Below are 121,896 nucleotides of genomic sequence, written 5' to 3'. Positions count from 1 at the left end.
AAGTTGTAGCATGTCAGTACCTTACCCCATCCATTATATCCACACTTTCAGAAAAGGATATGGTCAATATCTTTACAAATACTATCTAAACTTAAACTGGATATTCCCTCTGCTTCTTCTGCTTCTCGTATACACCCTCAGGGTTTGTGATCAGCCAGCGGCTGATATGATCATTAATCCTGTAAAATAATATTCTTTCGGTTTATGAATCTGTTTGCATGGATTTCTTAATCTGTTTCCACTGTTAGCAGAAGTTGTGGTGTGCTGCTCTCCAAGACTACAAGCTGCGTTAAAGTTGGAAGTAACTGGCCGATGTTCCACTGTTGAAGATAGCTGTGCCCATTTGTTGCACATTGTGGGTATGGAGAAGTTGAGGCCCTTGCAGGCTACCCACAATTTCCCCAAACTGAGCGATTATACATCTTCCTTCCATATTTGTATCTTGTGTCACTAAAAATAATTTTATTTAATTTTATACATTGATTAATGACCTGCAGAATCTCCTTATCATATTAAGTGATTCATAATTGTCACTTTATGCTTTCTCCATCTTGAAAGTGATGACATCCTTGCATTACATCCTTTAGGTTCATTTTCTGCAGGCAGGTTTCTGACAGAGAACAGGCAGATTTACACTATAACATGCAGCGTTCTATAGATGGACACATAAAGAAATGAAAAATTACATGTATGTGCTAACTTTCTAAACACTGTTACATTAATGATTAAGTAGATAAAACATTTATGTCAGCCTTGGCTCATAATTCATTTAAAGACAAGAACTTTGTGTGTGTTTCAGGTCCTGCACTCTCAAAGACTGAATGAACCAGCATTGCAGCCATGGGTCACTGTGAGCATCACAGGGAAGGTTGAAGCCGCCCACTGCAGCTGTAAGGCCGGAGTCACGGAGACCTGCACCCACGTCACTGCTCTTCTGTTTAATGTAGGGGGGCGATCGTGGCTCAAGAGTTAGGAGTTCGCCTTGTAATTGGAAGGTTGCCGGTTCGAGCCCCGGCTTAGACAGTCTCGGTCGTTGTGTCCTTGGGCAAGACACTTCACCTGTTGCCTACTGGTGGTGGTCAGAGGGCCCGGTGGCGCCAGTGTCCGGCAGCCTCGCCTCTGTCAGTGCGCCCCAGGGTGGCTGTGGTTACAATGTAGCTTGCCATCACCAGTGTGCGAATGTGTGTGTGAATGGGTGGATGACTGGATATGTAAAGCGCTTTGGGGTCCTTAGGGACTAGTAAAGCGCTATATAAATACAGGCCATTTACCATTTAGAAGCAACAGTGATCTGTGGCACAAGGACTGTTACAGATGAACCTGCATACTGGGTTTTGCTGGGTAATATGACCAAGATACAGCCAGAGGTTGGCCATAAGATAGACTTCTCCTCTTCAGCTGCCCAAAAAAAGGCTCTTGATCAGAACAAACAGACCATCTGTAGTGACAGGTAAAAGGAGCCGTCCTCAAAAAAGAAAAATCCCACCTGCTACTGTGGAGGAGTTGTCACTGCTATAATGCCATCATGTTTTATCTAGGGGTCTAGATTTATGCCTATAGTGCACTGCCGTGTAAATAATTTGCATTTACTGAATGAGTATCACTGTTCAAAAATTGAATAAAGAAACAAACTAATTTTTGCCTTTTTTTTTAATTAAAACCACTTTATAGAACATCACATCAGTTACAATGTAGAATCCATGTCACTGGAGAATTTTGATTCAATAAACAGTAAAAAGGTGAGCTGTGAAGACCAAGGACAAGTGCAGCTCACAGGTTTTCTATCCAAGGAATCCCAGAAGATTGCATGGTGTCATTGCCCAGCAGTTGTTCGCAGGACATATGGACTCAACCTCAACAATCCCTCACACTGAGCAGCATGAAGTGACAGTGCAGAGGAAAAACTCCCCTTTAACAAGAAGAAACCTCCAGCAGAACCTGGTTCAGTACCAGCAGCCATCTGGGTTTGGAGGAGAGAGAGAGACACAGAACTACCAAAAGTATTTATTTTTTTTTTTATGTGATTGACTGTTGTTGTAATTCAAGCCCTGAGTGTAGAGCAGGTAAGATATAAAGTTGCATCCTAAATTCATGCAGAGTGTTTAGTTTATGACTTTTTCACCTGGTCATTTCTTGATGAACAGATGGTCTTTTAGGGTTGACCAAGCTGGTACCTTGACTCTGTTCTCTGCAAGATGTTGCAAAAAACAAAATCATATGGAGACAATATTGGACACAAAATATATAACAATTTAGTTAAATGTAGCATTAACTCATAGGTCTTGCTAAAGTAAACCTTGTATTCTGATTCATCACAGCAGCAGTTCAGTTGGATGATGTCAGTAACTGCAGCAAGTGTCTTGCTGACTGAATAATTACATCTTGCATAATCTGAAACAAACACATAAAGACAGAAACAATTTATAAATTAACGTTTGATAAAATCTAAGAATTAATCATTTATTAGATACCAATATGAATATGTCTACCATAAAACTTGTGTGGAGCGAAGTTACATTCAATCAAGATGGTCTGGCATGCTACAACTTTGTAGTTAAGTTCTGGCTACAAGTATACATACCCATCTTGTACATGTTCTTTAGCATTATTATTATTATCATCATCATCCTACCCAATTATGTTTCTTTTAATCAGAGTATGCTGTTTTAATGACTTTACAATATCATTTACATTGTGTTCCTTACATTTTCCCCAATTGTATGTTATATTAATCCTATATTTCCGTTTTAATATTTCTAATGTTTGCCTTGTTTTCTTCACTGTCTGGTCTGCCTCTGTCTTGTCTGATTGCTCTGGCTTGGGTCATTAAAGTTCATCACTTTTGCAGTTGAATTTTTGCAGGTGAATTTTTGCAGGTGAATTTTTTGCAGGTGAATTTTTTGCAGGTGAATTTTTGGCAGGTGAATTTTTTGCAGGTGAATTTTTGCAGGTGAATATTTTTGCAGGGAAATTTGGAGGATAAAAATTCAGTGTCATAAATTCAATGTCTAAAAATACTTGAATTCTGATGATACTATATTTCTTCCATACTAGAGGGGCTACGACACCAACAGAGTAAATTCACAGACTCCGCCCCCAGCACGGCTCCAATCGAAGCTGAAGTGAAGCCGTTTCAGAACATTTTGCTCTACATATTTGAGTTGTTTGCCATGCTTGGTAAGTCATTTTTTCAAAGATTGTTTCAATTATTATTATTATCTTTTACTTCTGTGGCTCTTTGGAGTTGAGACAAAGCTGTGTGAAAGGCATTAGCCATGTTGCTCGGTGATAGCATAATATTCTGTTTTAGCTAGCTGAAAGGTATTGTCTGCGGGCAAATACCACAGCCTTGAAAAAAAGCTTGCATGTGAATTTTCAGTCAAACTTTTGGTCAAATACACCTAAAACAATGTCTAGAATGTGATATGGTATAATGGTGCTACTTGAAGCCTGAAAACGATCTCCCATAAAAAAAAAAGCGCGCAAACAGCAGTAGCAGACGTCCTGACTGGATTCTACGTTAGCATTTAGATCCCTCCAGAGTTTTGTGCACACGGTTTAGGTAAAAATGAAAAAGGTTGAGGTCTTACATTTAGTTCAGTATTACCTGTTGCCTGTGTCCTTGTCTTTTGGGAAAATACTTTACACAAGTAATGGCTCAAAAAGGATTCCTTTTTTTTTTTACTGTGCTGCAATTGATTACTGGATTATTTGTGCCATTAATTAGTGTCAACTAATTTTTATTCAATCTCCACATAGGATATGCTTGTGAAGATGGAATATGGGGGAGAGCAGAAGTGCGGTGAAGTTCCACAAAGTGATGAATGAAGGACATGCATATTGTATTGAAGAAATAAGTGATGAGAATGCTGTTATTTGCATTTACCAGCTCATCTATGTCAGACCTTTTGATAAACAAAATTCTAATGAAAGTGAGAACATGTACACTGTTACATCTTTCAGAAAATGCTTTGAAATTGTGGTGCACAGTTCAGAATAAATGTTTTTCAAAAACCATTGCGTCTTTTTAGTAAATGTTTATTTCCAAAAGAAATGTCTAGAAGTTCAGAACAGTAAAATTCCCGCTTTTTAGAATGAATTAGAAGATAACTCTTACGTAGTTAAACTAAAATACTCTTTTGAGAGTTAATATATAAACTCTTAACACCAAGTGTTAAATTATTAACTCCAGAAAGATTTGGTGTTTAACACTAAATCAGAGTTAACGTACCAACTCTCCAAAAAAAGTTAAATTAACACTGGTGTGGACCAATATAGACACTTTAATAGTGTTGAAATCAAATCCAACAGTGTTAATTTGGACATGCTGGATTTGCTGTGTAGGATTGACACACTCAATTAGTCCTCGCCAGATTATCTGCTAACCAATGTTAGTCTGTGGCCTCACATTCTTTCGATTAAACTGTAGTGTACTTACCTTCTTCACCTGTTTCATAGCCTGTTCCCAGAGCTCACTTTTCACCCGTTGCCATATTTGCTTACCTGGATCCAGGTCTCCAGCTGCTGGTAAATCTCTCAGTCTAATTGCCATTCTCACCTGCCTGCCTCCCTGCGTTTCAGCGTCATGCTCCGTGCTCGCCCCTGCCCCCTCCTGCCTTTCTCCACCTGCAAGCAAGTAAGGTGTCTTACTTTGACTCTTGGAATTCATTCAAAATTCCTCTGAACCACTCTGACTGTATTCTCCTTTTATTCTAGTGCCCATAGTCAGCCATAGTCTCCCCTGGCTCAGTTCACGCACCCCGCTGTCACAGCGACTTCATAGTGCTCATGATTGTCTTGCCCTGCAGTTCTGCACCTGTGTCCATCTCTCTTCCTGGGCCGTTGAACCATGACACACGCTCAGTTGAAAGGAAATTGGTTAGGGATGTTTTGAAGAACCCAGGAATCATGAAGGCTCAACCCTGCGATGAACTGGAAACTGCTTGAACACGAGCATTACTGTCCACAGTGAAGTGAGTTTTACATCTCCGTGAACTGAGAGAATGCTAACCAAAACTGACACCTTTAACCTTGTCTGAAACTTGTAGTTGCCCACATGGACAACTCAAATATACCATTTGGAAAAAATGTTTTATGGTGACATGAGAGAAAGATTAAGCTGTCTGACAAAAAGAGGTATGTTTGTCAAACATAGTGGTGGTAGCATTATGCTCTGTTGCTGATTTGATGCCAGTGGTGTTGGTATACTGTATTGCAAAAAGTGAATGGAATAATGAAAGTGTTCATCACTGACTCAGAGTTCAGCCAGTGAGCCTTGGTGGGCTTTTTCTAATCTGACTCCAGACTCTGAATTAATCCCTGCAATTTGTCCAACAATACAAACATATCTGACTTCAAACTCACTGTATCCCACTAGTGAAACAGCATAAAGGTCAATCTGTGGGATTAAGAGTGAAAGGTGTTATCTTCACACATCTTTGTTTTAGCCAGCAAAATATGTCTCATCATGAAAAAAATGCAAATAGAACTGATGGCAAACATGAATGAAATTAAAGCAGCTCTGGAGGAAGAGGCTCGCACTTCATTTGCAAAGTGAAGCAAACACTTCAGTCTGATTAGTAGGCAGCAGGAAAAAAAAACAGAAGCAAAAAAAGAATAGCTTTACAGTTTTTTCTGATTGCTTAAGCACATTTTTTGTAACTATTGGCTAATTTTGCAAAACTCTTCACACAAATAAGAAAACCTGTCACCCAATCATCAAAACATTGTAGTTCTCTTGCAAAAGCAAACACAGCTAGATTAACTCTTCACACCTTCATAAAAATGGTGTTTCCGTATCAAACAGTACACACAAGCCATCATCTACTAAGCACACAATGCGCCAACTGCACACTGATGGTATGAATACAAAACACATCTGGCTTTTGCTTTCTCTGTGCACAAGGTAGGCTATGTCAGTTTGAGCTCATACTTCTGTCATAGATCCATAAGCATAGAGGGATCCAAACTTCAAGTACTGGTGTTTAGTCAAACACATCAAAACAAACACAAGTGTTTATTTCCAAGTATAGGATTATTTGCAATCGCCATAATGACTATATGGGTTACGTGGTCTGCAGTGAACATGCTTCCTCTGCCCCCTCCTCGTCTTCCTCTTGCTCCTCCTTGTCCTTGTCGTCCTCTTCATCCTACTTCTTCACCTCCACGTCCTCTTCCTTGGCCTCCTCTACTTCTCACTCTTTCTGCTCCCTCCATTGTACTCCGCACACACAGCTTACCTGTATTATAGTGCTTAGGCTGATTGCAAAGTGAACGAATTATCTAAGAAAGTTTTCACATGTGAAAGTGTGCCAGACAGTTGGCAGATTAGTGTTAATGATAGCCATACATGTGTATACTTTTGCTAGGAGTGTGTTGGAAATTTGGAAATTGAGTGTTGTGCAGTGAATTGTGCCTACAGTCTTGCAAAGTGTGTGTTACAAAATTGCAAACTGAGTGCAAAGCAGTTTTTGTGCTTTTAGTTTTGCACACTCAGTGAGTGGTTTTGCTATAAGTCTGACTAGTTTTAGAAATTGTGCTACAGGATTCACAGTTAGTGTTTAGGCATTCGGTAAAAACTGTAATACGACAAAAATGAGGAGGATCCAAAATCCCACATTTTCCCGTCCCGATTGGGAAATCTTCTTGATCATCCATAAATGTTTCCAAAAAGGGCTCCGAAAACAACACGGATAGATCATCACCAGGCAGAATCCCAGAAGAACAGTGAGATTCCTGTTAAATCTCAAGTACAACACACAGCGCCCGACATTTGAGGTGTCACTCTGAAAAAACCTTTCTCGTAAACACACTGAGCAAGGAGATCTGTGATTGCCTGTGTCTGTTCTTGTTGTTGGTGATATGTATGGCTGAGCTGGAAAGCTGCAGCCATGTGACTGTGAACAGCAACCGAGTGTGAGTTAATAAAGATTATGCTAAAATGCATGGAAATATTTTCGAACCTGCCGTGATTCTGTTGAATCATCATTTCAGACAACAGCCAACGCAGAGATTTAATTCTAAGGGAAAGATCGCTAAGCTGTATTATGACACGTAATCACCGGGTTTCGCAAAGGAGCTGAGCTGAGAACCAACTGGCGGTGAGTTGGACCGAGGGGCAGGAAAAGATTCTTTACAGAGCTTGTACGGTGGGATTATCTGAAAGAGGCCTCTGTCCCTGATATCCACAAATCCCATATCGTCATCCCACCTGCAGTCTATGGACTTGGCTAAAGATGACAATGAGGTCACAGAACTATCAAGAACAACTGAGCTTGTTAGGTAAAGCCATGGAAGGACAAGGATCCAAAGGAGACACCTGGACAGGGACTTGAACCCTGGACCCTCAGATTAAAAGTCTGATGCTCTTCCATCTGAGCTTCCCAGGTAACAAGAGTCGCGTGTTTGTCCTCTGGGACACATATTGTCTTTCTTTTCTGTAAAAACGTGATCTCTTATCCTCTCATTTTACTGTAGGTACTGGTGAGGATTTGCAGTTAGATATTATTAAATGGTCATTTCAGGCAAGAGTCAAGGGAAGGATTTGATTCTAGGGGAAACATCGCTAGGCTGTATTATGACGTGTGATCACCCAACCTACCAAGCCCTAGGTAAGTCAATGGTATAATGGGTGAGGCCTGGGAGCTTCTGAAGGAGGACCTTCTTCAAATTCCACCTCCACTTGATGGATGTTTGCAAGCTGCACCATCTGTGTTTGTTTTCTAATTTGATGGCAATGATCCACGTAGTTGTAGGCCGTATAATGAAGTCCTACCAACAAACCTACCAAGCCCTAGATGGTGACCAAAATAGCTTTGCCGAAACCCAGGATCGAACTAGGGTCCTTTAGATCTTCAGTCTAACGCTCTCCCAGCTGAGCTATTTCGGCACGTTTTGCAATGGAAAGTGCTCAAAAATTGCATTCTAATCACCAGTCAGGTCTACAGCTGGCCAAACTGCACTACAGCTGCCATTCAATGTTGTTCAAGATGGCGCTGGAGTGACGGCAGCCTTTCCAAGTAGCTCTGCAACACCGCACCTTTTTGTTAACTTTAACTTTTTAGACTAGGCTTTTCAAACTTTTTTTTCACCTTCCTCTACTTATACCTCTTAGATATAGCGATACAAGATGGATAATGCACTTTTTAAAACTTCTGGAACCAGTTCCTTCATCTATTCGAGAGCGGAGCTGCTGGCACTAAAAACAAAGGGACAGACCGGCATGCGACACAACATCCCGGCCAAGCTAAAGAGGAGCTAGAGAGGCTGCAAAGCTGGAGCGAGGAGAGCGGATCACCGGAGGCGATTCAAACCATCAATCCCGACAGTGATCATGGGCAACGTGAACTCGTTACAGAATAAGATTGATGAACTGTGCGCTCTGAACAACCACAGACTATACCGTGAGTGCAGCTTGTTTATCTTCACGGAGACGTGGCTAACCGAGCTAACGCCGCAGGCTAACGTAGACCTATGCGATTTCACATCCGTGAGAGCCGATAGGGACACGCAGGCCAGCGGAAAAAGCAGAGGTGGGGGACTCATTGTCTACGTTAACAACAGATACTGTAACCCTGGACACGTCTCCGTTAAAGTTTCGGTATGCCGTCCAGACCTGGAGCTGCTAGCTGTTAGCTTGCGGCCATATTATCTACCTCGGGAGTTCAGTCATGTGATCTGTGTGTGTGTTTACATCCCTCCGAGGGCTGACGCAACAGCTGCCTGTGAGAAAATACACAAAGTCACAGCAAGACTTCAGACACAAAACCCCGAGGCTTTCATTATTATATCTGGAGACTTTAACCATGCCACACTGGACTCTACTCTGGCTGCTTTTCACCAGTTTGTGAATTGTCCCACAAGGAGCAACAGGACAATTGACCTACTGTATGCTAATGTGAGAGATGCATACAGAGCCACCCCCCTCCCCCCACTAGGGAAGTCAGACCACAACCTGGTTTACCTACAGCCACAATACACACCCCTCGTCCAAAGGCAGCCGGTCACAACGCGCTCCATCCGGAGATGGACCCCAGAAAAGGAGGATGCTCTGAGGGACTGTTATGACACCACAGACTGGGATGTGCTCCTGAGCCCACATGGTGAGGACATAGAGGGGGCGACACACTGTCTTACAGACTACCTCAACTTTTGTGTGGACACGGTCGCCCCTGCTAAGACGGTACGGTGTTATCCTAATAACAAACCGTGGGTAACACAGGAAGTCAAAGCTGTCCTCAACATGAAGAAGAAGGCTTTCAGGAGCAAAGTCAAGGAGGAGATGAAGGCAGCACAGCGGGAGGTGAAACGCTGCCTGAGGGAAGCAAAGGACACCTACAGGAGGAAGGTGGAGCAGAAGTTGGAGAGGAACAATATGAGGGAGGTCTGGAATGGTGTGAAAACCATCACAGGCCACAACACCAAGAAAAGCACAGTGGGGGGGGACTGTGGAGAAGGCAAACGAACTTAACAACTTCTTCAACAGGTTTGACCAGCCCACAACCCCCCCACCCTCACCTTCACTACAGAGTCCAATCCCCACTCTCCTACCTCCCTCGCTTCCCCCCCTTCCTGACACCATGACACCCCCCTCCTCCAATCCCTCTCTCAGCAGCAAGACATCTCCCCCCCTCCCCTCTTCCCAAACATCTCCCAGTGTCACAGTGGATCAGGTCAGGAGACAACTGAGGAAGCTTCGCCCCAGAAAGGCAGCAGGCCAAGACAAGGTGTGTCCTAGGATGCTAAAGGCGTGTGCTGCTGAACTTGGGGAGCCACTACAACGAGTCTTCAACCTCAGTCTGCGACTGGGGAGAGTGCCCGCCCTATGGAAGACATCCTGCATCGTCCCGGTCCCCAAAAAGAACCGGCCCAATGAGCTGAATGACTTCCGACCGGTGGCACTGACGTCACATCTTATGAAGACTCTAGAGCGGCTCTTCCTCAACCTCCTCCGACCACAGGTACAACATGCCCAGGACCCACTACAGTTTGCATACAAGGCGGGTGTCGGAGTGGAGGATGCCATCCTGTACCTCCTACACAGAGCCCACTCACACCTGGATGGGGGAAAAGGCACGGTCAGGATCCTGTTTCTTGACTTTTCCAGTGCCTTTAATACCATCCGGCCCTGTATGCTTCAAGAAAAACTGAACAGGATGGAGGTGGACCCCTGCCTGGTGGCTTGGATCTCCGACTACCTCACCGACAGACCACAGTACGTCAGGCTGAAGGACATCACGTCTGACACAGTGGTCAGCAGCACAGGAGCACCACAGGGAACTGTGCTGTCCCCTCTTCTCTTCACCCTGTACACCTCTGACTTCTGCTACAACTCTGAATTATGCCACATTCAGAAGTTTGCAGACGACACAGCCATCATGGGGTGTATCTGGGATGATCAGGAAGAGGAGTACAGAAGTCTGGTGAGGAACTTTGTCGCATGGAGTCACACAAACCACCTGCAACTCAACACCTCAAAGACTAAGGAACTGGTTGTGGACTTCGGGAGGTCTAGAGCAGGTCCACTGCCGGTTCAGATAGAGGGGGAGGAGGTGGAGGTGGTCAACAAGTACAAGTACCTCGGGCTGTGGGTGGACAATAAACTGGACTGGTCATGCAACACAGAGCACCTGTATAAAAAAGCCCAAAGCCGACTGTACTTCCTCAGGAGGCTGAGGTCTTTTAACATCTGCAGGAAGCTCCTGAGGATGTTTTACCAGTCGGTGGTTGCTGGAGTACTTTTCTATGCTGTGGTGTGCTGGGGGAGCAGCACAGCAAAGAAGGACTCATCCAGGCTGGAGAAACTGATCAGGAGGGCTAGCTCTGTGGTCGGCATGAAGCTGGACACTCTGGTGACAGTGGCAGAGAAAAGGACATTAAAGAAACTGATGGACATTATGGACAATGCCAGGCATCCTCTGCACACGGCCATTAACAACCAGAAGAGTCTGTTCAGTGACAGGTTGCTTCTCCCAAAGACAAGAACTAACAGACTTAAAAACTCCTTTGTCCCACACGCCATCAGACTGTTTAACTCCTCTCTGGAGGGGAGAGGGAGGGGAAACAGGAGGACAAAGGAGGTGGGAACAACTAAGCTGTAGTGCCTCTTCACCTCACTGTGCAATACCTTTTGTGCAATACTTTTGTAAATAGTCAACGGTGCAATAGACTCAATACTTGAAATGTGCAATTCACTTGTATTTTTATTTTTATTCCTATTTATTCTATTTATCCCCTTCGTATATTTTATTTATATTGTCTCTGTATTTATATATATGTGTGTGTGTGTATAACTCTGTAACTTCTGTCGGTGCTGTGCTTTTGTGGAAATCGAATTTCCCAGAGGAACCCACCCGAGGGATTAATAAAGTTCTATCTAATTCTGAGACACTGGATCAATGTGAAGTGAACTTTTAAGCTTTGGATTTAACAGTGAACTGTGATGAACTTTGCTCTCTTAAAGAGCAAAGTTGCTCTCTTAAAGTAAGACAGAAAAAAAGTGAAAGTGTAACGTGTCGAGAAACCCAGGGCGGATTTGGTGAGATTGGCATGTCTTAGACACCGGGTTTCGCAAAGGAGCTGAGCTGAGAACCAACTGGCGGTGAGTTGGACCGAGGGGCAGGAAAAGATTCTTTACAGAGCTTGTACGGTGGGATTATCTGAAAGAGGCCTCTGTCCCTGATATCCACAAATCCCATATCGTCATCCCACCTGCAGTCTATGGACTTTGCTAAAGATGACAATGAGGTCACAGAACTATCAAGAACAACTGAGCTTGTTAGGTAAAGCCATGGAAGGGCAAGGATCCAAAGGAGACACCTGGACAGGGACTTGAACCCTGGACCCTCAGATTAAAAGTCTGATGCTCTTCCATCTGAGCTACCCAGGTAACAACAGTCAGGTGTTTGTCCTCTGGGACACATATTGTCTTTCTTTTCTGTAAAAACGTGATCTCTTATCCTCTCATTTTACTGTAGGTACTGGTGAGGATTTGCAGTTAGATATTATTAAATGGTCATTTCAGACAAGAGCCAAGGGAAGGATTTGATTCTAGGGGAAACATCGCTAGGCTGTATTATGACGTGTGATCACCCAACCTACAAAGCCCTAGGTAAGTCAATGGTATAATGGGTGAGGCCTGGGAGCTTCTGAAGGAGGACCTTCTTCAAATTCCACCTCCACTTGATGGACGTTTGCAAGCTGCACCATCTGTGTTTGTTTTCTCATTTGATGGCAATGATCCACGTAGTTGTAGGCCGTATAATGAAGTCCTACCAACAAACCTACCAAGCCCTAGATGGTGACCAAAATAGCTTTGCCGAAACCCAGGATCGAACTAGGGTCCTTTAGATCTTCAGTCTAACGCTCTGCCAGCTGAGCTATTTCGGCACGTTTTGCAATGGAAAGTGCTCAAAAATTGCATTCTAATGACCAGTCAGGTCTACAGCTGGCCAAACTGCACTACAGCTGCCATTCTGAGACACTGGATCAATGTGAAGTGAACTTTTAAGCTTTGGATTTAACAGTGAACTGTGATGAACTTTGCTCTCTTAAATGTTGTCCCACCCAAAGTAAGACAGAAAAAAAGTGAAAGTGTAACGTGTCGAGAAACCCAGGGCGGATTTGGTGAGATTGGCATGTCTTAGACACCGGGTTTCGCAAAGGAGCTGAGCTGAGAACCAACTGGCGGTGAGTTGGACCGAGGGGCAGGAAACGATTCTTTACAGAGCTTGTACGGTGGGATTATCTGAAAGAGGCCTCTGTCCCTGATATCCACAAATCCCATATCGTCATCCCACCTGCAGTCTATGGACTTTGCTAAAGATGACAATGAGGTCACAGAACTATCAAGAACAACTGAGCTTGTTAGGTAAAGCCATGGAAGGGCAAGGATCCAAAGGAGACACCTGGACAGGGACTTGAACCCTGGACCCTCAGATTAAAAGTCTGATGCTCTTCCATCTGAGCTACCCAGGTAACAACAGTCAGGTGTTTGTCCTCTGGGACACATATTGTCTTTCTTTTCTGTAAAAACGTGATCTCTTATCCTCTCATTTTACTGTAGGTACTGGTGAGGATTTGCAGTTAGATATTATTAAATGGTCATTTCAGACAAGAGCCAAGGGAAGGATTTGATTCTAGGGGAAACATCGCTAGGCTGTATTATGACGTGTGATCACCCAACCTACAAAGCCCTAGGTAAGTCAATGGTATAATGGGTGAGGCCTGGGAGCTTCTGAAGGAGGACCTTCTTCAAATTCCACCTCCACTTGATGGACGTTTGCAAGCTGCACCATCTGTGTTTGTTTTCTCATTTGATGGCAATGATCCACGTAGTTGTAGGCCGTATAATGAAGTCCTACCAACAAACCTACCAAGCCCTAGATGGTGACCAAAATAGCTTTGCCGAAACCCAGGATCGAACTAGGGTCCTTTAGATCTTCAGTCTAACGCTCTCCCAGCTGAGCTATTTCGGCACGTTTTGCAATGGAAAGTGCTCAAAAATTGCATTCTAATCACCAGTCAGGTCTACAGCTGGCCAAACTGCACTACAGCTGCCATTCTGAGACACTGGATCAATGTGAAGTTAACTTTTAAGCTTTGGATTTAACAGTGAACTGTGATGAACTTTGCTCTCTTAAATGTTGTCCCACCCAAAGTAAGACAGAAAAAAAGTGAAAGTGTAACGTGTCGAGAAACCCAGGGCGGATTTGGTGAGATTGGCATGTCTTAGACACCGGGTTTCGCAAAGGAGCTGAGCTGAGAACCAACTGGCGGTGAGTTGGACCGAGGGGCAGGAAAAGATTCTTTACAGAGCTTGTACGGTGGGATTATCTGAAAGAGGCCTGTGTGCCTGATATCCACAAATCCCATATCGTCATCCCACCTGCAGTCTATGGACTTTGCTAAAGATGACAATGAGGTCACAGAACTATCAAGAACAACTGAGCTTGTTAGGTAAAGCCATGGAAGGGTAAGGATCCAAAGGAGACACCTGAACCCTGGACCCTCAGATTAAAAGTCTGATGCTCTTCCATCTGAGCTACCCAGGTAACAACAGTCAGGTGTTTGTCCTCTGGGACACATATTGTCTTTCTTTTCTGTAAAAACGTGATCTCTTATCCTCTCATTTTACTGTAGGTACTGGTGAGGATTTGCAGTTAGATATTATTAAATGGTCATTTCAGACAAGAGCCAAGGGAAGGATTTGATTCTAGGGGAAACATCGCTAGGCTGTATTATGACGTGTGATCACCCAACCTACAAAGCCCTAGGTAAGTCAATGGTATAATGGGTGAGGCCTGGGAGCTTCTGAAGGAGGACCTTCTTCAAATTCCACCTCCACTTGATGGACGTTTGCAAGCTGCATCATCTGTGTTTGTTTTCTCATTTGATGGCAATGATCCACGTAGTTGTAGGCCGTATAATGAAGTCCTACCAACAAACCTACCAAGCCCTAGATGGTGACCAAAATAGCTTTGCCGAAACCCAGGATCGAACTAGGGTCCTTTAGATCTTCAGTCTAACGCTCTCCCAGCTGAGCTATTTCGGCACGTTTTGCAATGGAAAGTGCTCAAAAATTGCATTCTAATCACCAGTCAGGTCTACAGCTGGCCAAACTGCACTACAGCTGCCATTCTGAGACACTGGATCAATGTGAAGTGAACTTTTAAGCTTTGGATTTAACAGTGAACTGTGATGAACTTTGCTCTCTTAAATGTTGTCCCACCCAAAGTAAGACAGAAAAAAAGTGAAAGTGTAACGTGTCGAGAAACCCAGGGCGGATTTGGTGAGATTGGCATGTCTTAGACACCGGGTTTCGCAAAGGAGCTGAGCTGAGAACCAACTGGCGGTGAGTTGGACCGAGGGGCAGGAAAAGATTCTTTACAGAGTTTGTACGGTGGGATTATCTGAAATAGGCCTGTGTCCCTGATATCCACAAATCCCATATCGTCATCCCACCTGCAGTCTATGGACTTTGCTAAAGATGACAATGAGGTCACAGAACTATCAAGAACAACTGAGCTTGTTAGGTAAAGCCATGGAAGGGCAAGGATCCAAAGGAGACACCTGGACAGGGACTTGAACCCTGGACCCTCAGATTAAAAGTCTGATGCTCTTCCATCTGAGCTACCCAGGTAACAACAGTCAGGTGTTTGTCCTCTGGGACACATATTGTCTTTCTTTTCCGTAAAAACGTGATCTCTTATCCTCTCATTTTACTGTAGGTACTGGTGAGGATTTGCAGTTAGATATTATTAAATGGTCATTTCAGACAAGAGCCAAGGGAAGGATTTGATTCTAGGGGAAACATCGCTAGGCTGTATTATGACGTGTGATCACCCAACCTACAAAGCCCTAGGTAAGTCAATGGTATAATGGGTGAGGCCTGGGAGCTTCTGAAGGAGGACCTTCTTCAAATTCCACCTCCACTTGATGGACGTTTGCAAGCTGCACCATCTGTGTTTGTTTTCTCATTTGATGGCAATGATCCACGTAGTTGTAGGCCGTATAATGAAGTCCTACCAACAAACCTACCAAGCCCTAGATGGTGACCAAAATAGCTTTGCCGAAACCCAGGATCGAACTAGGGTCCTTTAGATCTTCAGTCTAACGCTCTGCCAGCTGAGCTATTTCGGCACGTTTTGCAATGGAAAGTGCTCAAAAATTGCATTCTAATGACCAGTCAGGTCTACAGCTGGCCAAACTGCACTACAGCTGCCATTCTGAGACACTGGATCAATGTGAAGTGAACTTTTAAGCTTTGGATTTAACAGTGAACTGTGATGAACTTTGCTCTCTTAAATGTTGTCCCACCCAAAGTAAGACAGAAAAAAAGTGAAAGTGTAACGTGTCGAGAAACCCAGGGCGGATTTGGTGAGATTGGCATGTCTTAGACACCGGGTTTCGCAAAGGAGCTGAGCTGAGAACCAACTGGCGGTGAGTTGGACCGAGGGGCAGGAAACGATTCTTTACAGAGCTTGTACGGTGGGATTATCTGAAAGAGGCCTCTGTCCCTGATATCCACAAATCCCATATCGTCATCCCACCTGCAGTCTATGGACTTTGCTAAAGATGACAATGAGGTCACAGAACTATCAAGAACAACTGAGCTTGTTAGGTAAAGCCATGGAAGGGCAAGGATCCAAAGGAGACACCTGGACAGGGACTTGAACCCTGGACCCTCAGATTAAAAGTCTGATGCTCTTCCATCTGAGCTACCCAGGTAACAACAGTCAGGTGTTTGTCCTCTGGGACACATATTGTCTTTCTTTTCTGTAAAAACGTGATCTCTTATCCTCTCATTTTACTGTAGGTACTGGTGAGGATTTGCAGTTAGATATTATTAAATGGTCATTTCAGACAAGAGCCAAGGGAAGGATTTGATTCTAGGGGAAACATCGCTAGGCTGTATTATGACGTGTGATCACCCAACCTACAAAGCCCTAGGTAAGTCAATGGTATAATGGGTGAGGCCTGGGAGCTTCTGAAGGAGGACCTTCTTCAAATTCCACCTCCACTTGATGGACGTTTGCAAGCTGCACCATCTGTGTTTGTTTTCTCATTTGATGGCAATGATCCACGTAGTTGTAGGCCGTATAATGAAGTCCTACCAACAAACCTACCAAGCCCTAGATGGTGACCAAAATAGCTTTGCCGAAACCCAGGATCGAACTAGGGTCCTTTAGATCTTCAGTCTAACGCTCTGCCAGCTGAGCTATTTCGGCACGTTTTGCAATGGAAAGTGCTCAAAAATTACATTCTAATGACCAGTCAGGTCTACAGCTGGCCAAACTGCACTACAGCTGCCATTCTGAGACACTGGATCAATGTGAAGTGAACTTTTAAGCTTTGGATTTAACAGTGAACTGTGATGAACTTTGCTCTCTTAAATGTTGTCCCACCCAAAGTAAGACAGAAAAAAAGTGAAAGTGTAACGTGTCGAGAAACCCAGGGCGGATTTGGTGAGATTGGCATGTCTTAGACACCGGGTTTCGCAAAGGAGCTGAGCTGAGAACCAACTGGCGGTGAGTTGGACCGAGGGGCAGGAAACGATTCTTTACAGAGCTTGTACGGTGGGATTATCTGAAAGAGGCCTCTGTCCCTGATATCCACAAATCCCATATCGTCATCCCACCTGCAGTCTATGGACTTTGCTAAAGATGACAATGAGGTCACAGAACTATCAAGAACAACTGAGCTTGTTAGGTAAAGCCATGGAAGGGCAAGAATCCAAAGGAGACACCTGGACAGGGACTTGAACCCTGGACCCTCAGATTAAAAGTCTGATGCTCTTCCATCTGAGCTACCCAGGCAACAAGAGTCACGCGTTTGTCCTCTGGGACACATATTGTCTTTCTTTTCTGTAAAAACGTGATCTCTTATCCTCTCATTTTACTGTAGGTACTGGTGAGGATTTGCAGTTAGATATTATTAAATGGTCATTTCAGACAAGAGCCAAGGGAAGGATTTGATTCTAGGGGAAACATCGCTAGGCTGTATTATGACGTGTGATCACCCAACCTACAAAGCCCTAGGTAAGTCAATGGTATAATGGGTGAGGCCTGGGAGCTTCTGAAGGAGGACCTTCTTCAAATTCCACCTCCACTTGATGGACGTTTGCAAGCTGCACCATCTGTTTGTTTTCTCATTTGATGGCAATGATCCACGTAGTTGTAGGCCGTATAATGAAGTCCTACCAACAAACCTACCAAGCCCTAGATGGTGACCAAAATAGCTTTGCCGAAACCCAGGATCGAACTAGGGTCCTTTAGATCTTCAGTCTAACGCTCTCCCAGCTGAGCTATTTCGGCACGTTTTGCAATGGAAAGTGCTCAAAAATTGCATTCTAATGACCAGTCAGGTCTACAGCTGGCCAAACTGCACTACAGCTGCCATTCTGAGACACTGGATCAATGTGAAGTGAACTTTTAAGCTTTGGATTTAACAGTGAACTGTGATGAACTTTGCTCTCTTAAATGTTGTCCCACCCAAAGTAAGACAGAAAAAAAGTGAAAGTGTAACGTGTCGAGAAACCCAGGGCGGATTTGGTGAGATTGGCATGTCTTAGACACCGGGTTTCGCAAAGGAGCTGAGCTGAGAACCAACTGGCGGTGAGTTGGACCGAGGGGCAGGAAAAGATTCTTTACAGAGCTTGTACGGTGGGATTATCTGAAAGAGGCCTCTGTCCCTGATATCCACAAATCCCATATCGTCATCCCACCTGCAGTCTATGGACTTTGCTAAAGATGACAATGAGGTCACAGAACTATCAAGAACAACTGAGCTTGTTAGGTAAAGCCATGGAAGGGCAAGGATCCAAAGGAGACACCTGGACAGGGACTTGAACCCTGGACCCTCAGATTAAAAGTCTGATGCTCTTCCATCTGAGCTACCCAGGTAACAACAGTCAGGTGTTTGTCCTCTGGGACACATATTGTCTTTCTTTTCTGTAAAAACGTGATCTCTTATCCTCTCATTTTACTGTAGGTACTGGTGAGGATTTGCAGTTAGATATTATTAAATGGTCATTTCAGACAAGAGCCAAGGGAAGGATTTGATTCTAGGGGAAACATCGCTAGGCTGTATTATGACGTGTGATCACCCAACCTACAAAGCCCTAGGTAAGTCAATGGTATAATGGGTGAGGCCTGGGAGCTTCTGAAGGAGGACCTTCTTCAAATTCCACCTCCACTTGATGGACGTTTGCAAGCTGCACCATCTGTGTTTGTTTTCTCATTTGATGGCAATGATCCACGTAGTTGTAGGCCGTATAATGAAGTCCTACCAACAAACCTACCAAGCCCTAGATGGTGACCAAAATAGCTTTGCCGAAACCCAGGATCGAACTAGGGTCCTTTAGATCTTCAGTCTAACGCTCTCCCAGCTGAGCTATTTCGGCACGTTTTGCAATGGAAAGTGCTCAAAAATTGCATTCTAATGACCAGTCAGGTCTACAGCTGGCCAAACTGCACTACAGCTGCCATTCTGAGACACTGGATCAATGTGAAGTGAACTTTTAAGCTTTGGATTTAACAGTGAACTGTGATGAACTTTGCTCTCTTAAATGTTGTCCCACCCAAAGTAAGACAGAAAAAAAGTGAAAGTGTAACGTGTCGAGAAACCCAGGGCGGATTTGGTGAGATTGGCATGTCTTAGACACCGGGTTTCGCAAAGGAGCTGAGCTGAGAACCAACTGGCGGTGAGTTGGACCGAGGGGCAGGAAAAGATTCTTTACAGAGCTTGTACGGTGGGATTATCTGAAATAGGCCTGTGTCCCTGATATCCACAAATCCCATATCGTCATCCCACCTGCAGTCTATGGACTTTGCTAAAGATGACAATGAGGTCACAGAACTATCAAGAACAACTGAGCTTGTTAGGTAAAGCCATGGAAGGGCAAGGATCCAAAGGAGACACCTGGACAGGGACTTGAACCCTGGACCCTCAGATTAAAAGTCTGATGCTCTTCCATCTGAGCTACCCAGGTAACAACAGTCAGGTGTTTGTCCTCTGGGACACATATTGTCTTTCTTTTCTGTAAAAACGTGATCTCTTATCCTCTCATTTTACTGTAGGTACTGGTGAGGATTTGCAGTTAGATATTATTAAATGGTCATTTCAGACAAGAGCCAAGGGAAGGATTTGATTCTAGGGGAAACATCGCTAGGCTGTATTATGACGTGTGATCACCCAACCTACAAAGCCCTAGGTAAGTCAATGGTATAATGGGTGAGGCCTGGGAGCTTCTGAAGGAGGACCTTCTTCAAATTCCACCTCCACTTGATGGACGTTTGCAAGCTGCACCATCTGTGTTTGTTTTCTCATTTGATGGCAATGATCCACGTAGTTGTAGGCCGTATAATGAAGTCCTACCAACAAACCTACCAAGCCCTAGATGGTGACCAAAATAGCTTTGCCGAAACCCAGGATCGAACTAGGGTCCTTTAGATCTTCAGTCTAACGCTCTCCCAGCTGAGCTATTTCGGCACGTTTTGCAATGGAAAGTGCTCAAAAATTGCATTCTAATCACCAGTCAGGTCTACAGCTGGCCAAACTGCACTACAGCTGCCATTCTGAGACACTGGATCAATGTGAAGTTAACTTTTAAGCTTTGGATTTAACAGTGAACTGTGATGAACTTTGCTCTCTTAAATGTTGTCCCACCCAAAGTAAGACAGAAAAAAAGTGAAAGTGTAACGTGTCGAGAAACCCAGGGCGGATTTGGTGAGATTGGCATGTCTTAGACACCGGGTTTCGCAAAGGAGCTGAGCTGAGAACCAACTGGCGGTGAGTTGGACCGAGGGGCAGGAAAAGATTCTTTACAGAGCTTGTACGGTGGGATTATCTGAAAGAGGCCTGTGTGCCTGATATCCACAAATCCCATATCGTCATCCCACCTGCAGTCTATGGACTTTGCTAAAGATGACAATGAGGTCACAGAACTATCAAGAACAACTGAGCTTGTTAGGTAAAGCCATGGAAGGGTAAGGATCCAAAGGAGACACCTGAACCCTGGACCCTCAGATTAAAAGTCTGATGCTCTTCCATCTGAGCTACCCAGGTAACAACAGTCAGGTGTTTGTCCTCTGGGACACATATTGTCTTTCTTTTCTGTAAAAACGTGATCTCTTATCCTCTCATTTTACTGTAGGTACTGGTGAGGATTTGCAGTTAGATATTATTAAATGGTCATTTCAGACAAGAGCCAAGGGAAGGATTTGATTCTAGGGGAAACATCGCTAGGCTGTATTATGACGTGTGATCACCCAACCTACAAAGCCCTAGGTAAGTCAATGGTATAATGGGTGAGGCCTGGGAGCTTCTGAAGGAGGACCTTCTTCAAATTCCACCTCCACTTGATGGACGTTTGCAAGCTGCATCATCTGTGTTTGTTTTCTCATTTGATGGCAATGATCCACGTAGTTGTAGGCCGTATAATGAAGTCCTACCAACAAACCTACCAAGCCCTAGATGGTGACCAAAATAGCTTTGCCGAAACCCAGGATCGAACTAGGGTCCTTTAGATCTTCAGTCTAACGCTCTCCCAGCTGAGCTATTTCGGCACGTTTTGCAATGGAAAGTGCTCAAAAATTGCATTCTAATCACCAGTCAGGTCTACAGCTGGCCAAACTGCACTACAGCTGCCATTCTGAGACACTGGATCAATGTGAAGTGAACTTTTAAGCTTTGGATTTAACAGTGAACTGTGATGAACTTTGCTCTCTTAAATGTTGTCCCACCCAAAGTAAGACAGAAAAAAAGTGAAAGTGTAACGTGTCGAGAAACCCAGGGCGGATTTGGTGAGATTGGCATGTCTTAGACACCGGGTTTCGCAAAGGAGCTGAGCTGAGAACCAACTGGCGGTGAGTTGGACCGAGGGGCAGGAAAAGATTCTTTACAGAGTTTGTACGGTGGGATTATCTGAAATAGGCCTGTGTCCCTGATATCCACAAATCCCATATCGTCATCCCACCTGCAGTCTATGGACTTTGCTAAAGATGACAATGAGGTCACAGAACTATCAAGAACAACTGAGCTTGTTAGGTAAAGCCATGGAAGGGCAAGGATCCAAAGGAGACACCTGGACAGGGACTTGAACCCTGGACCCTCAGATTAAAAGTCTGATGCTCTTCCATCTGAGCTACCCAGGTAACAAGAGTCAGGTGTTTGTCCTCTGGGACACATATTGTCTTTCTTTTCTGTAAAAACGTGATCTCTTATCCTCTCATTTTACTGTAGGTACTGGTGAGGATTTGCAGTTAGATATTATTAAATGGTCATTTCAGACAAGAGCCAAGGGAAGGATTTGATTCTAGGGGAAACATCGCTAGGCTGTATTATGACGTGTGATCACCCAACCTACAAAGCCCTAGGTAAGTCAATGGTATAATGGGTGAGGCCTGGGAGCTTCTGAAGGAGGACCTTCTTCAAATTCCACCTCCACTTGATGGACGTTTGCAAGCTGCACCATCTGTGTTTGTTTTCTCATTTGATGGCAATGATCCACGTAGTTGTAGGCCGTATAATGAAGTCCTACCAACAAACCTACCAAGCCCTAGATGGTGACCAAAATAGCTTTGCCGAAACCCAGGATCGAACTAGGGTCCTTTAGATCTTCAGTCTAACGCTCTCCCAGCTGAGCTATTTCGGCACATTTTGCAATGGAAAGTGCTCAAAAATTGCATTCTAATGACCAGTCAGGTCTACAGCTGGCCAAACTGCACTACAGCTGCCATTCTGAGACACTGGATCAATGTGAAGTGAACTTTTAAGCTTTGGATTTAACAGTGAACTGTGATAAACTTTGCTCTCTTAAAGATCAAAGTTGCTCTCTTAAAGTAAGACAGAAAAAAAGTGAAAGTGTAACGTGTCGAGAAACCCAGGGCGGATTTGGTGAGATTGGCATGTCTTAGACACCGGGTTTCGCAAAGGAGCTGAGCTGAGAACCAACTGGCGGTGAGTTGGACCGAGGGGCAGGAAAAGATTCTTTACAGAGCTTGTACGGTGGGATTATCTGAAAGAGGCCTCTGTCCCTGATATCCACAAATCCCATATCGTCATCCCACCTGCAGTCTATGGACTTTGCTAAAGATGACAATGAGGTCACAGAACTATCAAGAACAACTGAGCTTGTTAGGTAAAGCCATGGAAGGGCAAGGATCCAAAGGAGACACCTGAACCCTGGACCCTCAGATTAAAAGTCTGATGCTCTTCCATCTGAGCTACCCAGGTAACAACAGTCAGGTGTTTGTCCTCTGGGACACATATTGTCTTTCTTTTCTGTAAAAACGTGATCTCTTATCCTCTCATTTTACTGTAGGTACTGGTGAGGATTTGCAGTTAGATATTATTAAATGGTCATTTCAGACAAGAGCCAAGGGAAGGATTTGATTCTAGGGGAAACATCGCTAGGCTGTATTATGACGTGTGATCACCCAACCTACAAAGCCCTAGGTAAGTCAATGGTATAATGGGTGAGGCCTGGGAGCTTCTGAAGGAGGACCTTCTTCAAATTCCACCTCCACTTGATGGACGTTTGCAAGCTGCACCATCTGTGTTTGTTTTCTCATTTGATGGCAATGATCCACGTAGTTGTAGGCCGTATAATGAAGTCCTACCAACAAACCTACCAAGCCCTAGATGGTGACCAAAATAGCTTTGCCGAAACCCAGGATCGAACTAGGGTCCTTTAGATCTTCAGTCTAACGCTCTCCCAGCTGAGCTATTTCGGCACGTTTTGCAATGGAAAGTGCTCAAAAATTGCATTCTAATGACCAGTCAGGTCTACAGCTGGCCAAACTGCACTACAGCTGCCATTCTGAGACACTGGATCAATGTGAAGTGAACTTTTAAGCTTTGGATTTAACAGTGAACTGTGATGAACTTTGCTCTCTTAAATGTTGTCCCACCCAAAGTAAGACAGAAAAAAAGTGAAAGTGTAACGTGTCGAGAAACCCAGGGCGGATTTGGTGAGATTGGCATGTCTTAGACACCGGGTTTCGCAAAGGAGCTGAGCTGAGAACCAACTGGCGGTGAGTTGGACCGAGGGGCAGGAAAAGATTCTTTACAGAGCTTGTACGGTGGGATTATCTGAAAGAGGCCTGTGTGCCTGATATCCACAAATCCCATATCGTCATCCCACCTGCAGTCTATGGACTTTGCTAAAGATGACAATGAGGTCACAGAACTATCAAGAACAACTGAGCTTGTTAGGTAAAGCCATGGAAGGGTAAGGATCCAAAGGAGACACCTGGACAGGGACTTGAACCCTGGACCCTCAGATTAAAAGTCTGATGCTCTTCCATCTGAGCTACCCAGGTAACAACAGTCAGGTGTTTGTCCTCTGGGACACATATTGTCTTTCTTTTCTGTAAAAACGTGATCTCTTATCCTCTCATTTTACTGTAGGTACTGGTGAGGATTTGCAGTTAGATATTATTAAATGGTCATTTCAGACAAGAGCCAAGGGAAGGATTTGATTCTAGGGGAAACATCGCTAGGCTGTATTATGACGTGTGATCACCCAACCTACAAAGCCCTAGGTAAGTCAATGGTATAATGGGTGAGGCCTGGGAGCTTCTGAAGGAGGACCTTCTTCAAATTCCACCTCCACTTGATGGACGTTTGCAAGCTGCACCATCTGTGTTTGTTTTCTCATTTGATGGCAATGATCCACGTAGTTGTAGGCCGTATAATGAAGTCCTACCAACAAACCTACCAAGCCCTAGATGGTGACCAAAATAGCTTTGCCGAAACCCAGGATCGAACTAGGGTCCTTTAGATCTTCAGTCTAACGCTCTCCCAGCTGAGCTATTTCGGCACGTTTTGCAATGGAAAGTGCTCAAAAATTGCATTCTAATCACCAGTCAGGTCTACAGCTGGCCAAACTGCACTACAGCTGCCATTCTGAGACACTGGATCAATGTGAAGTTAACTTTTAAGCTTTGGATTTAACAGTGAACTGTGATGAACTTTGCTCTCTTAAATGTTGTCCCACCCAAAGTAAGACAGAAAAAAAGTGAAAGTGTAACGTGTCGAGAAACCCAGGGCGGATTTGGTGAGATTGGCATGTCTTAGACACCGGGTTTCGCAAAGGAGCTGAGCTGAGAACCAACTGGCGGTGAGTTGGACCGAGGGGCAGGAAAAGATTCTTTACAGAGCTTGTACGGTGGGATTATCTGAAAGAGGCCTGTGTGCCTGATATCCACAAATCCCATATCGTCATCCCACCTGCAGTCTATGGACTTTGCTAAAGATGACAATGAGGTCACAGAACTATCAAGAACAACTGAGCTTGTTAGGTAAAGCCATGGAAGGGTAAGGATCCAAAGGAGACACCTGAACCCTGGACCCTCAGATTAAAAGTCTGATGCTCTTCCATCTGAGCTACCCAGGTAACAACAGTCAGGTGTTTGTCCTCTGGGACACATATTGTCTTTCTTTTCTGTAAAAACGTGATCTCTTATCCTCTCATTTTACTGTAGGTACTGGTGAGGATTTGCAGTTAGATATTATTAAATGGTCATTTCAGACAAGAGCCAAGGGAAGGATTTGATTCTAGGGGAAACATCGCTAGGCTGTATTATGACGTGTGATCACCCAACCTACAAAGCCCTAGGTAAGTCAATGGTATAATGGGTGAGGCCTGGGAGCTTCTGAAGGAGGACCTTCTTCAAATTCCACCTCCACTTGATGGACGTTTGCAAGCTGCATCATCTGTGTTTGTTTTCTCATTTGATGGCAATGATCCACGTAGTTGTAGGCCGTATAATGAAGTCCTACCAACAAACCTACCAAGCCCTAGATGGTGACCAAAATAGCTTTGCCGAAACCCAGGATCGAACTAGGGTCCTTTAGATCTTCAGTCTAACGCTCTCCCAGCTGAGCTATTTCGGCACGTTTTGCAATGGAAAGTGCTCAAAAATTGCATTCTAATCACCAGTCAGGTCTACAGCTGGCCAAACTGCACTACAGCTGCCATTCTGAGACACTGGATCAATGTGAAGTGAACTTTTAAGCTTTGGATTTAACAGTGAACTGTGATGAACTTTGCTCTCTTAAATGTTGTCCCACCCAAAGTAAGACAGAAAAAAAGTGAAAGTGTAACGTGTCGAGAAACCCAGGGCGGATTTGGTGAGATTGGCATGTCTTAGACACCGGGTTTCGCAAAGGAGCTGAGCTGAGAACCAACTGGCGGTGAGTTGGACCGAGGGGCAGGAAAAGATTCTTTACAGAGTTTGTACGGTGGGATTATCTGAAATAGGCCTGTGTCCCTGATATCCACAAATCCCATATCGTCATCCCACCTGCAGTCTATGGACTTTGCTAAAGATGACAATGAGGTCACAGAACTATCAAGAACAACTGAGCTTGTTAGGTAAAGCCATGGAAGGGCAAGGATCCAAAGGAGACACCTGGACAGGGACTTGAACCCTGGACCCTCAGATTAAAAGTCTGATGCTCTTCCATCTGAGCTACCCAGGTAACAAGAGTCACGTGTTTGTCCTCTGGGACACATATTGTCTTTCTTTTCTGTAAAAACGTGATCTCTTATCCTCTCATTTTACTGTAGGTACTGGTGAGGATTTGCAGTTAGATATTATTAAATGGTCATTTCAGACAAGAGCCAAGGGAAGGATTTGATTCTAGGGGAAACATCGCTAGGCTGTATTATGACGTGTGATCACCCAACCTACAAAGCCCTAGGTAAGTCAATGGTATAATGGGTGAGGCCTGGGAGCTTCTGAAGGAGGACCTTCTTCAAATTCCACCTCCACTTGATGGACGTTTGCAAGCTGCACCATCTGTGTTTGTTTTCTCATTTGATGGCAATGATCCACGTAGTTGTAGGCCGTATAATGAAGTCCTACCAACAAACCTACCAAGCCCTAGATGGTGACCAAAATAGCTTTGCCGAAACCCAGGATCGAACTAGGGTCCTTTAGATCTTCAGTCTAACGCTCTCCCAGCTGAGCTATTTCGGCACATTTTGCAATGGAAAGTGCTCAAAAATTGCATTCTAATGACCAGTCAGGTCTACAGCTGGCCAAACTGCACTACAGCTGCCATTCTGAGACACTGGATCAATGTGAAGTGAACTTTTAAGCTTTGGATTTAACAGTGAACTGTGATAAACTTTGCTCTCTTAAAGATCAAAGTTGCTCTCTTAAAGTAAGACAGAAAAAAAGTGAAAGTGTAACGTGTCGAGAAACCCAGGGCGGATTTGGTGAGATTGGCATGTCTTAGACACCGGGTTTCGCAAAGGAGCTGAGCTGAGAACCAACTGGCGGTGAGTTGGACCGAGGGGCAGGAAAAGATTCTTTACAGAGCTTGTACGGTGGGATTATCTGAAAGAGGCCTGTGTGCCTGATATCCACAAATCCCATATCGTCATCCCACCTGCAGTCTATGGACTTTGCTAAAGATGACAATGAGGTCACAGAACTATCAAGAACAACTGAGCTTGTTAGGTAAAGCCATGGAAGGGCAAGGATCCAAAGGAGACACCTGGACAGGGACTTGAACCCTGGACCCTCAGATTAAAAGTCTGATGCTCTTCCATCTGAGCTACCCAGGTAACAAGAGTCACACGTTTGTCCTCTGGGACACATATTGTCTTTCTTTTCTGTAAAAACGTGATCTCTTATCCTCTCATTTTACTGTAGGTACTGGTGAGGATTTGCAGTTAGATATTATTAAATGGTCATTTCAGACAAGAGCCAAGGGAAGGATTTGATTCTAGGGGAAACATCGCTAGGCTGTATTATGACGTGTGATCACCCAACCTACAAAGCCCTAGGTAAGTCAATGGTATAATGGGTGAGGCCTGGGAGCTTCTGAAGGAGGACCTTCTTCAAATTCCACCTCCACTTGATGGACGTTTGCAAGCTGCACCATCTGTGTTTGTTTTCTCATTTGATGGCAATGATCCACGTAGTTGTAGGCCGTATAATGAAGTCCTACCAACAAACCTACCAAGCCCTAGATGGTGACCAAAATAGCTTTGCCGAAACCCAGGATCGAACTAGGGTCCTTTAGATCTTCAGTCTAACGCTCTCCCAGCTGAGCTATTTCGGCACATTTTGCAATGGAAAGTGCTCAAAAATTGCATTCTAATGACCAGTCAGGTCTACAGCTGGCCAAACTGCACTACAGCTGCCATTCTGAGACACTGGATCAATGTGAAGTGAACTTTTAAGCTTTGGATTTAACAGTGAACTGTGATGAACTTTGCTCTCTTAAAGAGCAAAGTTGCTCTCTTAAAGTAAGACAGAAAAAAAGTGAAAGTGTAACGTGTCGAGAAACCCAGGGCGGATTTGGTGAGATTGGCATGTCTTAGACACCGGGTTTCGCAAAGGAGCTGAGCTGAGAACCAACTGGCGGTGAGTTGGACCGAGGGGCAGGAAAAGATTCTTTACAGAGCTTGTACGGTGGGATTATCTGAAAGAGGCCTCTGTCCCTGATATCCACAAATCCCATATCGTCATCCCACCTGCAGTCTATGGACTTTGCTAAAGATGACAATGAGGTCACAGAACTATCAAGAACAACTGAGCTTGTTAGGTAAAGCCATGGAAGGGCAAGGATCCAAAGGAGACACCTGGACAGGGACTTGAACCCTGGACCCTCAGATTAAAAGTCTGATGCTCTTCCATCTGAGCTACCCAGGCAACAAGAGTCACGTGTTTGTCCTCTGGGACACATATTGTCTTTCTTTTCTGTAAAAACGTGATCTCTTATCCTCTCATTTTACTGTAGGTACTGGTGAGGATTTGCAGTTAGATATTATTAAATGGTCATTTCAGACAAGAGCCAAGGGAAGGATTTGATTCTAGGGGAAACATCGCTAGGCTGTATTATGACGTGTGATCACCCAACCTACAAAGCCCTAGGTAAGTCAATGGTATAATGGGTGAGGCCTGGGAGCTTCTGAAGGAGGACCTTCTTCAAATTCCACCTCCACTTGATGGACGTTTGCAAGCTGCACCATCTGTGTTTGTTTTCTCATTTGATGGCAATGATCCACGTAGTTGTAGGCCGTATAATGAAGTCCTACCAACAAACCTACCAAGCCCTAGATGGTGACCAAAATAGCTTTGCCGAAACCCAGAATCAAACTAGGGTCCTTTAGATCTTCAGTCTAACGCTCTCCCAGCTGAGCTATTTCGGCACATTTTGCAATGGAAAGTGCTCAAAAATTGCATTCTAATGACCAGTCAGGTCTACAGCTGGCCAAACTGCACTACAGCTGCCATTCTGAGACACTGGATCAATGTGAAGTGAACTTTTAAGCTTTGGATTTAACAGTGAACTGTGATGAACTTTGCTCTCTTAAATGTTGTCCCACCCAAAGTAAGACAGAAAAAAAGTGAAAGTGTAACGTGTCGAGAAACCCAGGGCGGATTTGGTGAGATTGGCATGTCTTAGACACCGGGTTTCGCAAAGGAGCTGAGCTGAGAACCAACTGGCGGTGAGTTGGACCGAGGGGCAGGAAAAGATTCTTTACAGAGCTTGTACGGTGGGATTATCTGAAAGAGGCCTCTGTCCCTGATATCCACAAATCCCATATCGTCATCCCACCTGCAGTCTATGGACTTTGCTAAAGATGACAATGAGGTCACAGAACTATCAAGAACAACTGAGCTTGTTAGGTAAAGCCATGGAAGGGCAAGGATCCAAAGGAGACACCTGGACAGGGACTTGAACCCTGGACCCTCAGATTAAAAGTCTGATGCTCTTCCATCTGAGCTACCCAGGTAACAAGAGTCAGGTGTTTGTCCTCTGGGACACATATTGTCTTTCTTTTCTGTAAAAACGTGATCTCTTATCCTCTCATTTTACTGTAGGTACTGGTGAGGATTTGCAGTTAGATATTATTAAATGGTCATTTCAGACAAGAGCCAAGGGAAGGATTTGATTCTAGGGGAAACATCGCTAGGCTGTATTATGACGTGTGATCACCCAACCTACAAAGCCCTAGGTAAGTCAATGGTATAATGGGTGAGGCCTGGGAGCTTCTGAAGGAGGACCTTCTTCAAATTCCACCTCCACTTGATGGACGTTTGCAAGCTGCACCATCTGTGTTTGTTTTCTCATTTGATGGCAATGATCCACGTAGTTGTAGGCCGTATAATGAAGTCCTACCAACAAACCTACCAAGCCCTAGATGGTGACCAAAATAGCTTTGCCAAAACCTAGGATCGAACTAGGGTCCTTTAGATCTTCAGTCTAACGCTCTCCCAGCTGAGCTATTTCAACACGTTTTGCAATGGAAAGTGCTCAAAAATTGCATTCTAATGAACAGTCAGGTCTACAGCTGGCCAAACTGCACTACAGCTGCCATTCTGAGACACTGGATCAATGTGAAGTTAACTTTTAAGCTTTGGATTTAACAGTGAACTGTGATGAACTTTGCTCTCTTAAAGAGCAAAGTTGCTCTCTTAAAGTAAGACAGAAAAAAAGTGAAAGTGTAACGTGTCGAGAAACCCAGGGCGGATTTGGTGAGATTGGCATGTCTTAGACACCGGGTTTCGCAAAGGAGCTGAGCTGAGAACCAACTGGCGGTGAGTTGGACCGAGGGGCAGGAAAAGATTCTTTACAGAGTTTGTACGGTGGGATTATCTGAAAGAGGCCTCTGTCCCTGATATCCACAAATCCCATATCGTCATCCCACCTGCAGTCTATGGACTTTGCTAAAGATGACAATGAGGTCACAGAACTATCAAGAACAACTGAGCTTGTTAGGTAAAGCCATGGAAGGGCAAGGATCCAAAGGAGACACCTGGACAGGGACTTGAACCCTGGACCCTCAGATTAAAAGTCTGATGCTCTTCCATCTGAGCTACCCAGGTAACAAGAGTCACGTGTTTGTCCTCTGGGACACATATTGTCTTTCTTTTCTGTAAAAACGTGATCTCTTATCCTCTCATTTTACTGTAGGTACTGGTGAGGATTTGCAGTTAGATATTATTAAATGGTCATTTCAGACAAGAGCCAAGGGAAGGATTTGATTCTAGGGGAAACATCGCTAGGCTGTATTATGACGTGTGATCACCCAACCTACAAAGCCCTAGGTAAGTCAATGGTATAATGGGTGAGGCCTGGGAGCTTCTGAAGGAGGACCTTCTTCAAATTCCACCTCCACTTGATGGACGTTTGCAGGCTGCACCATCTGTGTTTGTTTTCTCATTTGATGGCTGTTAGGTATTTTAGTACCATAGTAGCATTTACAGGATATTGTTTTATACAGGAAAACTGTTACTCAATAAGGCCCAACTACTAGTTGTTTTTCTCTTTCTCTGTGACCCAAGAATTAATGTGTAGGACTCACAAGCTGGTACCCCAAGGTCGAAAACACCACAGAGATGAGACCACTTCCTTACTCCCATCCTCCCTTTTTTCTTTATCTCCTGGAAAAGGCTCGTTAAAGGCCAGGTGGTTTGTTTCAGAATTCACTAATGAAAGAACTCTGTATTCTATGTCTAGGAGTGTATTTTGCTGGGATGATCATAAATTGTAGCTGAGCTGATAAACTACACACAGGATACTTCTTTGCTCACAAGGCAGGAAGACGTTTCCTTATTTGGTCTGTACCGGTTTGAACTGGGAAAGCTGACACACGAACCTTTTTTTCCTCTATATAAGCTGTTATGTACTAAATAAACCTTTGAGTCGATTGGGAAGGCAACCTAAAGCAGTCTCTGTTTTCTTGTTCTCCCAAGCTGCTCCCGAGCTCGTACTAACACGCTGAATGGCATACCTGAGTGTTACTTTAAATAATTAGGAATCTTAGAAGGAAAGGACAGAACTCTGCTTATCGCTCACGCCACGGAGGAAACCCGGGAAGGCAATTTCCTTCAATTTTGGTGTCAGAAGTGGGATCCTGACAGAAGGTAAATATGTGTCTTTCATATTTATATAGAGACCTATTATACCTCTCTCAGTGATCGATCCATAAAGAAACGGGATATGCTGACGAAGTTTCACTTAGTGATCCAGAGAGATACACTGACTGACTTCCTCAGTCCCCGAATCCATAAAAAAACGGGATATGCTGACGAAGTTTCACTTAGTGATCCAGAGAGATACACTGACTGACTTCCTCAGTCCCCGAATAAAGTAAATTAACCCTTGTGTGGTGTTGGTGGACACAGGAAGTTGCCTGTTGTCTTGAATATTTTAATTTTGTTTAAGTTGCTCACTCAGAAAGAGTGACACAGGAAGTTGCCTGTTGTCTTAAATACTTCTCGTTAAGTGAGAAGTTGCTCACCAAAGAGTGACACAGGGAGTTGCCTGTTGTCTTAAATACTTCTCGTTAAGTGAGAAGTTGCTCACCAAAGAGTGACACAGGGAGAAGTTGAAAGGGTCTCACAGACCCGATTACCATACAAGGGTTAAAAGCAGTAAATTAAAAGCAGAAAGACACAGGAAGTTGCCTGTTGTTTTACGAGAAGTTGCTCGTTAAGCGAGAAGTTGCTCGCTAAGTGAGAGTTGCTCACACAAACAAAAAATTGCTAGCAATAAATTTAAAGTGACCTCAGCTGTGCCGCAGCGAAAATACTAACCTAAATCCTCCTAGCGTATAAACCCCTCTGGAAATCACTGAACATGGGTCAGAATTATTCAAAGACCACAGACAGGTCCGATAAAAAATCTAAAGTACCTGTAAAACCAAAAATTAATAAAATACAAAATAAAGTCTCAAATAACGGCTCAGTATAACTCCCATTTCCGGTTACGTGTAACCTACGTCCGCGAATCGGTGAAGACGTCCATGATCACGTATCCAGAACATGCGGGAGTGCTTATGTGACTGACTTTGTTTACAACTTAAGAAGTTCAATGCATTCTAATTTATTTCCGGAGCCTTATCCCGAACGATTATCGCCAGAAAACAGGTCAGTAGAAATGTTGAATATCATTTGTGATAAGAAAAGTAGTCTGCTTAAAAAGTCCTGTAGAAAATATATGATAGAATGCCGCGACGTGATGCATCAAATGTTACCGCTATGGACAAAAGGGGGGTAAATAATGACAAAGTCGCCGATTTCTTTAAGAATCTAAAGAAATTCCTGCTAACAATGTCCAGAGACAAAATTGACTTAAATGCAGTAACTATGTGTAAACAGAAGCCTGATGAATCTATCCTAGTATTCATAAAACGCTTTATGCACTGTTGGACAAGCTAGAGGTGCAAATTTAGCTCAGTTTTCCAGCAGCCGCAGACACCCAAAGCAAAAATGAATTTGTGTATTTAATTTAACACAAAGGGTGAAATGTTTGCTGACACTGATAACAGCTTATGTTTTCTCTGCCCTATGTACCGACATGATGGAGAAGGAACATCCTCTGTGTCAGCTGGACCCTCAGCAGAGAATGAACTCAACATCCTTTTTGTCCGGTACTCTATGTCACACACTGTGCCAAAAAAAAAACGTGTACAGACGCCACTAACAGGTAATCCCATGACCGGGAGCCACACTTTTGTTTCTCTCACACTGTTCAACAACATGATAACTGCTCACACAAGTGAAGGTCAAACAGTGATTTTGTCACATAACTCAGACATAGTTTATGACATAACTACACCATGTCGTCACATAGATCTAACCTACCCTATCGACTGTACTATTTCTGCAGTTATGTTGCCAGCTGAATACCAGAATATGACATTATGGTCAAAAAGTGAGAATGATATAGGATTTATTGACTGCATACCTTATCACGCACAGCTAAAAAACAAAAAGCGAGTATATGTCAGGCAATGTCCCCTTTCCACGGAAAAAGCCGCAGCTCTAGATGTCATCATAGGAGATTTATTGACTACAGGAGCAATAAAGCCCACACTCCTGTCAATCCTGTGCCAAAGCCTAACAAACCTGGCGTATGGCGTTTCATACAAGACTTAAGGCAAATTAATGCAGTCATTATGCCTCTGCCACCTCTCGTTTCAGATGTTCACAGCATATTGACATGCATTGCATACACATTTTCCCGTGGTGGATTTATGCTCCGCTCCTTTTTAAGACACACAGCCGTTATTTGCATTTACACATAGAAATAAGCAGTACACTTGCACTCGTCTGCCTCAAGGCATGATAGACAGCCCTGCTGCTTTCTCAATGGTGATCCGTGCTACCCTGGACAGCTTTACTCCTCCTGAGGGCTGTACTCTGATCCACATGTGGATGACCTCCTCCTCTGTGCTGAAAGTGAAAAAACTGTGTCAAATTGCTACACACATGCTTCTCCAGCACCTCCAAAAGACTGGCCACAAAGCATATGCAAAGAAAATGCAGTACTGTCAGACTTCTGTTCAATATTTGGGATTCACACTGTCTCACGGAAAACGTTCCATGACTGCAGACAGGGTCAAAGCTGTGACCTCCGTCCCTCGTCCCACTACACAGAAGGAAATGTTGTCCTTCCTAGGCATGGTGAACTATTGCAGACAGTGGATACCAGACTGTTCTTTTCATGACCACATTCTGCGTGACTGTTGTAAAAAAGACAAGCCTCTTCGAATACTGTGGTCCACAGAAATGACTGCCTCTTTCAATGCATTACAGGGAGTGCTGACCTCCGCCACTCAAAGGTGCTGCCTGAATTGTTCAGGAATGCCGGCCTGCCTGAGGGCAGTAGCAGCTTGCTCTATCATGATAAGGGACTGCGAGAAGCTCACACTCTCACATGACACTATTCTATACACCAATCACCAGGTCACGACCATTCTAGCAAACATAACTACACAACATATGCAAATCTCACTATAAAAGCGAGCAGCACACCTGATTCGCCAGCACATTTATTGATCCTATGCTGTGTTCTTCTGACCGACAGGATGGCTCAGACAGGCTTGACGATCATGACTGCATGACACGTATACAGGAATCCACAGCACCACGTCCAGATTTAGAGCAAACACCTATCTCAGACTCAGCCACGGTTTATGTGGACGGGTCCTGTTCAAGGCCGAATGACAACTCATTTCTTTGTGGCTATTCAGTGGTGACATTGCCTGACATCATACTAGAGGCTCACTCATTACCATTTCACTCAGCACAAAAAGCAGAGCTCATGGCTTTAATACGCACCTGTGAGCTACATTTGGATAAGCATGTGACGATTTACACAGACAGCCGCTATGCATTTGGCGTTGTGCATGACTTTGGCACATTGTGGAGACAAAGAGGATTTAGATCTGCTGATGTAAAATAAATTGCTAAATTGTGATTTTGTTCAAAGACTTTTTCAGGCTATACAGCTGCCATCGGCCGTTGCAGTTGTAAAAACGAAAGGACACAGTACAGCTGACACAGACGAAGCAACAGGTAATGCCTTAGCAGACGTGACAGCCAAGGCTGCAGCTGCATCACAGCTCCCACCTCCGCAGGAAGTATTATCTGTGCCCCTACAGCTGCCACTTGTTACACTCCCAGACTATTTAGAAACAAATGTTGATTTAAAATTCATACAAGAGCAAGCCTCTGCATGTGATTACACCTATTGGGAGAATAATGACTGTACCTTAGATGACAGAGATGGCTTATACAAAAATCTTAAGGGTTTGATTGCCCTCCCATATTCCCTGGTGCCAGTCCTTGCCCGACATTTTCACTGTGTGAGTCATGTCGGACAAAGAGGGGTAATAGGGGCAATAAAATCAAGATTTGTAATTGAGAAAACATCACACGCAGTAAAACGCATATTAGCAACCTGTCTAACATGTGCGCGAACTAATGTAGGTAGCTCAAAAGCGAAACATCAGCATTTACCACAACCAGATTTTCCATTTCATACATTACAAATTGATTTTACACATATGCCAGCACAAGGAAGCATCAAGTACTTACTGGTAATAGTGGATCAATTTAGTAAATGAGTAGAAGCTTATCCAACCTCAAAAGAAACTGCAGAAGTAGTCTGTCAAAAGTTGAGCAATGAAATAATACCCAGATTCGGAATACCTCACCAGATTAACAGTGATAGAGGATCTTCATTCACATTAGAAGTAATTCAAAAGTGTGCTAAAACTTTAATGACCTGGGTCAAATTACTTACTCAAGTCCTGTGTGAGATTAGAATGACTCAATCTGCAGTAACCAAATTATTTCCATTTGAAATAAGACTATTTCCAAGACCATGGTCAGCTTCCAGAGGGGCACCGCTAGTAGAAGGTGATGTATATTGCATTGTCCACTGATGTTCACAACCTGGTAGAAAAACTGAATAATAACTATCAGAAAGTTTGTCTCTCTCAGCTTTTCCCCTCCACAGTTCCACCAGTGGAGACAAGGAGACGCATGTTGGAGAAGCCACTAAAACCAAGGACACTCTGGGAGGCCGCGTTTTCCAGCCCCCAGGCTTTACTGGCAGTGACGAAGAACCAGCATCCTCACAGACGGACAACCTCAGTGGATTCATGCCAGCAGGGTTAAGACCAGCCCAATCGGACCATCTCAGGCGTCGGATCAAGCAGACGACATCTCCGGCGAGCCAGCGCCCGGAACTAGAGCAAATAAACACACACGGGTAGATGACATCTCAGGCGAGCCAGCGCCAGGATCCAGTGCACACACGCAATCACTGATTAACACACAACGTCTGAAAGAGCCACAACAAGGTACTCAAACATCCAGCAGGAACAGAAAGCCAAAAGTACCACATGATGTCTAACCTGATAAAGCTAGACTCACTCCATCCTGATCATGGAGAAAATGAAATGCCCATTGTCATCATACGACGCTTATTCTGTGTCTCTCGAACCTGGGACCAGGCCAGGAGACAACTGAAGAACTGTCTTTCTTATATATTTAGGTTATTTATCATATCTATCGCATTAACCTTAGGATTTCTCTTTGCTATTTTGTATTGTAAACTGCAACCATGTTCACATTTCTGCAGGTCATATTTTGCTGACTATACCTCATGCTCCATTTTGCAAGACACCTACTTAATGCACTCCTCACGTTCCCTAAAATCAGTAAATAGCAACATAGACGCCACTAATAAACCATCTTATGCGCCCTCTAGAACAGGAGCTAACGCCTGGTATGAAAATGCCAGAACAGCCGCTCGTGATTTAGGAAACAGTAACTGTTATGTCTGTTCAAAGGCTGATCCAGAACAGGTAATAGTAGGATACCCCATATCCGGTTTCCCCCTCACTGAGGGACTAGAGAAAATCGGCGGATATAATGCTCTCTTTAAAGACATTTTACAGTTGACTCTGAGCCCTCTCGACTGCCTACTTAGACACGCACACACACCAACTAACCCTGAGACTCCATTAGGCGAATTATTGAAGTTATCTAATGACACCGCAGGGACCTGCGCCCCAATGAAACGCCCTAAGAATAGGTTAAAGCCCTCACTGCCCTTAGGACAGATCCCTCTCCATTTTAATACTAGTATGATATGTCTGCGCAGACTAAAGTTAACTGGCCCAGACACACACATAGATTATACAAAGGATAACTATACATTCTTCTCTGACTCCCCAGGTGCACGCTGTAATGAGACATGGCTAGCTGTCTCTGTGGCTGAAGTTGTATCATATCTGGAGGAACACACACACAGTTCAAGTTCGAGCAGAGAATCGATCATTGTTCCCCCAGAGGGTGTCTTAAATGATACTGACTGGGGGGAGTTAGTTAAATCACACATGGTCACGCGCCTGACCAGACCAATCCCACATGCTTATTGGATGTGCAATAATACTCTTAGATTAGCTTTACCTGTTAATTGGACCGGTACCTGTGGTTTAGTAACCGTTGATGTATGCTGTACTTTCATTCCCAATAACACCGCCCCTAACGGTTCATTCACACAAGCTATGAATAAACTTGAAGCATTGCAGATAGAACTAATTGCCAATACAGGTCACGGTCAGTGGCTACATAAGTGGCTACTGGACACGTTTGGAAGATGGAAGGAACTAATTGTAGCCTTTGTAACCGTTGCAGCATGTTTTTGATGATTATTGTCTGTTGTGTGGTACCCTGTGTACGTTCAATGATAACCCGTATAGCTACTAGTACAGCTACTTCAATGTATTTGCAATTGGCACAAATTGACCCAGATTATGTGTCAGATGTCATTGATGATGTTCCTGATGTGTATATTGAACATTAGGTTGTGAACTATTACATTTTATGATTTGCTTTTTATATTATGTTATTACATTTGTGATTTTTCCTTTCTATTTGAGTTATTATTTTTAAAAATAATAAAAGAGGGGAACTGTTAGGTATTTTAGTACCATAGTAGCATTTACAGGATATTGTTTTATACAGGAAAACTGTTACTCAATAAGGCCCAACTACTAGTTGTTTTTCTCTTTCTCTGTGACCCAAGAATTAATGTGTAGGACTCACAAGCTGGTACCCCAAGGTCGAAAACACCACAGAGATGAGACCACTTCCTTACTCCCATCCTCCCTTTTTTCTTTATCTCCTGGAAAAGGCTCGTTAAAGGCCAGGTGGTTTGTTTCAGAATTCACTAATGAAAGAACTCTGTATTCTATGTCTAGGAGTGTATTTTGCTGGGATGATCATAAATTGTAGCTGAGCTGATAAACTACACACAGGATACTTCTTTGCTCACAAGGCAGGAAGACGTTTCCTTATTTGGTCTGTACCGGTTTGAACTGGGAAAGCTGACACACGAACCTTTTTTTCCTCTATATAAGCTGTTATGTACTAAATAAACCTTTGAGTCGATTGGGAAGGCAACCTAAAGCAGTCTCTGTTTTCTTGTTCTCCCAAGCTGCTCCCGAGCTCGTACTAACACGCTGAATGGCATACCTGAGTGTTACTTTAAATAATTAGGAATCTTAGAAGGAAAGGACAGAACTCTGCTTATCGCTCACGCCACGGAGGAAACCCGGGAAGGCAATTTCCTTCAATGGCAATGATCCACGTAGTTGTAGGCCGTATAATGAAGTCCTACCAACAAACCTACCAAGCCCTAGATGGTGACCAAAATAGCTTTGCCGAAACCCAGGATCGAACTAGGGTCCTTTAGATCTTCAGTCTAACGCTCTCCCAGCTGAGCTATTTCGGCACATTTTGCAATGGAAAGTGCTCAAAAATTGCATTCTAATGACCAGTCAGGTCTACAGCTGGCCAAACTGCACTACAGCTGCCATTCTGAGACACTGGATCAATGTGAAGTGAACTTTTAAGCTTTGGATTTAACAGTGAACTGTGATGAACTTTGCTCTCTTAAATGTTGTCCCACCCAAAGTAAGACAGAAAAAAAGTGAAAGTGTAACGTGTCGAGAAACCCAGGGCGGATTTGGTGAGATTGGCATGTCTTAGACACCGGGTTTCGCAAAGGAGCTGAGCTGAGAACCAACTGGCGGTGAGTTGGACCGAGGGGCAGGAAAAGATTCTTTACAGAGCTTGTACGGTGGGATTATCTGAAAGAGGCCTGTGTGCCTGATATCCACAAATCCCATATCGTCATCCCACCTGCAGTCTATGGACTTTGCTAAAGATGACAATGAGGTCACAGAACTATCAAGAACAACTGAGCTTGTTAGGTAAAGCCATGGAAGGGCAAGGATCCAAAGGAGACACCTGGACAGGGACTTGAACCCTGGACCCTCAGATTAAAAGTCTGATGCTCTTCCATCTGAGCTACCCAGGTAACAAGAGTCACACGTTTGTCCTCTGGGACACATATTGTCTTTCTTTTCTGTAAAAACGTGATCTCTTATCCTCTCATTTTACTGTAGGTACTGGTGAGGATTTGCAGTTAGATATTATTAAATGGTCATTTCAGACAAGAGCCAAGGGAAGGATTTGATTCTAGGGGAAACATCGCTAGGCTGTATTATGACGTGTGATCACCCAACCTACAAAGCCCTAGGTAAGTCAATGGTATAATGGGTGAGGCCTGGGAGCTTCTGAAGGAGGACCTTCTTCAAATTCCACCTCCACTTGATGGACGTTTGCAAGCTGCACCATCTGTGTTTGTTTTCTCATTTGATGGCAATGATCCACGTAGTTGTAGGCCGTATAATGAAGTCCTACCAACAAACCTACCAAGCCCTAGATGGTGACCAAAATAGCTTTGCCGAAACCCAGGATCGAACTAGGGTCCTTTAGATCTTCAGTCTAACGCTCTCCCAGCTGAGCTATTTCGGCACATTTTGCAATGGAAAGTGCTCAAAAATTGCATTCTAATGACCAGTCAGGTCTACAGCTGGCCAAACTGCACTACAGCTGCCATTCTGAGACACTGGATCAATGTGAAGTGAACTTTTAAGCTTTGGATTTAACAGTGAACTGTGATGAACTTTGCTCTCTTAAATGTTGTCCCACCCAAAGTAAGACAGAAAAAAAGTGAAAGTGTAACGTGTCGAGAAACCCAGGGCGGATTTGGTGAGATTGGCATGTCTTAGACACCGGGTTTCGCAAAGGAGCTGAGCTGAGAACCAACTGGCGGTGAGTTGGACCGAGGGGCAGGAAACGATTCTTTACAGAGCTTGTACGGTGGGATTATCTGAAAGAGGCCTCTGTCCCTGATATCCACAAATCCCATATCGTCATCCCACCTGCAGTCTATGGACTTTGCTAAAGATGACAATGAGGTCACAGAACTATCAAGAACAACTGAGCTTGTTAGGTAAAGCCATGGAAGGGTAAGGATCCAAAGGAGACACCTGGACAGGGACTTGAACCCTGGACCCTCAGATTAAAAGTCTGATGCTCTTCCATCTGAGCTACCCAGGTAACAAGAGTCTTGTGTTTGTCCTCTGGGACACATATTGTCTTTCTTTTCTGTAAAAACGTGATCGCTTATCCTCTCATTTTACTGTAGGTACTGGTGAGGATTTGCAGTTAGATATTATTAAATGGTCATTTCAGACAAGAGCCAAGGGAAGGATTTGATTCTAGGGGAAACATCGCTAGGCTGTATTATGACGTGTGATCACCCAACCTACAAAGCCCTAGGTAAGTCAATGGTATAATGGGTGAGGCCTGGGAGCTTCTGAAGGAGGACCTTCTTCAAATTCCACCTCCACTTGATGGACGTTTGCAAGCTGCACCATCTGTGTTTGTTTTCTCATTTGATGGCAATGATCCACGTAGTTGTAGGCCGTATAATGAAGTCCTACCAACAAACCTACCAAGCCCTAGATGGTGACCAAAATAGCTTTGCCGAAACCCAGGATCGAACTAGGGTCCTTTAGATCTTCAGTCTAACGCTCTCCCAGCTGAGCTATTTCGGCACGTTTTGCAATGGAAAGTGCTCAAAAATTGCATTCTAATCACCAGTCAGGTCTACAGCTGGCCAAACTGCACTACAGCTGCCATTCTGAGACACTGGATCAATGTGAAGTTAACTTTTAAGCTTTGGATTTAACAGTGAACTGTGATGAACTTTGCTCTCTTAAAGAGCAAAGTTGCTCTCTTAAAGTAAGACAGAAAAAAAGTGAAAGTGTAACGTGTCGAGAAACCCAGGGCGGATTTGGTGAGATTGGCATGTCTTAGACACCGGGTTTCGCAAAGGAGCTGAGCTGAGAACCAACTGGCGGTGAGTTGGACCGAGGGGCAGGAAAAGATTCTTTACAGAGTTTGTACGGTGGGATTATCTGAAAGAGGCCTCTGTCCCTGATATCCACAAATCCCATATCGTCATCCCACCTGCAGTCTATGGACTTTGCTAAAGATGACAATGAGGTCACAGAACTATCAAGAACAACTGAGCTTGTTAGGTAAAGCCATGGAAGGGCAAGGATCCAAAGGAGACACCTGGACAGGGACTTGAACCCTGGACCCTCAGATTAAAAGTCTGATGCTCTTCCATCTGAGCTACCCAGGTAACAAGAGTCACGTGTTTGTCCTCTGGGACACATATTGTCTTTCTTTTCTGTAAAAACGTGATCTCTTATCCTCTCATTTTACTGTAGGTACTGGTGAGGATTTGCAGTTAGATATTATTAAATGGTCATTTCAGACAAGAGCCAAGGGAAGGATTTGATTCTAGGGGAAACATCGCTAGGCTGTATTATGACGTGTGATCACCCAACCTACAAAGCCCTAGGTAAGTCAATGGTATAATGGGTGAGGCCTGGGAGCTTCTGAAGGAGGACCTTCTTCAAATTCCACCTCCACTTGATGGACGTTTGCAGGCTGCACCATCTGTGTTTGTTTTCTCATTTGATGGCAATGATCCACGTAGTTGTAGGCCGTATAATGAAGTCCTACCAACAAACCTACCAAGCCCTAGATGGTGACCAAAATAGCTTTGCCGAAACCCAGGATCGAACTAGGGTCCTTTAGATCTTCAGTCTAACGCTCTCCCAGCTGAGCTATTTCGGCACATTTTGCAATGGAAAGTGCTCAAAAATTGCATTCTAATGACCAGTCAGGTCTACAGCTGGCCAAACTGCACTACAGCTGCCATTCTGAGACACTGGATCAATGTGAAGTGAACTTTTAAGCTTTGGATTTAACAGTGAACTGTGATGAACTTTGCTCTCTTAAAGAGCAAAGTTGCTCTCTTAAAGTAAGACAGAAAAAAAGTGAAAGTGTAACGTGTCGAGAAACCCAGGGCGGATTTGGTGAGATTGGCATGTCTTAGACACCGGGTTTCGCAAAGGAGCTGAGCTGAGAACCAACTGGCGGTGAGTTGGACCGAGGGGCAGGAAAAGATTCTTTACAGAGTTTGTACGGTGGGATTATCTGAAAGAGGCCTCTGTCCCTGATATCCACAAATCCCATATCGTCATCCCACCTGCAGTCTATGGACTTTGCTAAAGATGACAATGAGGTCACAGAACTATCAAGAACAACTGAGCTTGTTAGGTAAAGCCATGGAAGGGCAAGGATCCAAAGGAGACACCTGGACAGGGACTTGAACCCTGGACCCTCAGATTAAAAGTCTGATGCTCTTCCATCTGAGCTACCCAGGCAACAAGAGTCACGCGTTTGTCCTCTGGGACACATATTGTCTTTCTTTTCTGTAAAAACGTGATCTCTTATCCTCTCATTTTACTGTAGGTACTGGTGAGGATTTGCAGTTAGATATTATTAAATGGTCATTTCAGACAAGAGCCAAGGGAAGGATTTGATTCTAGGGGAAACATCGCTAGGCTGTATTATGACGTGTGATCACCCAACCTACAAAGCCCTAGGTAAGTCAATGGTATAATGGGTGAGGCCTGGGAGCTTCTGAAGGAGGACCTTCTTCAAATTCCACCTCCACTTGATGGACGTTTGCAAGCTGCACCATCTGTGTTTGTTTTCTCATTTGATGGCAATGATCCACGTAGTTGTAGGCCGTATAATGAAGTCCTACCAACAAACCTACCAAGCCCTAGATGGTGACCAAAATAGCTTTGCCGAAACCCAGGATCAAACTAGGGTCCTTTAGATCTTCAGTCTAACGCTCTCCCAGCTGAGCTATTTCGGCACATTTTGCAATGGAAAGTGCTCAAAAATTGCATTCTAATGACCAGTCAGGTCTACAGCTGGCCAAACTGCACTACAGCTGCCATTCTGAGACACTGGATCAATGTGAAGTGAACTTTTAAGCTTTGGATTTAACAGTGAACTGTGATGAACTTTGCTCTCTTAAATGTTGTCCCACCCAAAGTAAGACAGAAAAAAAGTGAAAGTGTAACGTGTCGAGAAACCCAGGGCGGATTTGGTGAGATTGGCATGTCTTAGACACCGGGTTTCGCAAAGGAGCTGAGCTGAGAACCAACTGGCGGTGAGTTGGACCGAGGGGCAGGAAACGATTCTTTACAGAGCTTGTACGGTGGGATTATCTGAAAGAGGCCTCTGTCCCTGATATCCACAAATCCCATATCGTCATCCCACCTGCAGTCTATGGACTTTGCTAAAGATGACAATGAGGTCACAGAACTATCAAGAACAACTGAGCTTGTTAGGTAAAGCCATGGAAGGGTAAGGATCCAAAGGAGACACCTGGACAGGGACTTGAACCCTGGACCCTCAGATTAAAAGTCTGATGCTCTTCCATCTGAGCTACCCAGGTAACAAGAGTCACATGTTTGTCCTCTGGGACACATATTGTCTTTCTTTTCTGTAAAAACGTGATCTCTTATCCTCTCATTTTACTGTAGGTACTGGTGAGGATTTGCAGTTAGATATTATTAAATGGTCATTTCAGACAAGAGCCAAGGGAAGGATTTGATTCTAGGGGAAACATCGCTAGGCTGTATTATGACGTGTGATCACCCAACCTACAAAGCCCTAGGTAAGTCAATGGTATAATGGGTGAGGCCTGGGAGCTTCTGAAGGAGGACCTTCTTCAAATTCCACCTCCACTTGATGGACGTTTGCAGGCTGCACCATCTGTGTTTGTTTTCTCATTTGATGGCAATGATCCACGTAGTTGTAGGCCGTATAATGAAGTCCTACCAACAAAACTACCAAGCCCTAGATGGTGACCAAAATAGCTTTGCCGAAACCCAGGATCGGACTAGGGTCCTTTAGATCTTCAGTCTAACGCTCTCCCAGCTGAGCTATTTCGGCACATTTTGCAATGGAAAGTGCTCAAAAATTGCATTCTAATCACCAGTCAGGTCTACAGCTGGCCAAACTGCACTACAGCTGCCATTCTGAGACACTGGATCAATGTGAAGTGAACTTTTAAGCTTTGGATTTAACAGTGAACTGTGATGAACTTTGCTCTCTTAAAGAGCAAAGTTGCTCTCTTAAAGTAAGACAGAAAAAAAGTGAAAGTGTAACGTGTCGAGAAACCCAGGGCGGATTTGGTGAGATTGGCATGTCTTAGACACCGGGTTTCGCAAAGGAGCTGAGCTGAGAACCAACTGGCGGTGAGTTGGACCGAGGGGCAGGAAAAGATTCTTTACAGAGCTTGTACGGTGGGATTATCTGAAAGAGGCCTCTGTCCCTGATATCCACAAATCCCATATCGTCATCCCACCTGCAGTCTATGGACTTTGCTAAAGATGACAATGAGGTCACAGAACTATCAAGAACAACTGAGCTTGTTAGGTAAAGCCATGGAAGGGTAAGGATCCAAAGGAGACACCTGGACAGGGACTTGAACCCTGGACCCTCAGATTAAAAGTCTGATGCTCTTCCATCTGAGCTACCCAGGTAACAAGAGTCACATGTTTGTCCTCTGGGACACATATTGTCTTTCTTTTCTGTAAAAACGTGATCTCTTATCCTCTCATTTTACTGTAGGTACTGGTGAGGATTTGCAGTTAGATATTATTAAATGGTCATTTCAGACAAGAGCCAAGGGAAGGATTTGATTCTAGGGGAAACATCGCTAGGCTGTATTATGACGTGTGATCACCCAACCTACAAAGCCCTAGGTAAGTCAATGGTATAATGGGTGAGGCCTGGGAGCTTCTGAAGGAGGACCTTCTTCAAATTCCACCTCCACTTGATGGACGTTTGCAAGCTGCACCATCTGTGTTTGTTTTCTCATTTGATGGCAATGATCCACGTAGTTGTAGGCCGTATAATGAAGTCCTACCAACAAACCTACCAAGCCCTAGATGGTGACCAAAATAGCTTTGCCGAAACCCAGGATCGAACTAGGGTCCTTTAGATTTTCAGTCTAACGCTCTCCCAGCTGAGCTATTTCGGCACGTTTTGCAATGGAAAGTGCTCAAAAATTGCATTCTAATGACCAGTCAGGTCTACAGCTGGCCAAACTGCACTACAGCTGCCATTCTGAGACACTGGATCAATGTGAAGTGAACTTTTAAGCTTTGGATTTAACAGTGAACTGTGATGAACTTTGCTCTCTTAAAGAGCAAAGTTGCTCTCTTAAAGTAAGACAGAAAAAAAGTGAAAGTGTAACGTGTCGAGAAACCCAGGGCGGATTTGGTGAGATTGGCATGTCTTAGACACCGGGTTTCGCAAAGGAGCTGAGCTGAGAACCAACTGGCGGTGAGTTGGACCGAGGGGCAGGAAAAGATTCTTTACAGAGCTTGTACGGTGGGATTATCTGAAAGAGGCCTCTGTCCCTGATATCCACAAATCCCATATCGTCATCCCACCTGCAGTCTATGGACTTTGCTAAAGATGACAATGAGGTCACAGAACTATCAAGAACAACTGAGCTTGTTAGGTAAAGCCATGGAAGGGCAAGGATCCAAAGGAGACACCTTGATAGGGACTTGAACCCTGGACCCTCAGATTAAAAGTCTGATGCTCTTCCATCTGAGCTACCCAGGTAACAAGAGTCACGCGTTTGTCCTCTGGGACACATATTGTCTTTCTTTTCTGTAAAAACGTGATCTCTTATCCTCTCATTTTACTGTAGGTACTGGTGAGGATTTGCAGTTAGATATTATTAAATGGTCATTTCAGACAAGAGCCAAGGGAAGGATTTGATTCTAGGGGAAACATCGCTAGGCTGTATTATGACGTGTGATCACCCAACCTACAAAGCCCTAGGTAAGTCAATGGTATAATGGGTGAGGCCTGGGAGCTTCTGAAGGAGGACCTTCTTCAAATTCAACCTCCACTTGATGGACGTTTGCAAGCTGCACCATCTGTGTTTGTTTTCTCATTTGATGGCAATGATCCACGTAGTTGTAGGCCGTATAATGAAGTCCTACCAACAAACCTACCAAGCCCTAGATGGTGACCAAAATAGCTTTGCCGAAACCCAGGATCGAACTAGGGTCCTTTAGATCTTCAGTCTAACGCTCTCCCAGCTGAGCTATTTCAGCACATTTTGCAATGGAAAGTGCTCAAAAATTGCATTCTAATGACCAGTCAGGTCTACAGCTGGCCAAACTGCACTACAGCTGCCATTCTGAGACACTGGATCAATGTGAAGTGAACTTTTAAGCTTTGGATTTAACAGTGAACTGTGATGAACTTTGCTCTCTTAAATGTTGTCCCACCCAAAGTAAGACAGAAAAAAAGTGAAAGTGTAACGTGTCGAGAAACCCAGGGCGGATTTGGTGAGATTGGCATGTCTTAGACACCGGGTTTCGCAAAGGAGCTGAGCTGAGAACCAACTGGCGGTGAGTTGGACCGAGGGGCAGGAAAAGATTCTTTACAGAGCTTGTACGGTGGGATTATCTGAAAGAGGCCTGTGTGCCTGATATCCACAAATCCCATATCGTCATCCCACCTGCAGTCTATGGACTTTGCTAAAGATGACAATGAGGTCACAGAACTATCAAGAACAACTGAGCTTGTTAGGTAAAGCCATGGAAGGGCAAGGATCCAAAGGAGACACCTGGACAGGGACTTGAACCCTGGACCCTCAGATTAAAAGTCTGATGCTCTTCCATCTGAGCTACCCAGGTAACAAGAGTCACGTGTTTGTCCTCTGGGACACATATTGTCTTTCTTTTCTGTAAAAACGTGATCTCTTATCCTCTCATTTTACTGTAGGTACTGGTGAGGATTTGCAGTTAGATATTATTAAATGGTCATTTCAGACAAGAGCCAAGGGAAGGATTTGATTCTAGGGGAAACATCGCTAGGCTGTATTATGACGTGTGATCACCCAACCTACCAAGCCCTAGGTAAGTCAATGGTATAATGGGTGAGGCCTGGGAGCTTCTGAAGGAGGACCTTCTTCAAATTCCACCTCCACTTGATGGACGTTTGCAAGCTGCACCATCTGTGTTTGTTTTCTCATTTGATGGCAATGATCCACGTAGTTGTAGGCCGTATAATGAAGTCCTACCAACAAACCTACCAAGCCCTAGATGGTGACCAAAATAGCTTTGCCGAAATCCAGGATCGAACTAGGGTCCTTTAGATCTTCAGTCTAACGCTCTCCCAGCTGAGCTATTTCGGCACGTTTTGCAATGGAAAGTGCTCAAAAATTGCATTCTAATGACCAGTCAGGTCTACAGCTGGCCAAACTGCACTACAGCTGCCATTCTGAGACACTGGATCAATGTGAAGTGAACTTTTAAGCTTTGGATTTAACAGTGAACTGTGATGAACTTTGCTCTCTTAAATGTTGTCCCACCCAAAGTAAGACAGAAAAAAAGTGAAAGTGTAACGTGTCGAGAAACCCAGGGCGGATTTGGTGAGATTGGCATGTCTTAGACACCGGGTTTCGCAAAGGAGCTGAGCTGAGAACCAACTGGCGGTGAGTTGGACCGAGGGGCAGGAAAAGATTCTTTACAGAGCTTGTACGGTGGGATTATCTGAAAGAGGCCTGTGTGCCTGATATCCACAAATCCCATATCGTCATCCCACCTGCAGTCTATGGACTTTGCTAAAGATGACAATGAGGTCACAGAACTATCAAGAACAACTGAGCTTGTTAGGTAAAGCCATGGAAGGGCAAGGATCCAAAGGAGACACCTGGACAGGGACTTGAACCCTGGACTCTCAGATTAAAAGTCTGATGCTCTTCCATCTGAGCTACCCAGGAAAGAAGAGTCACATGTTTGTCCTCTGGGACACATATTGTCTTTCTTTTCTGTAAAAACGTGATCTCTTATCCTCTCATTTTACTGTAGGTACTGGTGAGGATTTGCAGTTAGATATTATTAAATGGTCATTTCAGACAAGAGCCAAGGGAAGGATTTGATTCTAGGGGAAACATCGCTAGGCTGTATTATGACGTGTGATCACCCAACCTACAAAGCCCTAGGTAAGTCAATGGTATAATGGGTGAGGCCTGGGAGCTTCTGAAGGAGGACCTTCTTCAAATTCCACCTCCACTTGATGGACGTTTGCAAGCTGCACCATCTGTGTTTGTTTTCTCATTTGATGGCAATGATCCACGTAGTTGTAGGCCGTATAATGAAGTCCTACCAACAAACCTACCAAGCCCTAGATGGTGACCAAAATAGCTTTGCCGAAACCCAGGATCGAACTAGGGTCCTTTAGATCTTCAGTCTAACGCTCTCCCAGCTGAGCTATTTCGGCACGTTTTGCAATGGAAAGTGCTCAAAAATTGCATTCTAATGACCAGTCAGGTCTACAGCTGGCCAAACTGCACTACAGCTGCCATTCTGAGACACTGGATCAATGTGAAGTGAACTTTTAAGCTTTGGATTTAACAGTGAACTGTGATGAACTTTGCTCTCTTAAATGTTGTCCCACCCAAAGTAAGACAGAAAAAAAGTGAAAGTGTAACGTGTCGAGAAACCCAGGGCGGATTTGGTGAGATTGGCATGTCTTAGACACCGGGTTTCGCAAAGGAGCTGAGCTGAGAACCAACTGGCGGTGAGTTGGACCGAGGGGCAGGAAAAGATTCTTTACAGAGCTTGTACGGTGGGATTATCTGAAAGAGGCCTGTGTGCCTGATATCCACAAATCCCATATCGTCATCCCACCTGCAGTCTATGGACTTTGCTAAAGATGACAATGAGGTCACAGAACTATCAAGAACAACTGAGCTTGTTAGGTAAAGCCATGGAAGGGCAAGGATCCAAAGGAGACACCTGGACAGGGACTTGAACCCTGGACCCTCAGATTAAAAGTCTGATGCTCTTCCATCTGAGCTACCCAGGTAACAAGAGTCACGTGTTTGTCCTCTGGGACACATATTGTCTTTCTTTTCTGTAAAAACGTGATCTCTTATCCTCTCATTTTACTGTAGGTACTGGTGAGGATTTGCAGTTAGATATTATTAAATGGTCATTTCAGACAAGAGCCAAGGGAAGGATTTGATTCTAGGGGAAACATCGCTAGGCTGTATTATGACGTGTGATCACCCAACCTACCAAGCCCTAGGTAAGTCAATGGTATAATGGGTGAGGCCTGGGAGCTTCTGAAGGAGGACCTTCTTCAAATTCCACCTCCACTTGATGGACGTTTGCAAGCTGCACCATCTGTGTTTGTTTTCTCATTTGATGGCAATGATCCACGTAGTTGTAGGCCGTATAATGAAGTCCTACCAACAAACCTACCAAGCCCTAGATGGTGACCAAAATAGCTTTGCCGAAACCCAGGATCGAACTAGGGTCCTTTAGATCTTCAGTCTAACGCTCTCCCAGCTGAGCTATTTCGGCACGTTTTGCAATGGAAAGTGCTCAAAAATTGCATTCTAATGACCAGTCAGGTCTACAGCTGGCCAAACTGCACTACAGCTGCCATTCTGAGACACTGGATCAATGTGAAGTGAACTTTTAAGCTTTGGATTTAACAGTGAACTGTGATGAACTTTGCTCTCTTAAAGAGCAAAGTTGCTCTCTTAAAGTAAGACAGAAAAAAAGTGAAAGTGTAACGTGTCGAGAAACCCAGGGCGGATTTGGTGAGATTGGCATGTCTTAGACACCGGGTTTCGCAAAGGAGCTGAGCTGAGAACCAACTGGCGGTGAGTTGGACCGAGGGGCAGGAAAAGATTCTTTACAGAGCTTGTACGGTGGGATTATCTGAAAGAGGCCTCTGTCCCTGATATCCACAAATCCCATATCGTCATCCCACCTGCAGTCTATGGACTTTGCTAAAGATGACAATGAGGTCACAGAACTATCAAGAACAACTGAGCTTGTTAGGTAAAGCCATGGAAGGGCAAGGATCCAAAGGAGACACCTGGACAGGGACTTGAACCCTGGACCCTCAGATTAAAAGTCTGATGCTCTTCCATCTGAGCTACCCAGGTAACAAGAGTCACGTGTTTGTCCTCTGGGACACATATTGTCTTTCTTTTCTGTAAAAACGTGATCTCTTATCCTCTCATTTTACTGTAGGTACTGGTGAGGATTTGCAGTTAGATATTATTAAATGGTCATTTCAGACAAGAGCCAAGGGAAGGATTTGATTCTAGGGGAAACATCGCTAGGCTGTATTATGACGTGTGATCACCCAACCTACCAAGCCCTAGGTAAGTCAATGGTATAATGGGTGAGGCCTGGGAGCTTCTGAAGGAGGACCTTCTTCAAATTCCACCTCCACTTGATGGATGTTTGCAAGCTGCACCATCTGTGTTTGTTTTCTCATTTGATGGCAATGATCCACGTAGTTGTAGGCCGTATAATGAAGTCCTACCAACAAAACTACCAAGCCCTAGATGGTGACCAAAATAGCTTTGCCGAAACCCAGGATCGGACTAGGGTCCTTTAGATCTTCAGTCTAACGCTCTCCCAGCTGAGCTATTTCGGCACGTTTTGCAATGGAAAGTGCTCAAAAATTGCATTCTAATGACCAGTCAGGTCTACAGCTGGCCAAACTGCACTACAGCTGCCATTCTGAGACACTGGATCAATGTGAAGTGAACTTTTAAGCTTTGGATTTAACAGTGAACTGTGATGAACTTTGCTCTCTTAAATGTTGTCCCACCCAAAGTAAGACAGAAAAAAAGTGAAAGTGTAACGTGTCGAGAAACCCAGGGCGGATTTGGTGAGATTGGCATGTCTTAGACACCGGGTTTCGCAAAGGAGCTGAGCTGAGAACCAACTGGCGGTGAGTTGGACCGAGGGGCAGGAAAAGATTCTTTACAGAGCTTGTACGGTGGGATTATCTGAAAGAGGCCTCTGTCCCTGATATCCACAAATCCCATATCGTCATCCCACCTGCAGTCTATGGACTTTGCTAAAGATGACAATGAGGTCACAGAACTATCAAGAACAACTGAGCTTGTTAGGTAAAGCCATGGAAGGGCAAGGATCCAAAGGAGACACCTGGACAGGGACTTGAACCCTGGACCCTCAGATTAAAAGTCGGATGCTCTTCCATCTGAGCTACCCAGGTAACAAGAGTCACATGTTTGTCCTCTGGGACACATATTGTCTTTCTTTTCTGTAAAAACGTGATCTCTTATCCTCTCATTTTACTGTAGGTACTGGTGAGGATTTGCAGTTAGATATTATTAAATGGTCATTTCAGACAAGAGCCAAGGGAAGGATTTGATTCTAGGGGAAACATCGCTAGGCTGTATTATGACGTGTGATCACCCAACCTACCAAGCCCTAGGTAAGTCAATGGTATAATGGGTGAGGCCTGGGAGCTTCTGAAGGAGGACCTTCTTCAAATTCCACCTCCACTTGATGGATGTTTGCAAGCTGCACCATCTGTGTTTGTTTTCTCATTTGATGGCAATGATCCACGTAGTTGTAGGCCGTATAATGAAGTCCTACCAGCAAACCTACCAAGCCCTAGATGGTGACCAAAATAGCTTTGCCGAAACCCAGGATCGAACTAGGGTCCTTTAGATCTTCAGTCTAACGCTCTCCCAGCTGAGCTATTTCGGCACGTTTTGCAATGGAAAGTGCTCAAAAATTGCATTCTAATGACCAGTCAGGTCTACAGCTGGCCAAACTGCACTACAGCTGCCATTCTGAGACACTGGATCAATGTGAAGTGAACTTTTAAGCTTTGGATTTAACAGTGAACTGTGATGAACTTTGCTCTCTTAAATGTTGTCCCACCCAAAGTAAGACAGAAAAAAAGTGAAAGTGTAACGTGTCGAGAAACCCAGGGCGGATTTGGTGAGATTGGCATGTCTTAGACACCGGGTTTCGCAAAGGAGCTGAGCTGAGAACCAACTGGCGGTGAGTTGGACCGAGGGGCAGGAAAAGATTCTTTACAGAGCTTGTACGGTGGGATTATCTGAAAGAGGCCTCTGTCCCTGATATCCACAAATCCCATATCGTCATCCCACCTGCAGTCTATGGACTTTGCTAAAGATGACAATGAGGTCACAGAACTATCAAGAACAACTGAGCTTGTTAGGTAAAGCCATGGAAGGGCAAGGATCCAAAGGAGACACCTGGACAGGGACTTGAACCCTGGACCCTCAGATTAAAAGTCTGATGCTCTTCCATCTGAGCTACCCAGGTAACAAGAGTCACGTGTTTGTCCTCTGGGACACATATTGTCTTTCTTTTCTGTAAAAACGTGATCTCTTATCCTCTCATTTTACTGTAGGTACTGGTGAGGATTTGCAGTTAGATATTATTAAATGGTCATTTCAGACAAGAGCCAAGGGAAGGATTTGATTCTAGGGGAAACATCGCTAGGCTGTATTATGACGTGTGATCACCCAACCTACAAAGCCCTAGGTAAGTCAATGGTATAATGGGTGAGGCCTGGGAGCTTCTGAAGGAGGACCTTCTTCAAATTCCACCTCCACTTGATGGACGTTTGCAAGCTGCACCATCTGTGTTTGTTTTCTCATTTGATGGCAATGATCCACGTAGTTGTAGGCCGTATAATGAAGTCCTACCAACAAACCTACCAAGCCCTAGATGGTGACCAAAATAGCTTTGCCGAAACCCAGGATCGAACTAGGGTCCTTTAGATCTTCAGTCTAACGCTCTCCCAGCTGAGCTATTTCGGCACGTTTTGCAATGGAAAGTGCTCAAAAATTGCATTCTAATGACCAGTCAGGTCTACAGCTGGCCAAACTGCACTACAGCTGCCATTCTGAGACACTGGATCAATGTGAAGTGAACTTTTAAGCTTTGGATTTAACAGTGAACTGTGATGAACTTTGCTCTCTTAAATGTTGTCCCACCCAAAGTAAGACAGAAAAAAAGTGAAAGTGTAACGTGTCGAGAAACCCAGGGCGGATTTGGTGAGATTGGCATGTCTTAGACACCGGGTTTCGCAAAGGAGCTGAGCTGAGAACCAACTGGCGGTGAGTTGGACCGAGGGGCAGGAAAAGATTCTTTACAGAGCTTGTACGGTGGGATTATCTGAAAGAGGCCTCTGTCCCTGATATCCACAAATCCCATATCGTCATCCCACCTGCAGTCTATGGACTTTGCTAAAGATGACAATGAGGTCACAGAACTATCAAGAACAACTGAGCTTGTTAGGTAAAGCCATGGAAGGGCAAGGATCCAAAGGAGACACCTGGACAGGGACTTGAACCCTGGACCCTCAGATTAAAAGTCTGATGCTCTTCCATCTGAGCTACCCAGGTAACAAGAGTCACGTGTTTGTCCTCTGGGACACATATTGTCTTTCTTTTCTGTAAAAACGTGATCTCTTATCCTCTCATTTTACTGTAGGTACTGGTGAGGATTTGCAGTTAGATATTATTAAATGGTCATTTCAGACAAGAGCCAAGGGAAGGATTTGATTCTAGGGGAAACATCGCTAGGCTGTATTATGACGTGTGATCACCCAACCTACAAAGCCCTAGGTAAGTCAATGGTATAATGGGTGAGGCCTGGGAGCTTCTGAAGGAGGACCTTCTTCAAATTCCACCTCCACTTGATGGACGTTTGCAAGCTGCACCATCTGTGTTTGTTTTCTCATTTGATGGCAATGATCCACGTAGTTGTAGGCCGTATAATGAAGTCCTACCAACAAACCTACCAAGCCCTAGATGGTGACCAAAATAGCTTTGCCGAAACCCAGGATCGAACTAGGGTCCTTTAGATCTTCAGTCTAACGCTCTCCCAGCTGAGCTATTTCGGCACGTTTTGCAATGGAAAGTGCTCAAAAATTGCATTCTAATGACCAGTCAGGTCTACAGCTGGCCAAACTGCACTACAGCTGCCATTCTGAGACACTGGATCAATGTGAAGTGAACTTTTAAGCTTTGGATTTAACAGTGAACTGTGATGAACTTTGCTCTCTTAAATGTTGTCCCACCCAAAGTAAGACAGAAAAAAAGTGAAAGTGTAACGTGTCGAGAAACCCAGGGCGGATTTGGTGAGATTGGCATGTCTTAGACACCGGGTTTCGCAAAGGAGCTGAGCTGAGAACCAACTGGCGGTGAGTTGGACCGAGGGGCAGGAAAAGATTCTTTACAGAGCTTGTACGGTGGGATTATCTGAAAGAGGCCTCTGTCCCTGATATCCACAAATCCCATATCGTCATCCCACCTGCAGTCTATGGACTTTGCTAAAGATGACAATGAGGTCACAGAACTATCAAGAACAACTGAGCTTGTTAGGTAAAGCCATGGAAGGGCAAGGATCCAAAGGAGACACCTGGACAGGGACTTGAACCCTGGACCCTCAGATTAAAAGTCTGATGCTCTTCCATCTGAGCTACCCAGGTAACAAGAGTCACATGTTTGTCCTCTGGGACACATATTGTCTTTCTTTTCTGTAAAAACGTGATCTCTTATCCTCTCATTTTACTGTAGGTACTGGTGAGGATTTGCAGTTAGATATTATTAAATGGTCATTTCAGACAAGAGCCAAGGGAAGGATTTGATTCTAGGGGAAACATCGCTAGACTGTATTATGACGTGTGATCACCCAACCTACAAAGCCCTAGGTAAGTCAATGGTATAATGGGTGAGGCCTGGGAGCTTCTGAAGGAGGACCTTCTTCAAATTCCACCTCCACTTGATGGACGTTTGCAAGCTGCACCATCTGTGTTTGTTTTCTCATTTGATGGCAATGATCCACGTAGTTGTAGGCCGTATAATGAAGTCCTACCAACAAACCTACCAAGCCCTAGATGGTGACCAAAATAGCTTTGCCGAAACCCAGGATCGAACTAGGGTCCTTTAGATCTTCAGTCTAACGCTCTCCCAGCTGAGCTATTTCGGCACATTTTGCAATGGAAAGTGCTCAAAAATTGCATTCTAATCACCAGTCAGGTCTACAGCTGGCCAAACTGCACTACAGCTGCCATTCTGAGACACTGGATCAATGTGAAGTGAACTTTTAAGCTTTGGATTTAACAGTGAACTGTGATGAACTTTGCTCTCTTAAATGTTGTCCCACCCAAAGTAAGACAGAAAAAAAGTGAAAGTGTAACGTGTCGAGAAACCCAGGGCGGATTTGGTGAGATTGGCATGTCTTAGACACCGGGTTTCGCAAAGGAGCTGAGCTGAGAACCAACTGGCGGTGAGTTGGACCGAGGGGCAGGAAAAGATTCTTTACAGAGCTTGTACGGTGGGATTATCTGAAAGAGGCCTCTGTCCCTGATATCCACAAATCCCATATCGTCATCCCACCTGCAGTCTATGGACTTTGCTAAAGATGACAATGAGGTCACAGAACTATCAAGAACAACTGAGCTTGTTAGGTAAAGCCATGGAAGGGCAAGGATCCAAAGGAGACACCTGGACAGGGACTTGAACCCTGGACCCTCAGATTAAAAGTCTGATGCTCTTCCATCTGAGCTACCCAGGTAACAAGAGTCACGTGTTTGTCCTCTGGGACACATATTGTCTTTCTTTTCTGTAAAAACGTGATCTCTTATCCTCTCATTTTACTGTAGGTACTGGTGAGGATTTGCAGTTAGATATTATTAAATGGTCATTTCAGACAAGAGCCAAGGGAAGGATTTGATTCTAGGGGAAACATCGCTAGGCTGTATTATGACGTGTGATCACCCAACCTACCAAGCCCTAGGTAAGTCAATGGTATAATGGGTGAGGCCTGGGAGCTTCTGAAGGAGGACCTTCTTCAAATTCCACCTCCACTTGATGGATGTTTGCAAGCTGCACCATCTGTGTTTGTTTTCTCATTTGATGGCAATGATCCACGTAGTTGTAGGCCGTATAATGAAGTCCTACCAACAAAACTACCAAGCCCTAGATGGTGACCAAAATAGCTTTGCCGAAACCCAGGATCGGACTAGGGTCCTTTAGATCTTCAGTCTAACGCTCTCCCAGCTGAGCTATTTCGGCACGTTTTGCAATGGAAAGTGCTCAAAAATTGCATTCTAATCACCAGTCAGGTCTACAGCTGGCCAAACTGCACTACAGCTGCCATTCTGAGACACTGGATCAATGTGAAGTGAACTTTTAAGCTTTGGATTTAACAGTGAACTGTGATGAACTTTGCTCTCTTAAATGTTGTCCCACCCAAAGTAAGACAGAAAAAAAGTGAAAGTGTAACGTGTCGAGAAACCCAGGGCGGATTTGGTGAGATTGGCATGTCTTAGACACCGGGTTTCGCAAAGGAGCTGAGCTGAGAACCAACTGGCGGTGAGTTGGACCGAGGGGCAGGAAAAGATTCTTTACAGAGCTTGTACGGTGGGATTATCTGAAAGAGGCCTCTGTCCCTGATATCCACAAATCCCATATCGTCATCCCACCTGCAGTCTATGGACTTTGCTAAAGATGACAATGAGGTCACAGAACTATCAAGAACAACTGAGCTTGTTAGGTAAAGCCATGGAAGGGCAAGGATCCAAAGGAGACACCTGGACAGGGACTTGAACCCTGGACCCTCAGATTAAAAGTCGGATGCTCTTCCATCTGAGCTACCCAGGTAACAAGAGTCACATGTTTGTCCTCTGGGACACATATTGTCTTTCTTTTCTGTAAAAACGTGATCTCTTATCCTCTCATTTTACTGTAGGTACTGGTGAGGATTTGCAGTTAGATATTATTAAATGGTCATTTCAGACAAGAGCCAAGGGAAGGATTTGATTCTAGGGGAAACATCGCTAGGCTGTATTATGACGTGTGATCACCCAACCTACCAAGCCCTAGGTAAGTCAATGGTATAATGGGTGAGGCCTGGGAGCTTCTGAAGGAGGACCTTCTTCAAATTCCACCTCCACTTGATGGATGTTTGCAAGCTGCACCATCTGTGTTTGTTTTCTCATTTGATGGCAATGATCCACGTAGTTGTAGGCCGTATAATGAAGTCCTACCAGCAAACCTACCAAGCCCTAGATGGTGACCAAAATAGCTTTGCCGAAACCCAGGATCGAACTAGGGTCCTTTAGATCTTCAGTCTAACGCTCTCCCAGCTGAGCTATTTCGGCACGTTTTGCAATGGAAAGTGCTCAAAAATTGCATTCTAATGACCAGTCAGGTCTACAGCTGGCCAAACTGCACTACAGCTGCCATTCTGAGACACTGGATCAATGTGAAGTGAACTTTTAAGCTTTGGATTTAACAGTGAACTGTGATGAACTTTGCTCTCTTAAATGTTGTCCCACCCAAAGTAAGACAGAAAAAAAGTGAAAGTGTAACGTGTCGAGAAACCCAGGGCGGATTTGGTGAGATTGGCATGTCTTAGACACCGGGTTTCGCAAAGGAGCTGAGCTGAGAACCAACTGGCGGTGAGTTGGACCGAGGGGCAGGAAAAGATTCTTTACAGAGCTTGTACGGTGGGATTATCTGAAAGAGGCCTCTGTCCCTGATATCCACAAATCCCATATCGTCATCCCACCTGCAGTCTATGGACTTTGCTAAAGATGACAATGAGGTCACAGAACTATCAAGAACAACTGAGCTTGTTAGGTAAAGCCATGGAAGGGCAAGGATCCAAAGGAGACACCTGGACAGGGACTTGAACCCTGGACCCTCAGATTAAAAGTCTGATGCTCTTCCATCTGAGCTACCCAGGTAACAAGAGTCACGTGTTTGTCCTCTGGGACACATATTGTCTTTCTTTTCTGTAAAAACGTGATCTCTTATCCTCTCATTTTACTGTAGGTACTGGTGAGGATTTGCAGTTAGATATTATTAAATGGTCATTTCAGACAAGAGCCAAGGGAAGGATTTGATTCTAGGGGAAACATCGCTAGGCTGTATTATGACGTGTGATCACCCAACCTACAAAGCCCTAGGTAAGTCAATGGTATAATGGGTGAGGCCTGGGAGCTTCTGAAGGAGGACCTTCTTCAAATTCCACCTCCACTTGATGGACGTTTGCAAGCTGCACCATCTGTGTTTGTTTTCTCATTTGATGGCAATGATCCACGTAGTTGTAGGCCGTATAATGAAGTCCTACCAACAAACCTACCAAGCCCTAGATGGTGACCAAAATAGCTTTGCCGAAACCCAGGATCGAACTAGGGTCCTTTAGATCTTCAGTCTAACGCTCTCCCAGCTGAGCTATTTCGGCACGTTTTGCAATGAAAGTGCTCAAAAATTGCATTCTAATGACCAGTCAGGTCTACAGCTGGCCAAACTGCACTACAGCTGCCATTCTGAGACACTGGATCAATGTGAAGTGAACTTTTAAGCTTTGGATTTAACAGTGAACTGTGATGAACTTTGCTCTCTTAAATGTTGTCCCACCCAAAGTAAGACAGAAAAAAAGTGAAAGTGTAACGTGTCGAGAAACCCAGGGCGGATTTGGTGAGATTGGCATGTCTTAGACACCGGGTTTCGCAAAGGAGCTGAGCTGAGAACCAACTGGCGGTGAGTTGGACCGAGGGGCAGGAAAAGATTCTTTACAGAGCTTGTACGGTGGGATTATCTGAAAGAGGCCTCTGTCCCTGATATCCACAAATCCCATATCGTCATCCCACCTGCAGTCTATGGACTTTGCTAAAGATGACAATGAGGTCACAGAACTATCAAGAACAACTGAGCTTGTTAGGTAAAGCCATGGAAGGGCAAGGATCCAAAGGAGACACCTGGACAGGGACTTGAACCCTGGACCCTCAGATTAAAAGTCTGATACTCTTCCATCTGAGCTACCCAGGTAACAAGAGTCACATGTTTGTCCTCTGGGACACATATTGTCTTTCTTTTCTGTAAAAACGTGATCTCTTATCCTCTCATTTTACTGTAGGTACTGGTGAGGATTTGCAGTTAGATATTATTAAATGGTCATTTCAGACAAGAGCCAAGGGAAGGATTTGATTCTAGGGGAAACATCGCTAGGCTGTATTATGACGTGTGATCACCCAACCTACAAAGCCCTAGGTAAGTCAATGGTATAATGGGTGAGGCCTGGGAGCTTCTGAAGGAGGACCTTCTTCAAATTCCACCTCCACTTGATGGACGTTTGCAAGCTGCACCATCTGTGTTTGTTTTCTCATTTGATGGCAATGATCCACGTAGTTGTAGGCCGTATAATGAAGTCCTACCAACAAACCTACCAAGCCCTAGATGGTGACCAAAATAGCTTTGCCGAAACCCAGGATCGAACTAGGGTCCTTTAGATCTTCAGTCTAACGCTCTCCCAGCTGAGCTATTTCGGCACGTTTTGCAATGGAAAGTGCTCAAAAATTGCATTCTAATGACCAGTCAGGTCTACAGCTGGCCAAACTGCACTACAGCTGCCATTCTGAGACACTGGATCAATGTGAAGTGAACTTTTAAGCTTTGGATTTAACAGTGAACTGTGATGAACTTTGCTCTCTTAAATGTTGTCCCACCCAAAGTAAGACAGAAAAAAAGTGAAAGTGTAACGTGTCGAGAAACCCAGGGCGGATTTGGTGAGATTGGCATGTCTTAGACACCGGGTTTCGCAAAGGAGCTGAGCTGAGAACCAACTGGCGGTGAGTTGGACTGAGGGGCAGGAAAAGATTCTTTACAGAGCTTGTACGGTGGGATTATCTGAAAGAGGCCTCTGTCCCTGATATCCACAAATCCCATATCGTCATCCCACCTGCAGTCTATGGACTTTGCTAAAGATGACAATGAGGTCACAGAACTATCAAGAACAACTGAGCTTGTTAGGTAAAGCCATGGAAGGGCAAGGATCCAAAGGAGACACCTGGACAGGGACTTGAACCCTGGACCCTCAGATTAAAAGTCTGATGCTCTTCCATCTGAGCTACCCAGGTAACAAGAGTCACGTGTTTGTCCTCTGGGACACATATTGTCTTTCTTTTCTGTAAAAACGTGATCTCTTATCCTCTCATTTTACTGTAGGTACTGGTGAGGATTTGCAGTTAGATATTATTAAATGGTCATTTCAGACAAGAGCCAAGGGAAGGATTTGATTCTAGGGGAAACATCGCTAGGCTGTATTATGACGTGTGATCACCCAACCTACCAAGCCCTAGGTAAGTCAATGGTATAATGGGTGAGGCCTGGGAGCTTCTGAAGGAGGACCTTCTTCAAATTCCACCTCCACTTGATGGACGTTTGCAAGCTGCACCATCTGTGTTTGTTTTCTCATTTGATGGCAATGATCCACGTAGTTGTAGGCCGTATAATGAAGTCCTACCAACAAACCTACCAAGCCCTAGATGGTGACCAAAATAGCTTTGCCGAAACCCAGGATCGAACTAGGGTCCTTTAGATCTTCAGTCTAACGCTCTCCCAGCTGAGCTATTTCGGCACGTTTTGCAATGGAAAGTGCTCAAAAATTGCATTCTAATGACCAGTCAGGTCTACAGCTGGCCAAACTGCACTACAGCTGCCATTCTGAGACACTGGATCAATGTGAAGTGAACTTTTAAGCTTTGGATTTAACAGTGAACTGTGATGAACTTTGCTCTCTTAAAGAGCAAAGTTGCTCTCTTAAAGTAAGACAGAAAAAAAGTGAAAGTGTAACGTGTCGAGAAACCCAGGGCGGATTTGGTGAGATTGGCATGTCTTAGACACCGGGTTTCGCAAAGGAGCTGAGCTGAGAACCAACTGGCGGTGAGTTGGACCGAGGGGCAGGAAAAGATTCTTTACAGAGCTTGTACGGTGGGATTATCTGAAAGAGGCCTCTGTCCCTGATATCCACAAATCCCATATCGTCATCCCACCTGCAGTCTATGGACTTTGCTAAAGATGACAATGAGGTCACAGAACTATCAAGAACAACTGAGCTTGTTAGGTAAAGCCATGGAAGGGCAAGGATCCAAAGGAGACACCTGGACAGGGACTTGAACCCTGGACCCTCAGATTAAAAGTCTGATGCTCTTCCATCTGAGCTACCCAGGTAACAAGAGTCACGTGTTTGTCCTCTGGGACACATATTGTCTTTCTTTTCTGTAAAAACGTGATCTCTTATCCTCTCATTTTACTGTAGGTACTGGTGAGGATTTGCAGTTAGATATTATTAAATGGTCATTTCAGACAAGAGCCAAGGGAAGGATTTGATTCTAGGGGAAACATCGCTAGGCTGTATTATGACGTGTGATCACCCAACCTACCAAGCCCTAGGTAAGTCAATGGTATAATGGGTGAGGCCTGGGAGCTTCTGAAGGAGGACCTTCTTCAAATTCCACCTCCACTTGATGGACGTTTGCAAGCTGCACCATCTGTGTTTGTTTTCTCATTTGATGGCAATGATCCACGTAGTTGTAGGCCGTATAATGAAGTCCTACCAACAAACCTACCAAGCCCTAGATGGTGACCAAAATAGCTTTGCCGAAACCCAGGATCGAACTAGGGTCCTTTAGATCTTCAGTCTAACGCTCTCCCAGCTGAGCTATTTCGGCACGTTTTGCAATGGAAAGTGCTCAAAAATTGCATTCTAATCACCAGTCAGGTCTACAGCTGGCCAAACTGCACTACAGCTGCCATTCTGAGACACTGGATCAATGTGAAGTGAACTTTTAAGCTTTGGATTTAACAGTGAACTGTGATGAACTTTGCTCTCTTAAAGAGCAAAGTTGCTCTCTTAAAGTAAGACAGAAAAAAAGTGAAAGTGTAACGTGTCGAGAAACCCAGGGCGGATTTGGTGAGATTGGCATGTCTTAGACACCGGGTTTCGCAAAGGAGCTGAGCTGAGAACCAACTGGCGGTGAGTTGGACCGAGGGGCAGGAAAAGATTCTTTACAGAGCTTGTACGGTGGGATTATCTGAAAGAGGCCTCTGTCCCTGATATCCACAAATCCCATATCGTCATCCCACCTGCAGTCTATGGACTTTGCTAAAGATGACAATGAGGTCACAGAACTATCAAGAACAACTGAGCTTGTTAGGTAAAGCCATGGAAGGGCAAGGATCCAAAGGAGACACCTGGACAGGGACTTGAACCCTGGACCCTCAGATTAAAAGTCTGATGCTCTTCCATCTGAGCTACCCAGGTAACAAGAGTCACGTGTTTGTCCTCTGGGACACATATTGTCTTTCTTTTCTGTAAAAACGTGATCTCTTATCCTCTCATTTTACTGTAGGTACTGGTGAGGATTTGCAGTTAGATATTATTAAATGGTCATTTCAGACAAGAGCCAAGGGAAGGATTTGATTCTAGGGGAAACATCGCTAGGCTGTATTATGACGTGTGATCACCCAACCTACCAAGCCCTAGGTAAGTCAATGGTATAATGGGTGAGGCCTGGGAGCTTCTGAAGGAGGACCTTCTTCAAATTCCACCTCCACTTGATGGACGTTTGCAAGCTGCACCATCTGTGTTTGTTTTCTCATTTGATGGCAATGATCCACGTAGTTGTAGGCCGTATAATGAAGTCCTACCAACAAACCTACCAAGCCCTAGATGGTGACCAAAATAGCTTTGCCGAAACCCAGGATCGAACTAGGGTCCTTTAGATCTTCAGTCTAACGCTCTCCCAGCTGAGCTATTTCGGCACGTTTTGCAATGGAAAGTGCTCAAAAATTGCATTCTAATGACCAGTCAGGTCTACAGCTGGCCAAACTGCACTACAGCTGCCATTCTGAGACACTGGATCAATGTGAAGTGAACTTTTAAGCTTTGGATTTAACAGTGAACTGTGATGAACTTTGCTCTCTTAAAGAGCAAAGTTGCTCTCTTAAAGTAAGACAGAAAAAAAGTGAAAGTGTAACGTGTCGAGAAACCCAGGGCGGATTTGGTGAGATTGGCATGTCTTAGACACCGGGTTTCGCAAAGGAGCTGAGCTGAGAACCAACTGGCGGTGAGTTGGACCGAGGGGCAGGAATAATTCTTTACAGAGCTTGTACGGTGGGATTATCTGAAAGAGGCCTCTGTCCCTGATATCCACAAATCCCATATCGTCATCCCACCTGCAGTCTATGGACTTTGCTAAAGATGACAATGAGGTCACAGAACTATCAAGAACAACTGAGCTTGTTAGGTAAAGCCATGGAAGGGCAAGGATCCAAAGGAGACACCTGGACAGGGACTTGAACCCTGGACCCTCAGATTAAAAGTCTGATACTCTTCCATCTGAGCTACCCAGGTAACAAGAGTCACGTGTTTGTCCTCTGGGACACATATTGTCTTTCTTTTCTGTAAAAACGTGATCTCTTATCCTCTCATTTTACTGTAGGTACTGGTGAGGATTTGCAGTTAGATATTATTAAATGGTCATTTCAGACAAGAGCCAAGGGAAGGATTTGATTCTAGGGGAAACATCGCTAGGCTGTATTATGACGTGTGATCACCCAACCTACCAAGCCCTAGGTAAGTCAATGGTATAATGGGTGAGGCCTGGGAGCTTCTGAAGGAGGACCTTCTTCAAATTCCACCTCCACTTGATGGACGTTTGCAAGCTGCACCATCTGTGTTTGTTTTCTCATTTGATGGCAATGATCCACGTAGTTGTAGGCCGTATAATGAAGTCCTACCAACAAACCTACCAAGCCCTAGATGGTGACCAAAATAGCTTTGCCGAAACCCAGGATCGAACTAGGGTCCTTTAGATCTTCAGTCTAACGCTCTCCCAGCTGAGCTATTTCGGCACGTTTTGCAATGGAAAGTGCTCAAAAATTGCATTCTAATCACCAGTCAGGTCTACAGCTGGCCAAACTGCACTACAGCTGCCATTCTGAGACACTGGATCAATGTGAAGTGAACTTTTAAGCTTTGGATTTAACAGTGAACTGTGATGAACTTTGCTCTCTTAAAGAGCAAAGTTGCTCTCTTAAAGTAAGACAGAAAAAAAGTGAAAGTGTAACGTGTCGAGAAACCCAGGGCGGATTTGGTGAGATTGGCATGTCTTAGACACCGGGTTTCGCAAAGGAGCTGAGCTGAGAACCAACTGGCGGTGAGTTGGACCGAGGGGCAGGAAAAGATTCTTTACAGAGCTTGTACGGTGGGATTATCTGAAAGAGGCCTCTGTCCCTGATATCCACAAATCCCATATCGTCATCCCACCTGCAGTCTATGGACTTTGCTAAAGATGACAATGAGGTCACAGAACTATCAAGAACAACTGAGCTTGTTAGGTAAAGCCATGGAAGGGCAAGGATCCAAAGGAGACACCTGGACAGGGACTTGAACCCTGGACCCTCAGATTAAAAGTCTGATGCTCTTCCATCTGAGCTACCCAGGTAACAAGAGTCACGTGTTTGTCCTCTGGGACACATATTGTCTTTCTTTTCTGTAAAAACGTGATCTCTTATCCTCTCATTTTACTGTAGGTACTGGTGAGGATTTGCAGTTAGATATTATTAAATGGTCATTTCAGACAAGAGCCAAGGGAAGGATTTGATTCTAGGGGAAACATCGCTAGGCTGTATTATGACGTGTGATCACCCAACCTACCAAGCCCTAGGTAAGTCAATGGTATAATGGGTGAGGCCTGGGAGCTTCTGAAGGAGGACCTTCTTCAAATTCCACCTCCACTTGATGGACGTTTGCAAGCTGCACCATCTGTGTTTGTTTTCTCATTTGATGGCAATGATCCACGTAGTTGTAGGCCGTATAATGAAGTCCTACCAACAAACCTACCAAGCCCTAGATGGTGACCAAAATAGCTTTGCCGAAACCCAGGATCGAACTAGGGTCCTTTAGATCTTCAGTCTAACGCTCTCCCAGCTGAGCTATTTCGGCACGTTTTGCAATGGAAAGTGCTCAAAAATTGCATTCTAATGACCAGTCAGGTCTACAGCTGGCCAAACTGCACTACAGCTGCCATTCTGAGACACTGGATCAATGTGAAGTGAACTTTTAAGCTTTGGATTTAACAGTGAACTGTGATGAACTTTGCTCTCTTAAAGAGCAAAGTTGCTCTCTTAAAGTAAGACAGAAAAAAAGTGAAAGTGTAACGTGTCGAGAAACCCAGGGCGGATTTGGTGAGATTGGCATGTCTTAGACACCGGGTTTCGCAAAGGAGCTGAGCTGAGAACCAACTGGCGGTGAGTTGGACCGAGGGGCAGGAATAATTCTTTACAGAGCTTGTACGGTGGGATTATCTGAAAGAGGCCTCTGTCCCTGATATCCACAAATCCCATATCGTCATCCCACCTGCAGTCTATGGACTTTGCTAAAGATGACAATGAGGTCACAGAACTATCAAGAACAACTGAGCTTGTTAGGTAAAGCCATGGAAGGGCAAGGATCCAAAGGAGACACCTGGACAGGGACTTGAACCCTGGACCCTCAGATTAAAAGTCTGATACTCTTCCATCTGAGCTACCCAGGTAACAAGAGTCACGTGTTTGTCCTCTGGGACACATATTGTCTTTCTTTTCTGTAAAAACGTGATCTCTTATCCTCTCATTTTACTGTAGGTACTGGTGAGGATTTGCAGTTAGATATTATTAAATGGTCATTTCAGACAAGAGCCAAGGGAAGGATTTGATTCTAGGGGAAACATCGCTAGGCTGTATTATGACGTGTGATCACCCAACCTACCAAGCCCTAGGTAAGTCAATGGTATAATGGGTGAGGCCTGGGAGCTTCTGAAGGAGGACCTTCTTCAAATTCCACCTCCACTTGATGGACGTTTGCAAGCTGCACCATCTGTGTTTGTTTTCTCATTTGATGGCAATGATCCACGTAGTTGTAGGCCGTATAATGAAGTCCTACCAACAAACCTACCAAGCCCTAGATGGTGACCAAAATAGCTTTGCCGAAACCCAGGATCGAACTAGGGTCCTTTAGATCTTCAGTCTAACGCTCTCCCAGCTGAGCTATTTCGGCACGTTTTGCAATGGAAAGTGCTCAAAAATTGCATTCTAATCACCAGTCAGGTCTACAGCTGGCCAAACTGCACTACAGCTGCCATTCTGAGACACTGGATCAATGTGAAGTGAACTTTTAAGCTTTGGATTTAACAGTGAACTGTGATGAACTTTGCTCTCTTAAATGTTGTCCCACCCAAAGTAAGACAGAAAAAAAGTGAAAGTGTAACGTGTCGAGAAACCCAGGGCGGATTTGGTGAGATTGGCATGTCTTAGACACCGGGTTTCGCAAAGGAGCTGAGCTGAGAACCAACTGGCGGTGAGTTGGACCGAGGGGCAGGAATAATTCTTTACAGAGCTTGTACGGTGGGATTATCTGAAAGAGGCCTCTGTCCCTGATATCCACAAATCCCATATCGTCATCCCACCTGCAGTCTATGGACTTTGCTAAAGATGACAATAAGGTCACAGAACTATCAAGAACAACTGAGCTTGTTAGGTAAAGCCATGGAAGGGCAAGGATCCAAAGGAGACACCTGGACAGGGACTTGAACCCTGGACCCTCAGATTAAAAGTCTGATGCTCTTCCATCTGAGCTACCCAGGTAACAAGAGTCACGTGTTTGTCCTCTGGGACACATATTGTCTTTCTTTTCTGTAAAAACGTGATCTCTTATCCTCTCATTTTACTGTAGGTACTGGTGAGGATTTGCAGTTAGATATTATTAAATGGTCATTTCAGACAAGAGCCAAGGGAAGGATTTGATTCTAGGGGAAACATCGCTAGGCTGTATTATGACGTGTGATCACCCAACCTACAAAGCCCTAGGTAAGTCAATGGTATAATGGGTGAGGCCTGGGAGCTTCTGAAGGAGGACCTTCTTCAAATTCAACCTCCACTTGATGGACGTTTGCAAGCTGCACCATCTGTGTTTGTTTTCTCATTTGATGGCAATGATCCACGTAGTTGTAGGCCGTATAATGAAGTCCTACCAACAAACCTACCAAGCCCTAGATGGTGACCAAAATAGCTTTGCCGAAACCCAGGATCGAACTAGGGTCCTTTAGATCTTCAGTCTAACGCTCTCCCAGCTGAGCTATTTCGGCACGTTTTGCAATGGAAAGTGCTCAAAAATTGCATTCTAATGACCAGTCAGGTCTACAGCTGGCCAAACTGCACTACAGCTGCCATTCTGAGACACTGGATCAATGTGAAGTGAACTTTTAAGCTTTGGATTTAACAGTGAACTGTGATGAACTTTGCTCTCTTAAAGAGCAAAGTTGCTCTCTTAAAGTAAGACAGAAAAAAAGTGAAAGTGTAACGTGTCGAGAAACCCAGGGCGGATTTGGTGAGATTGGCATGTCTTAGACACCGGGTTTCGCAAAGGAGCTGAGCTGAGAACCAACTGGCGGTGAGTTGGACCGAGGGGCAGGAATAATTCTTTACAGAGCTTGTACGGTGGGATTATCTGAAAGAGGCCTCTGTCCCTGATATCCACAAATCCCATATCGTCATCCCACCTGCAGTCTATGGACTTTGCTAAAGATGACAATGAGGTCACAGAACTATCAAGAACAACTGAGCTTGTTAGGTAAAGCCATGGAAGGGCAAGGATCCAAAGGAGACACCTGGACAGGGACTTGAACCCTGGACCCTCAGATTAAAAGTCTGATACTCTTCCATCTGAGCTACCCAGGTAACAAGAGTCACGTGTTTGTCCTCTGGGACACATATTGTCTTTCTTTTCTGTAAAAACGTGATCTCTTATCCTCTCATTTTACTGTAGGTACTGGTGAGGATTTGCAGTTAGATATTATTAAATGGTCATTTCAGACAAGAGCCAAGGGAAGGATTTGATTCTAGGGGAAACATCGCTAGGCTGTATTATGACGTGTGATCACCCAACCTACCAAGCCCTAGGTAAGTCAATGGTATAATGGGTGAGGCCTGGGAGCTTCTGAAGGAGGACCTTCTTCAAATTCCACCTCCACTTGATGGACGTTTGCAAGCTGCACCATCTGTGTTTGTTTTCTCATTTGATGGCAATGATCCACGTAGTTGTAGGCCGTATAATGAAGTCCTACCAACAAACCTACCAAGCCCTAGATGGTGACCAAAATAGCTTTGCCGAAACCCAGGATCGAACTAGGGTCCTTTAGATCTTCAGTCTAACGCTCTCCCAGCTGAGCTATTTCGGCACGTTTTGCAATGGAAAGTGCTCAAAAATTGCATTCTAATCACCAGTCAGGTCTACAGCTGGCCAAACTGCACTACAGCTGCCATTCTGAGACACTGGATCAATGTGAAGTGAACTTTTAAGCTTTGGATTTAACAGTGAACTGTGATGAACTTTGCTCTCTTAAAGAGCAAAGTTGCTCTCTTAAAGTAAGACAGAAAAAAAGTGAAAGTGTAACGTGTCGAGAAACCCAGGGCGGATTTGGTGAGATTGGCATGTCTTAGACACCGGGTTTCGCAAAGGAGCTGAGCTGAGAACCAACTGGCGGTGAGTTGGACCGAGGGGCAGGAAAAGATTCTTTACAGAGCTTGTACGGTGGGATTATCTGAAAGAGGCCTCTGTCCCTGATATCCACAAATCCCATATCGTCATCCCACCTGCAGTCTATGGACTTTGCTAAAGATGACAATGAGGTCACAGAACTATCAAGAACAACTGAGCTTGTTAGGTAAAGCCATGGAAGGGCAAGGATCCAAAGGAGACACCTGGACAGGGACTTGAACCCTGGACCCTCAGATTAAAAGTCTGATGCTCTTCCATCTGAGCTACCCAGGTAACAAGAGTCACGTGTTTGTCCTCTGGGACACATATTGTCTTTCTTTTCTGTAAAAACGTGATCTCTTATCCTCTCATTTTACTGTAGGTACTGGTGAGGATTTGCAGTTAGATATTATTAAATGGTCATTTCAGACAAGAGCCAAGGGAAGGATTTGATTCTAGGGGAAACATCGCTAGGCTGTATTATGACGTGTGATCACCCAACCTACCAAGCCCTAGGTAAGTCAATGGTATAATGGGTGAGGCCTGGGAGCTTCTGAAGGAGGACCTTCTTCAAATTCCACCTCCACTTGATGGACGTTTGCAAGCTGCACCATCTGTGTTTGTTTTCTCATTTGATGGCAATGATCCACGTAGTTGTAGGCCGTATAATGAAGTCCTACCAACAAACCTACCAAGCCCTAGATGGTGACCAAAATAGCTTTGCCGAAACCCAGGATCGAACTAGGGTCCTTTAGATCTTCAGTCTAACGCTCTCCCAGCTGAGCTATTTCGGCACGTTTTGCAATGGAAAGTGCTCAAAAATTGCATTCTAATGACCAGTCAGGTCTACAGCTGGCCAAACTGCACTACAGCTGCCATTCTGAGACACTGGATCAATGTGAAGTGAACTTTTAAGCTTTGGATTTAACAGTGAACTGTGATGAACTTTGCTCTCTTAAAGAGCAAAGTTGCTCTCTTAAAGTAAGACAGAAAAAAAGTGAAAGTGTAACGTGTCGAGAAACCCAGGGCGGATTTGGTGAGATTGGCATGTCTTAGACACCGGGTTTCGCAAAGGAGCTGAGCTGAGAACCAACTGGCGGTGAGTTGGACCGAGGGGCAGGAATAATTCTTTACAGAGCTTGTACGGTGGGATTATCTGAAAGAGGCCTCTGTCCCTGATATCCACAAATCCCATATCGTCATCCCACCTGCAGTCTATGGACTTTGCTAAAGATGACAATGAGGTCACAGAACTATCAAGAACAACTGAGCTTGTTAGGTAAAGCCATGGAAGGGCAAGGATCCAAAGGAGACACCTGGACAGGGACTTGAACCCTGGACCCTCAGATTAAAAGTCTGATACTCTTCCATCTGAGCTACCCAGGTAACAAGAGTCACGTGTTTGTCCTCTGGGACACATATTGTCTTTCTTTTCTGTAAAAACGTGATCTCTTATCCTCTCATTTTACTGTAGGTACTGGTGAGGATTTGCAGTTAGATATTATTAAATGGTCATTTCAGACAAGAGCCAAGGGAAGGATTTGATTCTAGGGGAAACATCGCTAGGCTGTATTATGACGTGTGATCACCCAACCTACCAAGCCCTAGGTAAGTCAATGGTATAATGGGTGAGGCCTGGGAGCTTCTGAAGGAGGACCTTCTTCAAATTCCACCTCCACTTGATGGACGTTTGCAAGCTGCACCATCTGTGTTTGTTTTCTCATTTGATGGCAATGATCCACGTAGTTGTAGGCCGTATAATGAAGTCCTACCAACAAACCTACCAAGCCCTAGATGGTGACCAAAATAGCTTTGCCGAAACCCAGGATCGAACTAGGGTCCTTTAGATCTTCAGTCTAACGCTCTCCCAGCTGAGCTATTTCGGCACGTTTTGCAATGGAAAGTGCTCAAAAATTGCATTCTAATCACCAGTCAGGTCTACAGCTGGCCAAACTGCACTACAGCTGCCATTCTGAGACACTGGATCAATGTGAAGTGAACTTTTAAGCTTTGGATTTAACAGTGAACTGTGATGAACTTTGCTCTCTTAAATGTTGTCCCACCCAAAGTAAGACAGAAAAAAAGTGAAAGTGTAACGTGTCGAGAAACCCAGGGCGGATTTGGTGAGATTGGCATGTCTTAGACACCGGGTTTCGCAAAGGAGCTGAGCTGAGAACCAACTGGCGGTGAGTTGGACCGAGGGGCAGGAATAATTCTTTACAGAGCTTGTACGGTGGGATTATCTGAAAGAGGCCTCTGTCCCTGATATCCACAAATCCCATATCGTCATCCCACCTGCAGTCTATGGACTTTGCTAAAGATGACAATAAGGTCACAGAACTATCAAGAACAACTGAGCTTGTTAGGTAAAGCCATGGAAGGGCAAGGATCCAAAGGAGACACCTGGACAGGGACTTGAACCCTGGACCCTCAGATTAAAAGTCTGATGCTCTTCCATCTGAGCTACCCAGGTAACAAGAGTCACGTGTTTGTCCTCTGGGACACATATTGTCTTTCTTTTCTGTAAAAACGTGATCTCTTATCCTCTCATTTTACTGTAGGTACTGGTGAGGATTTGCAGTTAGATATTATTAAATGGTCATTTCAGACAAGAGCCAAGGGAAGGATTTGATTCTAGGGGAAACATCGCTAGGCTGTATTATGACGTGTGATCACCCAACCTACAAAGCCCTAGGTAAGTCAATGGTATAATGGGTGAGGCCTGGGAGCTTCTGAAGGAGGACCTTCTTCAAATTCAACCTCCACTTGATGGACGTTTGCAAGCTGCACCATCTGTGTTTGTTTTCTCATTTGATGGCAATGATCCACGTAGTTGTAGGCCGTATAATGAAGTCCTACCAACAAACCTACCAAGCCCTAGATGGTGACCAAAATAGCTTTGCCGAAACCCAGGATCGAACTAGGGTCCTTTAGATCTTCAGTCTAACGCTCTCCCAGCTGAGCTATTTCGGCACGTTTTGCAATGGAAAGTGCTCAAAAATTGCATTCTAATGACCAGTCAGGTCTACAGCTGGCCAAACTGCACTACAGCTGCCATTCTGAGACACTGGATCAATGTGAAGTGAACTTTTAAGCTTTGGATTTAACAGTGAACTGTGATGAACTTTGCTCTCTTAAAGAGCAAAGTTGCTCTCTTAAAGTAAGACAGAAAAAAAGTGAAAGTGTAACGTGTCGAGAAACCCAGGGCGGATTTGGTGAGATTGGCATGTCTTAGACACCGGGTTTCGCAAAGGAGCTGAGCTGAGAACCAACTGGCGGTGAGTTGGACCGAGGGGCAGGAATAATTCTTTACAGAGCTTGTACGGTGGGATTATCTGAAAGAGGCCTCTGTCCCTGATATCCACAAATCCCATATCGTCATCCCACCTGCAGTCTATGGACTTTGCTAAAGATGACAATGAGGTCACAGAACTATCAAGAACAACTGAGCTTGTTAGGTAAAGCCATGGAAGGGCAAGGATCCAAAGGAGACACCTGGACAGGGACTTGAACCCTGGACCCTCAGATTAAAAGTCTGATACTCTTCCATCTGAGCTACCCAGGTAACAAGAGTCACGTGTTTGTCCTCTGGGACACATATTGTCTTTCTTTTCTGTAAAAACGTGATCTCTTATCCTCTCATTTTACTGTAGGTACTGGTGAGGATTTGCAGTTAGATATTATTAAATGGTCATTTCAGACAAGAGCCAAGGGAAGGATTTGATTCTAGGGGAAACATCGCTAGGCTGTATTATGACGTGTGATCACCCAACCTACCAAGCCCTAGGTAAGTCAATGGTATAATGGGTGAGGCCTGGGAGCTTCTGAAGGAGGACCTTCTTCAAATTCCACCTCCACTTGATGGACGTTTGCAAGCTGCACCATCTGTGTTTGTTTTCTCATTTGATGGCAATGATCCACGTAGTTGTAGGCCGTATAATGAAGTCCTACCAACAAACCTACCAAGCCCTAGATGGTGACCAAAATAGCTTTGCCGAAACCCAGGATCGAACTAGGGTCCTTTAGATCTTCAGTCTAACGCTCTCCCAGCTGAGCTATTTCGGCACGTTTTGCAATGGAAAGTGCTCAAAAATTGCATTCTAATGACCAGTCAGGTCTACAGCTGGCCAAACTGCACTACAGCTGCCATTCTGAGACACTGGATCAATGTGAAGTGAACTTTTAAGCTTTGGATTTAACAGTGAACTGTGATGAACTTTGCTCTCTTAAAGAGCAAAGTTGCTCTCTTAAAGTAAGACAGAAAAAAAGTGAAAGTGTAACGTGTCGAGAAACCCAGGGCGGATTTGGTGAGATTGGCATGTCTTAGACACCGGGTTTCGCAAAGGAGCTGAGCTGAGAACCAACTGGCGGTGAGTTGGACCGAGGGGCAGGAAAAGATTCTTTACAGAGCTTGTACGGTGGGATTATCTGAAAGAGGCCTCTGTCCCTGATATCCACAAATCCCATATCGTCATCCCACCTGCAGTCTATGGACTTTGCTAAAGATGACAATGAGGTCACAGAACTATCAAGAACAACTGAGCTTGTTAGGTAAAGCCATGGAAGGGCAAGGATCCAAAGGAGACACCTGGACAGGGACTTGAACCCTGGACCCTCAGATTAAAAGTCTGATGCTCTTCCATCTGAGCTACCCAGGTAACAAGAGTCACGTGTTTGTCCTCTGGGACACATATTGTCTTTCTTTTCTGTAAAAACGTGATCTCTTATCCTCTCATTTTACTGTAGGTACTGGTGAGGATTTGCAGTTAGATATTATTAAATGGTCATTTCAGACAAGAGCCAAGGGAAGGATTTGATTCTAGGGGAAACATCGCTAGGCTGTATTATGACGTGTGATCACCCAACCTACCAAGCCCTAGGTAAGTCAATGGTATAATGGGTGAGGCCTGGGAGCTTCTGAAGGAGGACCTTCTTCAAATTCCACCTCCACTTGATGGACGTTTGCAAGCTGCACCATCTGTGTTTGTTTTCTCATTTGATGGCAATGATCCACGTAGTTGTAGGCCGTATAATGAAGTCCTACCAACAAACCTACCAAGCCCTAGATGGTGACCAAAATAGCTTTGCCGAAACCCAGGATCGAACTAGGGTCCTTTAGATCTTCAGTCTAACGCTCTCCCAGCTGAGCTATTTCGGCACGTTTTGCAATGGAAAGTGCTCAAAAATTGCATTCTAATGACCAGTCAGGTCTACAGCTGGCCAAACTGCACTACAGCTGCCATTCTGAGACACTGGATCAATGTGAAGTGAACTTTTAAGCTTTGGATTTAACAGTGAACTGTGATGAACTTTGCTCTCTTAAAGAGCAAAGTTGCTCTCTTAAAGTAAGACAGAAAAAAAGTGAAAGTGTAACGTGTCGAGAAACCCAGGGCGGATTTGGTGAGATTGGCATGTCTTAGACACCGGGTTTCGCAAAGGAGCTGAGCTGAGAACCAACTGGCGGTGAGTTGGACCGAGGGGCAGGAATAATTCTTTACAGAGCTTGTACGGTGGGATTATCTGAAAGAGGCCTCTGTCCCTGATATCCACAAATCCCATATCGTCATCCCACCTGCAGTCTATGGACTTTGCTAAAGATGACAATGAGGTCACAGAACTATCAAGAACAACTGAGCTTGTTAGGTAAAGCCATGGAAGGGCAAGGATCCAAAGGAGACACCTGGACAGGGACTTGAACCCTGGACCCTCAGATTAAAAGTCTGATACTCTTCCATCTGAGCTACCCAGGTAACAAGAGTCACGTGTTTGTCCTCTGGGACACATATTGTCTTTCTTTTCTGTAAAAACGTGATCTCTTATCCTCTCATTTTACTGTAGGTACTGGTGAGGATTTGCAGTTAGATATTATTAAATGGTCATTTCAGACAAGAGCCAAGGGAAGGATTTGATTCTAGGGGAAACATCGCTAGGCTGTATTATGACGTGTGATCACCCAACCTACCAAGCCCTAGGTAAGTCAATGGTATAATGGGTGAGGCCTGGGAGCTTCTGAAGGAGGACCTTCTTCAAATTCCACCTCCACTTGATGGACGTTTGCAAGCTGCACCATCTGTGTTTGTTTTCTCATTTGATGGCAATGATCCACGTAGTTGTAGGCCGTATAATGAAGTCCTACCAACAAACCTACCAAGCCCTAGATGGTGACCAAAATAGCTTTGCCGAAACCCAGGATCGAACTAGGGTCCTTTAGATCTTCAGTCTAACGCTCTCCCAGCTGAGCTATTTCGGCACGTTTTGCAATGGAAAGTGCTCAAAAATTGCATTCTAATCACCAGTCAGGTCTACAGCTGGCCAAACTGCACTACAGCTGCCATTCTGAGACACTGGATCAATGTGAAGTGAACTTTTAAGCTTTGGATTTAACAGTGAACTGTGATGAACTTTGCTCTCTTAAATGTTGTCCCACCCAAAGTAAGACAGAAAAAAAGTGAAAGTGTAACGTGTCGAGAAACCCAGGGCGGATTTGGTGAGATTGGCATGTCTTAGACACCGGGTTTCGCAAAGGAGCTGAGCTGAGAACCAACTGGCGGTGAGTTGGACCGAGGGGCAGGAATAATTCTTTACAGAGCTTGTACGGTGGGATTATCTGAAAGAGGCCTCTGTCCCTGATATCCACAAATCCCATATCGTCATCCCACCTGCAGTCTATGGACTTTGCTAAAGATGACAATAAGGTCACAGAACTATCAAGAACAACTGAGCTTGTTAGGTAAAGCCATGGAAGGGCAAGGATCCAAAGGAGACACCTGGACAGGGACTTGAACCCTGGACCCTCAGATTAAAAGTCTGATGCTCTTCCATCTGAGCTACCCAGGTAACAAGAGTCACGTGTTTGTCCTCTGGGACACATATTGTCTTTCTTTTCTGTAAAAACGTGATCTCTTATCCTCTCATTTTACTGTAGGTACTGGTGAGGATTTGCAGTTAGATATTATTAAATGGTCATTTCAGACAAGAGCCAAGGGAAGGATTTGATTCTAGGGGAAACATCGCTAGGCTGTATTATGACGTGTGATCACCCAACCTACAAAGCCCTAGGTAAGTCAATGGTATAATGGGTGAGGCCTGGGAGCTTCTGAAGGAGGACCTTCTTCAAATTCCACCTCCACTTGATGGACGTTTGCAAGCTGCACCATCTGTGTTTGTTTTCTCATTTGATGGCAATGATCCACGTAGTTGTAGGCCGTATAATGAAGTCCTACCAACAAACCTACCAAGCCCTAGATGGTGACCAAAATAGCTTTGCCGAAACCCAGGATCGAACTAGGGTCCTTTAGATCTTCAGTCTAACGCTCTCCCAGCTGAGCTATTTCGGCACGTTTTGCAATGGAAAGTGCTCAAAAATTGCATTCTAATGACCAGTCAGGTCTACAGCTGGCCAAACTGCACTACAGCTGCCATTCTGAGACACTGGATCAATGTGAAGTGAACTTTTAAGCTTCGGATTTAACAGTGAACTGTGATGAACTTTGCTCTCTTAAATGTTGTCCCACCCAAAGTAAGACAGAAAAAAAGTGAAAGTGTAACGTGTCGAGAAACCCAGGGCGGATTTGGTGAGATTGGCATGTCTTAGACACCGGGTTTCGCAAAGGAGCTGAGCTGAGAACCAACTGGCGGTGAGTTGGACCGAGGGGCAGGAAAAGATTCTTTACAGAGCTTGTACGGTGGGATTATCTGAAAGAGGCCTCTGTCCCTGATATCCACAAATCCCATATCGTCATCCCACCTGCAGTCTATGGACTTTGCTAAAGATGACAATGAGGTCACAGAACTATCAAGAACAACTGAGCTTGTTAGGTAAAGCCATGGAAGGGCAAGGATCCAAAGGAGACACCTGGACAGGGACTTGAACCCTGGACCCTCAGATTAAAAGTCGGATGCTCTTCCATCTGAGCTACCCAGGTAACAAGAGTCACATGTTTGTCCTCTGGGACACATATTGTCTTTCTTTTCTGTAAAAACGTGATCTCTTATCCTCTCATTTTACTGTAGGTACTGGTGAGGATTTGCAGTTAGATATTATTAAATGGTCATTTCAGACAAGAGCCAAGGGAAGGATTTGATTCTAGGGGAAACATCGCTAGGCTGTATTATGACGTGTGATCACCCAACCTACCAAGCCCTAGGTAAGTCAATGGTATAATGGGTGAGGCCTGGGAGCTTCTGAAGGAGGACCTTCTTCAAATTCCACCTCCACTTGATGGATGTTTGCAAGCTGCACCATCTGTGTTTGTTTTCTCATTTGATGGCAATGATCCACGTAGTTGTAGGCCGTATAATGAAGTCCTACCAGCAAACCTACCAAGCCCTAGATGGTGACCAAAATAGCTTTGCCGAAACCCAGGATCGAACTAGGGTCCTTTAGATCTTCAGTCTAACGCTCTCCCAGCTGAGCTATTTCGGCACGTTTTGCAATGGAAAGTGCTCAAAAATTGCATTCTAATGACCAGTCAGGTCTACAGCTGGCCAAACTGCACTACAGCTGCCATTCTGAGACACTGGATCAATGTGAAGTGAACTTTTAAGCTTTGGATTTAACAGTGAACTGTGATGAACTTTGCTCTCTTAAATGTTGTCCCACCCAAAGTAAGACAGAAAAAAAGTGAAAGTGTAACGTGTCGAGAAACCCAGGGCGGATTTGGTGAGATTGGCATGTCTTAGACACCGGGTTTCGCAAAGGAGCTGAGCTGAGAACCAACTGGCGGTGAGTTGGACCGAGGGGCAGGAAAAGATTCTTTACAGAGCTTGTACGGTGGGATTATCTGAAAGAGGCCTCTGTCCCTGATATCCACAAATCCCATATCGTCATCCCACCTGCAGTCTATGGACTTTGCTAAAGATGACAATGAGGTCACAGAACTATCAAGAACAACTGAGCTTGTTAGGTAAAGCCATGGAAGGGCAAGGATCCAAAGGAGACACCTGGACAGGGACTTGAACCCTGGACCCTCAGATTAAAAGTCTGATGCTCTTCCATCTGAGCTACCCAGGTAACAAGAGTCACGTGTTTGTCCTCTGGGACACATATTGTCTTTCTTTTCTGTAAAAACGTGATCTCTTATCCTCTCATTTTACTGTAGGTACTGGTGAGGATTTGCAGTTAGATATTATTAAATGGTCATTTCAGACAAGAGCCAAGGGAAGGATTTGATTCTAGGGGAAACATCGCTAGGCTGTATTATGACGTGTGATCACCCAACCTACAAAGCCCTAGGTAAGTCAATGGTATAATGGGTGAGGCCTGGGAGCTTCTGAAGGAGGACCTTCTTCAAATTCCACCTCCACTTGATGGACGTTTGCAAGCTGCACCATCTGTGTTTGTTTTCTCATTTGATGGCAATGATCCACGTAGTTGTAGGCCGTATAATGAAGTCCTACCAACAAACCTACCAAGCCCTAGATGGTGACCAAAATAGCTTTGCCGAAACCCAGGATCGAACTAGGGTCCTTTAGATCTTCAGTCTAACGCTCTCCCAGCTGAGCTATTTCGGCACGTTTTGCAATGGAAAGTGCTCAAAAATTGCATTCTAATGACCAGTCAGGTCTACAGCTGGCCAAACTGCACTACAGCTGCCATTCTGAGACACTGGATCAATGTGAAGTGAACTTTTAAGCTTTGGATTTAACAGTGAACTGTGATGAACTTTGCTCTCTTAAATGTTGTCCCACCCAAAGTAAGACAGAAAAAAAGTGAAAGTGTAACGTGTCGAGAAACCCAGGGCGGATTTGGTGAGATTGGCATGTCTTAGACACCGGGTTTCGCAAAGGAGCTGAGCTGAGAACCAACTGGCGGTGAGTTGGACCGAGGGGCAGGAAAAGATTCTTTACAGAGCTTGTACGGTGGGATTATCTGAAAGAGGCCTCTGTCCCTGATATCCACAAATCCCATATCGTCATCCCACCTGCAGTCTATGGACTTTGCTAAAGATGACAATGAGGTCACAGAACTATCAAGAACAACTGAGCTTGTTAGGTAAAGCCATGGAAGGGCAAGGATCCAAAGGAGACACCTGGACAGGGACTTGAACCCTGGACCCTCAGATTAAAAGTCTGATGCTCTTCCATCTGAGCTACCCAGGTAACAAGAGTCACGTGTTTGTCCTCTGGGACACATATTGTCTTTCTTTTCTGTAAAAACGTGATCTCTTATCCTCTCATTTTACTGTAGGTACTGGTGAGGATTTGCAGTTAGATATTATTAAATGGTCATTTCAGACAAGAGCCAAGGGAAGGATTTGATTCTAGGGGAAACATCGCTAGGCTGTATTATGACGTGTGATCACCCAACCTACAAAGCCCTAGGTAAGTCAATGGTATAATGGGTGAGGCCTGGGAGCTTCTGAAGGAGGACCTTCTTCAAATTCCACCTCCACTTGATGGACGTTTGCAAGCTGCACCATCTGTGTTTGTTTTCTCATTTGATGGCAATGATCCACGTAGTTGTAGGCCGTATAATGAAGTCCTACCAACAAACCTACCAAGCCCTAGATGGTGACCAAAATAGCTTTGCCGAAACCCAGGATCGAACTAGGGTCCTTTAGATCTTCAGTCTAACGCTCTCCCAGCTGAGCTATTTCGGCACGTTTTGCAATGGAAAGTGCTCAAAAATTGCATTCTAATGACCAGTCAGGTCTACAGCTGGCCAAACTGCACTACAGCTGCCATTCTGAGACACTGGATCAATGTGAAGTGAACTTTTAAGCTTTGGATTTAACAGTGAACTGTGATGAACTTTGCTCTCTTAAATGTTGTCCCACCCAAAGTAAGACAGAAAAAAAGTGAAAGTGTAACGTGTCGAGAAACCCAGGGCGGATTTGGTGAGATTGGCATGTCTTAGACACCGGGTTTCGCAAAGGAGCTGAGCTGAGAACCAACTGGCGGTGAGTTGGACCGAGGGGCAGGAAAAGATTCTTTACAGAGCTTGTACGGTGGGATTATCTGAAAGAGGCCTCTGTCCCTGATATCCACAAATCCCATATCGTCATCCCACCTGCAGTCTATGGACTTTGCTAAAGATGACAATGAGGTCACAGAACTATCAAGAACAACTGAGCTTGTTAGGTAAAGCCATGGAAGGGCAAGGATCCAAAGGAGACACCTGGACAGGGACTTGAACCCTGGACCCTCAGATTAAAAGTCTGATGCTCTTCCATCTGAGCTACCCAGGTAACAAGAGTCACATGTTTGTCCTCTGGGACACATATTGTCTTTCTTTTCTGTAAAAACGTGATCTCTTATCCTCTCATTTTACTGTAGGTACTGGTGAGGATTTGCAGTTAGATATTATTAAATGGTCATTTCAGACAAGAGCCAAGGGAAGGATTTGATTCTAGGGGAAACATCGCTAGACTGTATTATGACGTGTGATCACCCAACCTACAAAGCCCTAGGTAAGTCAATGGTATAATGGGTGAGGCCTGGGAGCTTCTGAAGGAGGACCTTCTTCAAATTCCACCTCCACTTGATGGACGTTTGCAAGCTGCACCATCTGTGTTTGTTTTCTCATTTGATGGCAATGATCCACGTAGTTGTAGGCCGTATAATGAAGTCCTACCAACAAACCTACCAAGCCCTAGATGGTGACCAAAATAGCTTTGCCGAAACCCAGGATCGAACTAGGGTCCTTTAGATCTTCAGTCTAACGCTCTCCCAGCTGAGCTATTTCGGCACGTTTTGCAATGGAAAGTGCTCAAAAATTGCATTCTAATCACCAGTCAGGTCTACAGCTGGCCAAACTGCACTACAGCTGCCATTCTGAGACACTGGATCAATGTGAAGTGAACTTTTAAGCTTTGGATTTAACAGTGAACTGTGATGAACTTTGCTCTCTTAAATGTTGTCCCACCCAAAGTAAGACAGAAAAAAAGTGAAAGTGTAACGTGTCGAGAAACCCAGGGCGGATTTGGTGAGATTGGCATGTCTTAGACACCGGGTTTCGCAAAGGAGCTGAGCTGAGAACCAACTGGCGGTGAGTTGGACCGAGGGGCAGGAAAAGATTCTTTACAGAGCTTGTACGGTGGGATTATCTGAAAGAGGCCTCTGTCCCTGATATCCACAAATCCCATATCGTCATCCCACCTGCAGTCTATGGACTTTGCTAAAGATGACAATGAGGTCACAGAACTATCAAGAACAACTGAGCTTGTTAGGTAAAGCCATGGAAGGGCAAGGATCCAAAGGAGACACCTGGACAGGGACTTGAACCCTGGACCCTCAGATTAAAAGTCTGATGCTCTTCCATCTGAGCTACCCAGGTAACAAGAGTCACGTGTTTGTCCTCTGGGACACATATTGTCTTTCTTTTCTGTAAAAACGTGATCTCTTATCCTCTCATTTTACTGTAGGTACTGGTGAGGATTTGCAGTTAGATATTATTAAATGGTCATTTCAGACAAGAGCCAAGGGAAGGATTTGATTCTAGGGGAAACATCGCTAGGCTGTATTATGACGTGTGATCACCCAACCTACCAAGCCCTAGGTAAGTCAATGGTATAATGGGTGAGGCCTGGGAGCTTCTGAAGGAGGACCTTCTTCAAATTCCACCTCCACTTGATGGATGTTTGCAAGCTGCACCATCTGTGTTTGTTTTCTCATTTGATGGCAATGATCCACGTAGTTGTAGGCCGTATAATGAAGTCCTACCAACAAAACTACCAAGCCCTAGATGGTGACCAAAATAGCTTTGCCGAAACCCAGGATCGGACTAGGGTCCTTTAGATCTTCAGTCTAACGCTCTCCCAGCTGAGCTATTTCGGCACGTTTTGCAATGGAAAGTGCTCAAAAATTGCATTCTAATGACCAGTCAGGTCTACAGCTGGCCAAACTGCACTACAGCTGCCATTCTGAGACACTGGATCAATGTGAAGTGAACTTTTAAGCTTTGGATTTAACAGTGAACTGTGATGAACTTTGCTCTCTTAAATGTTGTCCCACCCAAAGTAAGACAGAAAAAAAGTGAAAGTGTAACGTGTCGAGAAACCCAGGGCGGATTTGGTGAGATTGGCATGTCTTAGACACCGGGTTTCGCAAAGGAGCTGAGCTGAGAACCAACTGGCGGTGAGTTGGACCGAGGGGCAGGAAAAGATTCTTTACAGAGCTTGTACGGTGGGATTATCTGAAAGAGGCCTCTGTCCCTGATATCCACAAATCCCATATCGTCATCCCACCTGCAGTCTATGGACTTTGCTAAAGATGACAATGAGGTCACAGAACTATCAAGAACAACTGAGCTTGTTAGGTAAAGCCATGGAAGGGCAAGGATCCAAAGGAGACACCTGGACAGGGACTTGAACCCTGGACCCTCAGATTAAAAGTCTGATGCTCTTCCATCTGAGCTACCCAGGTAACAAGAGTCACATGTTTGTCCTCTGGGACACATATTGTCTTTCTTTTCTGTAAAAACGTGATCTCTTATCCTCTCATTTTACTGTAGGTACTGGTGAGGATTTGCAGTTAGATATTATTAAATGGTCATTTCAGACAAGAGCCAAGGGAAGGATTTGATTCTAGGGGAAACATCGCTAGGCTGTATTATGACGTGTGATCACCCAACCTACCAAGCCCTAGGTAAGTCAATGGTATAATGGGTGAGGCCTGGGAGCTTCTGAAGGAGGACCTTCTTCAAATTCCACCTCCACTTGATGGATGTTTGCAAGCTGCACCATCTGTGTTTGTTTTCTCATTTGATGGCAATGATCCACGTAGTTGTAGGCCGTATAATGAAGTCCTACCAGCAAACCTACCAAGCCCTAGATGGTGACCAAAATAGCTTTGCCGAAACCCAGGATCGAACTAGGGTCCTTTAGATCTTCAGTCTAACGCTCTCCCAGCTGAGCTATTTCGGCACGTTTTGCAATGGAAAGTGCTCAAAAATTGCATTCTAATCACCAGTCAGGTCTACAGCTGGCCAAACTGCACTACAGCTGCCATTCTGAGACACTGGATCAATGTGAAGTGAACTTTTAAGCTTTGGATTTAACAGTGAACTGTGATGAACTTTGCTCTCTTAAATGTTGTCCCACCCAAAGTAAGACAGAAAAAAAGTGAAAGTGTAACGTGTCGAGAAACCCAGGGCGGATTTGGTGAGATTGGCATGTCTTAGACACCGGGTTTCGCAAAGGAGCTGAGCTGAGAACCAACTGGCGGTGAGTTGGACCGAGGGGCAGGAAAAGATTCTTTACAGAGCTTGTACGGTGGGATTATCTGAAAGAGGCCTCTGTCCCTGATATCCACAAATCCCATATCGTCATCCCACCTGCAGTCTATGGACTTTGCTAAAGATGACAATGAGGTCACAGAACTATCAAGAACAACTGAGCTTGTTAGGTAAAGCCATGGAAGGGCAAGGATCCAAAGGAGACACCTGGACAGGGACTTGAACCCTGGACCCTCAGATTAAAAGTCTGATGCTCTTCCATCTGAGCTACCCAGGTAACAAGAGTCACGTGTTTGTCCTCTGGGACACATATTGTCTTTCTTTTCTGTAAAAACGTGATCTCTTATCCTCTCATTTTACTGTAGGTACTGGTGAGGATTTGCAGTTAGATATTATTAAATGGTCATTTCAGACAAGAGCCAAGGGAAGGATTTGATTCTAGGGGAAACATCGCTAGGCTGTATTATGACGTGTGATCACCCAACCTACCAAGCCCTAGGTAAGTCAATGGTATAATGGGTGAGGCCTGGGAGCTTCTGAAGGAGGACCTTCTTCAAATTCCACCTCCACTTGATGGACGTTTGCAAGCTGCACCATCTGTGTTTGTTTTCTCATTTGATGGCAATGATCCACGTAGTTGTAGGCCGTATAATGAAGTCCTACCAACAAACCTACCAAGCCCTAGATGGTGACCAAAATAGCTTTGCCGAAACCCAGGATCGAACTAGGGTCCTTTAGATCTTCAGTCTAACGCTCTCCCAGCTGAGCTATTTCGGCACGTTTTGCAATGGAAAGTGCTCAAAAATTGCATTCTAATGACCAGTCAGGTCTACAGCTGGCCAAACTGCACTACAGCTGCCATTCTGAGACACTGGATCAATGTGAAGTGAACTTTTAAGCTTTGGATTTAACAGTGAACTGTGATGAACTTTGCTCTCTTAAAGAGCAAAGTTGCTCTCTTAAAGTAAGACAGAAAAAAAGTGAAAGTGTAACGTGTCGAGAAACCCAGGGCGGATTTGGTGAGATTGGCATGTCTTAGACACCGGGTTTCGCAAAGGAGCTGAGCTGAGAACCAACTGGCGGTGAGTTGGACCGAGGGGCAGGAAAAGATTCTTTACAGAGCTTGTACGGTGGGATTATCTGAAAGAGGCCTCTGTCCCTGATATCCACAAATCCCATATCGTCATCCCACCTGCAGTCTATGGACTTTGCTAAAGATGACAATGAGGTCACAGAACTATCAAGAACAACTGAGCTTGTTAGGTAAAGCCATGGAAGGGCAAGGATCCAAAGGAGACACCTGGACAGGGACTTGAACCCTGGACCCTCAGATTAAAAGTCTGATGCTCTTCCATCTGAGCTACCCAGGTAACAAGAGTCACGTGTTTGTCCTCTGGGACACATATTGTCTTTCTTTTCTGTAAAAACGTGATCTCTTATCCTCTCATTTTACTGTAGGTACTGGTGAGGATTTGCAGTTAGATATTATTAAATGGTCATTTCAGACAAGAGCCAAGGGAAGGATTTGATTCTAGGGGAAACATCGCTAGGCTGTATTATGACGTGTGATCACCCAACCTACCAAGCCCTAGGTAAGTCAATGGTATAATGGGTGAGGCCTGGGAGCTTCTGAAGGAGGACCTTCTTCAAATTCCACCTCCACTTGATGGACGTTTGCAAGCTGCACCATCTGTGTTTGTTTTCTCATTTGATGGCAATGATCCACGTAGTTGTAGGCCGTATAATGAAGTCCTACCAACAAACCTACCAAGCCCTAGATGGTGACCAAAATAGCTTTGCCGAAACCCAGGATCGAACTAGGGTCCTTTAGATCTTCAGTCTAACGCTCTCCCAGCTGAGCTATTTCGGCACGTTTTGCAATGGAAAGTGCTCAAAAATTGCATTCTAATGACCAGTCAGGTCTACAGCTGGCCAAACTGCACTACAGCTGCCATTCTGAGACACTGGATCAATGTGAAGTGAACTTTTAAGCTTTGGATTTAACAGTGAACTGTGATGAACTTTGCTCTCTTAAAGAGCAAAGTTGCTCTCTTAAAGTAAGACAGAAAAAAAGTGAAAGTGTAACGTGTCGAGAAACCCAGGGCGGATTTGGTGAGATTGGCATGTCTTAGACACCGGGTTTCGCAAAGGAGCTGAGCTGAGAACCAACTGGCGGTGAGTTGGACCGAGGGGCAGGAATAATTCTTTACAGAGCTTGTACGGTGGGATTATCTGAAAGAGGCCTCTGTCCCTGATATCCACAAATCCCATATCGTCATCCCACCTGCAGTCTATGGACTTTGCTAAAGATGACAATGAGGTCACAGAACTATCAAGAACAACTGAGCTTGTTAGGTAAAGCCATGGAAGGGCAAGGATCCAAAGGAGACACCTGGACAGGGACTTGAACCCTGGACCCTCAGATTAAAAGTCTGATGCTCTTCCATCTGAGCTACCCAGGTAACAAGAGTCACGTGTTTGTCCTCTGGGACACATATTGTCTTTCTTTTCTGTAAAAACGTGATCTCTTATCCTCTCATTTTACTGTAGGTACTGGTGAGGATTTGCAGTTAGATATTATTAAATGGTCATTTCAGACAAGAGCCAAGGGAAGGATTTGATTCTAGGGGAAACATCGCTAGGCTGTATTATGACGTGTGATCACCCAACCTACCAAGCCCTAGGTAAGTCAATGGTATAATGGGTGAGGCCTGGGAGCTTCTGAAGGAGGACCTTCTTCAAATTCCACCTCCACTTGATGGACGTTTGCAAGCTGCACCATCTGTGTTTGTTTTCTCATTTGATGGCAATGATCCACGTAGTTGTAGGCCGTATAATGAAGTCCTACCAACAAACCTACCAAGCCCTAGATGGTGACCAAAATAGCTTTGCCGAAACCCAGGATCGAACTAGGGTCCTTTAGATCTTCAGTCTAACGCTCTCCCAGCTGAGCTATTTCGGCACGTTTTGCAATGGAAAGTGCTCAAAAATTGCATTCTAATCACCAGTCAGGTCTACAGCTGGCCAAACTGCACTACAGCTGCCATTCTGAGACACTGGATCAATGTGAAGTGAACTTTTAAGCTTTGGATTTAACAGTGAACTGTGATGAACTTTGCTCTCTTAAATGTTGTCCCACCCAAAGTAAGACAGAAAAAAAGTGAAAGTGTAACGTGTCGAGAAACCCAGGGCGGATTTGGTGAGATTGGCATGTCTTAGACACCGGGTTTCGCAAAGGAGCTGAGCTGAGAACCAACTGGCGGTGAGTTGGACCGAGGGGCAGGAATAATTCTTTACAGAGCTTGTACGGTGGGATTATCTGAAAGAGGCCTCTGTCCCTGATATCCACAAATCCCATATCGTCATCCCACCTGCAGTCTATGGACTTTGCTAAAGATGACAATGAGGTCACAGAACTATCAAGAACAACTGAGCTTGTTAGGTAAAGCCATGGAAGGGCAAGGATCCAAAGGAGACACCTGGACAGGGACTTGAACCCTGGACCCTCAGATTAAAAGTCTGATGCTCTTCCATCTGAGCTACCCAGGTAACAAGAGTCACGTGTTTGTCCTCTGGGACACATATTGTCTTTCTTTTCTGTAAAAACGTGATCTCTTATCCTCTCATTTTACTGTAGGTACTGGTGAGGATTTGCAGTTAGATATTATTAAATGGTCATTTCAGACAAGAGCCAAGGGAAGGATTTGATTCTAGGGGAAACATCGCTAGGCTGTATTATGACGTGTGATCACCCAACCTACCAAGCCCTAGGTAAGTCAATGGTATAATGGGTGAGGCCTGGGAGCTTCTGAAGGAGGACCTTCTTCAAATTCAACCTCCACTTGATGGACGTTTGCAAGCTGCACCATCTGTGTTTGTTTTCTCATTTGATGGCAATGATCCACGTAGTTGTAGGCCGTATAATGAAGTCCTACCAACAAACCTACCAAGCCCTAGATGGTGACCAAAATAGCTTTGCCGAAACCCAGGATCGAACTAGGGTCCTTTAGATCTTCAGTCTAACGCTCTCCCAGCTGAGCTATTTCGGCACGTTTTGCAATGGAAAGTGCTCAAAAATTGCATTCTAATGACCAGTCAGGTCTACAGCTGGCCAAACTGCACTACAGCTGCCATTCTGAGACACTGGATCAATGTGAAGTGAACTTTTAAGCTTTGGATTTAACAGTGAACTGTGATGAACTTTGCTCTCTTAAATGTTGTCCCACCCAAAGTAAGACAGAAAAAAAGTGAAAGTGTAACGTGTCGAGAAACCCAGGGCGGATTTGGTGAGATTGGCATGTCTTAGACACCGGGTTTCGCAAAGGAGCTGAGCTGAGAACCAACTGGCGGTGAGTTGGACCGAGGGGCAGGAAAAGATTCTTTACAGAGCTTGTACGGTGGGATTATCTGAAAGAGGCCTCTGTCCCTGATATCCACAAATCCCATATCGTCATCCCACCTGCAGTCTATGGACTTTGCTAAAGATGACAATGAGGTCACAGAACTATCAAGAACAACTGAGCTTGTTAGGTAAAGCCATGGAAGGGCAAGGATCCAAAGGAGACACCTGGACAGGGACTTGAACCCTGGACCCTCAGATTAAAAGTCTGATGCTCTTCCATCTGAGCTACCCAGGTAACAAGAGTCACATGTTTGTCCTCTGGGACACATATTGTCTTTCTTTTCTGTAAAAACGTGATCTCTTATCCTCTCATTTTACTGTAGGTACTGGTGAGGATTTGCAGTTAGATATTATTAAATGGTCATTTCAGACAAGAGCCAAGGGAAGGATTTGATTCTAGGGGAAACATCGCTAGGCTGTATTATGACGTGTGATCACCCAACCTACCAAGCCCTAGGTAAGTCAATGGTATAATGGGTGAGGCCTGGGAGCTTCTGAAGGAGGACCTTCTTCAAATTCCACCTCCACTTGATGGATGTTTGCAAGCTGCACCATCTGTGTTTGTTTTCTCATTTGATGGCAATGATCCACGTAGTTGTAGGCCGTATAATGAAGTCCTACCAGCAAACCTACCAAGCCCTAGATGGTGACCAAAATAGCTTTGCCGAAACCCAGGATCGAACTAGGGTCCTTTAGATCTTCAGTCTAACGCTCTCCCAGCTGAGCTATTTCGGCACGTTTTGCAATGGAAAGTGCTCAAAAATTGCATTCTAATGACCAGTCAGGTCTACAGCTGGCCAAACTGCACTACAGCTGCCATTCTGAGACACTGGATCAATGTGAAGTGAACTTTTAAGCTTTGGATTTAACAGTGAACTGTGATGAACTTTGCTCTCTTAAATGTTGTCCCACCCAAAGTAAGACAGAAAAAAAGTGAAAGTGTAACGTGTCGAGAAACCCAGGGCGGATTTGGTGAGATTGGCATGTCTTAGACACCGGGTTTCGCAAAGGAGCTGAGCTGAGAACCAACTGGCGGTGAGTTGGACCGAGGGGCAGGAAAAGATTCTTTACAGAGCTTGTACGGTGGGATTATCTGAAAGAGGCCTCTGTCCCTGATATCCACAAATCCCATATCGTCATCCCACCTGCAGTCTATGGACTTTGCTAAAGATGACAATGAGGTCACAGAACTATCAAGAACAACTGAGCTTGTTAGGTAAAGCCATGGAAGGGCAAGGATCCAAAGGAGACACCTGGACAGGGACTTGAACCCTGGACCCTCAGATTAAAAGTCTGATGCTCTTCCATCTGAGCTACCCAGGTAACAAGAGTCACGTGTTTGTCCTCTGGGACACATATTGTCTTTCTTTTCTGTAAAAACGTGATCTCTTATCCTCTCATTTTACTGTAGGTACTGGTGAGGATTTGCAGTTAGATATTATTAAATGGTCATTTCAGACAAGAGCCAAGGGAAGGATTTGATTCTAGGGGAAACATCGCTAGGCTGTATTATGACGTGTGATCACCCAACCTACAAAGCCCTAGGTAAGTCAATGGTATAATGGGTGAGGCCTGGGAGCTTCTGAAGGAGGACCTTCTTCAAATTCCACCTCCACTTGATGGACGTTTGCAAGCTGCACCATCTGTGTTTGTTTTCTCATTTGATGGCAATGATCCACGTAGTTGTAGGCCGTATAATGAAGTCCTACCAACAAACCTACCAAGCCCTAGATGGTGACCAAAATAGCTTTGCCGAAACCCAGGATCGAACTAGGGTCCTTTAGATCTTCAGTCTAACGCTCTCCCAGCTGAGCTATTTCGGCACGTTTTGCAATGGAAAGTGCTCAAAAATTGCATTCTAATGACCAGTCAGGTCTACAGCTGGCCAAACTGCACTACAGCTGCCATTCTGAGACACTGGATCAATGTGAAGTGAACTTTTAAGCTTTGGATTTAACAGTGAACTGTGATGAACTTTGCTCTCTTAAATGTTGTCCCACCCAAAGTAAGACAGAAAAAAAGTGAAAGTGTAACGTGTCGAGAAACCCAGGGCGGATTTGGTGAGATTGGCATGTCTTAGACACCGGGTTTCGCAAAGGAGCTGAGCTGAGAACCAACTGGCGGTGAGTTGGACCGAGGGGCAGGAAAAGATTCTTTACAGAGCTTGTACGGTGGGATTATCTGAAAGAGGCCTCTGTCCCTGATATCCACAAATCCCATATCGTCATCCCACCTGCAGTCTATGGACTTTGCTAAAGATGACAATGAGGTCACAGAACTATCAAGAACAACTGAGCTTGTTAGGTAAAGCCATGGAAGGGCAAGGATCCAAAGGAGACACCTGGACAGGGACTTGAACCCTGGACCCTCAGATTAAAAGTCTGATGCTCTTCCATCTGAGCTACCCAGGTAACAAGAGTCACGTGTTTGTCCTCTGGGACACATATTGTCTTTCTTTTCTGTAAAAACGTGATCTCTTATCCTCTCATTTTACTGTAGGTACTGGTGAGGATTTGCAGTTAGATATTATTAAATGGTCATTTCAGACAAGAGCCAAGGGAAGGATTTGATTCTAGGGGAAACATCGCTAGGCTGTATTATGACGTGTGATCACCCAACCTACAAAGCCCTAGGTAAGTCAATGGTATAATGGGTGAGGCCTGGGAGCTTCTGAAGGAGGACCTTCTTCAAATTCCACCTCCACTTGATGGACGTTTGCAAGCTGCACCATCTGTGTTTGTTTTCTCATTTGATGGCAATGATCCACGTAGTTGTAGGCCGTATAATGAAGTCCTACCAACAAACCTACCAAGCCCTAGATGGTGACCAAAATAGCTTTGCCGAAACCCAGGATCGAACTAGGGTCCTTTAGATCTTCAGTCTAACGCTCTCCCAGCTGAGCTATTTCGGCACGTTTTGCAATGGAAAGTGCTCAAAAATTGCATTCTAATGACCAGTCAGGTCTACAGCTGGCCAAACTGCACTACAGCTGCCATTCTGAGACACTGGATCAATGTGAAGTGAACTTTTAAGCTTTGGATTTAACAGTGAACTGTGATGAACTTTGCTCTCTTAAATGTTGTCCCACCCAAAGTAAGACAGAAAAAAAGTGAAAGTGTAACGTGTCGAGAAACCCAGGGCGGATTTGGTGAGATTGGCATGTCTTAGACACCGGGTTTCGCAAAGGAGCTGAGCTGAGAACCAACTGGCGGTGAGTTGGACCGAGGGGCAGGAAAAGATTCTTTACAGAGCTTGTACGGTGGGATTATCTGAAAGAGGCCTCTGTCCCTGATATCCACAAATCCCATATCGTCATCCCACCTGCAGTCTATGGACTTTGCTAAAGATGACAATGAGGTCACAGAACTATCAAGAACAACTGAGCTTGTTAGGTAAAGCCATGGAAGGGCAAGGATCCAAAGGAGACACCTGGACAGGGACTTGAACCCTGGACCCTCAGATTAAAAGTCTGATGCTCTTCCATCTGAGCTACCCAGGTAACAAGAGTCACGTGTTTGTCCTCTGGGACACATATTGTCTTTCTTTTCTGTAAAAACGTGATCTCTTATCCTCTCATTTTACTGTAGGTACTGGTGAGGATTTGCAGTTAGATATTATTAAATGGTCATTTCAGACAAGAGCCAAGGGAAGGATTTGATTCTAGGGGAAACATCGCTAGACTGTATTATGACGTGTGATCACCCAACCTACAAAGCCCTAGGTAAGTCAATGGTATAATGGGTGAGGCCTGGGAGCTTCTGAAGGAGGACCTTCTTCAAATTCCACCTCCACTTGATGGACGTTTGCAAGCTGCACCATCTGTGTTTGTTTTCTCATTTGATGGCAATGATCCACGTAGTTGTAGGCCGTATAATGAAGTCCTACCAACAAACCTACCAAGCCCTAGATGGTGACCAAAATAGCTTTGCCGAAACCCAGGATCGAACTAGGGTCCTTTAGATCTTCAGTCTAACGCTCTCCCAGCTGAGCTATTTCGGCACGTTTTGCAATGGAAAGTGCTCAAAAATTGCATTCTAATGACCAGTCAGGTCTACAGCTGGCCAAACTGCACTACAGCTGCCATTCTGAGACACTGGATCAATGTGAAGTGAACTTTTAAGCTTTGGATTTAACAGTGAACTGTGATGAACTTTGCTCTCTTAAAGAGCAAAGTTGCTCTCTTAAAGTAAGACAGAAAAAAAGTGAAAGTGTAACGTGTCGAGAAACCCAGGGCGGATTTGGTGAGATTGGCATGTCTTAGACACCGGGTTTCGCAAAGGAGCTGAGCTGAGAACCAACTGGCGGTGAGTTGGACCGAGGGGCAGGAATAATTCTTTACAGAGCTTGTACGGTGGGATTATCTGAAAGAGGCCTCTGTCCCTGATATCCACAAATCCCATATCGTCATCCCACCTGCAGTCTATGGACTTTGCTAAAGATGACAATGAGGTCACAGAACTATCAAGAACAACTGAGCTTGTTAGGTAAAGCCATGGAAGGGCAAGGATCCAAAGGAGACACCTGGACAGGGACTTGAACCCTGGACCCTCAGATTAAAAGTCTGATGCTCTTCCATCTGAGCTACCCAGGTAACAAGAGTCACGTGTTTGTCCTCTGGGACACATATTGTCTTTCTTTTCTGTAAAAACGTGATCTCTTATCCTCTCATTTTACTGTAGGTACTGGTGAGGATTTGCAGTTAGATATTATTAAATGGTCATTTCAGACAAGAGCCAAGGGAAGGATTTGATTCTAGGGGAAACATCGCTAGGCTGTATTATGACGTGTGATCACCCAACCTACCAAGCCCTAGGTAAGTCAATGGTATAATGGGTGAGGCCTGGGAGCTTCTGAAGGAGGACCTTCTTCAAATTCCACCTCCACTTGATGGACGTTTGCAAGCTGCACCATCTGTGTTTGTTTTCTCATTTGATGGCAATGATCCACGTAGTTGTAGGCCGTATAATGAAGTCCTACCAACAAACCTACCAAGCCCTAGATGGTGACCAAAATAGCTTTGCCGAAACCCAGGATCGAACTAGGGTCCTTTAGATCTTCAGTCTAACGCTCTCCCAGCTGAGCTATTTCGGCACGTTTTGCAATGGAAAGTGCTCAAAAATTGCATTCTAATCACCAGTCAGGTCTACAGCTGGCCAAACTGCACTACAGCTGCCATTCTGAGACACTGGATCAATGTGAAGTGAACTTTTAAGCTTTGGATTTAACAGTGAACTGTGATGAACTTTGCTCTCTTAAAGAGCAAAGTTGCTCTCTTAAAGTAAGACAGAAAAAAAGTGAAAGTGTAACGTGTCGAGAAACCCAGGGCGGATTTGGTGAGATTGGCATGTCTTAGACACCGGGTTTCGCAAAGGAGCTGAGCTGAGAACCAACTGGCGGTGAGTTGGACCGAGGGGCAGGAATAATTCTTTACAGAGCTTGTACGGTGGGATTATCTGAAAGAGGCCTCTGTCCCTGATATCCACAAATCCCATATCGTCATCCCACCTGCAGTCTATGGACTTTGCTAAAGATGACAATGAGGTCACAGAACTATCAAGAACAACTGAGCTTGTTAGGTAAAGCCATGGAAGGGCAAGGATCCAAAGGAGACACCTGGACAGGGACTTGAACCCTGGACCCTCAGATTAAAAGTCTGATGCTCTTCCATCTGAGCTACCCAGGTAACAAGAGTCACGTGTTTGTCCTCTGGGACACATATTGTCTTTCTTTTCTGTAAAAACGTGATCTCTTATCCTCTCATTTTACTGTAGGTACTGGTGAGGATTTGCAGTTAGATATTATTAAATGGTCATTTCAGACAAGAGCCAAGGGAAGGATTTGATTCTAGGGGAAACATCGCTAGGCTGTATTATGACGTGTGATCACCCAACCTACCAAGCCCTAGGTAAGTCAATGGTATAATGGGTGAGGCCTGGGAGCTTCTGAAGGAGGACCTTCTTCAAATTCCACCTCCACTTGATGGACGTTTGCAAGCTGCACCATCTGTGTTTGTTTTCTCATTTGATGGCAATGATCCACGTAGTTGTAGGCCGTATAATGAAGTCCTACCAACAAACCTACCAAGCCCTAGATGGTGACCAAAATAGCTTTGCCGAAACCCAGGATCGAACTAGGGTCCTTTAGATCTTCAGTCTAACGCTCTCCCAGCTGAGCTATTTCGGCACGTTTTGCAATGGAAAGTGCTCAAAAATTGCATTCTAATGACCAGTCAGGTCTACAGCTGGCCAAACTGCACTACAGCTGCCATTCTGAGACACTGGATCAATGTGAAGTGAACTTTTAAGCTTTGGATTTAACAGTGAACTGTGATGAACTTTGCTCTCTTAAAGAGCAAAGTTGCTCTCTTAAAGTAAGACAGAAAAAAAGTGAAAGTGTAACGTGTCGAGAAACCCAGGGCGGATTTGGTGAGATTGGCATGTCTTAGACACCGGGTTTCGCAAAGGAGCTGAGCTGAGAACCAACTGGCGGTGAGTTGGACCGAGGGGCAGGAAAAGATTCTTTACAGAGCTTGTACGGTGGGATTATCTGAAAGAGGCCTCTGTCCCTGATATCCACAAATCCCATATCGTCATCCCACCTGCAGTCTATGGACTTTGCTAAAGATGACAATGAGGTCACAGAACTATCAAGAACAACTGAGCTTGTTAGGTAAAGCCATGGAAGGGCAAGGATCCAAAGGAGACACCTGGACAGGGACTTGAACCCTGGACCCTCAGATTAAAAGTCTGATGCTCTTCCATCTGAGCTACCCAGGTAACAAGAGTCACGTGTTTGTCCTCTGGGACACATATTGTCTTTCTTTTCTGTAAAAACGTGATCTCTTATCCTCTCATTTTACTGTAGGTACTGGTGAGGATTTGCAGTTAGATATTATTAAATGGTCATTTCAGACAAGAGCCAAGGGAAGGATTTGATTCTAGGGGAAACATCGCTAGGCTGTATTATGACGTGTGATCACCCAACCTACCAAGCCCTAGGTAAGTCAATGGTATAATGGGTGAGGCCTGGGAGCTTCTGAAGGAGGACCTTCTTCAAATTCCACCTCCACTTGATGGACGTTTGCAAGCTGCACCATCTGTGTTTGTTTTCTCATTTGATGGCAATGATCCACGTAGTTGTAGGCCGTATAATGAAGTCCTACCAACAAACCTACCAAGCCCTAGATGGTGACCAAAATAGCTTTGCCGAAACCCAGGATCGAACTAGGGTCCTTTAGATCTTCAGTCTAACGCTCTCCCAGCTGAGCTATTTCGGCACGTTTTGCAATGGAAAGTGCTCAAAAATTGCATTCTAATGACCAGTCAGGTCTACAGCTGGCCAAACTGCACTACAGCTGCCATTCTGAGACACTGGATCAATGTGAAGTGAACTTTTAAGCTTTGGATTTAACAGTGAACTGTGATGAACTTTGCTCTCTTAAATGTTGTCCCACCCAAAGTAAGACAGAAAAAAAGTGAAAGTGTAACGTGTCGAGAAACCCAGGGCGGATTTGGTGAGATTGGCATGTCTTAGACACCGGGTTTCGCAAAGGAGCTGAGCTGAGAACCAACTGGCGGTGAGTTGGACCGAGGGGCAGGAATAATTCTTTACAGAGCTTGTACGGTGGGATTATCTGAAAGAGGCCTCTGTCCCTGATATCCACAAATCCCATATCGTCATCCCACCTGCAGTCTATGGACTTTGCTAAAGATGACAATGAGGTCACAGAACTATCAAGAACAACTGAGCTTGTTAGGTAAAGCCATGGAAGGGCAAGGATCCAAAGGAGACACCTGGACAGGGACTTGAACCCTGGACCCTCAGATTAAAAGTCTGATGCTCTTCCATCTGAGCTACCCAGGTAACAAGAGTCACGTGTTTGTCCTCTGGGACACATATTGTCTTTCTTTTCTGTAAAAACGTGATCTCTTATCCTCTCATTTTACTGTAGGTACTGGTGAGGATTTGCAGTTAGATATTATTAAATGGTCATTTCAGACAAGAGCCAAGGGAAGGATTTGATTCTAGGGGAAACATCGCTAGGCTGTATTATGACGTGTGATCACCCAACCTACCAAGCCCTAGGTAAGTCAATGGTATAATGGGTGAGGCCTGGGAGCTTCTGAAGGAGGACCTTCTTCAAATTCCACCTCCACTTGATGGACGTTTGCAAGCTGCACCATCTGTGTTTGTTTTCTCATTTGATGGCAATGATCCACGTAGTTGTAGGCCGTATAATGAAGTCCTACCAACAAACCTACCAAGCCCTAGATGGTGACCAAAATAGCTTTGCCGAAACCCAGGATCGAACTAGGGTCCTTTAGATCTTCAGTCTAACGCTCTCCCAGCTGAGCTATTTCGGCACGTTTTGCAATGGAAAGTGCTCAAAAATTGCATTCTAATCACCAGTCAGGTCTACAGCTGGCCAAACTGCACTACAGCTGCCATTCTGAGACACTGGATCAATGTGAAGTGAACTTTTAAGCTTTGGATTTAACAGTGAACTGTGATGAACTTTGCTCTCTTAAAGAGCAAAGTTGCTCTCTTAAAGTAAGACAGAAAAAAAGTGAAAGTGTAACGTGTCGAGAAACCCAGGGCGGATTTGGTGAGATTGGCATGTCTTAGACACCGGGTTTCGCAAAGGAGCTGAGCTGAGAACCAACTGGCGGTGAGTTGGACCGAGGGGCAGGAATAATTCTTTACAGAGCTTGTACGGTGGGATTATCTGAAAGAGGCCTCTGTCCCTGATATCCACAAATCCCATATCGTCATCCCACCTGCAGTCTATGGACTTTGCTAAAGATGACAATGAGGTCACAGAACTATCAAGAACAACTGAGCTTGTTAGGTAAAGCCATGGAAGGGCAAGGATCCAAAGGAGACACCTGGACAGGGACTTGAACCCTGGACCCTCAGATTAAAAGTCTGATGCTCTTCCATCTGAGCTACCCAGGTAACAAGAGTCACGTGTTTGTCCTCTGGGACACATATTGTCTTTCTTTTCTGTAAAAACGTGATCTCTTATCCTCTCATTTTACTGTAGGTACTGGTGAGGATTTGCAGTTAGATATTATTAAATGGTCATTTCAGACAAGAGCCAAGGGAAGGATTTGATTCTAGGGGAAACATCGCTAGGCTGTATTATGACGTGTGATCACCCAACCTACCAAGCCCTAGGTAAGTCAATGGTATAATGGGTGAGGCCTGGGAGCTTCTGAAGGAGGACCTTCTTCAAATTCCACCTCCACTTGATGGACGTTTGCAAGCTGCACCATCTGTGTTTGTTTTCTCATTTGATGGCAATGATCCACGTAGTTGTAGGCCGTATAATGAAGTCCTACCAACAAACCTACCAAGCCCTAGATGGTGACCAAAATAGCTTTGCCGAAACCCAGGATCGAACTAGGGTCCTTTAGATCTTCAGTCTAACGCTCTCCCAGCTGAGCTATTTCGGCACGTTTTGCAATGGAAAGTGCTCAAAAATTGCATTCTAATGACCAGTCAGGTCTACAGCTGGCCAAACTGCACTACAGCTGCCATTCTGAGACACTGGATCAATGTGAAGTGAACTTTTAAGCTTTGGATTTAACAGTGAACTGTGATGAACTTTGCTCTCTTAAATGTTGTCCCACCCAAAGTAAGACAGAAAAAAAGTGAAAGTGTAACGTGTCGAGAAACCCAGGGCGGATTTGGTGAGATTGGCATGTCTTAGACACCGGGTTTCGCAAAGGAGCTGAGCTGAGAACCAACTGGCGGTGAGTTGGACCGAGGGGCAGGAATAATTCTTTACAGAGCTTGTACGGTGGGATTATCTGAAAGAGGCCTCTGTCCCTGATATCCACAAATCCCATATCGTCATCCCACCTGCAGTCTATGGACTTTGCTAAAGATGACAATGAGGTCACAGAACTATCAAGAACAACTGAGCTTGTTAGGTAAAGCCATGGAAGGGCAAGGATCCAAAGGAGACACCTGGACAGGGACTTGAACCCTGGACCCTCAGATTAAAAGTCTGATGCTCTTCCATCTGAGCTACCCAGGTAACAAGAGTCACGTGTTTGTCCTCTGGGACACATATTGTCTTTCTTTTCTGTAAAAACGTGATCTCTTATCCTCTCATTTTACTGTAGGTACTGGTGAGGATTTGCAGTTAGATATTATTAAATGGTCATTTCAGACAAGAGCCAAGGGAAGGATTTGATTCTAGGGGAAACATCGCTAGGCTGTATTATGACGTGTGATCACCCAACCTACCAAGCCCTAGGTAAGTCAATGGTATAATGGGTGAGGCCTGGGAGCTTCTGAAGGAGGACCTTCTTCAAATTCCACCTCCACTTGATGGACGTTTGCAAGCTGCACCATCTGTGTTTGTTTTCTCATTTGATGGCAATGATCCACGTAGTTGTAGGCCGTATAATGAAGTCCTACCAACAAACCTACCAAGCCCTAGATGGTGACCAAAATAGCTTTGCCGAAACCCAGGATCGAACTAGGGTCCTTTAGATCTTCAGTCTAACGCTCTCCCAGCTGAGCTATTTCGGCACGTTTTGCAATGGAAAGTGCTCAAAAATTGCATTCTAATCACCAGTCAGGTCTACAGCTGGCCAAACTGCACTACAGCTGCCATTCTGAGACACTGGATCAATGTGAAGTGAACTTTTAAGCTTTGGATTTAACAGTGAACTGTGATGAACTTTGCTCTCTTAAAGAGCAAAGTTGCTCTCTTAAAGTAAGACAGAAAAAAAGTGAAAGTGTAACGTGTCGAGAAACCCAGGGCGGATTTGGTGAGATTGGCATGTCTTAGACACCGGGTTTCGCAAAGGAGCTGAGCTGAGAACCAACTGGCGGTGAGTTGGACCGAGGGGCAGGAATAATTCTTTACAGAGCTTGTACGGTGGGATTATCTGAAAGAGGCCTCTGTCCCTGATATCCACAAATCCCATATCGTCATCCCACCTGCAGTCTATGGACTTTGCTAAAGATGACAATGAGGTCACAGAACTATCAAGAACAACTGAGCTTGTTAGGTAAAGCCATGGAAGGGCAAGGATCCAAAGGAGACACCTGGACAGGGACTTGAACCCTGGACCCTCAGATTAAAAGTCTGATGCTCTTCCATCTGAGCTACCCAGGTAACAAGAGTCACGTGTTTGTCCTCTGGGACACATATTGTCTTTCTTTTCTGTAAAAACGTGATCTCTTATCCTCTCATTTTACTGTAGGTACTGGTGAGGATTTGCAGTTAGATATTATTAAATGGTCATTTCAGACAAGAGCCAAGGGAAGGATTTGATTCTAGGGGAAACATCGCTAGGCTGTATTATGACGTGTGATCACCCAACCTACCAAGCCCTAGGTAAGTCAATGGTATAATGGGTGAGGCCTGGGAGCTTCTGAAGGAGGACCTTCTTCAAATTCCACCTCCACTTGATGGACGTTTGCAAGCTGCACCATCTGTGTTTGTTTTCTCATTTGATGGCAATGATCCACGTAGTTGTAGGCCGTATAATGAAGTCCTACCAACAAACCTACCAAGCCCTAGATGGTGACCAAAATAGCTTTGCCGAAACCCAGGATCGAACTAGGGTCCTTTAGATCTTCAGTCTAACGCTCTCCCAGCTGAGCTATTTCGGCACGTTTTGCAATGGAAAGTGCTCAAAAATTGCATTCTAATCACCAGTCAGGTCTACAGCTGGCCAAACTGCACTACAGCTGCCATTCTGAGACACTGGATCAATGTGAAGTGAACTTTTAAGCTTTGGATTTAACAGTGAACTGTGATGAACTTTGCTCTCTTAAATCGTTTAAAAAATTTAAAACAGAATTTAATCTGGAAAATATGGATCTGGACATCATTTTTACAATACAGAAATAAAGAGCGCCTCCTCCCCAGGGCAAGGATGTCTGCCTACCAAAACCGTGTCTAACTCTACAAAGGACTACAAAAACAAAATGGCAACAACAAGTTGAAAATTGGACTGTCAGAGTGTGATTGGCTCTCAATGTATATCACACAACAAACATCAACTAGTTCCAAAAGGTAGAGGGAATTTGAGTGGAAAACTCCAATTAGATTATTTTGTAAATGGTAAATGGCCTGTATTTGTATAGCGCTTTTCTAGTCCCTAAGGACCCCAAAGCGCTTTACACAACCAGTGTTCCACCCATTCACACACTGGTGATGGCAAGCTACATTGTAGCCACAGCTGCCATGGGGCGCACTGACAGAGGCGAGGCTGCCGGACACTGGCGCCACCGGGCCCTTTGACCACCACCAGTAGGCAACGGTTGAAGTGTCTTTTGGATGAGTACACAACTGCCTTCTTTTTATATCCAAGTTAACAGATGACATCATGATCTATGCCATCCCTAAGGATCCCAGGATCTTCTTACTGGGTTTGTGTAAAGAAATATACTCTAAAACACTTCTTCAGTAAAGACTCAGAGAAGAGAAACACACAGAACTTCTTGCTAGCAAGGGCAATCTCCAGAACTGAGACTCGCACTGAGAAACTGCCCCGGTCTTTATTTATACCTCAGTGGGTGCTTGTGTGTGTGTGTGCGTGTGTGTGTGTGTGTGTGTGGGGTCCTGCTGATCAAAGGGGTATATAACAGCACAAAAGGAACATCCTTGGTCATAAAGAGGGTAGTCTCCCCCTCACCCTAGATGGTTCACCCTAGATAACACAGTGAAGAAGTCCAGCAGTTCATCACAACAAAAGGCACTTAGACTAAAACAGACATAGCTACGTTAAAACAATAAAACAAGGTACGACCTCTTCCCATGCTCCCAGGATGTAGGTGTGCATTCCAGGAATGCAAGCCTTTTGCAGCCTGCTAGAGATCACACATCCTGTCACTACACAATTGATTATACGCCTCTAAGCATACATGGTTAAATATTTCCTAATACAAATAACTGCATGCAGTATTCTACCATATGCGAACTTATATCACTGAAAGATTATACTGACTACTAAGTACAATTTTCCATTGACAGTTTGCTACCTAGAGATTAGATTCTAAAAAAGGACAGATATTAATAGGTTTGTAGCTTAAACCTATTCGCTGGAATGTTCAAGACAATTCAACTGCACAGCAAAGCAAGACACAAGTAGGCAAAGTTCTTTATGTTTCTCGTGCACGGGAGAGAACTGGACAAAGGCCGTTCCTTCGCTTGACCCCAGTTGCTCTCGTCCGTTCCCCCGTAACACTGCTCTTTTATTTAGGTTACATGAATATACATAGGCTCATTAACATATGACGTGTAGGGTCAGAGTGTGACCCCATAAACAACTTCCCTAAACCTGCTGGTCTCATGATCCCAAGGGGTGTGTGATCTATGCCAGAACACTCTGGAGAGGAGTGAACGCACCCCCTCTTCATGCTACACAGAGTTGTTACAGACCTCCTAGGATGAGACATTCTTTCAATCTACAAATGATTATATACTTCTAAGCATATCTAAATATATATTTCTAGGCATAAAGGACAATCCAACAATACAAATCTAACAGATATATTTTTAAAATCCTGTTGCTCGCATCTAAAAAGGCCATAACAAGGAATTGGCTTAAGAAAGATCCTCCCCGGAGCAAGTCCTAGAGATTATAGAGGAAATACATCTGATGGAGAGACTGACTATCTTTCTACGACTAAAAGGTCATCTTTTTCAACAGCATTGGACTAAATGGTATAAATATAAGCAAAGGCTTGAAGATTCTGTCACTTAATTCAGCTTATATCTCTCTATTTGTTTGATGCCTGGAACAGTACCCCAATTTCTTCCTCTTATATTTTTGTTGGGTTCTGTTTGTTTGTTTTTGTTGTTCAAAATTAAAAATTTAAAAAAAAAAAGTTCAGGAGGAGTGCCAACCAGGTGGAAAGCAGCAGAGATGGAGTAACTCTTGAAGTTGGCAGGAAGGCCAACAGTAGAGATGAAGCAACTCTGAAGGCCAGCCATGTGGCAAATAATGAAGGCGAAGAAACCCTGGAGCTCAGCTGATGGGCCAGTGGCAGTAGGGATGAGGAAACTCCAGAGATCGGCACTGAGGTAACATGTCCAATCAGACAGCTTAGCAGGAGGCTGGTAGCTGAGACAATTCATTGGTAGCTGACCAATGAGGCACCTCAGGTGGCAAAGCCGGACATTGACAGGGCAGGAAGCCAGATGCTGAGATGGAGTTCCACTAATGATTTGGTTGCTGGTGATGATGAGGTTGCTGGTGATGACAGCGGATCCTCTGACTATGCTCAGGCGATGATCTCGGTGCTTGGGATACTGAAAACTGTACATTTGTTTCTGTTAAACAAAATAAATGAATGTGTCACCTGACATCCTTTTCAATCCTAATGTCAATTTACATCCCTCCAGCATTTAGAAAATTCTTAAATATAATCCCTAATATTGGTATTGGGATATCTTTGTCAAGTTTAGGTATAGCTCTCAATATTTAAGGATGTATTTGGAAAGCCACTACCAAAAACAAAACTGCCTTCATCTTTTGGATGCTTGGACCCGTTCTTGTCAGGGTCCTGGGTCTCCTGACCCAGCGTTTTAGTTCTTTGTGATTTTAGTATTATTGTACTTGGTGTGAGTCATTCTATGGTTTCTAGTTTCCATCCCTTGCCCTTCTCGTTTCTCTGTGTCCCCTCTGTTCTGTGTAAGTCTGTGTCTGCATGTTTGAGTTCCCCTCTGTGTCTCTCGGTTCTTAGAGTCCTCTGCCTTATGGTTTATGTCTCTGTGTTTCTTAGTTGCTGTCTCCATGGTGTCAAGTTCGCGTCTCTGTGTGATCCTTCCTGTTTTACTTTGAAGGTCCGTGACTTATGTGAATGTGTCCTGCTTTGCTTGTCTCGTCAGTTCTAATTTCCCCCAGCTGTGCTCTCCTTCTGTGTCTCATTCTCCTCATTACTTCCCAGTGTATTTAGACCCTGTGTTTCTCTGAGTCAGTGTTGCGTTGTACCCTCAACAAGCTGTGTGTGTTTTGCCAGTGTTTTGTTTCCAGTTCAGTGTTTTCTGCTTCAGTGTTTTAGTCCACCAGCGTTTTTGTTTGTCTTTTGATGCCTTTAGTTAGTAAGAGGGTTTCCAGCAATAAAGCTGCGCTTTAAGTTGAACTTCTGTGTCTGAGTCCTGCATTTTGGATCCACCACTCCTGCTTGCCCGCCTGCCACACAGCCAACCATGACAGTTCTTCCCTTTTACCAGACAGTTAGGGTCTTTTTCCATTATGATATTTCCTAATTCACGACAGAAATGCACCTGTATATTGACTGTCTAACCCAGCTAAACGAATGGAACTAAAATACTGTATTTAATTATTCATATTATTTGAGAATTATGATCCAGTGATGCATACCTCTGACCAACAGATATCACTTCAAGATAAAGAAATGACTCTGTCAGTCAGAGTGGGCTTGTCTCTGATTTTAGGTTTCCAACTGTACAACTGTAAACACCTTGGCTGTCTGATGCAGCCAAGGTGTTTGATTGATGCAATGGTATCGAGAGGCCTCACACTTCTTCCATTAAAGGTGTGAGTGAGTATGAGTATTGAATCCCCTAGCTGCTCCATTGTTACACAGAGGGAGTTCTGCTTTTCCCCAATGTGTGTTGTATGTGCAACCAGATGTGTTACTTGGTAATAATATCTGGTTTACATGGGAAATGTTTTCAACAAAGTTATACATTAGAACAAAAAAGAATATCTAACAACAAATAGAACATGAAATGCTGCCATAATCACTGTGTAAGAGTCAGGGTCACAATGTGAACAAAAAATAGAACTTCAAATTATCTACTTACTGAGGCGTCTTTTGAAAAAATCTTGAAAATTTTACAGCTGGGATAAGGTGCAGCATTGATGTGCAGCACACGATGATGCATACTATGTCCACATAGTGGACACTGGTTGCACACAGATGTTTTGCTTTGGCAGTAACTTAAACAACAAAGTTAAATCAACACAAGTTATTCATATTCGATAAACCTGTGTATTTTGTGTTGATACAATGTGACTGAAACATGTTTAGATGAAGTAATTGGAGCTCTTGGAATATTTTAATCCTTCACAATTGTCTCAATTTATTCCAACACTATTCATAACCTTTACCCCATTACTACGTGGTCACTTGAAAACTACATTTTATCTTTATATTACACAATGTTCAACAAAGTATGGAGTCTGGTTAACATAAAAGTTTAATGGATTTATAACAAATTCCACTCCATCCATTGATCTTATCTTTATCAGGGCTGAGGGGGGCCTGGGGCCTATCCCAGATGTGATAGGGTGAGACCCAGGGTACATCATGGACACGTCACAGGCCTATTGCAGGGCTAACACAGAGAGAACTTTCACCAATTACCCTAATTGGTGAAAATAACTGCATAACTTTTAACTGTGGGAGGAAACCAGAGTACCCAGAGAGAACCCACTGCAAACTACCTCGATTGTGGATTGTCAATCCAGACTTAACAAAAGTAGGAATTTCCTTTTTTTGAGTGCAGTGGTTCTCTAAGACTTTGCATGCTCTCACTGTGCCAATAAGAATTTGTTCTGGGCCCTACATTTACCTTGTACAATCCAAAGACATATGTTAGGTTCATTAGTGATGTGATGTACACAAATGTTTAAAATGTGGCTTGTAGCACTTGAAGATGTCAGTATGAGCTGTATGAATGTCATTCTCTTCCAGAAAATTGCTGAAAATCAAACTAATTATTATTATTATTGTTATTATTATGTTAATGGTCAGTTAAATAGCATAGGGGTTTGTTAATTAGTTTAATCTTTCTTTGGTGGTAATGAAATTAACAACAGGTCTACTAGCGGGCAAACAATAAAGCAACTACCAAACGTTTTTTTTTTCTCTTTTCATCTTTCTTACTAGATTTGCATTTGGCTCGGGTCAGTGTCACTACTGGTAGTGTTAGGTAATATCTGCACACAACAGTTGTTCACCTTTTCCAGTATGGCACATCAATACTTGGCATTGACAGAATGCCAGACAGTTTGCTGTGAGATGACAGGAGACAGGTAATTACTCTTGAAAAGCTGGACAGGGCTTTAAACCACCAGCAGGATCAATATCTGTTGGTCCAAGAGGAGAGTGTGTGCAAAAAGGGTGTAGCTATTGCAGTATACAGTGTGTTAAGTGGACGAATTGTACAGGGAGATGGCCACAGACAGGAAGGTTTTCCTATGTCGTTCAGTGGTGCTTTTTGGTACTCTCAGTTTCTCACTGAAAATGCTCCTGTGACTGACCAGCATGGAGTGGGTAGGAGGTATTATCCAACATTGTCTTTATTTTGGACAACATCCGCCTCTCTGACACCACCTTAAGGGAGTCCAGCTCCATCTCTACAACATTACTGGCCTTACAGATCAGTTTATTGAGTCTGTTAGCATCAGCGACCCTCAGCCTGCTCCCCCAGCACACAACGGCATAGAAGATTGCACTGGCCAAATTCAAATTCAAATTTTATTTGTCACATACACAGAACCATACACAGTATGACATGGGGGTGAAATGCTTGTAGCTGTACAATGCCCGACCATTAAATGACAGGAGAAAAGTTTTACAATATTTACAATTTACAGTTTACTACAAAAATTACAAATTAACTTAGGAATTTACAGTAAAGAATGTGCAAATAGCAGAAGAGATTATAAAGATAAGGATTATAAATTATAGGAATTATAGGATTATAGGAAATGTGTGGTGGTGCGTGTGGTGACGTGTGTGAGAGTCCAGTCTTATAGTGACGTGTTTGGGAGAGTCCAGTCCTACACCTGGTTCAGGCCCCGAATAGCCTGGGGGAAGAAGCTCCTCCTCATTCTCTCTGTTTTGGCCTTAAGGGAGCGGAAGCGCTTCCGAGACCTCAACAGTGAGAAGAGTCCATTGTTGGGATGGGAGAGGTCCATCATAATCTTCCTAGCTTTGGACTTGCACCGCTTGGTGTAGATGGACAGCAGGTCAGGGAGCTCTGATTGAATGATGCGTTCTGCCGAGCGCACCACCCTTTGCAGATCTCATCTGTCCTGCTTGGTGCTGTTCCCAAACCAGGTGCAGATGTTTGCCGTCAGGACGCTCTCGATGGTGCAGGAGTAGAAGTTCTTGAGCACCTTCAGTGGCAGATGGAAGTCTCTAAGTCTTCTGAGGAAGAAGAGATGCTGACGGGCTTTCTTAACCAGGGTGTTGATGTGGCAGGACCATGAGAGGTCCTGAGTGATGTGGACACCCAGGTACCGGAAACTGTCCACTCTCTCCACTGGCGTGCCACTGATGATGAGGGGTTTGTAATTCCTCGCCTGCTTTGTAGTGAAGTCCACGATCAGCTCCTTAGTCTTGCTGATGTTTAGGAGGAGGTTATTCTCCTGGCACCAGGTTTCCAGGTTCCTAATCTCCTCCAGGTAGGCCATCTCGATGTTGTCGGAGATCAGGCCCACAACAGCAGTGTCGTCAGCAAACTTGACAATGGAGGTGGTGTCGGATGTGGCTACACAGTCATAAGTGTACAGTGAGTACAGCAGGGGGCTTAAAACACAGCCCTGAGGCACTCCAGTGCTCAGTGAGATGGAGGGGGAGACTTGTTTTCCCACCCTCACTGATTGGGGTCTGTCTGTGAGGAAGTTGAGGATCCACTGACACAGTGATGAGCTGAGTCCTAGATCCGTCAACTTGGTGAAAAGCTTAGAGGGAATTATCTACAACAGACTTGTAGAAAATCCTGAGCATTGTTCGGCAGATGTTGAAGGACCTCAGTCGCCTCAAAAAATAGAGACTCTGGCCCTTCCTGTAAAGTGCTGTGGTGTTTTTCGCCCAGTCCAGTTTATTGTCAATGTATACTCCAAGGTATTTGTAGTCCTCCACAATGTCAATATTGACCCCCTGGATTGAAACAGGGGTCGAGTGTTTCCTGGTCTTCCTGAAGTCCACGATCAGTTCCTTGGTCTTTGCCACGTTGAGCTGAAGACAATTCTGCTCCCACCACGTGACAAAGGAGTCGACCACAGCCCGGTACTCTGTCTCATCATCTCTGCTGATGCATCCAACCGCTGCAGAGAAAACTTCTGAAGATGGCAGGTCTCTGTGCAGTGGCTGAAATCTGTCGTGTAGAGGGTGAAGAGGAAGGGAGAGAGGACGGCACCAGAAGGGACCGTCCTCTCTCCCTTCCTCTTCATAAAAGCACATTTAAAAACAACACAGGTTGGCCAAAGTGCTGTACATAGTAAAAAAGTAGATTATTGAATGGATCATGTAAAGGCACTTTACCTCATTCTCACATTTACCCATTCACATGCATTCAGACTCTGGTGTCTGACTAAACAATCAGAAACAGACTTCACTAGGTTAGCTTGAGGGCCTGGTATCTTCTAATGCAGTGGTTCCCAAACTTTTTTCAAGGTCCCCCTTTGTTTTACAAGAAAAATCTTCGCAACCCCCCACCACCTAACAATAGTTTGTCCGTGATTTGTACAGGGGGAACAAGTTATGGCAGGATCAGCCTGATATTATTTGTATCCCACTGTAACTTTACTGTATAAACAGCTAACATCTCCAAAATGTCAGGAGTAGTTAGTCATTACAGGAAGTGTTTGTGAACTAAAAATCAAGAATGTGGGATTCTGTTTTTGCGTGACGCAGGGGAAACTAATTCTGTCGCAGAGACCTACCTTGGCACTTGTGCAGGTGAAGCCAAAGGGAAGATATGCGTCTTCATATTTTCTAGTATTTGGCTTGAAAGGAAGTTTGTTTGGAAACATATTTGGGAATCCTTCATCTCTTGCTTTGCATTTGTGTGGGAGACCCGTCAAAAACCTGTCCATTATCCTGTCCAGTGTCCAAGCATTCTTTTGTTTTTATTCATTCCCCGACCCCCCTGCAATGGCTCTGCGCATCTGTCTCCCAAATCCAAACTGGAAGCTGGTTGCACAGAAGAGGGGCCTGAAAACTGAAGGCTCTCCCTCCCATTCTACTTTTAAATACTCTAGGAACAACAAGTAGGCCTGCAGAGCGAGAGCGAAGTGCTCTAATAGGGTGATATGGTACTACAAGGTCATTAAGATAAGATGGGGCCTGATTATTTAAGACCTTGTATGTGAGGAGCAGGATTTTGAATTCAATTCTGGATTTAACAGGAAGCCAATGAAGGGAAGCCAAAACAGGAGAAATATGCTCTCTCTTTCTAGTCCCTGTAAGTACTCTTGCTGCAGCATTTTGGATTAGCTGAAGGCTTTTCAGGGAGTGTTTTTGGACATCCTGATAATAACGAATTGCAGTAGTCCAGCCTGGAAGTAATAAATGGATGAACTAGTTTTTTAGCATCACTCTGAGACAGGATATTTCTAACTTTAGAGATGTTGCACAAATGGAAGAAAGCAGTCCTACATATTTGTTTAATATGTGTGTTGAAGGACATATCCGGGTCAAAAATGATTTGAAGGTTCATCACAGCGTTACTGGAGGCCAAGGTAATGCCATCCAGAGTAAGAATCTGGTTAGATACCATATTTCTAGGCTTTTCAGGGCCGAGTACAATAACCTCAGTTTTATCTGAATTAAGAAGCAGAAAGTTAGCGGCCATCCAGGTCTTTATGTCTTTAAGACATTCCTGCAGTTTAACTAATTGATGTGTGTTATCTGGCTTCATGGATAGATAGACCTGGGTGTCATCTGCATAGCAGTGAAAATGTATGCTATGTCTTCTAATGATACTGCGTAGGGGAAGCATGTATAGTGTAAACAGAATTGGTCCTAGCACTGAACCCTGTGGAACTCCATAATTAACCTCAGTGTGTGAAGAGGACTCTCCATTTACATGTACAAATTGTAGTCTATTAGATAGATATGATACATACCTACAGCATGTTCTAATCGCTCTAATAGGATATTATGGTCAACAGTATCGAATGCTGCACGCAGTTCGTGGCCTTGTGTGGGAAGAATATGCAGGCAGTTCCTGGAGGATTAAGGAAGTGACACCACTGACTGCCCTCCACAGTCGGCTGACCAATACAATACCTCTGATGCATTATATTTCAGTCCATCTGATGCTGCCAGGTTTCCCCTCAGAGTGTCCAGGAGCTCAGTTATGCCTTATAAATATATATATGCCTTATACCATAAACACTACTCAGTACCATTTTGAGTCACTGGAATGCCATTTCCAGAAAACAGACTACTGTGCCTCATAATTGGCAGAATCCCTCTGTCCTCGCCGATTGACTTACCACTTTCTGTCTCTCTCTTTCCTAAGCGCTGTACCTCTGTTCTGTCTAATGGCAGTTTGCATAATCTTCACATTGATTTAAGAAAAACAGTATTTCTGGGTGGAACCTCGATTGTCTCCAACAGTGTTTAAAGTCAGCCACTCCCCTGGTAGATTTAGTATTCATAACTGTACAAGAAGTATATCATGACCTTGCTGAGGTATTTAGTAAAGATCTCACCCTCTCACTTACACCACCACTGCTGCTTCCATATGATTGCACAATCATTCTGCTACCAGATGCTCCATTCATCTCAAGCCATCTATATAGTTACATAACCAATTCACTAGAATAGAATAGAATAGAATAGAATAGAATCATCATTTAATTTAAAACACATATACAAACAAACAGTACACAGGTCACAGAACAGAAAAATACACATTTTGTTTTACATATTTACATCAAGGACAATAGTTACCAAAAACAGAGTACTGTACAGTTATTAGAATTAAATAAAATTGAATACAGATAAGAGGCAAACCCAGGTTGTAGTGTGAATCGGTTGACAAAATAGTGCAAGTTACAGTGCTGATGTAAACATCTATGTTTGTTGGGAGCAATTTTGATTGTACAGTACACTAGCCGCTGGAATCATCTGTCACTTAAGACAGTAACACTTCTGTCACTGATTTCTGTGGGATAAACAAAATTACTGTTAAAACTAAATATCCTCTGCCTTTTTTGTCCTCTGCTTTTCAGCTCTTTTAGGGTGCGTCACTGTTCACCAAACCTACCACCTGATAAGAATTAAAGAGAGTGATTAACAGAAAGCAGCCTTTTAGACACATCTGGACCACTTTGAATATTGCCATACTTTTTTTGGCTAATGTCTCCCCAGTTTTCTAACCCCTTTTCAATGACATGCTACATGACTTCATTAATCATTTTGTGCCTGTTTACCTTGATGACATTCGTATTTTCTCAAAGTCTGTCCAGGAGCATAAGTCCGATGTCCTTCTGGTTCACCAGTGTCTTTTGGAAATGCCTCTATGTCACGTTGAGACAGTAAAATTCCTAGGGTTCATTGTGAAAAGGGCAGAGGTGTGGACTCGAGTCACATGACTTGGACTCGAGTCAGACTCGAGTCATTAATTTTATGACTTTAGACTTGACTTGAAAAAATGTTCTAAGACTTGTGACTTGACTTGGACTTTTACACCAATGACTTGGGACTTGAATTGGACTTGAACCGGTTTACTTGAAAAGACTTGATATTTTACCCCAAATATAAAATTTAACAGGCATATTATATAGAGATTGAAAATGTGACGTCATTCACGGGTAGAACCGCAAAGGATTCTGGGAACTCGTGGCAAGCGGTACTAGCGCACGCAGGCTTTCAATTAAAATCAGTTATACAGCGATAAAAAGAAACACAAAAATGTCAAGAAGCCGTTGTATTATTAACTGCAATAGCCGGTCGCATGACAGCCACGGGAAGCCGACAGGTAAAGAGATCGGTTGTTATCGGATTACGTCGTTGAAGAGAAATTGTTCAAGCCATGTTTCCGAAGTAACAAAGACGCGACGGATGGCCTGGATTGCAGCCATTCAAAGATCAAATATAACGTCCCAGAACACTCCGGCTCACATGTTAGTCTGCTCCAAGCATTTACACGAAGGTCAGTGTTTTTTAGTAGTTAATACGTCATTTTTCTTAACATAATTGGTGATATAGGTTACAAGCAAGTCTGGCGCTGAACAGAAATTGTCGCGCTATGCTCCTTTATTTATTGTGCATAAATAGTGAATTGTCCTGACACAATATTGCGTTTCGCTTCTGTTATTATGGTACATTGACAAAAACATATACTTTTATTCACAGGATAAAACAGGTTTTTTGTATCACTAATTGCCCAGTACGATTACAGCATACAGTATTATTGTCACTGCTACATTTCTGTGATGGGTACCAGAAATTATTTCCACTACTAATTAATTACCGTTGAGCTCAAAGGTCCTATTAATAAACGGTTAACGAATGTGTATTTATGACGACAATTTGTGAGACTGGTAAACTTATGATACGTACGATGGTCTTTCGTTCTACACGGTGCATTTCAAGGTCCTGTACCCATCCGTCGGTAATCTGTACCTGGGCTTGTTGCAGTGACCTGAAGTTACTAAACTTCATGAGTGTGTGCACTCACTCCAAGAACCGTATGATTATAAATATGCATATAAATATGCTAAGATGATATAGCTGACTTCATCTAACTAGCAAATGTTGTCCAGGCTACGTTGGTGATACAGTTTTTTTTAATGTGTATGATATTTTTGTCATGCGATTTTAAAGCCGGTCCTACAACCGCATCCAAGAATAACATGCAGCTTATCTCAGAACTGTCGGTGAAAATTATTCTTGGAGCTAGGTTTAATTGAGCTGCATTTTAAAGAGGTGCAATTTCACAATTTGTGTATATTTACATTTAGCATATAACTGCAACATTATTTTTTCGTTTGTTTTTTTTTAAAGACTCGAAAGGACTTGAAATTCAAAGTTTCAGACTTGTGACTTGACTCGGACTTTTACACCAGTGACTTGAGACTCGACTCTGACTTGCCTGACATTACTTGAGACTTGACTTGAGACTTGAGGATAAAGACTTGAGACTTACTTGAGACTTGCAAAACAATGACTTGGTCCCACCTCTGGAAAAGGGGAAAAGCGCAGGGCAGATACAGTTAAGGCAAAAGCGATTGTTTATTGGTGATTGGCCAGTACCTCCAGAGAAAGTTGCCTTACCTCTATCCCATCTCACATCTCCAAAGGTCCAATTTAAAGTGAGAATCTTCCAGTGATACAGATTTCTTCTTCTGAGTCTCCCATCTCTTCTTTTTTTCTCCTCTTTTTTGTTCTTAAAGCATAAGCATGTAAGCTTTTAAACTCTCTGATCTTTCAGAGATATGTTTTCCTCCTTTTTCAAATCTGTGAAGGCATGATTACTCCTTTCCCAAGTTGTTGTTGTCTTCCTTTCTGTTTTTTCTTTAGGCCATAAATCCTGCATCCTTTGAAGGTAGGGGTCATGCTCATCATGTCCCCATATCTGAGGTCTTCCATCCTCACCCAGAACTTCTGATAATGTTCCCTGATGAGCTCAGATATTCAGGTTGAGTAGGTTTGACTAACTGAATGAAAGCTGTGGAGCGTCATCATTTCTTTATTCTCAAATATTTACTTCAGGCAGAATAATGATATTAAAATAATGCAGAATTTACTCTGCAGAATACTCTGCAGAATAATCACTGTTCTTATTTATATTCATGTTATAAACATTGGTTTTAACACTTCCTTTCAGATTAAATTACCTTCAGCACAAGAGGTCTATATTCTTTTAAATAATTAATTGGCTCGATTTTAAGTGTTAATCAGTCACTTTAAAAATCTTACCCCCTCCTCGATCTCACTGGACCCCTCTGGAAGAGCATGTAGACCACAGGTGTCGAACTCCAGGCTTCGAGGGCCAGAATCCTACAGGTTTTAGATGTGTCCTTGATCCAACACAGCTGATTTAAATGGCTAAATGACCTCTTTGACATGTATTGAAGTTCTCCAGAGGACTGATAATGAACTAATCATTTGATTCAGGTGTATTGACCCAGGGTGATATCTAAAGCCTGCAGGACACCGGCCCTCGAGGCCTGGAGTTGCCTACCCCTGCTTTAACAAAATCAGCTTGAAGCAGATGGTGAAGCTGTCTCTGCTCAGTTTTATTATCTCATGCTGTAATTGTATTTTGGACTTATTGCCAGAAAGACAGCAGACAGTATGTGTTGGCAGTAAGAAATCACCAAAGCAGGGCTGCACTCTGGGCTGAGTACTTTGTCAACTGCTCTTTACTGTGGTGACAGATTACTGCACTGCCAAATTCAGCACAGATCAGATCAACACGCTTGCTGATGATACAACAATATTAGCACTCATCATCATGGACATGCTTTTCTATAGTGTCTGCAGATGTTGTGCTATCAGTGCTCAGGTGTTAACAAACAATGAAAAAGGTCAACTGTACACTATCACCTTAAAAACAAATTGTTTTTATTAGAAGTGGCCACAAATAGTTATTGCCAGTTCATCTAATTTGGGATGACAATACAAATCATGCATAAACACACATGCAAACTCATCACTACTTGTGATGTCAGCAACGGCCATACGTTTCTCACTTTTAATTGGACAAGTGCATAATGTATTCGTTATTCTAATTAGCTGAGAAATGTTACAGTCATGTGACTGTCATGTTAAAAGTCTCTTAACACACTCCTCATACAGGTATGTAGACAACCTCATACAGGTATGTAGACAACCTAAAGAATGCATTGTTTGTTTGTTTGTTCATGAGAACAGAGAAAGAAATGTTTTTTTGAATGCTGAAAATTGAAACTTGTTCCAGGGCTGTGACAGGGAGTCATGGAGTTATTCAATGTGACTGTTAATACTGTGAGCTTCCTTCTCTGCGATTCACAAAAGAACAAATTATGTGTGTTATTATATGTTGTCCTCAGCTCATTTATGCTTCTTACAATATGTGGAAATCTTCTTGTGATAATTTCTATAATTTACTTTAGATATCTCCACACTCCTACAAACTACCTTATCCTCTCTATGGCTGTGGCTGATCTACTAATTGGTGCTTTAATATTTCCTTTGAGCATGACAGTGTCTCTAAAGCCATGTTTGTATATATACAGTTTACTGTGCAACTTAAGAAGCACAATGGATGTAACAATGGGTGTATCTTCCTTATTAAATTTGTGCTGTATTTCTGTTGATCGATATTATGCTGTTTGCCACCCTCTGATATATAAAACTAAAATAACTGATTGTGTTGCCATGAAGATGGGCCTTGGAAGTTGGGCTGTTGCTATCTTGTGTGGAATTTTTGTCTTCCTGCTGTTTTTTATTTTAGACGAATGTGACACAAGTTGCGTTTTCGCTCTCATTGCCGCATCAGTGGTAGTATATTATATCCCAACAATAGTTTTACTTTTCATGTACACCAAAATTCTTGTTGTTGCACTGAGGCAGGCACGCAGCATCCATAATACAATTTCTCAGAACACAAAGTCTAAAGCAGTTTCCAGTACGGAGAGAAAGGCCACAAAGACATTAACCATAGTTATTGGAATATTTTTAATTTGTTGGGTTCCTCTTTTTCTTAGTTATTCATTTGTTCCTCTGGATAGTTTTATACTTTATGTGCTTCTTGAACCATTTAACTGGTTTGCAATTTCTAACTCAATGCTCAATCCCTTTATTTATGCTTTCTTTTTCACTTGGTTTAGAAGAGCTTTTAAAATGATAATTTCTGGAAAAATATTTCAAGGTGATGTTACTAACATAAAACTACACTGACAGCTATATATATATTATGAATTATATCAATAAGAGTAAATATCACCACAGTTGATCTTCTCTATGTTGTTCATTACAGTTTCAACTATGTAAGTCAACTGTCACTATGCACAGACTGAACTGCCTATGTACAGATTTTATCAGTACACTGTTAATGAGCTTGTTCATGTAATTATCACGTTTCTATAAAATATGAAGATATATTGAATGGCTGTTAAAAGTGAGCATGACACAAATGATCATTCTTCTACTACTACTTCTGTATTGCCCTTATAGAAGACCTTGTTGACAAACAGCATATAATGTTACAATAAACATGTACATAATTGTTATAATAATTCTGTCTCTTTTTTTAAAAAAAATTAAGTGTGTACTGTGTAAATGAAACAAGACAACACAGAGTCCCTAATTAAAGGTGTGAATGACTATTGAATCTGTATTCCTTAAGCTTGTCTGCTTGTACACAGAGCTAACTTTCTCCCAACCAGCTCTAAGAAAGGTCTAACTTTAGCACTTGGCAAATACATAAGGTAAAGATGTTTGGAGCAGAAAACAATAAAAGAGCAACAACAGTAGTGACATGATATTTTCCCATAATTACTGCCTTAGGATGGTGACATTTTTCATTGCTCACACTAAATTAACCCAAAAAGTCTGTTTTTATTAATTTTTCATTTACAAACATACGTACATACTAGGGGTGCAACGATACACAAAATTCACGGTTCGGTTCGGTTCGATACTTTGGTGTCACGGTTCGATATTTTTTCGATACAAAAAAAATGTTCATGCCTTTTTAATTTGTCATTTATTAAAATTATAAATATATATTTTAACTCAAAAGTACAGTTTTTAAATTTAACCCTAACCCTTGTGCGTGTTTTTTATTTTGACAGCGAATGCGCACCTGCGGACCACTTATGTGCAGCCCTGGTTATTTAGCTCGTCATATTGCAGCCACAGAAATTCTTTTGTCCATGAAACCATAAAGCTGCACTTTCTTTTTGCCTTATAGTCTGATTTGTCATAACTTCTCCGTTTTGTGGTAAGCTTTTCTTTGGCTGTCACTTCTTCACCCTGACCTCTCTTATTTGGCTCAGCAGAACTAAAATATATATCTGTCTGTGAAGGTTCTCAGTCATCTAGGTTATCGTAGTCAAATATAAATCCTGCTGCTTTTACACACTCACTCACATAAGCTCAGCGATTCTCTGCGCGATCAACCTCTCACATGTTTAAGCTGCGGGAGATTTCACTTGTCATGTTTGCATAGTAAGCTAACGATTAATAAGACGATGTCAGAGGAATTGGTGCGCAAATTATCATCACTCACAGATCAGTGCTGTCGCCCTCTATACACAGTTCGCGCGATTGCAAAGTGAAAGCAAAAAAACAAGCGCAAATTCAAACGCGATTTCAATATGTCACATATTGACAGTGGCTCACCGATGCCAATGACATAATTACCCAGCTACATTTCCGAAAGAATGCAAAAGCATTGACATATATTTTTCCTTCCTACAATAGCCCGACGGGCAGGGCAGAGATAGATTTTGGTAGCCCGACTGAAAAAATCGCTAGCTCCGGGACGTTGGGCTAGCGATATTGCGAGCCCTGTATCTGATTGAGGAATCACTCATCTTTGGAAAAGAGAGTTTATTACAGAGAAATGTCTCTTTCCAAAATAAAAGCTATACTATCCGCTTCTTCTGGGCTATATTCTCAGCAGCATATTAAACATATAAGGAGAATCATGTGCTAACAGCTGTCTAAATGACTCGGCTAAAGTTAGTAGCATGCTTGCTTGTTTTTTTTCTGCTTCCACTTGTCTTTGCACTAGGATGATGTCGGCGTAAATGTGCAGTCATATTCGTTGTGTTCCCACTAGTGCTTTCAGGTTAATCTCGTTGAAATGACCTTAACGCCACAACACGGCAAATCTCCGTTAACGAGCTACCGCCGATCGCCCCGTGCATGGGGCTAGACGGCCAACACGTTAACGAGCTAACTGCGCTAACACACTAGTTCCCACCCATGTAATTGAGCATTGCATGGCACATCCAACATACTGTTTTACTTTAGTCCATGACTCGCTTACCTTCAGGGTCATACGTCACATGAAAACCAAAATAATTCCAAACGCCAGATCTGAATGAGTAGTCGAACGCAGATTCACTGAGCGCTCAACACAGACAGCATCATCAGAAGGAAAGTTGATAAAATAAATTACAAATGTTGTATTGTTCGATACATATGCGTACCGAACCGAAAGCACTGTATCGAACGGTTCAATATCGATACGAATATCGTTGCACCCCTAGTACATACATACACACAGTATATCTCAACAGGAAAACTAAATATATATTGAACATGGGAACAACTTTTTTTCAGGCGACACATAACACACGTGTTCCCATCAAAGAAACTGAATCATGAATCTGAACAGCAACACTGAGATAAAATATGTTTATGCCACCCACAAAAAAGCTTTTTCATTTCACTGTCTTAAAAGTGGGAGTATAAATGCAGTAAACCTTTTCCCCTCTTTCACTCTCTTATTCCCTCTTCTTGTGTGTGAGAGAATGTGTGCGTGTGCATCAGGTTTGCTTTGTGTTCCAAAGTTGAGTATTTCTGCTATTCTCTCTGCACCTGAGTGTGACACATTATCACACACCTGCATGTTGTTGGGCCAGTTAAGGTCTAACTACAAGAGAGGGAGTTTCTCCTCAGCCAATAACATATCATTGGCCTCTTAAAGCAAGCTAGGTTCCCGCACATTGGAGACTTAAAGAATCGGTGTAAGTGTGTTTCTTTGGCCCTTTTTTCTCCTCTGTTCAGAATGCCGATAACACAAGGTGGGAGAGCTGAAACTGGACCTTCACTGAAGGTCCAGTTTCAGGTCATTGAAGGAAATTGCTCGTTGAGATGGCTTGCCAACCACTAGTGAAGAAATACTATTGAACTGTGTTATTATAATGAATTCCCTTTCAATCCATTATACTCTTACTAGATCATACTGGTAACATGATGTTTACAGAGACCCATCAAACTTACTCTATGTTAACATTAGGCCTCACATAACATTCACTATAACACAAATAAAAGGAGGGACAAATACTGTTTTATGCTATATTTTGTTCGTGTCTCTTCTGTCATTGTGGCTCAGTAGTGAGTAGTGGTGCAACAGATCACTGTTGACCCGTGATCCGAACCGATCCCTCTCCATGGTTCGGTACGTACATGATCCGAAGATTCGAAAAAGAAAATAAAAGTTTCACTGCACAAGTTTCATGCGCAATCTGCGCATGGTCAGTCTTTCAAGCAATAGTCATGGCCAGCGCTAGCGGTCCAACTGAAGGAGCAGAGGACCTCCAGAAACCTCCAGCATCACTTAAATCTCATGTGTGGGAGCATTTTGGCTTCCCCGTTAAATATGTAGATGGGTAAAGGGTGGTGGATAAAACACAACAACAGCAACAAACTTTATTTATATAGCACATTTAAAACCAGTGGTGTACCAAAGTGCTTAACATGCAAGAGAGTAGGATGAAGTAACAGGGAAGGATGAGGGCTATGGGGCAAGGTACCAAAACATGCTAGCAGGCTGAATGGCATTAAAACACAAAAGCAAAAGAATTGCTAAAAGCATAAAAGGAAACTAAGTGTAAAGGATAAAACAGTCAAAATTTTTTAAAATGATTAAAAGTAATTAAGAATAAGCCAAAGATAAGAATAAGCATTAAGCTAACTGACAAGCAGGCGTTAACTGGTAGAAAAGGCAAGGCTAAATAAGTGGTTTTTAACCGCGATTTGAAGAAATGGATGGAATCAGACTCGCGTATAGCGATGAGGAGGTTATTCCATAAATCAGGTGCTGCCACGGCAAACGCGCGGTCACCTCTAGTCTTTAACCGGGATCTCGGGAGCACCAAGAGTGACTGGGAAGATGATCTTAGTGCTCTAGTAGGGGTGTATAATCTAAGTAGCTCAATGAGGTAGCTTGGCGCTATATTGTTAATAATTCGGAAGGTAAGCAGCAGGATTTTGAATTGAATGCGATACTTAATGGGAAGCCAATGCAGGTCAGCAAGGACAGGGGTAATAGAGACATGGCGCCCACTACCAGTAATGAGACGAGCAGCCGCATTCTGAACAATTTGGAGTCTATGGAGGACAGGAGAGTTAAGACCGAAGTAAAGTGAGTTGCAATAATCCAACCTAGATGTCACAAAGGCGTGGATAAGCTTTCCAAGGTCCCTATGCGGAACATAATGTCTGGCCTTGCTAATAAGATGCAATTGATGGAAGCAAGATTTAACAACAGAAGACACTTGTTTGTCGAACTTAAAAGAGCTGTCCAAGAATACACCCAGGTCACTAACAGTGTCGGTGAGGAAACTGTTAAAGGAACCGAGGGCGTCACGGAGTTGGCCACGGGGGACTCTGCTGTCAAACACAATAATTTCAGTTTTCCTGTCATTTAGAATAAGAGAATTACCTGCGAGCCAATTTTTGACCTCACGCATACACTCGCGAAAGCCGTACAAAGACATAGCAGGATCATCAGTTAGTTTGAAATACATCTGTATGTCGTCAGCATAACAATGATGTGTAATGTTATACTTCTCAAAGATTGCGCCTCATATACAGTGAGAAGAGCAGGGGGCCAAGGACAGATCCTTGAGGCATGCTGCAGGAGACAGGTGCAGCAGAGGATAAATAAGGGCCAAAATTGATCGAGAAGGACCTATTAGAAAGGTATGACTTAACCAATCAAGGGCGGCACCTCCAATGCCAACTGTGTGTTCAAGCCTCGCTAATAGGATGTTATGATCTACCAGCCGAGGATAGATCTAGTAGGACCAAGACTGAAGAGCGTCCAGAGTCAACAATCAGAAGGAGATCATTGAGGACTCTGAGCAAGGCCGTTTCAGTACTATAACAGGGTTTGTAAACAGACTGAAATTTATCATAAATGGCATTCAGATCCAAATACGGCTGGAGTTGTGAAAGAACGATCCTCTCCAGTATTTTGGACAGGAATGGAAGGTTAGAGATTGGCCTATAGTTTCCAAGATCGTTATGATCAAGGTTCCTTTTTTTAAGAACGGGCTGGACAACAGCATGTTTGAAGGCTAAAGGAACAGAGCCTGCAAGTAGGGATATATTCATTAGAGATAGGATGCTGAGTCCAATTACGCTGAAGCAATCCTTAACTATACGAGATGGAAGGATATCATAAGAAGGAGAGGTGTCCTTTGATTGGTCAATAAGTCGCTTGAGAGTATGGAGTGACACCGGCTCAAACTGTTGAAATGATAATGAACAACCAGGGGTGGGAGTAAAACTCGGCACCGAAGGGAGCGAGAACTTAAGATGTAGAACTTTATGAATAAAATGAGTTAAAATATTTTCACAGAGAGCAGGAGAGCACGCCAGTGGCATTTCAGGACAGGGGTTAACCAATGAACTGAAAACATTAAAGAGGGATTGAGGGTTGTGACCATGAGTAAGAATAATTTTAGATAGGAAGGCAGCTTTAGCCATTTTAGCAGCAAGTTGAATTGCAACCGGCGGGCACGCAGGATATCATAAGAAACCTGGAGTCTATCTTTCTTTCATCTTCTCTCATCCCGGCGGCACACACGTTGCAAGGCACGTGTAGAATCGTTTAGCCAGCATCGGGAAAAGGATCTAGGGTGCTTCATTTTAACAGGGGCAACAGTATTGAGGATGGAGGAGCATGTGGAAAAAAAGGTACTAGCAAAGTCATCAATCGTGGAAGATAGGGAACAGTCAGGAATGGAGGAGGCAAGTTTCGGAAAAGACGTTGAAAAATTCTCCACAGTTCCAGAATTAATTATACGTGTAGGGTGTAGGAAAGACTCAGGGTGAAGTTCAGAAGTACATAAGTTAACATCAAAGATAACAGGAAAGTGATCAGAAATCCCAACATTGCTTATATCCTTAATGCTAATGTCCAAGCCATATGAAAAAAACAGATCGAGAGTATGGCCCCTAGCATGGGTTGGTTGATTACTGGACAAGATTAAAAGAGTCTGTTAATGCAAGGAAATCTTTGGCTAACGGATCGTCATTACAGCAGATATGAATGTTAAGATCACCAACAATAAGCACACAGTCATATTTAAAAATAACTGAACCAAGAAGGTCAGCAAATTCGTGAATAAAAGTCTTATTATATTTATGTGGCCGGTAAACCACAACAAACAGAGAAGTTTGCGAGGCGGTCATCTCCAGAAGTTGAGCCTCGTAGCTGAGGTAGGAAGGACAGGGTAGCTGTTGGACTTTGTATTTACATTTAGAGACTGAGGGTAAGCTACCGCCTCGGAGAGCTAAAAAACACACAGTCCGGGGGGAGAAGCTCAGAAAAGGGAAGCGACTCACCAGGGCGAATCCAGGTCTCTGTCAAAAAGAGAGCATCAAGGCTCGTGGCGGAGAAAAAGTCTACACATGGTTGGACCTCCAGGGCAACGGAAAACTACGTGACCGTGACCGCTCATTACATCACAGCCGAGTGGGAGATACGAAGCCCTGTACTGCAGACATGCCCCCTCTATAAGAGTCACACGGGTACAAATCTGGCGCACTTACTGACGGAAGCGATGGCAGAGTTGAGGATAGAGAGGCCCAATACCAATATCCCAGTCACAACAGATAATGCTAAAAACCAAATAAATGCCGTGAACGAGGCAGGACTGGGCCCACAGATAGGGTGCTTTGCACATGCAATTAATTTAGCATCCCAAAAGGGAAAGTGAGTAAGATGGACCGCCTCCTTGGGAGGATAAGGAAGGTGGATTCCTACTTGCACCAAAGTTCAACAGCTGCTCATGTGCTTAAGAGCAAGCAAGATATGCTACAACTGCCTACTAATAAACTCATACATGATGTCCCAACAAGGTGGAACTCCACTTATGATTAGGGATGGGTATCGTTTAGGTTTTATCCGATACCGGTGCCAAACTTTTGAAACGGTGCCGGTGCTTAAACGGTGCTCAAACCGGTGCTTAAAGAATGGAGAACACAAAATTGGTCCAAAAACCTCTCATGTTCAGCTGTTTTTTTGTAAAAAGATAACAATGTTAGCATTCTCTGCAGCTATAGGGGATTTATGGCATCACTCTTGGCTGGAAGCAGAGCTTAATCAATGGAAAAAACATAAACTTTGTCCAAAAACCTCTCATGTTTAACTGTTTCCCACTTTTTCTTTGGTCATTTTAGCCTTTTTGGCCAGGGTGAAGAGAGTACCTGCCATCAAGCAAGAAGACAGCCGCATGTAGCTATGATGATGTTTGCTAGTTCACCTTACATGCACTAATGTAATAACGAGGTTAGCCTACTCAACGTAAATTACACACGAACAACATTAAGCTACTCACGCAGAGAAGAACGGCAGCTGCTGCCATCATCATCACCTTTGACAGTATCACAGTATCACCTTAAAGCACTTGTTGCAGGCTGCTGAGTATACATATTTTGCTGTGAAGTACAGCCAGACTTTTGACTGCTTCGCCTCGGGCATTTTTAATCTGTAGCACTGCTCTAAAAGAACGTACTACTATCCTCAGAAACGTAAAATGATTGGCTAGAATCTAAAGTGTATGACATCTTAGGGAAAAAAAAGCACCGAAATGTGCGCTGCTTTTTGGTCTGGTTACTAAAGTTTATGTCAGAACCGGTGCCATCATGGCACCGGATACCGGTACCCATCCCTACTTATGATATGTTGGAACGTTATCATGAGCAGCAGACAGCTATATACTCTGCACTAACAGACAAAACCCTGAAGAAAAATGTCAGAGAGATCGTCACCTTGTCTGATGATGATGTTAGAGTGGCAGAGGAGGTCCTCCAGCTGCTCAAACCACTCAAAGCGGTTATAACTCTGTTGAGCACTGAAACTGCACCATGTGTCCATGATCCTGCCTCTGAAAACAAGGATCCTACAATCCATGGTCCCAAGTGAGGAAGACAGCACCATCACAAAAGATGTCAAGACTACCATTACAGAGGACCTGAAGCCCAGATACACTTCACCACCAGCCCTACAGGAGTACCTTCACAGAACTACTGCACTTGATCCAAGGTTCAAGTCCCTGTCTCACCTAGACATTGCCCTACACCTGAGGACATACAGTGATCTCACTACTGAGACTGTGAGCAGTCTTGGCACTGCAGACTGTGAAGAGGTAAATAAAATAAATATTTAGAAATTATATATATATATATTTTTTAATGATAATGTTTTTCTTCAAAGTTATTGCCACATTTTAATGTCAATGAAATATTCTTTTAAAAAATAATTGTTTTAATCAATAAAGTAACTTTCCCTGTAGGGTCAAGCAGCACCAACAGGAGCAGACACAAGTC

The 121,896-nt window shown here is 44.0% G+C and overlaps 1 protein-coding gene and 144 non-coding genes across 145 annotated transcripts; 1 reads left to right on the top strand and 144 right to left on the bottom strand.

Moving 5' to 3' along the window:
• Positions 1-7,315: 7,315 nt before the first annotated feature.
• On the bottom strand, positions 7,316-7,388 carry trnak-uuu (transfer RNA lysine (anticodon UUU)). The gene has a single exon. It is a non-coding gene; the product is annotated as a tRNA-Lys (tRNA).
• Positions 7,389-7,815: 427 nt separating this feature from the next.
• trnaf-gaa (transfer RNA phenylalanine (anticodon GAA)) lies at positions 7,816-7,888 on the bottom strand. Its single transcript has one exon. It is a non-coding gene; the product is annotated as a tRNA-Phe (tRNA).
• A 3,926-nt stretch (positions 7,889-11,814) lies between these two features.
• On the bottom strand, positions 11,815-11,887 carry trnak-uuu (transfer RNA lysine (anticodon UUU)). Its single transcript has one exon. It is a non-coding gene; the product is annotated as a tRNA-Lys (tRNA).
• Positions 11,888-12,314: 427 nt separating this feature from the next.
• On the bottom strand, positions 12,315-12,387 carry trnaf-gaa (transfer RNA phenylalanine (anticodon GAA)). Its single transcript has one exon. It is a non-coding gene; the product is annotated as a tRNA-Phe (tRNA).
• Positions 12,388-12,902: 515 nt separating this feature from the next.
• Positions 12,903-12,975, bottom strand: trnak-uuu (transfer RNA lysine (anticodon UUU)). The gene has a single exon. It is a non-coding gene; the product is annotated as a tRNA-Lys (tRNA).
• A 427-nt stretch (positions 12,976-13,402) lies between these two features.
• On the bottom strand, positions 13,403-13,475 carry trnaf-gaa (transfer RNA phenylalanine (anticodon GAA)). Its single transcript has one exon. It is a non-coding gene; the product is annotated as a tRNA-Phe (tRNA).
• Positions 13,476-14,478: 1,003 nt separating this feature from the next.
• Positions 14,479-14,551, bottom strand: trnaf-gaa (transfer RNA phenylalanine (anticodon GAA)). Its single transcript has one exon. It is a non-coding gene; the product is annotated as a tRNA-Phe (tRNA).
• A 515-nt stretch (positions 14,552-15,066) lies between these two features.
• trnak-uuu (transfer RNA lysine (anticodon UUU)) lies at positions 15,067-15,139 on the bottom strand. The gene has a single exon. It is a non-coding gene; the product is annotated as a tRNA-Lys (tRNA).
• Positions 15,140-15,566: 427 nt separating this feature from the next.
• trnaf-gaa (transfer RNA phenylalanine (anticodon GAA)) lies at positions 15,567-15,639 on the bottom strand. The gene has a single exon. It is a non-coding gene; the product is annotated as a tRNA-Phe (tRNA).
• A 515-nt stretch (positions 15,640-16,154) lies between these two features.
• trnak-uuu (transfer RNA lysine (anticodon UUU)) lies at positions 16,155-16,227 on the bottom strand. The gene has a single exon. It is a non-coding gene; the product is annotated as a tRNA-Lys (tRNA).
• Positions 16,228-16,654: 427 nt separating this feature from the next.
• On the bottom strand, positions 16,655-16,727 carry trnaf-gaa (transfer RNA phenylalanine (anticodon GAA)). Its single transcript has one exon. It is a non-coding gene; the product is annotated as a tRNA-Phe (tRNA).
• Positions 16,728-17,242: 515 nt separating this feature from the next.
• On the bottom strand, positions 17,243-17,315 carry trnak-uuu (transfer RNA lysine (anticodon UUU)). Its single transcript has one exon. It is a non-coding gene; the product is annotated as a tRNA-Lys (tRNA).
• A 425-nt stretch (positions 17,316-17,740) lies between these two features.
• On the bottom strand, positions 17,741-17,813 carry trnaf-gaa (transfer RNA phenylalanine (anticodon GAA)). The gene has a single exon. It is a non-coding gene; the product is annotated as a tRNA-Phe (tRNA).
• A 515-nt stretch (positions 17,814-18,328) lies between these two features.
• Positions 18,329-18,401, bottom strand: trnak-uuu (transfer RNA lysine (anticodon UUU)). Its single transcript has one exon. It is a non-coding gene; the product is annotated as a tRNA-Lys (tRNA).
• Positions 18,402-18,828: 427 nt separating this feature from the next.
• trnaf-gaa (transfer RNA phenylalanine (anticodon GAA)) lies at positions 18,829-18,901 on the bottom strand. Its single transcript has one exon. It is a non-coding gene; the product is annotated as a tRNA-Phe (tRNA).
• A 515-nt stretch (positions 18,902-19,416) lies between these two features.
• Positions 19,417-19,489, bottom strand: trnak-uuu (transfer RNA lysine (anticodon UUU)). Its single transcript has one exon. It is a non-coding gene; the product is annotated as a tRNA-Lys (tRNA).
• Positions 19,490-19,916: 427 nt separating this feature from the next.
• trnaf-gaa (transfer RNA phenylalanine (anticodon GAA)) lies at positions 19,917-19,989 on the bottom strand. The gene has a single exon. It is a non-coding gene; the product is annotated as a tRNA-Phe (tRNA).
• Positions 19,990-20,992: 1,003 nt separating this feature from the next.
• Positions 20,993-21,065, bottom strand: trnaf-gaa (transfer RNA phenylalanine (anticodon GAA)). Its single transcript has one exon. It is a non-coding gene; the product is annotated as a tRNA-Phe (tRNA).
• Positions 21,066-21,580: 515 nt separating this feature from the next.
• Positions 21,581-21,653, bottom strand: trnak-uuu (transfer RNA lysine (anticodon UUU)). Its single transcript has one exon. It is a non-coding gene; the product is annotated as a tRNA-Lys (tRNA).
• Positions 21,654-22,080: 427 nt separating this feature from the next.
• Positions 22,081-22,153, bottom strand: trnaf-gaa (transfer RNA phenylalanine (anticodon GAA)). The gene has a single exon. It is a non-coding gene; the product is annotated as a tRNA-Phe (tRNA).
• A 1,008-nt stretch (positions 22,154-23,161) lies between these two features.
• On the bottom strand, positions 23,162-23,234 carry trnaf-gaa (transfer RNA phenylalanine (anticodon GAA)). The gene has a single exon. It is a non-coding gene; the product is annotated as a tRNA-Phe (tRNA).
• Positions 23,235-23,749: 515 nt separating this feature from the next.
• On the bottom strand, positions 23,750-23,822 carry trnak-uuu (transfer RNA lysine (anticodon UUU)). Its single transcript has one exon. It is a non-coding gene; the product is annotated as a tRNA-Lys (tRNA).
• A 427-nt stretch (positions 23,823-24,249) lies between these two features.
• Positions 24,250-24,322, bottom strand: trnaf-gaa (transfer RNA phenylalanine (anticodon GAA)). Its single transcript has one exon. It is a non-coding gene; the product is annotated as a tRNA-Phe (tRNA).
• A 1,003-nt stretch (positions 24,323-25,325) lies between these two features.
• On the bottom strand, positions 25,326-25,398 carry trnaf-gaa (transfer RNA phenylalanine (anticodon GAA)). Its single transcript has one exon. It is a non-coding gene; the product is annotated as a tRNA-Phe (tRNA).
• A 515-nt stretch (positions 25,399-25,913) lies between these two features.
• trnak-uuu (transfer RNA lysine (anticodon UUU)) lies at positions 25,914-25,986 on the bottom strand. Its single transcript has one exon. It is a non-coding gene; the product is annotated as a tRNA-Lys (tRNA).
• A 427-nt stretch (positions 25,987-26,413) lies between these two features.
• trnaf-gaa (transfer RNA phenylalanine (anticodon GAA)) lies at positions 26,414-26,486 on the bottom strand. Its single transcript has one exon. It is a non-coding gene; the product is annotated as a tRNA-Phe (tRNA).
• A 520-nt stretch (positions 26,487-27,006) lies between these two features.
• trnak-uuu (transfer RNA lysine (anticodon UUU)) lies at positions 27,007-27,079 on the bottom strand. The gene has a single exon. It is a non-coding gene; the product is annotated as a tRNA-Lys (tRNA).
• Positions 27,080-27,506: 427 nt separating this feature from the next.
• trnaf-gaa (transfer RNA phenylalanine (anticodon GAA)) lies at positions 27,507-27,579 on the bottom strand. The gene has a single exon. It is a non-coding gene; the product is annotated as a tRNA-Phe (tRNA).
• A 520-nt stretch (positions 27,580-28,099) lies between these two features.
• trnak-uuu (transfer RNA lysine (anticodon UUU)) lies at positions 28,100-28,172 on the bottom strand. Its single transcript has one exon. It is a non-coding gene; the product is annotated as a tRNA-Lys (tRNA).
• Positions 28,173-28,599: 427 nt separating this feature from the next.
• On the bottom strand, positions 28,600-28,672 carry trnaf-gaa (transfer RNA phenylalanine (anticodon GAA)). The gene has a single exon. It is a non-coding gene; the product is annotated as a tRNA-Phe (tRNA).
• A 515-nt stretch (positions 28,673-29,187) lies between these two features.
• trnak-uuu (transfer RNA lysine (anticodon UUU)) lies at positions 29,188-29,260 on the bottom strand. Its single transcript has one exon. It is a non-coding gene; the product is annotated as a tRNA-Lys (tRNA).
• Positions 29,261-29,687: 427 nt separating this feature from the next.
• Positions 29,688-29,760, bottom strand: trnaf-gaa (transfer RNA phenylalanine (anticodon GAA)). The gene has a single exon. It is a non-coding gene; the product is annotated as a tRNA-Phe (tRNA).
• Positions 29,761-30,280: 520 nt separating this feature from the next.
• Positions 30,281-30,353, bottom strand: trnak-uuu (transfer RNA lysine (anticodon UUU)). Its single transcript has one exon. It is a non-coding gene; the product is annotated as a tRNA-Lys (tRNA).
• An 8,139-nt stretch (positions 30,354-38,492) lies between these two features.
• On the bottom strand, positions 38,493-38,565 carry trnaf-gaa (transfer RNA phenylalanine (anticodon GAA)). The gene has a single exon. It is a non-coding gene; the product is annotated as a tRNA-Phe (tRNA).
• A 515-nt stretch (positions 38,566-39,080) lies between these two features.
• On the bottom strand, positions 39,081-39,153 carry trnak-uuu (transfer RNA lysine (anticodon UUU)). The gene has a single exon. It is a non-coding gene; the product is annotated as a tRNA-Lys (tRNA).
• A 427-nt stretch (positions 39,154-39,580) lies between these two features.
• trnaf-gaa (transfer RNA phenylalanine (anticodon GAA)) lies at positions 39,581-39,653 on the bottom strand. The gene has a single exon. It is a non-coding gene; the product is annotated as a tRNA-Phe (tRNA).
• Positions 39,654-40,168: 515 nt separating this feature from the next.
• On the bottom strand, positions 40,169-40,241 carry trnak-uuu (transfer RNA lysine (anticodon UUU)). Its single transcript has one exon. It is a non-coding gene; the product is annotated as a tRNA-Lys (tRNA).
• Positions 40,242-40,668: 427 nt separating this feature from the next.
• Positions 40,669-40,741, bottom strand: trnaf-gaa (transfer RNA phenylalanine (anticodon GAA)). The gene has a single exon. It is a non-coding gene; the product is annotated as a tRNA-Phe (tRNA).
• A 520-nt stretch (positions 40,742-41,261) lies between these two features.
• Positions 41,262-41,334, bottom strand: trnak-uuu (transfer RNA lysine (anticodon UUU)). Its single transcript has one exon. It is a non-coding gene; the product is annotated as a tRNA-Lys (tRNA).
• A 427-nt stretch (positions 41,335-41,761) lies between these two features.
• On the bottom strand, positions 41,762-41,834 carry trnaf-gaa (transfer RNA phenylalanine (anticodon GAA)). Its single transcript has one exon. It is a non-coding gene; the product is annotated as a tRNA-Phe (tRNA).
• A 520-nt stretch (positions 41,835-42,354) lies between these two features.
• On the bottom strand, positions 42,355-42,427 carry trnak-uuu (transfer RNA lysine (anticodon UUU)). The gene has a single exon. It is a non-coding gene; the product is annotated as a tRNA-Lys (tRNA).
• A 427-nt stretch (positions 42,428-42,854) lies between these two features.
• trnaf-gaa (transfer RNA phenylalanine (anticodon GAA)) lies at positions 42,855-42,927 on the bottom strand. The gene has a single exon. It is a non-coding gene; the product is annotated as a tRNA-Phe (tRNA).
• A 515-nt stretch (positions 42,928-43,442) lies between these two features.
• On the bottom strand, positions 43,443-43,515 carry trnak-uuu (transfer RNA lysine (anticodon UUU)). The gene has a single exon. It is a non-coding gene; the product is annotated as a tRNA-Lys (tRNA).
• Positions 43,516-43,942: 427 nt separating this feature from the next.
• trnaf-gaa (transfer RNA phenylalanine (anticodon GAA)) lies at positions 43,943-44,015 on the bottom strand. The gene has a single exon. It is a non-coding gene; the product is annotated as a tRNA-Phe (tRNA).
• Positions 44,016-44,535: 520 nt separating this feature from the next.
• trnak-uuu (transfer RNA lysine (anticodon UUU)) lies at positions 44,536-44,608 on the bottom strand. The gene has a single exon. It is a non-coding gene; the product is annotated as a tRNA-Lys (tRNA).
• A 427-nt stretch (positions 44,609-45,035) lies between these two features.
• On the bottom strand, positions 45,036-45,108 carry trnaf-gaa (transfer RNA phenylalanine (anticodon GAA)). The gene has a single exon. It is a non-coding gene; the product is annotated as a tRNA-Phe (tRNA).
• A 520-nt stretch (positions 45,109-45,628) lies between these two features.
• Positions 45,629-45,701, bottom strand: trnak-uuu (transfer RNA lysine (anticodon UUU)). Its single transcript has one exon. It is a non-coding gene; the product is annotated as a tRNA-Lys (tRNA).
• A 427-nt stretch (positions 45,702-46,128) lies between these two features.
• trnaf-gaa (transfer RNA phenylalanine (anticodon GAA)) lies at positions 46,129-46,201 on the bottom strand. Its single transcript has one exon. It is a non-coding gene; the product is annotated as a tRNA-Phe (tRNA).
• Positions 46,202-46,716: 515 nt separating this feature from the next.
• trnak-uuu (transfer RNA lysine (anticodon UUU)) lies at positions 46,717-46,789 on the bottom strand. Its single transcript has one exon. It is a non-coding gene; the product is annotated as a tRNA-Lys (tRNA).
• A 427-nt stretch (positions 46,790-47,216) lies between these two features.
• trnaf-gaa (transfer RNA phenylalanine (anticodon GAA)) lies at positions 47,217-47,289 on the bottom strand. Its single transcript has one exon. It is a non-coding gene; the product is annotated as a tRNA-Phe (tRNA).
• A 515-nt stretch (positions 47,290-47,804) lies between these two features.
• On the bottom strand, positions 47,805-47,877 carry trnak-uuu (transfer RNA lysine (anticodon UUU)). The gene has a single exon. It is a non-coding gene; the product is annotated as a tRNA-Lys (tRNA).
• Positions 47,878-48,304: 427 nt separating this feature from the next.
• Positions 48,305-48,377, bottom strand: trnaf-gaa (transfer RNA phenylalanine (anticodon GAA)). Its single transcript has one exon. It is a non-coding gene; the product is annotated as a tRNA-Phe (tRNA).
• A 515-nt stretch (positions 48,378-48,892) lies between these two features.
• trnak-uuu (transfer RNA lysine (anticodon UUU)) lies at positions 48,893-48,965 on the bottom strand. The gene has a single exon. It is a non-coding gene; the product is annotated as a tRNA-Lys (tRNA).
• Positions 48,966-49,392: 427 nt separating this feature from the next.
• trnaf-gaa (transfer RNA phenylalanine (anticodon GAA)) lies at positions 49,393-49,465 on the bottom strand. Its single transcript has one exon. It is a non-coding gene; the product is annotated as a tRNA-Phe (tRNA).
• Positions 49,466-49,985: 520 nt separating this feature from the next.
• Positions 49,986-50,058, bottom strand: trnak-uuu (transfer RNA lysine (anticodon UUU)). Its single transcript has one exon. It is a non-coding gene; the product is annotated as a tRNA-Lys (tRNA).
• Positions 50,059-50,485: 427 nt separating this feature from the next.
• On the bottom strand, positions 50,486-50,558 carry trnaf-gaa (transfer RNA phenylalanine (anticodon GAA)). Its single transcript has one exon. It is a non-coding gene; the product is annotated as a tRNA-Phe (tRNA).
• A 515-nt stretch (positions 50,559-51,073) lies between these two features.
• On the bottom strand, positions 51,074-51,146 carry trnak-uuu (transfer RNA lysine (anticodon UUU)). Its single transcript has one exon. It is a non-coding gene; the product is annotated as a tRNA-Lys (tRNA).
• A 427-nt stretch (positions 51,147-51,573) lies between these two features.
• On the bottom strand, positions 51,574-51,646 carry trnaf-gaa (transfer RNA phenylalanine (anticodon GAA)). Its single transcript has one exon. It is a non-coding gene; the product is annotated as a tRNA-Phe (tRNA).
• A 515-nt stretch (positions 51,647-52,161) lies between these two features.
• Positions 52,162-52,234, bottom strand: trnak-uuu (transfer RNA lysine (anticodon UUU)). The gene has a single exon. It is a non-coding gene; the product is annotated as a tRNA-Lys (tRNA).
• Positions 52,235-52,661: 427 nt separating this feature from the next.
• On the bottom strand, positions 52,662-52,734 carry trnaf-gaa (transfer RNA phenylalanine (anticodon GAA)). The gene has a single exon. It is a non-coding gene; the product is annotated as a tRNA-Phe (tRNA).
• Positions 52,735-53,249: 515 nt separating this feature from the next.
• Positions 53,250-53,322, bottom strand: trnak-uuu (transfer RNA lysine (anticodon UUU)). The gene has a single exon. It is a non-coding gene; the product is annotated as a tRNA-Lys (tRNA).
• A 427-nt stretch (positions 53,323-53,749) lies between these two features.
• trnaf-gaa (transfer RNA phenylalanine (anticodon GAA)) lies at positions 53,750-53,822 on the bottom strand. The gene has a single exon. It is a non-coding gene; the product is annotated as a tRNA-Phe (tRNA).
• A 515-nt stretch (positions 53,823-54,337) lies between these two features.
• Positions 54,338-54,410, bottom strand: trnak-uuu (transfer RNA lysine (anticodon UUU)). Its single transcript has one exon. It is a non-coding gene; the product is annotated as a tRNA-Lys (tRNA).
• A 427-nt stretch (positions 54,411-54,837) lies between these two features.
• Positions 54,838-54,910, bottom strand: trnaf-gaa (transfer RNA phenylalanine (anticodon GAA)). The gene has a single exon. It is a non-coding gene; the product is annotated as a tRNA-Phe (tRNA).
• Positions 54,911-55,425: 515 nt separating this feature from the next.
• On the bottom strand, positions 55,426-55,498 carry trnak-uuu (transfer RNA lysine (anticodon UUU)). Its single transcript has one exon. It is a non-coding gene; the product is annotated as a tRNA-Lys (tRNA).
• A 427-nt stretch (positions 55,499-55,925) lies between these two features.
• On the bottom strand, positions 55,926-55,998 carry trnaf-gaa (transfer RNA phenylalanine (anticodon GAA)). The gene has a single exon. It is a non-coding gene; the product is annotated as a tRNA-Phe (tRNA).
• Positions 55,999-56,513: 515 nt separating this feature from the next.
• On the bottom strand, positions 56,514-56,586 carry trnak-uuu (transfer RNA lysine (anticodon UUU)). The gene has a single exon. It is a non-coding gene; the product is annotated as a tRNA-Lys (tRNA).
• A 427-nt stretch (positions 56,587-57,013) lies between these two features.
• trnaf-gaa (transfer RNA phenylalanine (anticodon GAA)) lies at positions 57,014-57,086 on the bottom strand. Its single transcript has one exon. It is a non-coding gene; the product is annotated as a tRNA-Phe (tRNA).
• Positions 57,087-57,601: 515 nt separating this feature from the next.
• Positions 57,602-57,674, bottom strand: trnak-uuu (transfer RNA lysine (anticodon UUU)). Its single transcript has one exon. It is a non-coding gene; the product is annotated as a tRNA-Lys (tRNA).
• Positions 57,675-58,101: 427 nt separating this feature from the next.
• trnaf-gaa (transfer RNA phenylalanine (anticodon GAA)) lies at positions 58,102-58,174 on the bottom strand. Its single transcript has one exon. It is a non-coding gene; the product is annotated as a tRNA-Phe (tRNA).
• A 514-nt stretch (positions 58,175-58,688) lies between these two features.
• On the bottom strand, positions 58,689-58,761 carry trnak-uuu (transfer RNA lysine (anticodon UUU)). Its single transcript has one exon. It is a non-coding gene; the product is annotated as a tRNA-Lys (tRNA).
• A 427-nt stretch (positions 58,762-59,188) lies between these two features.
• trnaf-gaa (transfer RNA phenylalanine (anticodon GAA)) lies at positions 59,189-59,261 on the bottom strand. Its single transcript has one exon. It is a non-coding gene; the product is annotated as a tRNA-Phe (tRNA).
• Positions 59,262-59,776: 515 nt separating this feature from the next.
• Positions 59,777-59,849, bottom strand: trnak-uuu (transfer RNA lysine (anticodon UUU)). Its single transcript has one exon. It is a non-coding gene; the product is annotated as a tRNA-Lys (tRNA).
• A 427-nt stretch (positions 59,850-60,276) lies between these two features.
• trnaf-gaa (transfer RNA phenylalanine (anticodon GAA)) lies at positions 60,277-60,349 on the bottom strand. Its single transcript has one exon. It is a non-coding gene; the product is annotated as a tRNA-Phe (tRNA).
• A 520-nt stretch (positions 60,350-60,869) lies between these two features.
• On the bottom strand, positions 60,870-60,942 carry trnak-uuu (transfer RNA lysine (anticodon UUU)). Its single transcript has one exon. It is a non-coding gene; the product is annotated as a tRNA-Lys (tRNA).
• Positions 60,943-61,369: 427 nt separating this feature from the next.
• Positions 61,370-61,442, bottom strand: trnaf-gaa (transfer RNA phenylalanine (anticodon GAA)). Its single transcript has one exon. It is a non-coding gene; the product is annotated as a tRNA-Phe (tRNA).
• Positions 61,443-61,962: 520 nt separating this feature from the next.
• trnak-uuu (transfer RNA lysine (anticodon UUU)) lies at positions 61,963-62,035 on the bottom strand. Its single transcript has one exon. It is a non-coding gene; the product is annotated as a tRNA-Lys (tRNA).
• Positions 62,036-62,462: 427 nt separating this feature from the next.
• On the bottom strand, positions 62,463-62,535 carry trnaf-gaa (transfer RNA phenylalanine (anticodon GAA)). The gene has a single exon. It is a non-coding gene; the product is annotated as a tRNA-Phe (tRNA).
• A 519-nt stretch (positions 62,536-63,054) lies between these two features.
• On the bottom strand, positions 63,055-63,127 carry trnak-uuu (transfer RNA lysine (anticodon UUU)). Its single transcript has one exon. It is a non-coding gene; the product is annotated as a tRNA-Lys (tRNA).
• Positions 63,128-63,554: 427 nt separating this feature from the next.
• Positions 63,555-63,627, bottom strand: trnaf-gaa (transfer RNA phenylalanine (anticodon GAA)). Its single transcript has one exon. It is a non-coding gene; the product is annotated as a tRNA-Phe (tRNA).
• A 520-nt stretch (positions 63,628-64,147) lies between these two features.
• On the bottom strand, positions 64,148-64,220 carry trnak-uuu (transfer RNA lysine (anticodon UUU)). Its single transcript has one exon. It is a non-coding gene; the product is annotated as a tRNA-Lys (tRNA).
• A 427-nt stretch (positions 64,221-64,647) lies between these two features.
• trnaf-gaa (transfer RNA phenylalanine (anticodon GAA)) lies at positions 64,648-64,720 on the bottom strand. Its single transcript has one exon. It is a non-coding gene; the product is annotated as a tRNA-Phe (tRNA).
• A 519-nt stretch (positions 64,721-65,239) lies between these two features.
• trnak-uuu (transfer RNA lysine (anticodon UUU)) lies at positions 65,240-65,312 on the bottom strand. Its single transcript has one exon. It is a non-coding gene; the product is annotated as a tRNA-Lys (tRNA).
• A 427-nt stretch (positions 65,313-65,739) lies between these two features.
• On the bottom strand, positions 65,740-65,812 carry trnaf-gaa (transfer RNA phenylalanine (anticodon GAA)). The gene has a single exon. It is a non-coding gene; the product is annotated as a tRNA-Phe (tRNA).
• A 514-nt stretch (positions 65,813-66,326) lies between these two features.
• trnak-uuu (transfer RNA lysine (anticodon UUU)) lies at positions 66,327-66,399 on the bottom strand. Its single transcript has one exon. It is a non-coding gene; the product is annotated as a tRNA-Lys (tRNA).
• A 427-nt stretch (positions 66,400-66,826) lies between these two features.
• trnaf-gaa (transfer RNA phenylalanine (anticodon GAA)) lies at positions 66,827-66,899 on the bottom strand. Its single transcript has one exon. It is a non-coding gene; the product is annotated as a tRNA-Phe (tRNA).
• A 519-nt stretch (positions 66,900-67,418) lies between these two features.
• On the bottom strand, positions 67,419-67,491 carry trnak-uuu (transfer RNA lysine (anticodon UUU)). Its single transcript has one exon. It is a non-coding gene; the product is annotated as a tRNA-Lys (tRNA).
• Positions 67,492-67,918: 427 nt separating this feature from the next.
• On the bottom strand, positions 67,919-67,991 carry trnaf-gaa (transfer RNA phenylalanine (anticodon GAA)). The gene has a single exon. It is a non-coding gene; the product is annotated as a tRNA-Phe (tRNA).
• Positions 67,992-68,511: 520 nt separating this feature from the next.
• trnak-uuu (transfer RNA lysine (anticodon UUU)) lies at positions 68,512-68,584 on the bottom strand. Its single transcript has one exon. It is a non-coding gene; the product is annotated as a tRNA-Lys (tRNA).
• A 427-nt stretch (positions 68,585-69,011) lies between these two features.
• Positions 69,012-69,084, bottom strand: trnaf-gaa (transfer RNA phenylalanine (anticodon GAA)). Its single transcript has one exon. It is a non-coding gene; the product is annotated as a tRNA-Phe (tRNA).
• A 519-nt stretch (positions 69,085-69,603) lies between these two features.
• trnak-uuu (transfer RNA lysine (anticodon UUU)) lies at positions 69,604-69,676 on the bottom strand. The gene has a single exon. It is a non-coding gene; the product is annotated as a tRNA-Lys (tRNA).
• Positions 69,677-70,103: 427 nt separating this feature from the next.
• Positions 70,104-70,176, bottom strand: trnaf-gaa (transfer RNA phenylalanine (anticodon GAA)). The gene has a single exon. It is a non-coding gene; the product is annotated as a tRNA-Phe (tRNA).
• A 514-nt stretch (positions 70,177-70,690) lies between these two features.
• trnak-uuu (transfer RNA lysine (anticodon UUU)) lies at positions 70,691-70,763 on the bottom strand. Its single transcript has one exon. It is a non-coding gene; the product is annotated as a tRNA-Lys (tRNA).
• A 427-nt stretch (positions 70,764-71,190) lies between these two features.
• On the bottom strand, positions 71,191-71,263 carry trnaf-gaa (transfer RNA phenylalanine (anticodon GAA)). The gene has a single exon. It is a non-coding gene; the product is annotated as a tRNA-Phe (tRNA).
• Positions 71,264-71,782: 519 nt separating this feature from the next.
• Positions 71,783-71,855, bottom strand: trnak-uuu (transfer RNA lysine (anticodon UUU)). The gene has a single exon. It is a non-coding gene; the product is annotated as a tRNA-Lys (tRNA).
• A 427-nt stretch (positions 71,856-72,282) lies between these two features.
• Positions 72,283-72,355, bottom strand: trnaf-gaa (transfer RNA phenylalanine (anticodon GAA)). The gene has a single exon. It is a non-coding gene; the product is annotated as a tRNA-Phe (tRNA).
• Positions 72,356-72,875: 520 nt separating this feature from the next.
• On the bottom strand, positions 72,876-72,948 carry trnak-uuu (transfer RNA lysine (anticodon UUU)). The gene has a single exon. It is a non-coding gene; the product is annotated as a tRNA-Lys (tRNA).
• Positions 72,949-73,375: 427 nt separating this feature from the next.
• trnaf-gaa (transfer RNA phenylalanine (anticodon GAA)) lies at positions 73,376-73,448 on the bottom strand. Its single transcript has one exon. It is a non-coding gene; the product is annotated as a tRNA-Phe (tRNA).
• A 519-nt stretch (positions 73,449-73,967) lies between these two features.
• trnak-uuu (transfer RNA lysine (anticodon UUU)) lies at positions 73,968-74,040 on the bottom strand. Its single transcript has one exon. It is a non-coding gene; the product is annotated as a tRNA-Lys (tRNA).
• Positions 74,041-74,467: 427 nt separating this feature from the next.
• Positions 74,468-74,540, bottom strand: trnaf-gaa (transfer RNA phenylalanine (anticodon GAA)). The gene has a single exon. It is a non-coding gene; the product is annotated as a tRNA-Phe (tRNA).
• Positions 74,541-75,054: 514 nt separating this feature from the next.
• On the bottom strand, positions 75,055-75,127 carry trnak-uuu (transfer RNA lysine (anticodon UUU)). The gene has a single exon. It is a non-coding gene; the product is annotated as a tRNA-Lys (tRNA).
• Positions 75,128-75,554: 427 nt separating this feature from the next.
• Positions 75,555-75,627, bottom strand: trnaf-gaa (transfer RNA phenylalanine (anticodon GAA)). Its single transcript has one exon. It is a non-coding gene; the product is annotated as a tRNA-Phe (tRNA).
• Positions 75,628-76,142: 515 nt separating this feature from the next.
• trnak-uuu (transfer RNA lysine (anticodon UUU)) lies at positions 76,143-76,215 on the bottom strand. The gene has a single exon. It is a non-coding gene; the product is annotated as a tRNA-Lys (tRNA).
• Positions 76,216-76,642: 427 nt separating this feature from the next.
• trnaf-gaa (transfer RNA phenylalanine (anticodon GAA)) lies at positions 76,643-76,715 on the bottom strand. Its single transcript has one exon. It is a non-coding gene; the product is annotated as a tRNA-Phe (tRNA).
• A 515-nt stretch (positions 76,716-77,230) lies between these two features.
• On the bottom strand, positions 77,231-77,303 carry trnak-uuu (transfer RNA lysine (anticodon UUU)). Its single transcript has one exon. It is a non-coding gene; the product is annotated as a tRNA-Lys (tRNA).
• Positions 77,304-77,730: 427 nt separating this feature from the next.
• Positions 77,731-77,803, bottom strand: trnaf-gaa (transfer RNA phenylalanine (anticodon GAA)). Its single transcript has one exon. It is a non-coding gene; the product is annotated as a tRNA-Phe (tRNA).
• Positions 77,804-78,318: 515 nt separating this feature from the next.
• Positions 78,319-78,391, bottom strand: trnak-uuu (transfer RNA lysine (anticodon UUU)). Its single transcript has one exon. It is a non-coding gene; the product is annotated as a tRNA-Lys (tRNA).
• A 427-nt stretch (positions 78,392-78,818) lies between these two features.
• On the bottom strand, positions 78,819-78,891 carry trnaf-gaa (transfer RNA phenylalanine (anticodon GAA)). Its single transcript has one exon. It is a non-coding gene; the product is annotated as a tRNA-Phe (tRNA).
• A 515-nt stretch (positions 78,892-79,406) lies between these two features.
• Positions 79,407-79,479, bottom strand: trnak-uuu (transfer RNA lysine (anticodon UUU)). Its single transcript has one exon. It is a non-coding gene; the product is annotated as a tRNA-Lys (tRNA).
• A 427-nt stretch (positions 79,480-79,906) lies between these two features.
• On the bottom strand, positions 79,907-79,979 carry trnaf-gaa (transfer RNA phenylalanine (anticodon GAA)). Its single transcript has one exon. It is a non-coding gene; the product is annotated as a tRNA-Phe (tRNA).
• Positions 79,980-80,494: 515 nt separating this feature from the next.
• Positions 80,495-80,567, bottom strand: trnak-uuu (transfer RNA lysine (anticodon UUU)). Its single transcript has one exon. It is a non-coding gene; the product is annotated as a tRNA-Lys (tRNA).
• A 427-nt stretch (positions 80,568-80,994) lies between these two features.
• On the bottom strand, positions 80,995-81,067 carry trnaf-gaa (transfer RNA phenylalanine (anticodon GAA)). Its single transcript has one exon. It is a non-coding gene; the product is annotated as a tRNA-Phe (tRNA).
• Positions 81,068-81,582: 515 nt separating this feature from the next.
• trnak-uuu (transfer RNA lysine (anticodon UUU)) lies at positions 81,583-81,655 on the bottom strand. The gene has a single exon. It is a non-coding gene; the product is annotated as a tRNA-Lys (tRNA).
• Positions 81,656-82,082: 427 nt separating this feature from the next.
• trnaf-gaa (transfer RNA phenylalanine (anticodon GAA)) lies at positions 82,083-82,155 on the bottom strand. Its single transcript has one exon. It is a non-coding gene; the product is annotated as a tRNA-Phe (tRNA).
• A 515-nt stretch (positions 82,156-82,670) lies between these two features.
• On the bottom strand, positions 82,671-82,743 carry trnak-uuu (transfer RNA lysine (anticodon UUU)). The gene has a single exon. It is a non-coding gene; the product is annotated as a tRNA-Lys (tRNA).
• Positions 82,744-83,170: 427 nt separating this feature from the next.
• trnaf-gaa (transfer RNA phenylalanine (anticodon GAA)) lies at positions 83,171-83,243 on the bottom strand. The gene has a single exon. It is a non-coding gene; the product is annotated as a tRNA-Phe (tRNA).
• Positions 83,244-83,763: 520 nt separating this feature from the next.
• trnak-uuu (transfer RNA lysine (anticodon UUU)) lies at positions 83,764-83,836 on the bottom strand. Its single transcript has one exon. It is a non-coding gene; the product is annotated as a tRNA-Lys (tRNA).
• A 427-nt stretch (positions 83,837-84,263) lies between these two features.
• trnaf-gaa (transfer RNA phenylalanine (anticodon GAA)) lies at positions 84,264-84,336 on the bottom strand. Its single transcript has one exon. It is a non-coding gene; the product is annotated as a tRNA-Phe (tRNA).
• A 519-nt stretch (positions 84,337-84,855) lies between these two features.
• Positions 84,856-84,928, bottom strand: trnak-uuu (transfer RNA lysine (anticodon UUU)). The gene has a single exon. It is a non-coding gene; the product is annotated as a tRNA-Lys (tRNA).
• Positions 84,929-85,355: 427 nt separating this feature from the next.
• Positions 85,356-85,428, bottom strand: trnaf-gaa (transfer RNA phenylalanine (anticodon GAA)). Its single transcript has one exon. It is a non-coding gene; the product is annotated as a tRNA-Phe (tRNA).
• A 514-nt stretch (positions 85,429-85,942) lies between these two features.
• On the bottom strand, positions 85,943-86,015 carry trnak-uuu (transfer RNA lysine (anticodon UUU)). Its single transcript has one exon. It is a non-coding gene; the product is annotated as a tRNA-Lys (tRNA).
• A 427-nt stretch (positions 86,016-86,442) lies between these two features.
• Positions 86,443-86,515, bottom strand: trnaf-gaa (transfer RNA phenylalanine (anticodon GAA)). The gene has a single exon. It is a non-coding gene; the product is annotated as a tRNA-Phe (tRNA).
• Positions 86,516-87,030: 515 nt separating this feature from the next.
• trnak-uuu (transfer RNA lysine (anticodon UUU)) lies at positions 87,031-87,103 on the bottom strand. The gene has a single exon. It is a non-coding gene; the product is annotated as a tRNA-Lys (tRNA).
• A 427-nt stretch (positions 87,104-87,530) lies between these two features.
• Positions 87,531-87,603, bottom strand: trnaf-gaa (transfer RNA phenylalanine (anticodon GAA)). The gene has a single exon. It is a non-coding gene; the product is annotated as a tRNA-Phe (tRNA).
• A 515-nt stretch (positions 87,604-88,118) lies between these two features.
• On the bottom strand, positions 88,119-88,191 carry trnak-uuu (transfer RNA lysine (anticodon UUU)). The gene has a single exon. It is a non-coding gene; the product is annotated as a tRNA-Lys (tRNA).
• Positions 88,192-88,618: 427 nt separating this feature from the next.
• trnaf-gaa (transfer RNA phenylalanine (anticodon GAA)) lies at positions 88,619-88,691 on the bottom strand. Its single transcript has one exon. It is a non-coding gene; the product is annotated as a tRNA-Phe (tRNA).
• Positions 88,692-89,206: 515 nt separating this feature from the next.
• Positions 89,207-89,279, bottom strand: trnak-uuu (transfer RNA lysine (anticodon UUU)). The gene has a single exon. It is a non-coding gene; the product is annotated as a tRNA-Lys (tRNA).
• A 427-nt stretch (positions 89,280-89,706) lies between these two features.
• Positions 89,707-89,779, bottom strand: trnaf-gaa (transfer RNA phenylalanine (anticodon GAA)). Its single transcript has one exon. It is a non-coding gene; the product is annotated as a tRNA-Phe (tRNA).
• A 515-nt stretch (positions 89,780-90,294) lies between these two features.
• trnak-uuu (transfer RNA lysine (anticodon UUU)) lies at positions 90,295-90,367 on the bottom strand. Its single transcript has one exon. It is a non-coding gene; the product is annotated as a tRNA-Lys (tRNA).
• A 427-nt stretch (positions 90,368-90,794) lies between these two features.
• trnaf-gaa (transfer RNA phenylalanine (anticodon GAA)) lies at positions 90,795-90,867 on the bottom strand. The gene has a single exon. It is a non-coding gene; the product is annotated as a tRNA-Phe (tRNA).
• A 519-nt stretch (positions 90,868-91,386) lies between these two features.
• Positions 91,387-91,459, bottom strand: trnak-uuu (transfer RNA lysine (anticodon UUU)). The gene has a single exon. It is a non-coding gene; the product is annotated as a tRNA-Lys (tRNA).
• A 427-nt stretch (positions 91,460-91,886) lies between these two features.
• On the bottom strand, positions 91,887-91,959 carry trnaf-gaa (transfer RNA phenylalanine (anticodon GAA)). The gene has a single exon. It is a non-coding gene; the product is annotated as a tRNA-Phe (tRNA).
• Positions 91,960-92,478: 519 nt separating this feature from the next.
• Positions 92,479-92,551, bottom strand: trnak-uuu (transfer RNA lysine (anticodon UUU)). Its single transcript has one exon. It is a non-coding gene; the product is annotated as a tRNA-Lys (tRNA).
• A 427-nt stretch (positions 92,552-92,978) lies between these two features.
• trnaf-gaa (transfer RNA phenylalanine (anticodon GAA)) lies at positions 92,979-93,051 on the bottom strand. The gene has a single exon. It is a non-coding gene; the product is annotated as a tRNA-Phe (tRNA).
• Positions 93,052-93,571: 520 nt separating this feature from the next.
• Positions 93,572-93,644, bottom strand: trnak-uuu (transfer RNA lysine (anticodon UUU)). Its single transcript has one exon. It is a non-coding gene; the product is annotated as a tRNA-Lys (tRNA).
• A 427-nt stretch (positions 93,645-94,071) lies between these two features.
• trnaf-gaa (transfer RNA phenylalanine (anticodon GAA)) lies at positions 94,072-94,144 on the bottom strand. The gene has a single exon. It is a non-coding gene; the product is annotated as a tRNA-Phe (tRNA).
• Positions 94,145-94,658: 514 nt separating this feature from the next.
• trnak-uuu (transfer RNA lysine (anticodon UUU)) lies at positions 94,659-94,731 on the bottom strand. The gene has a single exon. It is a non-coding gene; the product is annotated as a tRNA-Lys (tRNA).
• A 427-nt stretch (positions 94,732-95,158) lies between these two features.
• Positions 95,159-95,231, bottom strand: trnaf-gaa (transfer RNA phenylalanine (anticodon GAA)). The gene has a single exon. It is a non-coding gene; the product is annotated as a tRNA-Phe (tRNA).
• A 519-nt stretch (positions 95,232-95,750) lies between these two features.
• Positions 95,751-95,823, bottom strand: trnak-uuu (transfer RNA lysine (anticodon UUU)). Its single transcript has one exon. It is a non-coding gene; the product is annotated as a tRNA-Lys (tRNA).
• A 427-nt stretch (positions 95,824-96,250) lies between these two features.
• On the bottom strand, positions 96,251-96,323 carry trnaf-gaa (transfer RNA phenylalanine (anticodon GAA)). The gene has a single exon. It is a non-coding gene; the product is annotated as a tRNA-Phe (tRNA).
• Positions 96,324-96,837: 514 nt separating this feature from the next.
• trnak-uuu (transfer RNA lysine (anticodon UUU)) lies at positions 96,838-96,910 on the bottom strand. The gene has a single exon. It is a non-coding gene; the product is annotated as a tRNA-Lys (tRNA).
• A 427-nt stretch (positions 96,911-97,337) lies between these two features.
• On the bottom strand, positions 97,338-97,410 carry trnaf-gaa (transfer RNA phenylalanine (anticodon GAA)). Its single transcript has one exon. It is a non-coding gene; the product is annotated as a tRNA-Phe (tRNA).
• Positions 97,411-97,929: 519 nt separating this feature from the next.
• On the bottom strand, positions 97,930-98,002 carry trnak-uuu (transfer RNA lysine (anticodon UUU)). Its single transcript has one exon. It is a non-coding gene; the product is annotated as a tRNA-Lys (tRNA).
• Positions 98,003-98,429: 427 nt separating this feature from the next.
• Positions 98,430-98,502, bottom strand: trnaf-gaa (transfer RNA phenylalanine (anticodon GAA)). The gene has a single exon. It is a non-coding gene; the product is annotated as a tRNA-Phe (tRNA).
• Positions 98,503-112,554: 14,052 nt separating this feature from the next.
• Positions 112,555-113,499, top strand: LOC146709268 (trace amine-associated receptor 1-like). Its single transcript, XM_085458031.1, has one exon. The coding sequence runs from the start codon at positions 112,555-112,557 to the stop codon at positions 113,497-113,499; it is 945 nt and encodes a 314-aa protein (XP_085314157.1).
• The last annotated feature ends 8,397 nt before the right edge of the window (positions 113,500-121,896 follow it).

This window comes from Copadichromis virginalis, linkage group LG5 (genome assembly GCF_057382275.1).
Source record: "Copadichromis virginalis isolate Kocher_CV1m ecotype Utaka linkage group LG5, C_Virginalis_male_GT1.1, whole genome shotgun sequence".
In the NCBI taxonomy this organism is placed as follows: domain Eukaryota; kingdom Metazoa; phylum Chordata; class Actinopteri; order Cichliformes; family Cichlidae; genus Copadichromis; species Copadichromis virginalis.
This window is presented reverse-complemented; position numbering and strand designations above follow the sequence as displayed.

Bases quoted from the DNA above. Each gene is read 5' to 3' on its own strand.
- LOC146709268 (XM_085458031.1), top strand. From the start codon at position 112,555: ATGGAGTTATTCAATGTGACTGTTAATACTGTGAGCTTCCTTCTCTGC.